General features: G+C 38.3%; 1 pseudogene across 1 annotated transcript; it reads left to right on the forward strand.

The window, feature by feature from the left end:
• Positions 1 to 105,592: 105,592 nt before the first annotated feature.
• Positions 105,593 to 105,964, forward strand: LOC309855666 (small ribosomal subunit protein uS10 pseudogene; annotated as a pseudogene). The gene has a single exon. The product of its transcript is annotated as a small ribosomal subunit protein uS10 pseudogene (transcript).
• Positions 105,965 to 144,179: the final 38,215 nt, after the last annotated feature.

Below are 144,179 nucleotides of genomic sequence, written 5' to 3' on the forward strand. Positions count from 1 at the left end.
CCAATAACTCTTCAACTGGAAGAAACTGGCCTCAGAAATTTGGGACATTTTCTTCACATATGCAGATGCCAAACAGCTCTGCAAGAAGGATTTATGTTGGGAGAACGGTACAAATTCTTTGTCTGACTGGTTCCTCTTAATAGCTCCAAATTCCAATGTGTGAAAAAGATTCCAATCTTTACCACAGTGGAAAGTCTGTGATGTGAGAACTACTTGAAGAAATTCTCTGGCTCAGATCAATGACAAAGTAGACCATCCAAGGATTTTAGTGGCTGCGGATGCTACCGATTTAAGGCACTATAATAAATCCTTCAGAGGCCGTAAGACCGGCCATGTCAAGCAATATTTTTGTATTAGTGTGAGCGAAACCAACTCAAATGCCACGTTCATGTGAGTAGCAGCATTGTGCATATTGTTTTAAGTTGATGCTGTATTTGAAAGGAAAAAATATTGTGTCAAATACAATTATATTTTTATGGTCAAGCCTGTCATTGTACCATCATTACTATCATCATCATCATCATATTGTAAATTGTCATCCAGAGACCTGAAAAAAGAAATAGACATCAAGTTGTGTCTGAATATGTATCATTAAAAATCAGACTTTGCCTATTAACACTTACGAGATTATCTCCAGCACATGTGCTTTTGTGCATACACACACACATACACAAACAGAATTTGGTGAGCACTTCATCTTTTTTAAAAGATTTTATAGCACTTAATCTTTTTAAAATTGAAATTAAAACTCAATTAAATTTTTTTAATATAAAAATTGCAACTGGAGTATAAATGAGGATCGCCCCGCTAAAAATCATATATAACAAATTCAGGGAACAGATTGGGTTTTCAAATGCGATGTTTAGAAGGCTAAACTTTAAATAACATTATACATATTCTGAATTGACTGTCATACTTCCAAATTTATCTTCTGAATGTTTGTACCCAAGAAAATGATTTCTCCCATGAAGTTTTAAGCAGATTAAAATAGTATTGAAGACACAGGCAATCATTCTGAAAATATTTTCAAAACAGAATGTTTAAATTTCAAAAAGTATCCAAAAAGAATTAGAAAAAAATGTAGTATTTTAAAATAACAGTTTTTTTTTTTTAAATCACTAATTCCTCAATTAAGCCATAATTTCCTTTAAAGCCGTTTGAGTAGCAGTGGTTAGATTTGGCAGCCAGAGCAAATGAGTATCCAGATGCTGCCATTTCCTGGATTGAATTTTACATGACAGTTCTGTTACTAAACGCATATTTAGTGTCTTGTTATCTTAACTTTAATTGGGATAAGCTCAAGGGGGGTGAGGGGAGAAGCATTTTTTAGACAGGGATTGTTTCCATTGGCTACTTCAGAAGCATGAGGAAGGTGGTTGCAATTAGGGAAACAGCATCTTTCTCGAAATGCTATGTGATGGAATAAAACATGAAAGATCAAGGACCAGAACGAACTGACAGTTGATGGAGGGAGATGGGTGGGGGATGGGCTAGATGGGCGCTGAGGTTTAAGGAGGGCACTTGCGCTGGGTGTTGTACCGGAGTGAGGAGTCACTGAATTCTACTCGCGAACCTAAGATTGGACTGTATGTTAACTAACTAGAATTTAAATAGAAATTTGAAAAAAGGGACGCCTGGATGGCTCTGTCGGTTAAGCATCCGCCTTTGGCTCAGGTCATGATCTCAAGGTCGTGAGATGGAGCCCCACATCAGGCTCCTTGCTCAGAGGGGAGCCTGCTTCTCCCTCTTCCTGAGCTCCCCCTGCTTGTGCTTTCTCTCTCTCTGACGAATAAATAAATAAAATCTTAAAAAATATTTTTGAATAAAAGAAGAGTCCTTGGGGATCATTATTCCAACCCTTTTACCTTATACATGGAGAAACTAAATCCAGAGTGGTGAAATCAATCATCTGAAGTCAGCCTCCAGGGAAGAATTAAATGTCCTTTCCATTACCACCTGTTTTCTCTTAAAGTTAAATTTCAAATTTTAGGTTTGACTTGCAAGGTGAACTCAGATACTTGCTAGGCTAAACTTATAAAATCACAAAATGTTGGGGCACCTGGGTGGCCCAGTGGGTTAAGCCTCTGCCTTCAGCTCAGGTCATGATCTCAGGGTCCTGGGATTGAGCCCCACATCGGGCTCTCAGCTCAGCAGAGAGCCTGCTTTTCCCTCCCCCCCCCCACTGCCTACTTGTGATCTCTCTCTCTGTGTCAAATAAATAAATAAAATTTTTAAAAAATCACAAAATGTTAGTCTTAGGGACTATAGAGAATCTTCTCCCAAGTATAAAATAGGGAGAACATTTTTAACTTGGTTTTGTTAAAACTATAAAGAAATTGGGAAGTCTCAGTTGGAGAGTCTAAATCTAAAATTCCCAAACCTGGCTGACACAGTCAGTGGAGCTGGCAACTCTTAATCTCGGGATTGTGGGTTCGAGCCACATGTTGCCTATAGGGATCACTTAAAAATAAAATCTTTGGGGCACCTGGGTGCTCAGTGGGTTAAACTTCTGCCCACATCGGGCTCTCTGCTCGGCAGGGAGCCTGCTTCCCCCTCTCTCTCTGCCTGCCTCTCTGCCTACCTGTGATCTCTGTCTGTTGAATAAATAAATAAAATGGTGCCTGGGTGGCTCAGTCGGTTAAGCGTCTGCTTTCAGGGCAGGTCATGATCCCAGGACCCTGGGATCGAACCCCACATCAGGCTCTCTGTGCAGCGGGGAGTCTACTTCTCCCTCTTTCCCTCTCCTCATGCTCTCTCTCTCTCAAACAAATAAATAAAATCTTTAAAAAGAGAAAATTCCATAAAAAGATAAAATCTTTAAAAAAAATGAAAATATTCCCAAACTTAGCTTTTTGAATTTCTTCCAGTTTTATACCAATTTCTGCAATGCACCTTTTCCCTATTACAACCACACTCCCAAATTATCAGTCCAGTTTATTTTCTATAACTATAACTTATAAAAACAATGAAAAGGATAGGTTTTGTTTTCCCAGAGGGTTCAGAGCAGATATGTTTTAAATAGTTTACAATGGTTTAATTTACAGTAATATAACTTATAAAAATTTATACACCAGATTTTAAGTGAACAATTATGAAGAAAGCACCCAAGATGTCCTTGGTGCCTCTGCATTTGAGCATTGTCTCCCAGGCCTCTGCTAAGGCCACCTCTGCCTCTCCTGACTCCTTCATCCACTGACCTGCTGAAATAAAACTGTTGAAGAGTGAGAAGATATGGCTGCTTGCCCCACCGGGCACTGATAGTTTCAAAGCCTTTACACCTATGTCATGGGTAAATCCTGAAAGGGTGCATTGCTAAGAGTAAGCAAAACCATACGGCAACCACTTGGTTACCTGGCTGGCCAGGATAACAAGCCCAAGCCAAACAACAAGCAGGAAGCAGAATGAGTTTGCCTTTCACGTATGGGGCATACGTGGTTGGTTTCATCAGTTGGTGTGAGTGTGGTAACACTTACATCACATAAAATTAATCATTCTAAAACATACAGTTCAGTGGCACTTTATATATTCAAAATGTTGTGCTACCATAACCTCCATCTACTTCCAAAACAGTTCATCATTTCTATAGAAAATCCTACACCTGTTAAGCTGTCAGAACCCCTGGAAAATTTCAGTCTACTTTCTGTCTCTATGGAGCTACCGATCCTGGGCATTTTATGGAAGTGTAATCATACAATATGTGGCCTTTTGTATCTGGCTTCTTTTTTAGCCTAATATTTTTTGAGGTCTATTCATATTATAGCATGTAATCTTAGCATGCTATCTGTTTTTATTACAGCATAGCATTTTTTTGTGGTTGAATAATATTCCGTTGTATGCCTATATGTATTTTGTTCATTGATCAGTAAAGGAAATCTGGGTTAGCTCCACTTTTTGGCTATGGTAAATAGTACTGCTATGAACATTCATGTACGAGTGTTTGTTTGAATACCTGATTTCAATTATTTGGGGTATTTGCCTAATAGTGGAATTGCTGAGTCACATGGTAATTCTATTATCAACTTTTTGAGGAATTGCTGATCAGTTTTATATAATAGCTGCCCATTTTACATTTCCACAGCAATGTATAAGTGTTCCAATTTCTCCACATCCTCACCAACCCTTGTTATACTCAAATTTTTGGTTGCTGTTTATTATAGCCAACCTAAAAGATATAAAGTGGTATCTCATAGGGGTTTGGATTTACATTTCTCTAAGGACTAATGATGTTGAGTGTATTTTCATGTGATTTTTGGTCATTTATAGATCTTCCTTGGAGAAATATCTGTTTAAGTATTCCACTCATTTTTAAATTGGTTTGGTTTGTCTTTTGTTGTTGTAAGAGGTCCTTATATTCTGAATAATAGGCCCTTACCAGGAATATGATTTGCAAATATTTTTCTCCCATTCTGTAGGTTGTCTTTTTACTTTTATGATACTACTCTTTGATGTACAAATTTTTAGCTCAGAAGTACAATTTATTTTTTGTTGTTATTGCATGTGTTTTGTTGTCGTAGCTAAGAATCCATTGTGGTATAGAAGGATATGGAGATATACCCCCTATTTGAAGAGTTTTATAGTTTTTGCTTTTGTATTTAGATCATTGATCCATATTGAGTTATTTTTTGTATATAGTGTGAAGTAGAGGTCAACACTCTTTGCGTGTGGATATCGAGGCACCCCCAAGAGTATGTGTTGAAAAGAATTTTTTTTCCATTGAATGGTTTTGGCACCTTGCTGAAAATCAATTGACAATAGATGTATGGGTTTATTTCTGGACTCTTGATTCCATTCCATTGTATCTATGTGTTTATTGTTATGCCAGTACCACGCTTTTTTGATTACTGTAGCTTTTTGTCTAACTTTTGAAACCAGGAAATGGGAGTTCTTCAAATTTGCTTTTCTTTTTCAAGATTGTTTTGTCTATTCTGGGTTCCTTGCAATTCCTTATGAATTTTATGATCAGCCTCTCCATTTCTGCAAAAATTATTATTGGGATTTTGATATGGATTGTATTGAATTCATAGATCATCTTGGGCAGTGTTGCCATCATAACTATAGTAAATCTTTGAATAAATTAAAATAGAAGGAACAAATTTTTATTTGTTTAGATTCTTGAATTTCTTTCAGCAATATTTTATAGTAACCATAAGCAGGTTTTTTGGTGTGTGTGTGTGTGTGGTGGGAGGATTTTTAGTATCTGTCATAAGATCATTCATCTGCAAATAAAGATAATTCTAATTCTTCCTTTCCAATTTGGACGCCTTTCATTTCTTTTGAGTGCCTAATTGCTCTAGCAAGCACTTCAGTACTATGTTGAATATCCTCTAGTACGTTGAATAGAAATGGTGAAAAGGGATATCTTTTTTTTTTGTTGTTCCTGAAATTAAAGTTAAAGCTTTCAGTTTTCACCATTGAATATGGTCTTAGCTATGGGTTTTTTTTTCATAAATATCCTATATCGCACTGAAAAGGTTCCCTTGTATTCCTAATTTGTTGAGTATTTCTATCATGAAAGACTGTTGGATTTTTCAAACACTTGTTCTGCATCAATTGAGATCATGTGATTGTTTCCTTCACTTTGTTAATGCAATGTATTACATTAGTTTATTTTTTTGTATGGAACCACCCTTAGATGCCTGGTATAAAATCTCATTATTTCATGCTGTATAATCCATGTAATATGCTGTTGAATTCAGTTTGTTGGTATTTTGTTAAAGATATGTACATCCATATTGACAGGAAATATTGGGCTATATTTTTCTCATGATGTTTTTATCTGGATTTGGTACAGGGTAACTCATAGATCTGATAAGGAGCTAAAATCCAAAATATATAACAAATTCATACAACTCAATATCACAATGAGATTATCACCTCATACATGTTAGGATGTCTATTATCAAAAAAAAACAAAAGTTTTTAAAAAATATTTTATTTATTCATTTGACAGAGAGAGAAAGTGATCACAAGTAGGCAGAGCAGCAGGCAGAGAGAGGAGGAAGCATGTTCCTACTGAGCAGAGAGCCCGATGCGAGGCTCGATCCCGGGATCCTGAGATCATGACTGTTGGGCTGGCAGAAAGGGCTACTTAAGATGGCGAAAGTTCCCGCCACAAGACCTGAGCTTGGACAGGAGAACAAAGGCCCAAGCAGGAATCTGAGACCTTGCCGCCCTGGGCTCCAGTGGACCAATGGGACCCCGACGAGCAGGCGAAATATCCAAATAAGGGAAACTTGCCAAAAGACCCCTTAAAAGCCCCCTCCTCCCTGCCTTCGTTCGGCATGACTTCCGCCACTCTGCTTTCCAGAGTCACGGAACCTCGCCCGAGGGTGCCCACCTCCTCCCCGCGCAACTTTCCTGGCTCCCCTTCTCCTGAGCCCTGAAACTTCGCCGGAGAGCATTTTTAACAAATCTTGCCTTGCACCCACTTTGCCTGGTGTTGTGTTTATCTCGCCGGAAAAAACTTTACAATGACCTGAGCCGAAGGTAGAGCTTAACCCACTGAGCCACCCAGGCACCCCCAAAAAACAAAAGTATTGATGAGAGTATAGTTCCTCTAGTGAATTTCTTAAGTTACTGCACTTCTCAACTCTAGAATTTATATCTTCTTTCTTTATTTAATATTTTCTCTTTTTGTTAATATTACACCTTCATTAAGAAATCATTGCTTTACTTCCTTTAATTATTTAGACATGACTCATTTTAGTTCTTTGGATATATTCATAACAGATAATTTAAAGTCCTTGTATAGAAAGGCCGGCATCTGGGACAGTTTCTATTAACTGGTTTTTTTTTGTTTGTTTGTTTTTCCTCTGTATGGAACCTACTTTCCTGTTTCTATGTGTGTACCATAACTTTTTTGTTGTTGTTGAACACTGTACCTTTCTGATAATGTGGTAACTCTTTAAACCAGAGCTCACTCACTTTTTGTGATTTGTTATTATTTTTTCTTTGTTGTTTTTGCTACTCTTTGTTTAAATGACTTTTGGGGGCTAATCTTGTAATGTGTGTATTCTTTGTTGTATGTGAGTTTGTGGTATGTGTTGTAAGTTCTGTTTATTTCTGATCAGCTAATGGTTGAACTAAGAGTTCATTAAACGCTTGAATCAGGTAAGTCTCCTAGTCTTTGCCAAGGGACTCAGTATGAATTGGAACACACCTTTAATACTCAGCCAGCTAGTTTACAAGTCTGCACATCCTGCTTTTGCAAAGCTTCAAGGTCAGCCAGGGATGAGAGACTGGCTTCCTCTCAGGTGTTTCTTGAGCATGCACACAACTCTGCATGTGCATTGGCCTTCCACATTGCTTTTCAAATTCCTCCATAAACATCTTTTTACCCTGCATTATTTTTATAAGTTTTTTGGTCAGCTTTTTCTTGACCCCAACAGTTCTTGCTGACTTAAGCAATTGTGATGTTGAACAATTGCCACTGATTGTTTTTGACAAACCCGAGGGAACAGGGTTGTTATGCAAAGTGAGCACTGAGTCAGGTCCTAATAATGGCAACATCCTAGGAGTGGGACTTTTCCAGGGAGCTATCAGACGGGTCAAACAGTGGCAAAACTCTAGAAATGAGAATGATCTGAGAATGGGACTTTTTGAGTTGCTCTATATGCCCAGTCTGCCTGCTCCAGTAGCTGCAAACCTGCTGATTTTCATAGTGGCCAATGTTTGTGAGTTTTCCGATTTTTGAGGCTATTGCAGAGCTGCAAAGAGGAAGATGGGGAGTAAGTTAAGCTACAAGAACATAAATCCTGTTTTTCTTACCAACAGTCAGCATTTTTTCTTAAAATAAATCATTGTCAGATTGTTGCAGAGTTCTAAAAAATTTAATTTTGACAATTTTGCCAGTGCTTTTGTTGTTTTTATGGAGGGGTACTATTTACAGAGGTCTTTCCTCTGCCATCCAGAAGTTCTACAATAGCTTATGTTTGTGGCAGTTATTATTCAGTGCTCTCATGTGACATGACTCTTCTAAACTCTGGTAATATGCTTTATATTTTTGGGGTCCTTGTGTGGCTCAGTGGGTTAAAGCCTCTGCCTCTGGCTCAGGTCATGATCCCAGGGTCCTGGGATCGAGCCCAGCATCGGGCTCTCTGCTCAGCGGGGAGCCTGCTCCCCCCCCCCTGCCTGCCTCTCTGCCTACTTGTGATCTCTGTCTGTCAAATAAATAAATAAATAAATAAATAAAAGTCTTTTAAAAAAAGAAAAAGAAAAGGCTTGTAGTTTGTCCTCACACCTGATTAAAAAGAGAAGATATTAATGTAACTGAAGTATTAAATATAGAATATTAGTATAGTTACTAATGGACAGCCCTGTGAAAGATCTTTCTCTTTCACACACACACATCTACTAAATACTATCCTCTGTATACCAAAACAGTACTACTGATAGAACACCAGTAAAGTTTGTTAATATAGTAATGGTGACAGACCTACACCGACTGATCCACAATTCCGTATCCAGGCCTTTTGTGATAAATAAAACATAGCTGTCAGGAAAAGGGATAAACTTAGTTGACCTAATGAGAAGAGAACCCAAAACTTTGGCCTCCATTGCATGGTGGTCCCAGTCCAACACTAACGTTGATGTTAGAGTGAACTCCGCTATTCCTGCAAAAATGAAGCATGGATAAAAGAGGAAAAAACCCCACAGTCTTCATTTGGAGAAGGGTTTCAGCCTCCCCTAACAAACGTGACTAAATTCTTAGCTTTTTTTTCACATGGTTATCTTCTGATAAAAGAGCTAACAAAGAGAGAAGAAAAACCACTTAACAAGTAATTGGCTATTGGAAAATTGAGAACTAACATTAAGAAGCTACATACATTTTGGAAGATCATTCATTTGACAGATACCACTTAAAGGAATAAACTGGCATATTATTCTAGTTTCTTATAGACAGGAGGGAAAATTGCCTTTGTAATTAGATATTTACAAGTAGAGTCCCCTTAACTAAATTGCTTTTCAATCTTGCAATTGTGGGGGGGGGGCTGCATCTTCTTTGGCTTAATAATGAAACAGAAATAAAAATGGGTCAATAAACCTCATTTGCACTTAGCTCTAGTTGTAGCAGCAGTTTTATTCTTTTTAGCTCAGGATTGCAAAAGCAGTTAAGATATGCTCTATACAAAATGATCCCTTACCTATGCGTTTCTATTACATTTCAGAATAGCTTACATAATTGGAAATATAGAAATAGTGGCACATATGTGCCATGGGGAAATTTAGAGACACGTTAAGCAACAAACTATGACATGCTATAAAGTAGTGCATCTCAAACTTTTATATGCCTGTACATCACCTAGGGGAAACTGTCAAAACCCAAATTCTGATACAAGAGTTCTAAGGTAGGGCCCAAGATTCTGCATTTCTAACAAGCTCTCATGAGAGGCTGACGCTGATGTTTCTTGGACCATATTTTTTGTGTAATGAGAAAGTGAATAAACCTGGGCTCGTTTTGACTCTATTATAATACATCATGCTTATTATCTGTATATTTTTTTTTATCATATTGTTACAAATCATCTCAAATCCTTTCTGGGACTAGGAAAGACATTAAAAAATGGGAAAATACTGAATTATCTAAAGTATAAATGAAAATACGTCTAGTGAATAAAGTGAGACATGCTCACACAATTCAAAAATTGAGGAAATAGGTCAAAGTATCTGAAAGATAATATAGTCAGCTGATTTAAAAGTAGCACGTGCTATCCAGGTTTGGATGTTGTTCTACAAAGAAGACTGGATTTGATATCAGGAATCCTGAGTTATAACATAGGCTGTACCTTAACTTAGCTAGCTCTATGTGTGAGACTTTAGATATTCCATTTGTACCCATTTCCGTGGGTCCCCAAAAAAAGGATTTAAAATAGTCGATTGCCAAAAGTGCTTTTGTAGTACTAACACTTTTTTTCCTGCTTCTTTTGTGAAACACTTGGCCAATGTAGATGATTTTTTCTTCTTCAAAATCTCTTTTAATTTTCCCCCCAATTTATTTTATTTTATTTTATTTTATTTTATTTTTTTATTTGACAGAGATCGCAAGTAGGCAGAGAGGCAGGCAGAGAGAGAAGGAAGCAGACTCCCTGCTGAGCAGAGGGCCTGATGTGGGACTCGATCCCAGGACCCTGGGATCATGACCCGAGCCAAAGGCAGAGGCTTTCACCCACTGAGCCACCCAGGTGCCCCTTTTCCCCCCAATTTGGAAGAGGCCATAATTCCTTTAGGTTGAAGGCAAATTTAAGGTGGATAACTAAAGCCAGCCAGGTTTTCACTAGGCTGCAATCATGGCTGAATCCAATGTGCTTTACTTCCCCTGAAAGAGAATCAGCCCAGCTGGACTTTCCCTAGGGCCACAGTTCTAAGTTGAAGGTTCCAAAGGGCGATAGCTGAGTTTAGAGGAAAAATCTACCTTCACCACTTCCCTGGCTTCTCAGTGTGGATTGTTAATTATAGTTGAAGTTTTCTGCCATGTATGCCCACAACAGGCCAACAGAAAGACCCACCAAACCCTTCCCAGACTTTCTCAGCAACCACCACTCTAAGGAGATCACTCGGTGGGTTTAATGAGAATGTATTTATAGAACTGACTCTTCAGAAACTTTAGTGAAAAACTATCATACAAGTGTAAAGTCATCCTTTCTTTCTAAGTATAACTGAGAAGCCGCAGAGCCTTCTGGTTATGAGCAGGAAATAGGGTTTGAATCTTCCTTCGTGCCACTGCACGACAATGGGACATTGACCCTTCCTTAGCTCAATTTCCTGCTGTGTACAATGTGTTTGATTTGAGGATTAAATGAGGTAATGTATGGGGGGCGCCTGGGTGGCTCAGTGAGTTAAAGACTCTGCTTTCGGCTCAGGTCATGATCTCAGGGTCCTGTGATGGAGCCCCGCATCGGGCTTCCTGCTCAGCGGGGAGCCTCCTTCCCCCACTCTCTGCCAGCCTCTCTGCCTGCTCTCTCTCTGTGTCAAATAAATAAATAAAATCTTTTAAAAAAAATAAATGAGGTAATGTATGTCCTTGCTATTCGAAGTGTCAGCCACAGCCCCAACAGCCCAGGCATGCCTGAGAGGATGTTAGGACAGAATCTCGGGCCCCACCCCACATTTAGTGAGTTTGAATGTTCAGGTTAAAAAAGAGTCCCATATGCTAAACATTCTGCACAGTGTCTGCTTCCTAGTTAAGTATTCATTAATCAGAAGTGATTGTTAATAGGATTTTCTTTTTCACTTTATCCTCATTACCATCCTGGGAGGTAAGCTTACTCTATTTCTAGCTCATCTGGCTCCCTGCTTTCATTCCCAGAGCTCACCACTGGCCTCCCCATCACCATAAGCCATCTGTCTTTCTTGGGCTCCACTGGCCCAACTCCTTCCATTGCTCCGAGTTTTTATAGGTTTGAGGGTACACCTTAAGGAACACCACACTGCCCCCACATACAGAGATTCCTTCTAGATTTCCCACACTTACCATATATTGACTCTCTGCACTCAATCATGGTATGTTCTATTATATGTTTTAGTTATTTTTATATAATTATTAACATGGGCTCTGAAGTTACAATTTTGTCTTTACCACTTACTAGCTTTGTAAACTTGGGAAAGTCGCTTAACTTCTTTGAGCTTCTTATGGGAAATGCAAATGCAATAATGGGAGTAAAGTGTGTCATAGTGAGTGCACAGCACGTAGGTCTTAATATTATCATTACTGTGTTATTTTCATGATCACGTGGTCTCTGTCCCTTTATCTTTACAAAAACAAGACAAGTAGTATTGCATCTATTTTCAGATAAAGAAATGTGAAGTAACAAGTCACCTAAAACCATATAGTGAATTTGTACAAAACCAAGTTTGATCTTGATACTTTCCTAGTAAATCACACTACTTCACACTTTATGCAACATGGAACATTAGAAAAAAATCTGAGTGTGGGCATGGAGGTAGAATAGAAAAAATAAAACAGAAGTATAACCAATTGTCAGTCTGGAGAAATGGCCACCGGTTTCATTCATGTGTATCAAAATCAACTAAGCTACAGTCCAAATTACAAGCCTAAAATTCGATGCCAGAGCAGGATTCTAAATTATTTATCTCCATGAGATCAACTTCAGGAGTAGTCCAGAGGCTACTGACTTAGTCAATAAAGCTTCTTTTTTTCTTTGTCTTCCTTCTTTTTTTTTTTTTTTTTTTTGAGAGAGAGCATGAGTGGGGAGGGGGAGGGGCAAAGGGAGAGGGAGAAAGAGACTCTTAATCAGGCTCCATGACCAGTGAGGAGCCTGACACAGAGCTTGATCTCATGACCCTGAAATCATGACCTGAGCAAAAACCAAGAGTTGGATATTTAACTGACTGAGCCACCCAGATGCTCTTCTTTGCTTTTTTCTTTTTTTTTTTTAAAGATTTTATTTATTTATTTGACGGACAGACAGAGATCACAAGTAGGCAGAGAGGCAGGCGGGGGGCGGGGGGGAGAGAAGCAGGCTCCCTGCTGAGCAGAGAGCCTGATGCGGGCCTCGATCCCAGGACCCTGAGATCATGACCTGAGCCGAAGGCAGAGGCTTAACCCACTGAGCCACCCAGGTGCCCCCTTTCTTTGCTTTTTTAAGAGGACTCCACCCCTCCTACTGGGCCCTTTGAGTATGGTTAACCCTGAGAGGCAAGATGAGTTAATGAAGAAAGAATTATTGGCCAGTCCAAAGCAGCTAATTCCTCTGCTCAGAATGGCTTTTAAAAATCCACGTCATGTGGACTAAAAGGGAAGGGCGTCATAAACCAGGTGGAGCCAGGTTAAGTCCTGAATAGAGTGGTCATTTGGTTCCTGAGAGACTAAAGAGCCAAAGGGAACGAGAAGTGTTTGGAGAAGTGTCGGTAGTTGGATTGGTACCTGCTGATGGTCTCATTGCTAATGACAGAGCACACTGATGCAGTTTCTTTGGAGAACAATTTTGCAGTATGGATCAAGAGCCTTAAACTGTCTTTGACCCTATAATTCTACTTCAGGGAATCTATCCTACAGAGATGATATTAAATCTAGGGGTGGTGGGGGGAGTTTTATCCTTAATAAAAGACCTATGACAAATCTGGCAATCTCAATAGCGTGATTGATGAATGTGAAGCTTGAAAATGTTTTTCCTCTTTAGGCTCCAGTGGTCATGCTGGAAAAGGGGCCTAATCTGGCAAGGACTTTACCACTTGTTATTTCTGTCACAGGAACATGAACTTCTGATTTTAACCTTTTACACGTGTCCTTCGCAGTAAGAAAGGCTGCCGTCATTGAGGGATTAATAACATTATGAAAAACGTGGCTGCCAATTTTCTTAAATATCAAGTACTGTTCAGCTGACTTACCTACTTCTTCATAAAGAAATCTTAAGCCAAAAAGTCTACCTAACTGCCATACCCTCTGTAACTTCCTCCAAGGGAATAGAGTATGGGCAGCATGGCCAAGTGAAAATCAAGCAGCAATATTATTCCAAAGCTATTTTGTCCTTGAAGAAAATAGATTTCAATGTAACTTTCAAGGAACATAGCTATTTCATAAAGCTTGAGGACATCTGGAGTTCTTCTCCTGACAGATGTATCTACTTTTCACAGCAAGATTTAATGCAAATTCTCTGCTCATTTTGCTTTGAACCCACATCTGAGTACACAGCACCTTCTTGGCTATTACTGAAAGGCTTGGAATTTCAAAAGTTTGAATAGGATGGATAGGTTTGGAAAGGCCAGGAAAATGTTGTACACTATCATGTTAATGGCCAAAGCATATTAGAGACTATTTTGAATTGGTAGTTTCACAATAATCTCTTACCTTTGTTATCTGAGAATATCCTTGGGTTCTAGGATAAAATTGATTTTAGTTGATCATCTGTTTATGTAATTAGTGTAATTATGCTTTATTACATAATTAGTATAAGTGCATGTAATCAGCTATAACATATAATTACATAATTGAGTCATTGTAAAAAAATCCTTGTGAAACTACATATAATGCTTTGTACATCTGCAGAAGAGGAATACTTTAGTTTTTTAATTTAGATTAGTTAAAACAAGTTTTCGTTTGCTTGCGGAGTGGTTGAACTTTGTTCAAATGTTAAGAGATGCCATGTAGCATTTCAAAGACATGAGCATACTTTCATTCCCCCATATTCCAAACTTTACAATAAAAATCAGACTGTCCTCCAAATCTATTTTATCTGGCACACACTAGATCATTTAAAAATAGCTGTCTATACAAAGTCAGAGACCCTGAGGATGTTCAGGTGTGACACTAGATGACACTAAAAAAGAGGCAAATAATGATGCATTTCAAATACCTTTACATATAATTGTGTACATCTGCTTACTATAGAAAGTTATTATTACAACTCAGGATATCACATTGTAGTTCATTGGGTTTTTAAAATAATCTAATGGAAAAGAAATTTATTGTGTTCTTTGCCTATGAGAAAGGTTTGAGATGGGAAGGTTTTCAATGGTACCCTGGCCATCTTTTTGTTTTTGTTTTTGTTTTTTAGTTTTTTGGTTCCGGTTTATATAAACGTGAATTAAATTGGTATTTACATGTAATGACAATTTTTTAAAAATCTTTCCTGATCTAAAGAAGAAAACTCTGTGTGTGTGTGTGTGTATTTTTGTAAAGGAAATGGGTTTCCGATCACTGAAATTATTCAAGCCAAGGTGCTTTTTGAGGACATCTTAAATGGAATCCTTGTATGGAATTACACATTTTACTAGGTGACCCCTGAAATCCCTTCCAAGTCTTGAATTCTACAATGTCTGTTTTTAGAAATCCAGGCAAATGAGAAAATCAGTTTAGTTACAATGAAGAGGAAAGCATCACATTGCGATGAATATGTCTGCTGTCAGGAACAGATGACTCTTCTAAACCCACTGGGAAAGCCAATAAGGGGGAGCAAAATCTGTGACCCCTAATATGGGCCGGATTATTTTGAGTCAAAGACAAAGACTGACAGACTCAGGAAGAGTTGTAAAGTTGTTGGTTTGTTGTTTTAACCTGTTCCTTCTCTGCCTAAGAGAATTTTAGATAGGGGTCCCCTACCAGGAAGAGTTCTAACACCAGAGAGGACTTTTTAACATCAGAAACACTTGCCTGCAGGGCGTGGCCCACTTTTGTTTACCAAACATTTACTCTTTTTCATCTTCTTGGGAACCGCTTTCCATTTGAAGTCCCAGGCCCCTACTCCCTTCTCCTTAAGCTCAGCTTGGCATCTAAGCCTCAATGGCCTGACTGTCTGGCAGCCTCTCTCGTCTTTGTGGGGGTCCCATATGGACAAAATTAAATTTCTCTCCCGTTAATCCATCTTATGTCAATTGAATTATTAGCCCAGCCAAAGAACCTAGAAGGAAGAAGTGAAAAGTTTTCTTCCCTTACACCAACAGTAGGCAATCCTGAATAGGGCAAAGATCATCTTGGCTTATTAATTTTAAGTAAAAATAACTATGATCCCATATTGCTCTCTTATTTGTCCCCGGTCCGTTATTAGATGCTTTTACATGTGTTATATCATTGAAGCTCCCCAAAACCTTGTGAGAAGGGTATTATTTCTATTTCACTGTTGTGTAAATGTGAATAGCTAGAAGCAGTAAGAGCCAGGATTTTGGCTTCCATGTATTTGAGCTCATTTCCTGGGCTCATAGCCACTCTCTTGTACAGCTTCTCTCTCTAGACATTGGTCCCTTCCTCTGCCTTCTAACCACAGGGTCCAGGGTACTCCTGCCACCCTCTCCTGTCAGGTAAAATGAAGCCAATGAACTCATTCACACAGTTCCATTTAAGCCACACCTTTAATTACATCTCTCTCTCTCAAATCAATAGTATCTTAAAAAAAAAAAAAAAAAGAATTCCAGTCCAGAGGACCCACTCTGTATTAATTAAATTAGATTTGTGGAGGTTTGGGTTTGTTATCAGTATTGTTGGAAAACAACTGGCCTACAGAGTGAATTCCAAGCACCAAAGCCCTTTACAGTTTGGCTACTGCTTGTTCTCTACTCATGACAGTCATGGTGTCCTCTTTGCCTGAATTGTCCTTCTGGCCTTCTCTATTTGGTTGTCTCATTCATCTTCAAGTGCCTTTTTACTTGTTTTTATTAGTTAATTTAGAGAGAGAGAGAGAGAGAGAGAGAGAGAATGGGAGTGGAGGAAAGAGGGAGAGGGGGAGAGAGAATCTCAGGCAGGCTCGACAACCAAGGGGGAGGGAGAATATCATGCAGGCTCCATGACCAGCTTGGAGCCCAACTCAGGACTCAATCTCACTACCCTGAGATCACGACCTGAGCCCAAATCAGGAGTCAACCCTTAACTTACTGAGCCACCAAGGTGCCCCAAAGTGCCTCCTTTCCTTAGAAACTGTTTTTTCAAAGATTATTTGTTTTAGAGAGTAAGAAAAAGAGAAAGTTGGGGGCAGAAGGAAAAAGAATCTCAAGCAGACTCTAGAGTGAGCACAGAGCCCAATGTGGCGCTCGACCCCACGGCACTGAGATCACGACCTTAGCTGAAACCAAGAGGTGGACGTTCAACCGACTGAGCCACCCAAGTGCCGCCTACCTGTGTCTTTCTAAAAGTTACTTCTTAACACCGAATGTTGAATGAGTCAGTCTCTTGCTGTCTGTCTCTCTCTTCACAGTAATTCATACATCCAGTATGCTGTTCTGTCTCTTTCTCTAGACTCTCTGTTCCTTGAGATCACAGGTTAGGTAACACCCTATCCTATACTCATGCGACTAACATACTGTCTAATATAGGGCAAGCTTCTCATTTTCCCCCCATTTTAAAGGAATGACCTATGGCTATATTAATTCACAGCTTCTTTGAAAAAGGTATTTATGTTTTGTAGGTTTCTCTGCCCCAGAACAATTTTATTTAAAATGATGTGTGTGTGTGTGTGTGTGTGGAAGTGCTTGCATTTAAAACAAAGAAATAGATCATTAATGGTGGGATTCCAGACACCAGCAGGGAACATTTTTATCCTCAGAGTCTTATCCTATGATACCATTAACATGCATAATTACTCTCCTTAGGTGTAAATGGAAGACCACAGGAGAAGACAGGCTCCTATGTCAGATCATGTATTCCTTCTCAGCTCCAACTGGCTCAGTGCCCAAGTCTCCCCAAGGGCATCCTCCTATGCTTGTGAAAAAGTCTGGGGGAACTTGCAAGCCAATTGCACCAGTGCAGTCTCATCTCTCTTTCTGAGGGGCCATTACCAGCTGATAGGAGACAGGAGGTCACCAAATAACAGTGCGAGGTGGTCGCTGTCATTTCCCCACTGATGTGCACAATCCCTTTGGCATGGATTACTGATTCTTGTATCTCCATTTCATATAAGGAAAGCAAGTAGTGTTGGAGTTATTAGCTTTTATGGTTCTCAGGAACTTTCCAACTCTATTTTCCATGAGGCATTTGCTACAGTGATATCCTATTCTTGTGTAGTGGGCTTTCCACGAAAGCCAGTCTTTCTGGGGTGGTTGTGTTATATACATATTTTGACAGAAGCAAACTTGGAAAGGATCCACAAGAAGCCCAGAAAGATCCCTGACATTTCGGTGAAATGGATTTTGAGGACATCAACGAGAAAGATAAATGAGAGGCAAGACAATGGAGGGACAGTGAAGTTAAGGTAGAATGGGAAACCAAATATGACAGTTGGTGTGTTTTGTGGCAAATTCTCTCACCACACACTCGCCAGCCTCTGTTATCATCCTTCAAACACTAATCAGGTTTGAATTGTAACAGAAAGCAGCACCTCCCTGTAATCTGTAGGAGCCAGAAGAAATCCAGGACATACTAAATCACTGTAGGAGCCCAAGGATCCTAGGAGGAAGGGGTAGTTCAAACACAGAATTTGCCTGAGGGGAGCATTGAGGTTCATGCTGGAATAGACCTGGCCTGACCTCAGAGGATCCTGGGCCAATGGAAAACTCAAATGTACCTGCTCTCTGGGGGAGGATGTAGAGCCATGGCCGTGTTTTAGAAAAACAAACAATCCTTAAGAATTACATACATTTTCAGGGCCTCAGAGGTGAAGTTGTGTCTCAGAGTGAAGGAAAGATATCTGAGCCAAGTACAGAAGGCTGTCAGGAGGATATAAGCATTTCTGGGAGCCAAAACATAGCAGCACAATGACTTCAAAAGAATAGTGAGTGATGATAATAAAATTCTCTCAGTTTTATCCTCTGTTACCTGCAAAAAAGTCTCTGCAATCTTGCCCCAACACCAGAGAATTGGCAGGGGGAGGGATTTCCTCAGGGCCAGTAGAAAAAGCCGAAACATTAGGACATGAGCATGGAAGTGGTGAGGCAATAAAGAGGGACAGAAAATACACCGTGGCTTTAAGGCTTCTGAGTAAAGCAATGAGTACAAATGAGGGGGAAGATGGATGGTACGGTCTGGAGGCAGAACCGAGGTGCATGACGGGACTACAGGCCGGAAGTTATGAATCAAAGACAGTATAGTGGAAGTTTCATGTCAAACCTTACTACTTTGGTTCAAAATAAAAATTAGATATACCTTTGCTTACCCCTAAAGATAAAACAAATAAAGGCCATGGTTAAAAACTGAAGCAATGCAGAATGCTTACAGGAAAGAATTAACCCTGTTCCCTCTGAAACATGAAATCACCCCAAACTTAACTGCCTAGAGATGATCACTGTGAACATTTCAACAAACAGACCTTCCAACATCTCCACAGGCATGTATACAAAGCCATTCAACGGGACGCCTGGGTGGCTCAGTTGGTTAGGCAGCTGCCTTCGGCTCAGGTCATGATCCCAGCGTCCTGGGATTGAGTCCCACATCGGGCTCCTTGCTCGGCAGGGAGCCTGCTTCTCCCTCTGCCTCTGCCTGCCATTCTGTCTGCCTGTGCTCACTCTCTCTCCCTCTCTCTCTCTGATAAATAAATAAAATCTTAAAAAAAAAAAAAACAAAGCCATTCAACAAAAAGGATTATCTTATACATGCTTTTTTAATAACCTGAAGTTTCCTTCAATAATATTATGGATATTTTTTCTTGATCAGTAAATACTGGTCTTTTTATTTTTATTTTTTTAAAGATTTGTATTTATTTATTTGACAGAGAGATAGAGACAGAGAGAGCAAGCGGGCGGAATGGCAGAGGGAGAGTGAGAATCACTCTCCACTGAGTAGGGAGCCCGACCAGAGACTCAGTCCTAGGATCCTGGGATTATGATCTGAGTTGAAGGTAGACGCTTAATTGACTGAGCCACTCAGGTGCCCCAATAGTGATCGTATTAAATAGATATTATTTCACTGTGAGAATGTACCATAATTGATTTAACATTAAATATTAAAGATATTAAAGAATATTTAGGATGTTTCTTGTTCCTTACATTAGAGAAAACTTCACCCTCCCACCATTCCCTATTAGAAACAAGGATCCATGAAACATCTTTTTACGCTCATCTTTGTGTACCTAATTCCTTCCTAGGACAAGTTCAGAAATGGGACTTCTGGGCCAAAGTGTATATACCTTAAATTTCTTTGTTACACTGTCAAACCATTCCCTAGCCCCACCAGAAAGGTTATACTAATTTATTCTCCTACCTTTATTTATTTGGGTCTGATGGGTTATTATATTATTTTTCGTTGGCATTCATTTTCTTTCTAATGAACTGATCATAGCTCCCTGTGTTTATTAATCATTCATCTGCACTATTCTGATCGTGACAGTATAAAAGAGGGGCAGGACCAGCTCATGGGCCAAAACCAGCCAGTGGGCCAAATCTGGCCTACCACCCTTTACGGCCCGCAAGCTGAAAAGATTTTTACGTTTTTTAATGGTTGGTCAAAGTATTCACAGAAGAATAACATGTTATGACATTCAAAAATGATATGAAATTCAAATTTTATGTCCATAAGTCAAGTTTGATTGGAACATAGTCTCATGCATTCTTACACATCATGGGTCTGGATGCCTTCTCGTGATAACAGCAGAGTTGAATGGTTTCGACAGAGATGGGCCTAAAGAAAGGCCTTTAGAAAGGCCTAAAGTATTTACTAGCTTTAAAGTATTTACTAACTCTGGTCCTCACAGGAAAGGCTTTGTGAACCTGTGGTACAGAGTAGTGATTAAAAGCACAGATTTCAAAAAATAAAAATAAAAATAATATAAATAAATAAATAAAGCACAGATTTCAGATCCAGCGTATCCTGGATTCGTATGTCCTCACCACCACCTGCTATTTATTTGACATTAGACAATTTACTTAGTTCTCTCTCTGCACCTCTGTTTTTATTCATCTGTATCATGGAGAACATAATAATACTCAGCCTAAAATGTTTTGAGGATGAGGTGAATTTAGCACTAAGAATAGTGCCTACTCTGTTATATAAATAGTAGTTATTACTTATAGTCTTTCAGTACAAGCTTATTTTCTATATTCTTGGCCTATCTTTCCTTTGTTGTCTATTAAATCAAAGAAGCCTTTGCATAGTAGAGATTTTAGCTTTTATCTATGATGTATTGTGATTTTCTTCCCCTAGATTGCTTATGATGGTGCAACCTTGAAGTTGACTCCGATTTACCCTGAGAAAGCATATATTCAATTTCCTACATTAATTCTAGTTGTAATTACATAAATATTAGTAAATATTATGTAATTACATGAATATTAGTAAAAAAAAATTGGTAAATGAAATTATCTCATCCTACTAACTTTTCTCAGTTATCCTCCTAAAATATCCAGAAGGAGTTGAGAATTCACAACCTCTTGGTGAACTGTGATCTTCTGTTCCCAGTTTTATTTCTTATGGCCACAAATGACAAATTGAATCCCTCTACCTTATGCAAAATCTCCAGACATCAAGGAAATAGCTATCCCTCTCACCTTTGCCCTCTTCACCTTCTTCTACCTGTATGTCTGTTCGTGTCTTCATTTTTATATGCCAAACCCATCGAAGGCCTTCCAGTGACTTTCCCGTGACCTCGATTAACCAATTCCATTTGCCATTACAGTTTTTCCTCTTACAACAATCCGATCTGTCATTATGCCTTTTGTTTTGTGCCTTATTCTGCAATGTGAAAACATCAGGTTTAACACAGTCTTGCGATTAACTTCTAATACCTCATCATATGTAATTCTCTATTAGGGCTTGGGGATTTCGTAGCTCCAAATTCTAGAAGCCTGTCTCTTTTATTGATCCAAACCCTTTATATTTTAAATTGCTGGCTCCTGGGAATTATCCACACATCAGCATAGCATACATTATGTAAAATGGGATCCAGAAGCTTTGCACAGAATATTAAATAAGCACTTGTGGGACCTTTGGCCTTCATATTCGGCACTGGGGTAAAAAGCATACTTATCACTGCCTCTAATAATCTGGGGCACAGGCACACCTTCTCACAGTCATAATGATGCTTTGGATTTTGGTGCACACACAGCTCAAAATTTAGAGCTGGAATGACATGGCATCTTCGTTTCCCATATCATCATATATATAAATAAATATATATAAATAAAACATACTGGAGCTGTGTTTATTTCCTTCCAGAATCTTCAAGCAGGCTAGCATGCATCTCCCAGTGGCCAACAAATCTAAGCCCTGACAGAGTACATTTCAGGCATAAAAATGTTATTTATCTTGACCAATCATAAATAATATTTACCTAAATATATTACTAATTTTCCCCTGTCACCCAAATGGCATATGGAGTCACATTTGATTTTCATAAAGCTAGAATTTCAGGTGGAGCTGGTCCAACAGTAAACAAGTTTCTGAAAAATAAAGTGACTTGGAGTAATCGTTGGTTCCCCCCCCACCCCGATTATGATAAAATAAATACTGAATGCCCAGGCAGAAATATATAATCAGATATGAGACATAAAGCAAGGTCACCTACACAGTAAGAAAATAGTCTAAACCCCAAGGAAAATGTTTTGCTTTCCTGGTTTGTAAAATTTGGACATGTTAGGCATTCAACCCTTCCTAAAGGCACATTATCATGAAGGCTCAACACAAAATAAAATAGGGGCTTTTCAAAATAAGAAACGCTGCCATATTGGGTACCTGGGTTGTTCATTCAGTTAAGCATCTGCCTTCGGCCCAGGTCATGATCCCAGGGTCCTGGGGTTGAGCCCCACATCAGGCTCCCTGCTCAGCGGGAAGTCTGCTTCGCCCTCTCCCCCTGCTTGTGCTCTCTCTCTCTCTCTCAAATAAATAAAATATTGAAAAAAACAATAAGAAATGCTGCCATTGAGTCAGTTTCATGGTTCTGTCTAAGATCAGTATGGTCCCCACACTCTATAGCCTTCTGTCTTTGGTGGTTTTCTGACATCTCTCTAAAACCAGACACCCATTTGGCATGCACTATCAGAAGTGCTTTTGCATATGTATATAAGGCTGTGCATATTTAATGGGTGCATGTCAAGGAGTCTGGGGATATGTATACACCTGTGAAACTATCATCACCGTCAAGGCTCTAAACATACCCATCATTCCCAACATACCCAGGGGTTCTTCTTACGCCCTGTGTTATTTTTTTTCAGGAGAGCTTTTGATATTTTTCCTGTTTTACCATCAGATTAAGATAGTCTTGTGCCTGGTTCTAAAGCCTATATTTTTAAAAAGGCTTACGTTAGAGAACACTTCATGTACTCATAGTAAAAATGCACAACCACTTCCCAGGGCAGGATCTTCCTATTACCAACACGACCAGAGAGATAATAGGGAGGATTTATGACCTTCTATTATGACCTCGATCTGGATGGTTAGTCCTGAGAGGAGCTCTTTCTATCTCCTGTAAACTGTAAGCGCGTTATTAAAAATTTGCATCCCTCCCATTTGTCAAGAATCATTAGATCAGACAAATACTCCCAGATTAAATAGATCCTACTTATAGACTGGGAGAAAAATGAGAAACACCTTAAAGGGATAGGAGAATGCAGTTTACGGAGAGCAGCTCAGCTTAATGAACATAGGAAAGTCTTGATGAACTATAATGTGACCCAATCTTAGGGAACAATGGGGGAGGCTTTGCTAAACCCAGCAAGTTTGTATCTAGACTTGTGCTATCTGATGGGGGCCATACCATCTCTGATTCCAAACAAAGCTGTTCTCTTTACAGTTATGGGAATGGGGTTCCAGAGCAAGCAGGGATCTTCTAGAAGATAAAAAAGCATCTTGTCTTGTGCCTATGAGTTGAAAGTTGTAAAGTTTGACATGTATGTGTAGATACACCTAAAAAAAGGTCTATACACTGACTTAAGCCAATTCCCCACACATTCATCCTCCATCTCAATAAAAGTACAAAATTTGTATCCTCCTCCTGAAGCAGGTGAAATGAATAATGTAAGAGCTGGCAGGGGGGGAAAAATCTTAAAAAATATCTTGTGCAAGGACGATTTGTAGGGGGGAAATGTCAACTCTTTCCTCTCAACTCTTTATGCCTGTAAACCTAATTAAAACATTAGTTTTTTTATTTTTTAATAAACATATAATATATTTTTATCCCCCGGGGTACAGGTTTGTGAATCGCCAGGTTTACACACTTCACAGCACTCACCATAGCACATACCCTCCCCAATGTCCATAACCCCACCCCCCTTCTCTCAGCCCCCCGCCCCCCAGCAGCCCTCAGTTTGAAAAACATTAGCTTTTAAAATTCAAAAGATTTTAGGGGTGCCTGGGTGGCTCAGTGGGTTAAGGCTCTGCCTTTGGCTCAGGTCATGATCTCAGGGTCCTGGGATCGAGTCCCGCATCGGGCTCTCTGCTCAGCAGGGAGCCTGCTTCCCTCTCTCTCTCTCTGCCTGCCTCTCTGCCTACTTGTGATCTCTCTCTCTGTCAAATAAATAAATAAAATCTTAAAAAAATAAAATTCAACAGTTTTTAAATTCAGTTTTTAAATTTGGCTTATACAAAACAGTATACAGTTGACCCTTGAACAACAAGAGTTTGAACATTGCAGATCCACTTATACACATTTTTTAAAAATACAGAATAGTAAACGTATTTTCTCATCCTTATGATTTTCTTAATAACATTTTCCTTTGTCTAGCTTACTTTATCATAAGAAGACAGTATAGCATACGTATAACATACAGAATATGTGTTCCTCAACCATTCATGTTACTGGTAAGGGTTCTGGTTAACAGTAGGCTATTAGATAAATTTGGGAGGAGCCAAATATTACACCAGGATGTTTGACTGTGTGGGAGTCATCTCCCCTCGCCCCTGCATTGTTCAGGGAGTCAACTAGCATTTTGTTTTTTACCTGAGGAGAAGTGTCAAAAAATACTTGCAGTAAAAGCCCTTATAAATTCAGGGGCACTTGGCTGCCTCAGTAGGTTGGGTGTCTGCCTCAGGCTCCAGGTGTGACCTCAAGGTCCTGGGATCTAGTCCCACATTAGGTTCCTCACTCCGTGGGAGTCTGCTTCTCCCTCTCACTCTCCTTCTGTGCTCTCCCTCTCTCTCTCTTAAATAAATAAATAAAATCTTTTTTTAAAAAGGCCCTTACAGGGACGCCTGGGTGGCTCAGTTGGTTAAGCGGCTGCCTTCGGCTCAGGTCATGATTCCAGCGTCCTGGGATCGAGTCCCACATCGGGCTCCTTGCTCGGCAGGGAGCCTGCTTCTCCCTCTGACTCTAGCCTGCCACTCTGTCTGCCTGTGCTTGCGCTCTCTCTCTCTAACAAATAAATTAAAAATCTTAAAAAAAAAAAAAAAAAAGGCCCTTACAAGTTAAAAAAGAACACCTCTGGTGATTACTTTCTGCCTTCTGCCAGTCCCTGTGTTCAGAGGAGAGTGGGTTAAAATTCTTACTCTTATTTTCTGGAAGAGATGGGCAATGTATCAACAGGATAGGAAGGATGAGCATCTACATCCCTTTTTATTTCCCATCATGCTCATGGGGAAGAGAGCTCCGAGTGACTATTGGTTAAGTTCAAGACCACCCACACCTGATTACCCTTCAGAGTCACTTTGGAAGCTTGTATTATATGTGTTCCACAAATACACATTATGAGCCCCACCTCTACCTGCTGGATGAAACCACTGGGACCAGTTTAGTGAGTATATGGTTACCAGTTTCTTGAGCATTTTATGAAAAAAATCTCTGATATATATATTGAAGCATATATAGGATTCTATTACAAAGAGAAACAAGCTATGCATACTGTGTTGCACTTTGCTTTATCCACTTCCCATATTTTGAAAGTTTTGAAATTGTTCCAGATTATTACACAAAGAAACTGTGTGTGTGTGTGTGTGTGTGTTTGTGTGTGTGTGTGTGTGTACATACATTACAGTTTCATGGATTTCCTCATTTGGATAAGTAACAATGTATTTTAACAGTCTCTTACTGCTGGAAATTGAGACTTTCTTTCCCACTTCTGTGATTACAAAATAATGCTAACATAATACAAATGCTACAGTGAATATTCTCATATTTATGATATTTGCATACATGCAAGTGTCTACATAGTATAAATTCCAGAAACAGAAATTTCTCCTCAAGAGATATGGGAATTTTTTAATTGTAACAAATATTGCCAAATACCCCTCTCCCCCCGAACACACAAAAATGTGCCAACTCTCATTAGGGATATGCAGATTTTATAAAATCCCCAAAGTGATTCTAATTATCAGGCAGGATTGGAGACCAGTACAGAGTAGACTCTCAGCTAGTGTGATAAGATTGGATTTGCAGACTGAATCCTTTGCCTGTTTTTCTACAAAGCCACTTCTATGAAGCTTCCCCTGTATCATCTAGCCTCATACCCCTTAAAATTTAAAGGTGCATATAAATCATCGGGAATATGGTAGATCTTGTTAAAAGGCAGAGAACTTGAGATTTAGTATTCTAACAAGCTCCTAGGTGAGGCTAAAGTTGTTGGTCCATGATCCACACTTTCAGTAGCCATGTCCTGAGGGACTCCCAGTCAGTAATGTGTAAATTAACACTTAGATTGTTTTGGTAAGTATAGTGGTACCAAACATTAGTCTCAGAGCCACCCAAAACTCTTTAAAGTAGAAAGGTCTCCCAGAAGCTTTGTTTAGGTGGGTTATCTTTTGATATTTACAATGTTTGGAATTCAAAATGGACTTTTAAATATCTATTTCATTTTAAATGATAATAATAAACCCATTATATGTGAACATAACTTATTTCATGAAAAATATTTCCAAAACAGAGAAAGTCAGCAAGAAGAGTGGCATTGTTTTATACTTTAAGAAATCTTTTTGATATCCAGTTTACTAGAACACGGCTAGATTCTTGTGTATGTTTCTGTGGGCACATCATACAGCTTCTGGAAAATTCCACAGTACACTTGTGAAAGATCAAGAGTGGAAAAGGAAAATATCTTAGTATGATAATGAAAATAGTATTGACCTTTCAGATCTAGTAGAGGATTCTTGGGAATCCTAATGGGTCCCTAGCGCACACTGTCAGAGCCACTAATTTAGTGCGCATTCCTGCTGTCACACCACAGACCACAAACTTAAGGATAGAGGCCTTTTCTTCTTCTTCTTTTATTTCCATAGAGCTATCTCAGATGACCTGCTGATTATGAGGCTCTGATGGGGCCATATAGTCTCATTCTCTTTCCTTCACATGGGCAGTCGCGAACTGGAGCGTGGGGTTTATCAGTGGAGGGGGGAATGAGCCTTGTTTCACTCACCTCCTCTATAAAGGAGGGTTCACAGTCAAAGACATAAAGTTTACCTATGAAGAAAATAGATGCATCATGGTATTGTTACTGAGTACTTCTACATCAAGTCTTCTATTCGATACTAAAAATAAACCTCTAAGTTAGGTAGAATGGCTGTTTTTATCCTTATCTTACAGATAATGAAACTGGGACTCAAACCAATTTGCCCAAATTTTCACAGCTAGTAAGTGACTACTGTGTCAGGGTTGAGAAGATAGAATTCCATCTTGGATCATGAAGGAGTTGAAGGAAGAGTTTATGTATTTTATGGCATACTCTTTTTTGTGCCCTAGAATATGAATACCTTTCAGGATTGAGAATATTTACAATTAGGTGTCTTTATGGTGATCAAACGTTTCCAGTTCTTTGGGGGGCATTCAATCACCTGCTACAGCTGTTTATTGCCTGATGCTTGACAATGAACACCATCCTTCAAATTGCTTTCTGCTATAGTGCTATTGCGTAAGTAGGTTTTCCAGGAAGTCTGTCTTGGTGTCATCATAATTTTCACTAGCATAGTGAGTAATGACAGCTATCTTCTGTGATCAGACTGATGTGGCAATCTCTCAATAAGCCGGCTATGGTACCTTCCAAAGGAAAAGGCCAGGGTGGCAATTCAGGAGCTCAGCATCCCCAAAGAGTGCAAAGAAGATTTCTGTTTGGTAAGAAGAGGTAAGGGTAGGAAGGTCTAGAGTCACTGAGGACTCTAGAAGCATGATGTAGGGTGCTGACTGTCTCAATTCCCACTTAAGTTCCAAAAGCCTATAAATTGGAACCAGGATTCTATTGCATGATTCCTAGGTAGAGTTTGGCCTGCTTTGGCCACGTTGAATATTTTAAGATCTTAAAAGCTACAGTAAAATATGCCAAGAGGCAGGGAGCGGAGGGCAGAATAAGATGCTCTAAATATGCGTCAAAGCTCACTCCAAGGGTCTGTCAGTTGCAAAGTCAAAATGAATACAGTTAATTGGCAAATACTGGTTCTACACAATTCAGATTTCACTTGTTCTGTGAAGAATCCAATTAGAAGATCTAATGGTTCATCTTAGACAAAGTATATAGTCTCAGGCTGCGTGAGTGAGTGAGCGAGAAAAATTTAAACCTCGCCACTTAGTATCATTGAGAAATCATCCTTATTAAAAATCAGTAAGCACTCTTTCCAGTTTCAAACATACTATTTTCATTAGTTTAACCATAGTTAGGGATATAGCCATCAAAAGAAATACTTGGGATGAGATCAGCAGGATATTTTTATTATATAAATCTCATCCATTAAACACGGAGAATCATAAATGATACTGTAGTTTAAGAACCGATAATGAATCGCTGTGAGTTCGCTTGTGTTTTCTTTTACTGAGGATAAATCTGCCTTATTTGAGAGTTCACTTCGCAGCAGAATTGGTTCATACAAGGTTTTTGAACAGAGACACAGAAATTGTCCCATTTTTTTTTTTTTTTTTTGGTGATAGATATTCTCTGACTGATCTTTCTCTTAAGCTTCATATACTCAATGCTAGAAGTCTCCAATTACAAAATGGAATTTGTACTTTACCCATTATATTTTTTATTGGGGGGTGGGGGATTATGTAGTCTGTTGAGTGGCAAAACATAGATTCTTGGAAAATAATGTCTTCAGGTATGTGAAATAACTACCACTGGGGGATAATCTGCTTCATCATTTAGAATCCAGTGCATAAATAAAACTAAGGGCATTTTCTAGAGCTATTATGCAAAACAAACAAAAAAAAAAACTCCATAATTTGTGAACCAAGCAATAGACAAGTAAATCAATGTAGGATTTAGGTAGCCTGCCTAAAGCAGAAATCAGGGAAGAGGGAATAGAGACGATTCAACTTAACTATCATTAACAAACACAAAGAACTGCAAGAACTATGTTTTTATTTGATAGAATCTAATGAGATTCAAAGAAAATTGCCAGTTTACCTACAACACAGAAAACCAGACTTCAGAATCAAACGTCTAATATTGTCTCCGCTCTTGATTCTCACTCTTCAAAAACACTAGGCTATCCTGCCAACAGTGCTCACCAAATATTTCTGTCACCATCAATTTTCTTGAGGTCATGGTCTTTTAGTAAGTCAGTATTTACTGAGTGCTGAGCATGAGCGGATAGATTACTACTATACAGCTCGGTATAGGTGGCTATAAAAAAGGGAAGGTTGGAGTCTTTGTCCTGATGCCTTTTATAATCAATGAGAACGACAAATGAATAGAAACAATCATGCCAGAAATACACAAATGCATGTATGATTGCCCAGAGGGAGAAACTAGCCTGCTTCTAAACAAGATAGACTCTGGGTTAATTTCCAATCAGCACCTGCTGAAATGCAAAGAAAGGTTGATTTGGGGCTCAATAGTACAAAATGCTAATTGACGTCACAATCTAAGCCACTGAATAAAGGGCTTTTATCTGCACCTGTGTAAGTCATGTTTGGTAGCAGTTTGCAAACAGGCCCCTTGTGAATGAATGATCACATTCTCATTCCGGGTATGCCTCATTTTATTCCCCCTTCACTTTACTGCACTTTGCAGATACTGCATTTCTTTTTTTTTTTTTTAAGGTTTTTATTTATTTATTTGACACACAGATCACAGGTAGATAGAGAGGCAGGCAGAGAGAGACAGAGAGAGAGAGAGAGAGAGGAGGAAGCGGGTTCCCCCGCTGAGCAGAAAGCCCGATGCGGGGCTCTATCCCAGGATCTTGAGATCATGATCTGGGCCAAAGACAGAGGCTTTAACCCACTGAGCCACCCAGGTGCCCCGCAGATACTGCATTTCTCACACATCGAAGGTCCATGGCAGCCCCGCATGGGGCAAGTCTACTAGTGCCATTTTTCCAACAGCATTTGTTCACTTCATAGCTCTGTGTCACATTTTGGTAACTTCTCACCGTACTTCAAACTTTATCATTATTATATTTGTTATGGTCATCAGTGGCCAGTGAGGACAACTTGGTGAAAGCTCAGATTAACATTTTTTAGCAATAAAGCATTTTTTATTTATTTTTTATTTTTTAAATTATTATTATTATTATTATTTTTAATGATCTTTGTGGACTTTACTGCAAATTTGTGGAGACCAAAGCAGGAATTATATCGCACAGTATATAGAATCTTGCAAAAAAATTTCTATCTGAAATTTCTCTTCTTCCTAGTTCCTTTTCTTTTCCTTTTTTTTTTTCTTTTAAAGATTTTATTTATTTACTTGACAGAAAGAGACACAGTGAGAGCGAGAACACAAGCAGGGGGAGTCGGAGAGAGAGAAGCAGGCTTCCTGCTGAGCAGGGAGCTGGACATGGGGCTCTATCCCAGGACTCTGGGATCAGGACCTGAGTCCAAGGCAGATGTTTAACGACTGAGCCACCCAGGTGCCCCTCCCAGTTCCTTTTCTATAATATCACAAAGTATTTTTTAAATAAAGGATATACATTGTTTTTTAAACGTAATGCTATGATACACTTAACAGGCTACAATATGGTATAAACATCACTTTGATAAGCACTGGGAAACCCAAAATTTATTTTTTGACTCCCTTTAGGGCACTATTTGCTTTATTGCAGTAGTCTGGAGACAAACCTGTATGCCTGTATATAATTCAAGTACCTACTATGTAATAAGCAATAGTGTGCCCTTCCTCAGAGATGAGCAAACGAGGAAGTAGAGTGGAAGACATAAAATATTGGATAACCCTTATGGGACTCTAAATGATGTGAATATTATTTCTGTGTTTGAAAAGTTCTCAGAAAACCTACAGATCAATATCCCTCAGCACCATACAAAAAATTGGAGAGCATCGAACATGTCCAAGCTCTTTGCACATTGTTCCAGGATGTATGAAGATGAAAAATTCCCAATTCCTGGCTTTGAGGAACTCAATGATACGAAGAACTCTACTTAGAAGCCAAATGTCCTTAGTAGCATTAGCGAGGACCACCCAAGGTGCAATGGAGACCTTACAGGGAGAATCACAAGAGCACAACATCTCAAGCTCATGAGAGAAGCAGGATGGAAGACTGACTTGGAGATGAATTGGATTTTGGAGCAGAATTGGCAAACTATAGAGGCAGGCAAGCCAAGGGTGAATTCAGAGACTAACGATGAGTTTATTTTGGCTGCAAAGAAATGGGGATGGAAGAATCTAGTAAAGTACCTAGATAAACTGATGGAATTAGGACCATTACTGTGGTGTTGCACTTTTACCCCAGTGGCCCCTGCCTGAAATGTTCCCCTTTCTCCTGAACTCCCCACTCTACTCAAATTCCTCCTTTTCTTCAAAGCACCAGCTTTATTTTTCAGTTCCTGAGGCTTCCTTTGACTACTCCAGCCCTTCTCTGATTAGTCATAGCATTTCATATGTATTATACAATTTAGTACTTAATGAACCACTGTCTTGCATTGTGCATAGTCACGCCTATTACACTGGCCATGAACACGCCAAGTCCCTTCTGGCCAGCTTTTACCACATCCAAGGTAAAATAAGCTTAATTGTTAAGGGCCAGGCCTACTTCTTCTAATTTGCTTCCTCTTATTAGAGACAGGGTATTCCTGATTGCTTCATTTTCCCTGGAACCAAAGCAGTATGGTCAAAGGGGATATTGGCTTAGGGCTTAACACCACCTTCAAAACTGAGTTATCCACATAGTATCTGTGATTTTCCAGAATTTTCTGGAAGATGCTGCCCCCCCTTTAAAAGATTTTATTTATTTATTTGAAATAGAAAGAGAGAGTGTGTGTGCAGAAGCCAGGGGGAGGGGCAGAGGGAGAGGGAGATGCAGGTTCCCTGCGGGGCAGGGAACCCAGTGTAGGGCTCCATCCAGGAACCCCGTAATCATGACCTGAACCAAAGGCAGATGTTTAACTGACTGAGCCACCCAGGCACCCCAAGATGCTGCTCTTAATGGACATCTCACCAGGTAGCCATACCAGATAACAAAAATAATGTCCTCACCATTACTGTGACTTTAATTTTAATAACAACCCCGGAGAGTCAGTGAGTGTTGGGCATGTGTCAAAAGCTATGCCAGGTGCTTCTGGAGTTTTTACTTCATCTAGTTGCTGCAACAACCCAGCGAAACAGGCGCCATTATTAACTTCATTCAGTGCTTTTTAATATGCACAAAGTTTGACGACAGATTAAATAAAATATGGCAGGCATCTGATTTGCATACACAAAAACTTTATATACACGTGAAAGATTCTCTTCTGAATGGCACTATAGCTGTCCCTGTGAGAATGGCAACTTCTTCAAAGTACCACGAGAGCTAACATTGTTCTTCAAATATTCTCCTTGAGAAGACTAAGCTCAGAACGGGGCCGCCCTTCAGGGAAAGCTTGCGGATCCATCAACCCCCACTAATGCTTTTGTTTGTTTGTTTTTGCTGCACACATCATCACAACTTCTTAAGATAAAACTCTAAAACTACATATGTATCTAGAGCGTGACATGGCTTGTACTCAGAGCTATAAAATGATTTCTTTGTGTAAAATAGAAACATGTATTCCCCCATTAACCTCTTGGCTATGAAGACTAAAAGGTTGCTAGCTATTTGGGAGAGATGCATCATATAAACTAAAGTTGGTATAAAATGCTGAACATCATAGTGCCCTAAGAACAATCAAGGAGCCATGGGACATGTCCATTCAGAGCAAATGACGGTATTATAGTTGACCCTTGAGTAACATGGGTTTGAACTGCATAGGTCCAATTATACGCTGATTTTTTCAATAAACACAGTATAGTATTGTAGATGTATTTTCTCTTCCTTGTGCTTTTCTTAATAACATTTTCTTTTTTCCTAGCTCACTTCATTGTAAGAAGACAGTATATAATACCTATGACATACAGAATATGTGTTAATTGACTGTTGATGTTATCAGTAAGGCTTCTAGTCAATGGGAGGCTATTAGTAAAGTTTTTGGCAAGTCAAAAGTTAAAGGCAGATTTTCAGCCGTGTGTGTGGTGGGGTTGACTCCCCTAATTCTTGCATTGTTCAAAGGTCAACTGCATTTTCCTGTGGCTGCTGTAAGAAATTCCCAGAGATTTGGTAGCTTATTAAAAACAAAGAGGGGGGGCGCCTGGGTGGCTCAGTGGGTTAAGCCGCTGCCTTCGGCTCAGGTCATGATCTCGGGGTCCTGGGATCGAGTCCCGCATCGGGCTCTCTGCTCGGAGGGGAGCCTGCTTCCTCCTCTCTCTCTGTCTGCCTCTCTGCCTACTTGTGATCTCTGTCAAATAAATAAATAAAATCTTAAAAAAAAAAAACAAAAAAAAACAAAGAGGGGTGCATGTAGGTTAAGCATCTGCCTTCAGCTCAGGTCATGATCCCAGGGTCCTGGGATCAAGCCCCATATTGGTGTACCTGCTCAGCGGGAAGTCTTCTTCCTCATGCTCTCTCTCTCCCTCTCTCAAACAAATAAATAAAAATATTTTTAAAAAGTATTTTAAAAACAAACAGAAATTTATTTCCTCATAGTTCCAAAGACCAGAAGTCCAAAGTCAATTGCACTGGGCTGAAATCAAGGCGAGGCAGGACCATATTCCCTCCTGAGGCTCTCAGGAAGAATCTTGCCTCCTCTAGCTTCTGGTGGCTGCTGGCATCCCTCAGTTTGTGGCCACATCACTCTACTCTCTGCCTCTGTGGTCACACTGTCTCCTTTTCTGTCACTTCCCTCTACTTTTCTCTTATAAGGACACATGTGACTTCATTTAGGGCTCACCCCCATAATCCAGGAAAATCTCTCCATCTCAAGATCCTTACTTTAATCACATTTGCAAAAACCCTATTTCTAAATCAAGTAACACAGGTTCTAGGTATTAGGGTCTCATATCTTTGGGGGTCATTTTTCAACCTTTCACAGTTAGAAAAAGAGTCAAATCGAGCAGCTTGTGGATTTAACCATGTTGATACTGATGACATGTTCCATTTGTTAGACATCTTACTGTAAGATTAGTGAGATGCCTGCCTTCAGTTACTCTCTCCCTCCAGCCAAGCATTCTCCACATCACACCCTATCTAATCTTTCTGAAATACTTATTTCCATGGCTCCCCCTTGCCTAAAGGAAAATAACATACAGGCCTGTATAATGGTGTGTGGGTACAAACTCCTCCTTCACCTGGCGCCAACAGTTTCCTCTCTGGCTCATCTTTCCTCATTGCCCCTACATCTCAATCATACTGAACTGATCTTTGCTACCTAAGAAAGTCATGCTCATTCAAGCCTGGCTCTCCCTCTGCCTTTTATTTATTTTTTAAAATGATTTTATTTATTTTTAATATTTTATTTGAGAGAGAGCAAGAGACAGCACGAGTCGGGGGAGTGGTGGATGGAGAAGGAGAGGCAGACTCCCCACTGAACAGGGAGCCTGATTCGGGGCTCGATCCCAGGACCCTGCAATCATGACCTGAGCCAGGCAGACGCTTAATGACTGAGCCACCCAGGCCCCCTTCCTTCTGTGTAAAGCACTTCCTCAGGGCAGAGCCTGATGTCATTTCTTCTGTGTTTCTATAGTACATTGTACAGACATTATCTTATAATTTATTGTATTTTATCACTAACATCTGTTTAATATATATCATCTTATGCTATTTTATAAACTACTTCAAGGGCAAAGGTACTGTGGTAGGCTGAAAAAGGCCTCTTCCCCTGAAAGATGTCCACATCCTAATCTCCAGAACCTTTAAATATGTTGCCCGACCTGGCAAAAGGGACCTTGTAGATGTGCTTAAGGTGATGGGCCTTGAGATGGGGAGATGATCCTGGATTAACCAAGCGAGAGCAATCTAATTACAAGCATCCTTACCAGAATGAGACAGGAGGGTCAGGTAAACAGAGAGAGATGTAAGGATAGAAGCAGAGGTCAGGTAGGGGACAAGATGCTATATGCTGCTAGCTTTGAAGATGAAGGAAGGGGCCATGAGCCAGGGAATATAGGTGGCCTCTAGAAGCTGGGAAAGGCAGGAAAACAGATTCTCCCCTAGAGCTTCCAGAAGGAACACACCCCTGCCAACACTTAGTTTTTTTTTTTTTTTAGAACTTCTGACCTTCAGAACTGCAAGATAATAAATCTATATTGTTTGAAGTTACTAAGTTTGTAGTAATTTATTACAGCAGCAATAGAAAATTTTGACAGAAAATCTGTCTCAATTTTATTCTGACTCCCAATCATTGTTCCTGGCACATAGTGGGTGGTCAGTTTGTTTGCTGAATCCATAAACAAAAATAGTAATTGTTACATTGGCGGGGGATTCTACAAAGATAGTCGGAATTGTAGATGCTGACACCACTGTATGGAAGAACATAATTTTACCCCCCTCCCCCCCAAAAAAACCTCTCTAGCTCTTTACTCAGTGGTCTTCTAATTAGAATTCCAGAAGATTGTGGAAAATATTTCTGAAAAAGACCTGGTTGAAGTGTCACTGTTGTTTCTACCTTCCTGCAGCCTCCTTCTACTACTCAAATACTCAGACCACAAAAACAGAAAAGACACCAGCCTTTTTAGATCTTACTTTTATTACTAGAAGTAAAAAGAAAACAAAGTAACACATGCAGGAGCAAGAGTATAAGATACTCCTATATATCCCTTTATGGTAATTTAGGGTGAAGAAAAGAATAGAAAGCAACACAAGGACCATTTCAAAAGCATCATCAGGACTTTTTCCCAGCATAAAAATCTCACAAGTGACTAAGTTCCTCTGGCCACCTCTCCCACCCAAGCAGCAGGCTGCAGAATAAGCTTCAAAGATCACATTCAATGATCCTCAGACAGAAAGCAGCAATTTTCATCTGTAACCTGGTACCATTCAAGAAATAAAGGAGCTCTGGTTTAGAATCCACAGCCTTGACCTAAACCTTGCCTTTTAGTGTCCATCTACCTCCAATAAAACACCAGAGCTACACAAACTCATCTCACCAATGAGGACCAAAACTATGGCCACAAATCGAATTACAAAGATTATAGCTCCATTTGTCGAAAACTACGTTCTTGGAGGTGGATATAGCATAGGAAGTGAGAGCTTCATTTGAGGCTATCAGCTAAGGGTGTTCTACTGTAAAACTCTTATTAAAGAATTATTAAACATCAAAATGCCAGAAATATGAAATATACACCTGAGAGTCTTAGAGAAGAGGTCAAGTAAGGGATAATTGGTTTACATTCAGATGTTGCTGGGGAGGAACACACTAAGGCAGGCTACTGGTCTTAAAAGACAAGGACGAAAGGAACCCACCCATTCCCTGCTGGGGGATGCATATTGGGACGAGGTCACAGGTGACCCTTTCCCAACTCTTCCTCTCTCCCAGTTCTCTGAGAGGACGCATTACAGAGCCAGTGGAGGAGGTAGGCCTCATGCGACTGCACGGACCGCCATTACCCAAAATGTACCTCTTCATCTGTTTGCTGAGATCTAGAATTCCTTTTACGTGGAAAGACTCTATAGGTCACAAATGGAGCTAAATGCCTTACAATCTGAATGCCTGACTGAGGCAGCAAAGGAGTTACTATGTGGAATTAGCCACTCTCATCACCAAGGGTTAATTAAGTACCATCGCTGAAACCTTGGTCTGATAAGGGAGAGGGGGAGAAGAGAGGAGGAAGTCCATTGGGCAGAGAAAAGGAGGCAAGACAAGGAGGCTACAGATGCTGCAAAATTATAAGCTCCTCTATGTATATCTTCAAGGTGGGAGGGAGGAACAACAAAAAATGTTTTGACATGGCTTATTGTGAAGATAAATGTACACGGTTCTGCTCTGCATGGCGAAGAGACTGTTAGGAGTATTTTAGCACTAGTGCAGGGGAAAGGAAATGATATCCCTAAGGATTGCTCTAGCCTTGGAGCAGAAAGTCATACCTGAGAAATGTATCTAGTTCTGATGAAAGGAAAACCATCGTTTCAAATTTCCATTTGTTCCTTGGGTTGCTGAAGATAGAGGCCTGAGATAAATGATTCTTGTATGAAAATGCTCATTATTGGGTCTTTTTGTTTATGCAAACATAGGTCTAGTCTGGGACAAAACTTGAGAGTTAAAATGGAAGAGGAATTTGAGGGTTTGGTGTGGCATCTATGAGGAAGAATGAGACAAAGACTGATTTTAGGAGAAAATCAGACCTAGGACAGAGGTTTCTTTTTTGTTCCCTCATTCACAACTGTCACACTTTACAAAGAGGATCTATTAAATGAAGGATCCCTTTTCTTTCCTACATGGGTAGGTAGTCCGGGGGCCTGACACTCAGCATAGTCTCAAGGTTTCATTTCATCTAGCTAAATACACAAGCTTGAATTCCCCCCACTCTAATAGGGTTTGAAGTTCACTGTCTAATGAAAGTCAAGTAAACATGCTTTCTGAAGGCATTTGGGAAAGTCTCATTGCATCATCTTAAAAGTGAACAGACTTTCACCTAAAAACTGCATTTCGTAGCATATAATAACACAAGAATAGTAAAGTGTCTTCGTGGTGCTTGGAAAATAGAAAAAAATAAGTTTTGAACAATATAAGATTGGATATGTTACACAGTAATATGTAAAATGTTAAAAATTTAAAAATATAAACTAGTAATATTTAACTACATGGAGACATTTTAAAAATAAATTAAGTGGAGAAAACAAGATGCAATACCATGTATATGGTATGATCAAAAATGAATATACAAATATATAAAGAGAAATAGTCAACAATAAGAAAACTACATACAGAAATTCTATCAATGGGATGCCTGGATGGCTCAGTTGGTTAAGGGTTGGCCTTGGGCTCAGGTCATGGTCCTGGGGTCCTGGGATCAGGCCCTGTGTCAGGCTCCCTGCTCAGCAGGGAGTCTGCTTCTCCCTCTCCCTCTGCCTGGCACTCTCTCTGCTTTTGCTCTCTCTTTCTCTGAAAAATAAAATCTTAAAAAAATATTCTATGAGTCTTCACACCTTTGAGTGGTAAGATTATGGGGGATGTTTTAAAATTTTTCCACTACCTGCATTTTGATATCCTTAGATTTTATAAAATTATCTGTTCTCTTAAAATCTCTTTTAAAAAACAATTCTATGCCAGATAATTGTATTCTTTAGTCTTTGTAAGCTGAGTCTTCCTAATCATTAATTTTTTTCGGAAGTAGAATATCCAACAAGTAGTAACAGGATTTTTAGGTGACCTGAGGGCTCTACAGAGACCAGCTCAATAAATAAATAAACTGAATACAGCAAAAGCATAAAATATGGAGTCAAGATATAGTTGGGCTCCACTGCCTGATGAAGGATTGTTCTGAGGAAGGGATCTAGGATAATACAGGCGCCCACCAAGCAAAACTCATGCGAGGCTTTACTTAGACAATTACATGAAATGCATATGAAAATATAAAATGTCATATTGATATTATCAGTATTTTTCTTCAATCATTAGTTAAGGAGAACTGAATAAAATTCAATAAAATATCTGATGTCTAGTTTTGGAAGGTTTACTTAAGCATTATATAAAATCAACTGCTCATGATTGAAAATGTTTGCCCCAGAGCAGTATTTGCCGGAGAAAAAGGGTTAAAATCTTTACTATAAAAAAGACTTAAAAATCAATAAAATTTTAACACTTCAGAAGAGAAAGGGGCAGTTTTGCACAAGTGGTTTGTAAAAGAAATACAAATGGGGAATGACAAATGAAAAGTGATTACAAAATCATCAGGAATCCAAAAAAGGAATATTAAAAAATGAAGATTTGCTTACTAAATTGATAACATTTTAAATAAAAAGGTAAAAAAAATTGGACATTATTAATAATGGCTGTTTTTTCTTTGGAATCTGTAGGTTTTACTCAAAAACCATTTCTTAATTTTGTAATGAGAAAATGTTTTCCTAAAAAAAAAATCACATCAACATACAATTTGAACATAATGCAGTCATGCCCATACAACCTGAATATAATACAGTAATGCATATTTTATGTTAAAAATCCTAAAAATTTTCATATATAATACAATTTTTTCACAAATCCAATCATGCTGAAAATGATGAAACATACTTGAAGAAATCCCAAGGAACTGTATATATTAAAATCAAATATAGTATAAAGCAAGCTATAATAATTATCACTTTATCTTTTCACAAATAAGGATTATAAAAATATGTATTTGTATTATTAGTTGTACAAATAATATCTTTACTGATTGCACTTTCACATATTAATTTTCCTAAGAATAAAGTTCACTTGTAATTATTCACCGAGCCTCTTCTTGCTGTTACTGACGCCTGTCCAAGCCATTAAAATATAAATCAACCTTTCAGGGTGTTGATCTGAGAATGTATCCAGCCATATGCACTGCAAAATGCTTCTTTCCAGCTGAAATTATTTGAAAAATATTATTCTGAGATGTATTGATCATATCATTAGAGGTTTTCCAGGTTACCTAAGAATTAGCTAGTTCTTAAACATGTTGAACTGTTTCACAATACAAATGAAAGCCGACATATCCTACACAACATTCTTTTAATTTATTTTTTTTTAAGGATTTTATTTATTTATTTGACAGAGAGAGAGATCACAAATAGGCAGAGAGACAGACAGAGAGAGAGAGATGAGGAGAAGCAGGCTCCCTGATGAGCAGAGAGCCCTATGCGGGACTCGATCCCAGGCCCCTGGGATCATGACCTGAGCCGAAGGTAGAGGCTTAACCCACTGAGCCACCCAGGCGCCCCACAGCATTCTTTTTAAATCAAATTTAATTTAATGTATTTATTTGAGAGAGAACAAGCATGAGCAGGGGCAACGGCAGGCAGAGGGAGAGGGAGACGCAGACTCTCTGCTGAGCAGGAAGCTAGATGCGGGTCTGGAGCGAGCTCCATCCCAGGACCCCGGCATCATGATCCGAATGGAAGGCAGACGCTTATATCCCACTGAGCCACCCAGGCGCCCCCCTACACAGCATTCTTAAAAGCCCCCTCAGAGGAAACTATCTCAAGACTGAGAGCTGGTACCCAGATCGGTTTCCTAATTTATTTCCCATATCGATAGTTATGATTTTCTAAAGATATCCAACTGGTGTCTATGGTGGCTAGCTTGTTTCTCCAAACAGCGGACAGAGCAGTGGCAGGTGAGCTCTCTCCACCCTGCCTCCTGCCAACGTACCTCTGCCCTCACGGAAGGCACAGCGCTCTCTGCCTGCCAGTCCTTGATCTCCCGGCTGAAACTGCCTACCAGGATCCCAATTAGTGCCAATACGGCTGCGGGTGGACGTGCGCACACAGGCTCACAGCAACAGAGTGGCGGAAAGAGCCAATGATTTGTTTTTAGGAGTACAGTCTAGATATACCGTACTGAAGCACACTTTTTATTCAAATTCCGGTTTTTAGTCAGTTTAAAACACCTCCTTCTAAATTAAAATGATTTCTTATCACAATAACATGAGATCCTACAGCCAAGAACACCCTGATTGTACCGTCAACATTGTCATCTGGTTGTTGCCAGCCTACCAGTACAATGAGTGGAGCCAGGCTTCTAACTAGGCACATGCATAAACCTCATCTATTCATGTATGTAGAGATAGAGTGCAAGGCGCAAATCAGGGATGCAAGAAATATTTGAATTATCTTACTTCAATCTTACAAACTCTCTGAGATATATATCATTGCATTTATATGACAGCTGAGAAATAGGAGGCACAGAGGGATTAAGTAATCTGCCTGTGATCACATATTCAGTATGTGGCTGAATTCAGATTTCAAATCAGGGCCTCCATCAGAAAGGATGAATACCCAACTTTTGTAGCAACGTGGACGGGACTGGAAGAGATTATGCTGAGTGAAATAAGTCAAGCAAAGAGAGTCAATTATCTTATGGTTTCATTTATTTGTGGAGCATAACAAATAGCATGGAGGACATGGGGTGTTAGAGAAGAGAAGGGAGTTGGGGGAAATTGGAAGGGGAGGTGAACCATGAGAGACTATGGACTCTGAAAAACAATCTGAAGTGGCGGGGGGAGGTGGGAGGTTGGGGTACCAGGTGGTGGGTATTGGAGAGGGCACGGATTGCATGGAGCACTGGGTGTGGTGCAAAAGCAATGAATACTGTTATGCTGAAAATAAACTAATTAATTAAAAAAATCCTTCTAGGGGCGCCTGGGTGGCTCAGTGGGTTAAGCCTCTGCCTTGGGCTCAGGTCATGATCTCAGGGTCCTGGGATCGAGCCCCGCGTCAGGCTCTCTGTTCAGTGGTGAGCCTGCTTCCTCCTCTCTCTGCCTGCCTCTCTGCCTATTTGTGCTCTTTCGCTTTCTCTGTCAAATAAATGAATAAAATCTTAAAAAAAAAAAAAGGAATCGAATAGATGAGTTTGGGAGAGCATACAGCAAAATCGGAATGCTTACCTATTGCCAGTATTAATGTAAAATGGGACAGATGCTCTGAAAAACAGTCTGTCAGTTCCTCAAATTGTTAAACAAGCAGTTACCATTTGACCCAGTGATTTCACTACCCCCCAAAATGAAGTTTCACTCAAGAGAAATGAAAACAATGTCTGCACGACTTATACATGAAGTGGAATTGCTCCAAATGTCTATCCCCTTTCATATCCACCTAGGGATGCAAAAAAAAAAAAAAAAAAAAGTCTATTCCCCAATGACTAGAGAACCAAAATATAGTATATCCATATAACAGAATACTAGTTTAGTCACCAAAAGGAATGAAGTACTGATTCATGCTACAAGATGGATTAAATCTAGAAAATATTATGGTAAGCGAAGGAAGCCAGACATAAAAAGGCAACATATAATAAGATTATATTTATAGGACATGTCCAGAAGAAGTAAATCTATGGAGACCAAAAGTAGATTAGAAGTTGTGCCTAGGGCTCGGGTTGTCCTAGTGGTGGGGGTGGGGAATGATGGGAATATTGGTGGATGAAGGCATAAAGGTACTGAGTTTCTTTTATGGGTGAGAAAAACGTTCTAGAATTGACTATGGTGATGGTTGCACCTATCTGTGAATATGCCAGAACCATCCTTTTAAAATTGGTGAGTTATATGGTATGTGAATTTTATCTCAGTAAATCAGTTATTTTTTTAATAAAAAGTGTTAAAATAATGTGTATCTATGAGAACACCATGCACATACTTTGTCCATGTGTATGTACACGCGTTTTTGTGTGTATGTGTTTTGCTATGAAACAAACTTTCATTTCAAAAGTTTGCTGGGGCGCCTGGATGGCTCCGTCAGTTAAGTGGCTGCCTTCAGCTCAGGTCATGATCCCTTCAGCTCAGGTCCTGGGATGGAGCCCCACACTGGGCTCCCTGCTCAATGGGGAGTCTGTTTCTCCCTCTGTCCCTGCCGTTCCCTCTGCTTATGCTCTCTCTCTGTCAAATAAATAAAGTCTTAAAAAAAAAGTTTGCTAAAGCCATTGTATTTTTGTACATTAAAAAAAAATCTGAGGACAATAAAAAGACAACTATTTATGTGACAAGCCACCCAAAATGCATAGGTCAAAAAATTGCCCTCGAAAAGATTGATTGAGGGAAGAAATGAAAACACCATCTGCTATGGATACGGACCAATCATCATGCAGGCACTTTCCACATGGTGTTTCTCTTGATAAATGCTTGATATTGTAAAAACAAACAATGGAAAGAGAGGTGAAACTATATTCCTCTAATACCTTTCAAGTACCACATAAGATAGTGTCTTATAGTAAAGCACGGAATTTGTGATCAGATCCTAGTTTTAAAACTCAGTTCTTCCCTTAGTTAGCTGCAGAGACACAGGAAAGTTACTTGAGCCCCAGAACTCCTACCTATAAAATTAGGTACTACTTTTTTTTAAGATTTTATTGATTTATTTTTCAGAGAGAGCACAAACAGAGGGAGCGGCAGGCAGAGGGAGAAACAGGCTCCCTGCTGAGCAGAGAGCTGGATGCAGGACTCAATCCCAGGACCCCAGGATCATGACCTGAGCTGATGGTAGATGCTTAACTGACTGAGCCACCTAGGCTTCCCAGAATGCTAGTACTTTTGCTATTATCTTTACTATAAGAATTAAATGGGAGTGTGTGTGGGGGGGTGATGGTGGTAGCTGGAATTTTATCTCTCCTAATTTGATATCTCCTAATATCATTTTGCCTTTTTTTTTTTGAAGATTTTATTTATTTATTTGATAGAGAGAGAAATCACAAGTAGACAGAGAGGCAGGCGTGGCTTGGGGGAAGCAGGCACCCTGCTGAGCAGAAAGCCTGATACGGGGCCCGATTCCAGGACCCAGAGATCATGACCTGAGCCGAAGGCCACTGAGCCATCCAGGCACCCTGATGGCTTTTTGTTTGTTATGACTACCTCACCTGAGTATACTTTTTGTGCCCCCAGGCTTCTTGGGATTATAAATTAAAATAATGGAATCAAATAAGAGAAGTGATTGTGTGATGAGTATCCCCCCAAAATTCATTAGTTCTTGCATTTCCATGTCATCTGTATTGCTCCACAAACTTCCTTTTCCTTTCTAAGTTACCTATTACAGGGTAGAGCTGGAAATAATGGAATATTTGCAGATATTTATTTATCCTGGCCAGTAGATTATACTTTGGGTTATAAATATGCACAAGAGATTCTCCATATATGTCATCAAGGGACTGCCAGTTAAAACAACAATGAGATACCACTACTCACCTATAAAAGTGGCCAAATCTAGAACACAGACAACATCAAATGCTGGTGAGGATTTGGAGCAACAGGAACTTTCATTCATTGCTGGTGAGAATGAAAAATGATATTGCAACATTGGAAGACAGTTTAATGGTTTCTTACAAAACTTTTCATATGATCCAGCCATCAGGCTCCTTGGTATTTACCCAAAGGAGTAAAAATATGTTCATACAAACTTGTATGCAGATGTTTATTGAAATGTGTTCATAATTGCTGAAACTTGGAAGAAACCAGCATATCGCTTAGTAGGTAAATGGATAAATGAACTATGGTACGTCCAGACAATGAAATACTATTCAGCAGTAAAAAGAAAGGAGCTATTAAGTTATGAGAAGACATGGAGGGAGCTTAAATGCATATTATTAAGTAAAATAAGCCCATTTGAAAAGACTATATACTATAGCATTCTAATTATATGACATTTTAGAAAAGGCATAACTCTAGAGACAGTAAAAAGATCAGTGATTGTCAGGGAAAAAGGGGAAAGAGATGGATAGGCAGAGCACAGAGGATTTTTAGGGCAGTGAAAATACAGTTGGCCCTTGAGCAACAGGGGTTTGAATTATTTGGGTGCATTTATACAGATTTTTCTGTAAATATAGTGCAGTTCTACAAATGTATTTTATCTCTGTTATGATTTTCTTTTTTTCTTATGATTTTCTTAATATGTTCTTTTCTTTATCTTACTTTATTGTAAGAACACAGTATATAATACATGTGACATACAAAATATGTGGTAATCAACTATTTATGTTATCAGCAGGCTTCCATTCAACAGAGGGTCATTGGTAGTAAAGTCTGGGAGGAGTCAAATGTTCTACAGATTTTCAACTCTGTGTGGTGTCAGTGCCCCTAATCTCTGCCTTGTTCAAGGGCCAGTTGCATTCTGTGTGATATTATAAAGATGGAAATATGGTCTCTATATTTGTCCAAACCCACGGAATATGAAACACCAAGAGTGAATCTTAAGGTTAACTACAGACTCTGGGTGATTACGTGTCAATGTAGGTTCATCCTTGGTATAGTACCATTCTGGTGAGTGATGTTGATAATGGAGGAGGCAGGGGGCATATGAGAAATCTCCATAACTTCCTCTCAATTTTGCTGTAAACCGAAAGCTGCTCTAAAAGAGAATACTAAGGTCTAAAAGAAAAACATGTAATATGGCATCACTGAAACATTACTACTGCAAATGCTGAATAAACCAAACATTTTTCAAAAGAAAGAATAGGCAAAATTAGTTGATTTTGCAATATAATGTTTATTGTTTCCTACTTCTAAATGAAAAAAAAAAAGAGAATTTGCTCAACTGCAAGTGGCTACAGTTCCCAGCCCTCCTAAGAATTATTATTATTATTATAAGATAACTGGTGTGGAAAGAAGTGAGGGTGGGCAAGAAGTGTATGTCAAGATGAAATAAATTACTAAAAATCATCCGAGAAATGAAGATAGTAGACCGATGTGTCATAGAAGTTTTCCTGAAAAAATGTAACACTTCATATTTAGTCATGAAAGTAAACATCTGCAAGAATCTTCTCAACAATCCACCAGAGCAGATGTCTGATCACAGGGTCAACCAAAGAGCAGTGACAGGGAGGTGCCGGAAGTGAGTATGACAGGTAAGGGGGAGAGCCAAAAAAAAAATTAAGGGATTTGTTCAAGGTTTCATAGCTACAGAATGGCAGAATTTGATTTCTAATCCTATGTCTTTTGTCATTCACTATTTTTTTTAGTTGCAAATTTGGGTTCTCCTATATATTGGAAGGACATATTCCTTTTCCTCAATCTATGTTATAACCTACATTGTCATCATTGGAATTACAAAATGTGCTACAGGGACTTTGTGGTCCCCCACTGTTGGCTTTCACACTTCCAAATATTCAAAACTACATCCATGAAATACAGGAAGCAAATACACGAAGCAAAAACTGAAAGAATGAGAGAAATAGACGTTTTCACAATAATAATTGGAGACTTTAATAACCCCATTTCCAATAATAGAACCAGACAGAAAATAAAGAAGAAAATAGAAGAATTAACACTATGAATTAACTAGACCTGAGAGACACCTATAGAACACTACATTTAACAAAAGGAGAATATACATTCTCCAGAATAGACCATTCTACTCTCTGCTTCTATGAGTTTGACTGTTTTAGATTCCACATGTGAGATCATACGATATTTGTCTTTCTCTGTCTGGCTTACTTCATTTAGAATGTCCTCTAGCTCTAACCATGTTGCACAAATGGCAGGACTTCTTTTTTTTAAGGCTGAATACACACACATCCACACAAATACACACACACACACACACACACACATACGCACACCCCACATCTTTATCCATTCATCCATTGGTGGGCATTTATTTTGTTTCGGTATCTTGGCTATTGAGATAACGCTGCAATGAACATGGGATGGCAGATATCCCTTTGAGATAGCCGATTTCATTTTGCAGAAGTGGGACTGTTGGATCATATGGCAGTTCTATTCTCAATGTTTTGAGGTGTCTCCATACTGTTTTCCATATGGTTGTACCAATTTATATTCTCATCAACAGTATAGAAATATTCCCTTTTCTCCATATCCTCATCAGTACTTGATATCTTTTGTCTTTTTGATAATAGTCATCCTAACAGGTGTGAGATAAAATTTTTGTGGTTCTGATTAGCATTTCCCTAGTGATTAGCGATGCTGAGTACCTTTTCATATATCTGTTGGTCATTTGTGTATCTTTGGAAAAATGTATACCAAGGTTCTTTGTCCATTTTTAGATCAAGTTATTTATTTGCTTGCTATTGAGTAGTATGAATACTTTATACAGTTTGGATATGAATCCCTTATCAGATACATGGTTTACAAATGTTTTCTCCCATTATAGAGGTTGCCGTTCACTGTTGGTTGTTTCCTTTGCTGTGCAAAAGCTTTTTAATTTGATGCAGTCCCCATTGTTCATTTTTGCTTTTGTAGCCTGGGCTTCTGGTGTCCTATCCAAAGGAAAAAAAATCAATGTCCAGACAAATGCAAAGAAGTTTTTCCCCTATGTTTTCCTCAAATATTTTTCTACTTTCAAGTTTTATGTTTAAGTCTTAAATTCCTTAAGAGTTGATTTTGTGTATGGTGTGAGATAGGATTGATAGGGTTCCAATTTCATTTTTTTTTTTGTATGTGGATACCCAGTTTTCCCAACACCATTTATTAAAGAGATTATCATTTCTCTATTGTGTGCTCTTTATATTCTTGTTGAAGATCAGTTTACTGTATATATATGTGGATTTATTTCTGAGTTTTCTTCTATTTCATTGGTCTGTATGTCTGTTTTTATGACAGTACCATACTGTTTTGATTATGTAGCTTTTAATATATTTTGAAATCAGTAAATGTTATGCCTTCAGCCTTGTTTTTCTTTCTAGAGATTGCTTTGGCTATCTGTGTGTGTGTGTGTGTGTGTGTGTGTGTGTATGTGTGTGTGTGTGTGTGTGGTTCCATATGATTTTTAGGGCTTTTTTTCTATTTCTGTAAACAATACCATTGGGATTTTGATAGGGATTGCATTGAATCTGTAGGTCACTTTGGGTAATATGGACATTTTAACAATATTAATGTTACAGTGGTGTAGTCACTTTTGAAAATAGTTTGGCAGTTCCCTAAGTGGTTAGACTTAGAGTTACTATATTATCCAGTAATTCCATACATATGCATATACCCAAGAAAATTGAAAGCAAAGTCCCCCCAAATTGTAAAAAATGTTCATAGCAGCATTTTTATAATAGTTAAAAAAGCAAAAATAACCCAAATATTCATCAGTTAGTGAATAGATATATTATGATACATCCATACAATATCATATTTTCAGCCATAAAAAGGAAAAAGTATTGATGTGTATTACAACATGGGTGAACCCTGAAAACATGTTAAGTGAAAGAAGCCCAACACAAAAAGATCACTTATTGTATGACTCTATCTATATGGAATTTCTAGGATAGACAAGTCCAAAAACTAGATTAATGATTCTAGAAGGCTGGTGGGGGAGCAGGGAATGGGAAATGGGTATAGAGTCTCTGTTAATGGGTAAATGAGTCTCTTTTTGGAGTGATCCAATGTTCTGGAATTAGTGGTAACAGTTGTACAACTCTGTGAATATACAGTAGAGTATTTAAAAAGAGTAGATTATAAAAATGATTTTGTAAAATCTTACATCAGTTGTCTAAAACCAAATTGTTACTGCTTTTTACGGTTTTTATGTTTTTAATAGATGAACACAGCAATGCGTACTTTAAAATGGGGACAAGAATCAGAGCCCTTGGCTGGCTCATGTGATACTTGATCTTGGGATTGTGAGAGTGAGCCCCACACTCAGCATAGAGTTTATTTTAAAAAATAATTTAATCATGTCAGTTTCCCCTTGGGGGGAAAAAATAGTATTTGGGCCTTTTCACCCTACCAATCCTTAAAAATAATGGCATATCTTTCCTTGATAGATTCTGTCATGGTATAGAATCCTGGGAACATCTACTAATAAAGGCTACTGAAGGACAAACAGGTAATAGACACAAAAATATGGTAATTTGACATGAATTAGCATTTCTCAAATTTATTCCTGAGAAATATTATTTTAAAATAATCCTAACAGAAAGATTCCATGGTCAAAAAGGTTTGGAAAGCACTGTTTATTCTGTTCCTTGAAGATACAGGATGCATATTAAAGGTCTGGGAAATAATGCAGTAAATTTTTAAACCCAGATTTTGATAAATATATTTGATCAATAAACTCTATTCCAGACTTTTCTGAATATCTTCCATTACTTCATTTGCACAGACTATACTTTGAGAAACACTGAGCAATTAATATTTTACAAATAACACAAGTTCTTTGATACCATGCAGACATAACCCTTAGACTATTTTTAAATTACTGATGCCTTTCCACAAGGATGGCTATGATAAACCTAGCTAGAATACTTGCCCCTGTAACTGTGAAAGTAGGAAGTAGGAGGCTGATGTGAGCTAGGGTCCAGGGTATCTCCAAAAAGGAGGAAATGCTGGATTTCATTAGGTCTCTTTATTTAAGGACTTATTCCCCAAAGAATTTTCCAGGAGAAAGTAGAGCTTTCATTAGAAGCCCTGTCAAGAATATGGCTGAAGGTAGTATATACTCCTCCCAGTCCAGAAATAATAATAACCCCCAAAATAGTACATTTGTAGGTATATCAAGAGTCCAGATTTGGAAATATTGAAGGAAATAGCAACTTGAAGAAAAAGGATAGCTTTTTTTTTTTCTCCTTCTACCTTTTACCAGCCCTTAGGAGGAAAATGTCCAAAACTTGCATCTGGAGATCTCACGGATTGCACTGGGGGCAAAGGTTTCCATAGAGCCAGTAGGCCCTGGTGTATCTTACAAAACAGATAACCAACTTCAGCTGAATTTGTTTGTTTTTTTTTTCAAAGATTTTATTTATTTATTTGAAACACAGAGAGAGATCACAAGTAGGCAGAGAGGCAGGAAGAGAGAGAGGGGGAAGCAAGCTCCTTGCCAAGCAGAGAGACCATGCAGGGCTTGCTCCCAGGACCCTGAGATCATGACCTGAGCTGAAGGCAGAGGCTTAACCCACTGAGCCACCCAGGCGCCCCTCAGCTGAATTTGTAAGAATAGATAACTAACACTGATTAGTAGGAAAAAAATATCAAACAGATGATCTCTGTACAGACTGACAAAGAATGGCCTGACTTTCAGAAAGCTGGTGACACTATTCTGATCTCATTTGTCCTTTATTTGACCAGCTACATCAGATTTCACTCTAGATCCAAGGGCTGTCTTGTTTGGTGTTTCAAAAGAGTATTCAACATATACCATTGTTTCTTCTTTTTTGGAATACTGTGAATGAGATAAACTTGACCTTGTCTAATTTTTTTCATTTATCTTTGTAAAACAGAAGAAAAATGTGATGTAAGGGAAGATCTTTAGCTTTAATAAACCATTCAATAGAACAATGTGTGCCAATATTTTATCTGCACGTATAGCCAAAAAAATCACATTTCCTTGCTTTATAACTTAGAATAGCAGCTGTATTTATTACCAATATTTCTATACTTTAATTAATTTTAATTTTAATAAGTATGTTTCCATTCTGAGGACTATTCAAAACACTTTCAACTGTGGTTTCCCTTCTAGATCATTCTCATTTTTAAGAGTTTGGCCTTAACAAGAACACAATCCTAGTTAAAGGAACTTTAGGCCTCTGGGAGGTGAGAGAAGTGCATGCCAGTGAAGACAAGGTCTTTCTCTCTAGTGTTTGATTAATCATACCAGGTAAGCAACTGCCACTCTGCCTGTGTATAAAGCTGACCCTACAAATGACATGTAAGAATAACCTTTTAACGCTGAAAGAATGTTCTGATTGGAGAAAAACACATAATTTTCTAAAGATTTTATTTATTTATTTGAGAGAGAGAGAGAGAGATAGTTTGAGAGAGAGAGAGAATGCACAGCTAGGGAGGAGAGGGAGAAGCAGACTCCCCACTGAGCAAGGAGCCCAAGGCAGGGCTCGATCCCAGGACCCTGGGTTCAAGACCTGAGCCAAAAGCAGATGCTTAACCTACTGAGCTGCCCAGGTGCCCAGCAGCTATGTCTACTTAACAATATCTGCATAGGGCCTAACCTCAAGACATTATAAAGATATAACTGATCCCACCATGGGCAATAAACTATACAGTTTCCATAAGCATATACATTTGTTGTACCTTAAACATACAAAGTAAATCATAAATTTTATATCAATCTAACTTCATAAAGCATAGGTGGCCTGCAAAGCCAGGAAGTTAATATGAATAAGTGGGCAAGCTATAAAGAAACACAGGTTGTTGTCATATGGGAATGCGAATATGGGTGTGCCAGCTCTGAGAATTCAAAAGAAGATGGAAATTTGGATTTCTATTAGAATTTTTCAATTTCAAAATCACCTGGCAGCTCTAAGTCAAATGTGGCCCATCGTTGGCCAATTTGCATCCTCTCTTGTGAGCTACCAACCCTCCTCTGTAGGATATTAGTGGAAACGAAGCAATCTAAAGTGGTTAGGGCAGGGTCTCTGCCAGTTCTCATCTGGATTATCCTCTTCTGTTGACCTTACTTGGTATCTCTTTTTTGTTTGATTGTTTATTTTTTGTTTTATTGAAGTTATTAGTTTCAGGTGTATAACATAGGGATTTGACAATCAATGTGCATTATGAAATGATCCCAATAAGTGTGGTTTCCACATGTCACCATAAAAAGTTATTAGATTATTGACTATGTTCCCTATACTGTACTTTTATCCCCATGACTTGTTTTATAACTGGAAGTTTCTACCTCTCAATGCCCTTTACCTACTTTGCCCACCCGTCAGCCCCCGCCCCTCCTCTCCAACAACCACCAGTTTGTTCTCTTCATTTGTCAGTTTGTGTTTTCTGTTTGTTAGGGATTTTTGGGCGGGTATTTCTATGGCCATATTCTGTGCCATATGAGAACCTATGAGATCCCATAATACAGGCCACTTCTTATATCAGTCAATATATATTACTTAATATTAATAAGTAATACTAATCTTTGGATCTGCTGTTGTTCAACAAGTTCAGCCTTAAAAACTTCAAACCTTGTCTTGTACTATAAAGAAAATCAGGTATATATCTATTGCTCTATTTCCTTTCCTATTTACTACTGCTTAGTGTGGTCACTGCTGAAATGTAGGGAGTGTCATGACCTCAGAAAAACAGTAGTTTCTGCTAATGGCTTCTGCAAAATAGCTTTTGGAACTGAAGTGAGATGAATTTTGTAACTTTCCTGACTGAAGTTATAAGAAAAGAATGTCTTCCAGGTTAGGTTCTATTTGGAAGACTTTGCTTCCTGAAACGCTTATTGTTCTGGTTATTTCCTGTTTTTCGCTATCAATAGTTGAAACTAAAAGGAGTTAGGTGATGATATTCTTATGCACTCACTATATCACTCTACCACAGTTCTTACGATCCATCTCTTGCACTAGAGTATGAACGCTTAGGGAACTTTCATTCATTTCAATATGCATAATGTCAAGCATCATGCCTGGCACATAGTAAATGCTCACTGAATATTTGTTGAATGGATGGATGAATACATCCATCTTGTACAGATATTTCCCACCAGTAAATTAAATCAGAACTATCTGGTATTAATAAAATCTGAAAACCATGCCAGGCAGTATCCTTGTATGGAACCTATAGATCACCAACCAGGACTGACAGACATTTTAGTTTTGAAGATCTCAAAGTGAAGCAAATATTCCCCAGAGCACTGGTAAGCTGAATCATGAACTCTTAAAATGGCCATGTTCTAATGCCCAAAACCTGTGACTATAAATTGTTCCTTTATATGGCAAAAGGGACTTTGCCAATATGATTAAGGTTACAAACCTTCAGATAATCCAAGATTATCTGAGTATGACTGATCTAATCACATGAGTCCTCAAACGTAAAGAAGTTTTCCCAGCTGTGTTTAGACGTGATGTGATGATGGAAGGAGGTCAGAGAGATTCAACATTGCTGGCTTGAAGATGGAGGAAGAGGATCGTGAGCCAAGGAATGTAGATGGTCTGTAGAAGCCTTCTAGAACCTTCAGAAGGAATATAGCCATGGTGACATGTTGATTTTAGTTCAGTGAGACCCATGCTAGATTTTTAATCTACAGAGCTATAACATAATAAGTTTGTGTTGTTTTTTTTGTTTTTATAAGAGTAGTTTTTTTTAAAGATTTTATTTATTTATTTGACAGAGAGAGATCACAAGTAGGCAGAGAGGCAGGCAGAGAGAGAGAGAGGGAAGCAGGCTCTCCACTGAGCAGAGAGCCCAATGCGGGACTCGATCCCAGGACTCTGAGATCATGACCTGAGCCGAAGGCAGCGGCTTAACCCACTGAGCCACCCAGGCGCCCAAGTTCGTGTTGTTTTAAGACACCGAGTTTGTGGTGATCTCTCTCTCTCTCTCTCTCTCTCTCTATTGTGGTGATTTTTTTTTTTTTTAAACAGCAGCAATACGAAACAAATACAAGAACAAAATCAGTTGTCATATTAAAAAGTTTCTGGTAATACTCACATTGCTAGGTTTAATTTTTCCTTTATTGAACATTTGTTAACTGTTAGATAAAAATGATCGTTAGGCCTTCACAGGCCAAAGTAGAATATGCTTTAATGGCAGCAACGTTCGATGGAATACTTTATAAGCATCCTGTTTCTCTTAAACAACATCCATTTCATAGAGTGCGGTGATGAACATGAAAAAATTGAGGGCTGTAACATGCTCCAGCTGGCTGGGAGAACATGCCTTTCAGATGGTCCTATTAACATTTGATATTCACAAACCCTTCTAACAAAGTCCCCTACAGGAAGGGCTATGGCAGGAATTGCTAAGAGGCGAGTCCATTTTCTTTTTTTTAAAGTATGTTATGTCAAATTCTAGGACTAAAAAAAGCACAGTTGACCAGATATTTTGCCCTGTTTACAGAAGGCTCTTTCTGAGCTTCCACAATGGGGTCTGTCCTGCTGTCCTAGGGAACGGAATTGGTCACGTGGCCCTCCAAACATCCTCACCCATAATGTCTCAAGCCACAACCTGTATATGAAAAAACATTGAGACTATGAATTGTTATACACATGTGAAAGACTGTATCACTGCCAAGGTCCCTTCAGTCTCTTCATGGTCCTCTTCAAGGCTCTGGCCACACCTAGCAGCTAATTACGGCAAAGCCAACTCATAGTTCCAGGGCTATTTTAATCTCCCCGTGTTCCTAGACTTGCATCACCTCATTCTATTCTCCCAAGACACCTATGACATAGGAGGCTCAGATTTTATTAACTCCATGGACAGAAGAGAGCACTGATGTTGAAACTAGGTAACTGCAACTTGGCAAATACACTGAAAAACCACTTTAAATTGGCAAATTAAATGGTAAATGAATGACATCTCAATAAAACTGTTACATAAAAAATGATTATCACCTGTGAATTTTTTTTTTAAAAATTAAGTGATCCAGGGCACCTGGGTGGTTAAGTCAGTCAAGCATCAGCCTTCAGCTTGGGTAATGATCCCAGGATCCTGGGATGGAACCCCATGTCGGGCTCCCTGCTCAGTGGAGAGTCTGCTTCTCCCTTTCCCTCCATTGCTCTCCCTGCTTGTGCTCTCTTTTTCAAATAAATAAATACAACCTCTTAAAAAAAAAAATTAAGTGATCAGCCCGGGGTCTCAGAGTTGGGTCAGAGCTGGATCGTACTGACAATGATGGATTCTGGGAAGTGAATGAAACAGAAGGAGACCAGGGAATATTGCAAACCACGAAATGTCAGATCATGAGATGGAAGAATTCCAAGCTCTGCTCAAAACAGAGTTCTCCTCACGCCTCTTCTGCTGAGGCTTTTAAATTTCTTCATGCCTTCATCAACTCCTCAGGCACAGCGTTAAGCCTGAACTTAGAGGTGAGGGCTGTCAGCAGACGCAGCTCTGCGAAGCAGGTCAGACCGAAGCAGGGCCAATGGAGCAGAATGGCCAGCGTGCTTTCCCAATGGACTGTGTGTCGTGACATTTGTTTTGTCTGTCTCAAACAGAAAGTCCAAAATGAAGGTGGATATTTCCACCTTATTTACTTTCATGTACAAATCAGATACGTGCACAACACAAAGAAGCTTTATCTGCCTAGTCTGCTTTATAATACCCTCCATTCCAACTTTTAACTGAAAAAAAAAAAAAAGCAGCCATCACTTTGAAAGTTCCATGACAACAACTAGAGCTCAGAATAGCCATTGTTCATTTCTTTTTCTATAGAAAGAATATGGATCTGGTTATGACACAAACATTATTGAGAAGTTTCTAGACAGAATTGTGCATCTCTCTCCAACCCCATAAATGATGTATGCAGATTTTACTTCCACATAATTCCCAGTGAGCACCTGATCTACAGGTTGACATTCCTTTGTGAATATTTAAGCTAATGTCTGTTCTGGCCGCCTGTGTAGAATCAAACACAACTTTTCCCACTAAACTTTAGTCAAGTCTTATGTATTTGCTTATGAATGGTGCCTGGGAAAAAAATGGGTCACCTATTTTAAAAAGATTATTTTGTATCTGTATAAATGAGGGTCCCTAAAAGGCTTTTGGGGGATTTTATTGGCAAAGAATACATTTCAAAGAAGCTTTACATTTACCCAGGCTATAGAAAGCTGTCCCAGCTGGAAAATGAAAATACCATCTCACTAATTACATCCTTTCATTATTGGAATAAAGTTCTGTTTGATGTACTGGACTATTTCAGCAAATGATAAGTTCAAATGTCTTTCTCTGAGGATGAAGGGCATTTAGTACACTTCATTGTCCTTAGAGGTAAGTCAACTGAAAAAAAAAAAGTGTGGTGATGACCTGCTAACTATGTGAACACTTTGCAAGTATTTTGTGTTCCAGAATCTTAGCATTACTGCAACTTTTTACCACAGCTGATCTGCCCCCAACAATCTCATGTTTTGCCACCTGAACAACAGGCCCTTAAGAATATGCCTTAGCTTCCCAAATAATAATAATTTCAATTTTGACCCCAAATTTTTACTGACTTTATATGCAACCAGATCTATGTGAGCTTTTGTTGTATCCCAATCCATTTTGGCCGCCTGTTAAATTGGTTACCTTTGCCCCGTATCTCTCACTCTTACTCACCTGACCCTTAGTTTCACCTCTGTAATCCTTTCTTGACAACTGAGGTCCCCGCATGTAAACTAACTACATTGTGCTAATGATTTGTTTGAACTCGTCCCTCACTTAATTGAGTGGGGAGAGTGAAGCCAGAATAGAGAGAAGAAAGCAGGAACATTCATAAAACACAAAGGATCAAAGGGGTCTTAGAAATCATAGGGCCTATTTTACATATATGGGAACTAAACATCGTTAAAAAAGAAAGGAAATTAATTACCAAAGTCACCATTAACAGTCCTGAGAAATGTGGGCATGAGAACTAAGACTTCTTAGTGTGTTTCTGTTTATGATTCTCCTAAATTTAATGGCTTCCTGTGATTTACCTTTGGGCATCTCTCCAGCTTAGTTTCCTAAACACTTCTCCTCACTCTTCTAGTTTGGTTTTTCCTCCCTCCCTATTTTCTTCTTTTATATTCCCATAACACTCTGTGCATACTTTTATTGTAGCATTTGTCATGCCGTACCGATAGAGTTGATTTTACATTTTCCCATTGGACAGTGTATTTCTCGAGAGCAATAACTGTGTCTAACTCATCGCTCAATCTTTATGTACACAGCTACACCCAGCACAGAATAGGTACACATCAACGTCCACGTCAAAGGGAATCAAGTTGCATTTTAAATTTCAGTCTCAACATTCAAACTAAAACTGTGTTAAGATACATTTTTCACCCACCGGGTTGAGAAAAATCTCCACATTTCACAGTATGCTTTTTGTTAGTAAGGCCATGGGGAAAGAAACATCTAAATCATTGCTGCTTCTAGAAGGCAAAATACTATCATCTCAGTGGAGGGAAATGGGGGAATATATAGGGAAATTATCATATGTATTTAGCTTTTGACCCAGCAATCTCCCTTGTAGGAATTGGTCTCATGATTCACTGGCAAAAATACAGAAAAATGTGTGCATAATACTATTTACTGCAGCACTATTTATAATAGCAAAAGACTGGAAAATCATCCAAATATTCCCATAGAGGACTTAATGAAAGAAAGACTATGGTACATCTACAAAATAGATACACTATACACTATATACCATGCAGTTTTAAACAGGGATGAAAAATATCTGTACATCCTTTCACCAAGTGATCATCAAGATATATTGTTAAATAAAAAGTAGTAAGGTGGAGAAAAGGCTGCACGTTATTATTTATCTAAAATGTATTTTATTGGGGCACCTGGGTGGCTCACTGGGGTAAAGCCTCTGCCTCCAGCTCAGGTCATGATCCCAGGGTCCTGGGATCAAGCCCTGCATCGGGCTCTCTGCTCAGCAGGGAGCCTGCCCCCCCACCTCTCTCTGCTTCCCTCTCTGTCTACTTGTGATCTCTGTCAAATAAATAAAATCTTTAAAAAAATAGAATGAATTTTATTAAAAGTGAAAGGATAAAGTATAAAATAACAAAATAATGGTTACCAATAGAAGGGAGGGAATGGAGAGAAACGAATGGTGATAGACGCAAGGCTTCTTGCTTCATAGATTAAGTCAGTAGAGAATATACCTTGTTTTTAAATATATCTTATTTTGTAGCTTCAAACTCCAAAAGCATGTAAATATTTTATATGATTATAAAACGAGTTTCCATTTAGAAAAGCAATCGCTAAAAAAATAGGAAGCAACCGAAACAAATTAACCTTGCCATGTATCCGATTGATGACAAAACCATAAAAAGAGGAACAATTCCAAGTGACTTTAAGTCATAGTAATTCAGCAGCGTCGAGTGACTGGGATAGGTCCTACAGATCCAAATGACAAAAAAAAAAAAAAAAAAGCCCTAGTATTCATATCGTTATTAGTAGTTTTACTTTGTTATTCTGAGGTTGAAGCAAATGAGCAATTTTATTGGGGTTATTGAGAATTATGATTTTCAATGTGGTTAAAAAGAGATACATGGGTAAAATTAATAAGGTTAATTAGGCAATAGAAGTATTGGTATAAACTTGTAATATTCCTTACCCTAAAAATAAACATAAACAACACACATTCTCTAGCTCCGAAGGCTAAAGGCACTAGGGGATGCAGACAGCAAAACCAAACCATGGAAACTTCCACAGACATAAAACTATTTCCTCAAAAAAAATTTACAGGGAAAAACTAGTTATCGGAGCATCTAGAGATTATATTTGGATTCCTATTTAAACAAACAATGAAAAGGTAATTATTGAGGAATAGATATTTGAAGATATTAAAGGATTATTCTCATTTATTTTTAGGAATAAAATAATATTATATCTGAAATTTGCTTTAAAATAATGCTAACTCTATGACTGGGGTGTAGATGATGCAGGATCAGTCATGAATTGATAATTGTTAAAGCTAAATGAGGCATGAGTGAGGCATATCAGGGTTTGCTAGACTATTCTATTTTTGTGTGTGTTTGAAATTTTCAATAAAGTAGTCACAAAATTTTAGTCTGAAGCTTATAAATAATAAAATTTGATTCAATATTTTATTATCAAACCTTCCATTGTAATCATTTTAGTGACTCCTGCCTGAACCTTATTATGAAGAGAATTATAGATAGATCTAGTCTACCTATCACAAAGTCCTTCAGACAAAAAAACCCCAAAAGTTGATTTTTCTTCCTCAGTCCACACTTAGCTAGAGCTGGGGGAAAAAAAAAATCCTCTGGTGTCCTGTCTTTCCTATATTCTATCAGGATAACTTATGTCAGCCAGGTTAAGAAGGATCATAATAAAGCTAACAGGATTTATCCTACTGATAGACTAGCTCCAAGGGAAAAAAAGAAGTAAATTAAGTGGTCTACTGTATAAAACTCAGTATAAAAAAGATGGGTAAAATTGGGCTTGACACAGGCTGGTGTAAGTGGCCAAGGGGACAGACCTGTGGATTTATCATAGCATAGTACAACTTCATAAGTTCTAATGATGCTCAGAATCAGATAGATGGCATGATCTTAGCTCCATTTTTATCTAATAAGAAGAGGATGATGGCTAATATAAAGGGGACAGGGTATCAAGACCTAGCCTCAAACAAAATGGAACTCTCAAGAGAGTTTAGGACCCTCCAGGAAATCTGGAACCCTCTCAATTAGTCTAGGAGTTCCAGAAGAGCCTTGGTGTACAAATTAAGGAAACAAGACAGGTACAAGTCGTGTGATATGGATTTGGCCACAGATAATATTATGGGGGAAGGCTAGAGTTCAGGCATCCAGGAGTACCATAGTTGTTCATAGCCAATATTATACATCTGTGAAATGAATAGGATTATGACCACGCCTGGTTGACTGGTCATGTTTGGTATAAAAAATGGGTGGGTCTAAGCTTGCAGGTCAAAAGCTTGCAGCACTTCCAGCTAAGCAGGAATGGGAGAGGCAGGGGCTAACATACTGTGCTCCTTTCCATGCTGTCAGCCTTGCCTAGAATGAGTATTTTCCAGGTTTGAGGTGCTACTACTCATCTTTTAAAAATCAGCTCAAACATCATATCTTTGGGGAAACGTTTCCTGATTGAGATGGAGAAGACTGCTCCTCCTTTAAAGCCCAGAGTATTCTGCCTGGAATTCTTTTATGACATTTATCCTGCTTTGCCTTTTTCCTTTCCCTTGTATGCTTACCTTGCCCCAGTGAGATTATAAACTCCTCCAAGGCAGGGATCATGTCTCCTTCTTCTTATGTCCCTCACCACAGAATAAATACTTTAAAAGTATGTGTTTCTTTAATTAAAATATTTTATTTATTTGTTCATGAGAGACAGAGAGAGAGAGAGGCAGAGAGAGAGAGGCAGAGGGAGAAGCTGGCTCCCTCCTCAACAGGGAGCCTGATGCAGGACCTGATCCCAGGACCCCAGGATCGCAACCTGAGCTGAAGGCAGATATTTAACCGACTGAGCCACCCAGACGTCCCTAAAACTCTGTTTGATTGAAAGTTTAACTGTGTTCCAAGTTGAAAGGTTGATTCAGAACTTCAGGTTTAAACTGATGCTGGCTAGCACCTCCTGTTTCCCACTTGCCCACTTTCCAATAATACCTTTGAAGACAGGAAAAAGGACAAGAAAAAAATAACAAGGTCAAAAGAAAAGGAAATGACTGACAAACAAGTAATTGCCAGAGCCTGGAACAGTTTTTCTCTAATTATAGGACATACGGAATGAAACTGGCAATCACAATTAGAAGTTGGTGTACGCTTTACAAGTAGAAACCAAGAACACTTGTTGTCTGATAGCATTGGGGAGAGAGTGTTATTCCTCCCACACTGTCTGGCCCCAGGATACGTGACATTCAGAAAAACAGGCATCCCAACCAATGCAATGCAGGTATTTTTTTTAAAGGTCACCAAGATACTACTAGACTCTTGTATCAGTGCTCACCTCTACGTAATTCATTCAAGATCTGCAACTCAAGAAAACAGTGTGGCAGAAGAGTGAAGTAAAATAAGAACTGGCGGTGATCTACTACATTTGGCAAGGAATAGACCCAAGTTCACTAGTTTTGTTTGATTTTTGAAAAAACACTCTTTATTGGTAGATCCAGCCTCACACACACATATTTAGGAGAATGAAGTGCGTGCTGGATCACATCCCCTACTAAACCCGATGCCCTTGGGTAGAGTATAACCTGTACAGCCCTACTTGGAAGCTGTGAAGAGTCCCAGCAAGTAGAATGCTATAGTTGAAGGAAGAGTTGGAAAAGTAACTGTCACTGGTGGACTCTGGAACTTGGAGTTTTCCATGTTCTTCTTTAGTGCAATGTCAGAGATGAGCATGGAGACAAAATTTAAACATGAATGTGATCCCAGGTCGAAGTCTGCTTAGATAAGTGGTTCTCAATCCAGGGGCAACTTTGGACCTCGAGAGAACAACAGTCAATGACTAAAGTCATCTTTGGTGGTCACACTAGAGGAGCACACCCTCTTTGATGGTCACACTGGCATCTTGTGGGTAAAGGTCAGGGATACTGCTAAAATTCTATAATATACAGGAGAGGCCCCCACAAAAACCAAACAAACTGTCTATCCTGACATTCTATCTTGAGAATAAGATTCTATCTACCTATACATTGGAAAAGATCAGGGGCAAGGGTTGCCTACATGGGTCTCCAGTTTTGGGACAGACTAGAGCTCTCCTTGTCCCAAGAGAAGGAAGCAGGATAAATTATTAATATGTGGGTCTAAGAAAGGACATTGCAGAACAAAGAAAAAGTGAGGTTTTTGAAGATTAAGTAGAAGAGCAGATTCTGACAATTATTTGTTCCAGGAAAAAGAAAAAAAAATTAAACTTCTTAGCATTCTATGTAGAATTCAACAAGACATGGTCTTTATGAAATAAGAACAGAGAAAGATGAGTGAGCATAAGAGAATGCTATGCAAAGACATGTGGATGAGCTAAAAAGGATTCTGAAGAAACTAAACTAGTGAACCATGAAAAAAACACATTCAACCAAAGCAAAACAGAACTGTAAGTAAGGGGGTGGGGTGGGGAATAATGAAATGAAGGACAAATTAAGAAATAATACCAGCAAGGAAGAGACAGACAAAAACAAATAAGAAATATTTAAAAAAAGATTTAGGCATTCCTAAAGCAAAAGACTAGAATAAATGGAATAGATATAACAAAATCTATAATAATTGGAAACTTTTCTGAACTGAATAAATATCATTCCTAAAGCAAAAGACTAAAATAAGTGGAACAGATATAATAACTAAATCTATAATAATTGGAAAGTTTTCTGAACTGAATAAATATCACAGAACAAAATTCTCAGCAAAAATACTTTTTTGGACTAAAAAAGACCTACAGCTACACACATTTTCACAAATATTTTATTTAAATTAATTAATAATTTAAAAATAGCATACAAAATTTGAGGCATGCATGGGTAGAGGCAAGATTTTCTACATAGAAACAAAAATCAGACATTTCAGACTTCAGAAGTCTTCCTTGATGTGCTCAAAAGACATTGTTAGTAACTGTACAATATATACTGAATTCTACAGAAGAAAAATTCTGCCCCAAGAATTTTATACCTAAATGAGTTATCATTTATTCCTACAGAAAAATACACCAACCAAAAGCCCTTCTTAAAAATAAAATACTTGACTGCATAGTCTAGTCCACCCAGGAATGAAGCTAAATGAATAACTTAAACAAAAGCTAGTCCTAACTTAAGAGGACTGCCATTGCTCACTGAATTGAATGAAATTGAGCCCCCAAAAGGATATAATTATAAAATTTGAATGCAAATGGTAAAAATTTGTATTATAAGACATCTATGATGAGAAAAACACGAGTGCATACCACAAAACTAGATCTCAAACTCTAGCGAAGGTTGGGGACAATTAATAAATGGCCGAGTATAGGCATAAATAAATATATAAATAAACAAAAGAAGTCATTGTAGATACTGTCAATACTATGAAGAAAGTACAGAGGATGATATGCTGGAGAATACCTGGGAGACCTACTTTCAGAGAATAACTTTCTTAGGATGTTTCGTTGAAGCCGAGACCTGCAGGAAAAGAATGTGACCAGTTGGGGGAGAGAGGGGTAGAGTGCACTATAGGTGAAGGTCACCAAAAGCACAGAGGTCTTGTGGAGGGAAGGAGCATGGCACACCAGAAGAACCCAGCTAGAGCCTTACTAGCTTCTTTCAGTGAGAGCCTTGGAAGAAACCTGAGGTGGGCCAGGATGTTAACCAGATATGCAGGAACAGCTACATCCTGTAGGCTCTTAATGGCTATAGCCAGACTTTGTGGGTTTATTCCAAAATCAAGAAGTTTTGAATGGAGGACTATAATCTGATTTACTTTTCAAAAGGAAAGGATAACTGTTCTGTGGAAATCTACTGATGTTCTTTTAAATGACACAAAGACAAATATTTTGCAATTTACATAAATTGTTCCAAAGTACAGAGAAGTATGAACAGCTTCCCATATCATTTTGGAAGAGAACATAGCCCTGATACTGAAATCTGACAAAAATAGCTCAAAGAAGAGCAAGCAAGAGATAAATCTCACTCATCATATAGATGAGTCCTAATTAAAATAATGATAAGACAAATTTATTGGTATATTAAAAACAAAATGTACCATGACAAACCCAGGGAAATTTAGATCCCAAAGATTTGTCAACATTAGGAAATATATTAATGTAATCCATCAAATTAAAAAGCCAAGTGAGAAAAACCAGATAAGTATCAACAAAGACGTAAAAACGAAAAGTGTTTGATAAACTTAAAGGCCTATCACTGATTTTTAAATTTCTAAGTAAGCTAGGTAGAGAGTTATATTTCCTTAAGATGATGTAATTTATCTATTATAAACATCCCCATAAAGGATGATCCCAATGTTTTCACTATTTTTCCTCAAGTAGCCAAAAAATATAACAACATCAATAAGAACAACATTTACAGAGGATTTACCATTTGTAAAATAGTGATGTTATTTGGTTTAAGTGACTTATCCCCTTTGATTTTCATGGCTATCTTAATCGTAAGTACTATTTTATCTCCATTTTACAAATGAAGAAATTGAGATCATAAAAAGAAATGACATATAAAAAAAAGGAATCAATATTATCTTTCTTTGTGAATAAGATTATATACCTAAAAATCCAAGGAAACAAATTTCAAGTGGAATAGAGTTCAGTTAAATTGCCCAGGTTTTTTTTTTTTTTTTGTCAGATTTTTTTTAAAGTATGTAATTGTATAAACAACAGCAGACAAATACATTGAGACTTACAGTTTCTGTCCCCAATATTGTGAATTTGTTCATTCTCCCCAAACTAATGTATATCAATTCCAATCAAATACTAAATTCAATTATTGGGAATTGACAAAGGGAGACTGATATTCATAACAATGAATAAGAGGGCTTAATGGAAAATTTGGAGAAAGAATAGTAAGGAAACCCTTGCTCTATCAGATAAACACACATCACAAATCTAAGAAATTAAAATTGTAACACTATTCTAAGTAGAATATCTGATCAATAGAACAGAGTAAAAGCCTTAACATATTTTAATAGAAAATAATATAAAGTAAATATGTTATTTCAAATAAAAATAAAATGGATTCTTTGATAAATTTACTGGTACATGTGATTATTTGGAAAACAATATTATGTTAGAACCCAATATTATTGGGGCACCTGGGCGGCTCAGTTGGTTAAGTCTGCCTTCAGCTCAGGTCACGATTTCAGGGTCCTGGAATGGAGCCCCACATTGGGCTCCCTGCTCAGTGGGCACCCTGCTTCTCCCTCTCCATTGCTTGTGCTCTCTTGCATGTTCTCACTCTCTCTCTCTCAAATAAATAAATAATATCTTAAAAAAAGAACCCAATATCATTTTATAACACTAAACTATACAACAGGTAAACTACAAAACAAAACATAAAACAACAAATACATAATAAAACCAGAAGGGAACAAGTAATTATTTCTCAAAACTTGATTTTTGTAATTGAAAACTACTATCATTTTGGAAATAAAAATACTAAAAAGTGAGTTAGAAAATAAATGTCAATGTCCCCTAGAAACAGAGCATAGCACCTAAAGAGACAGTTATTAAAAGGAAAATATAAATGGTAACCAAACATTAAATATTCAACCAAATAAATATATGACCTTGGACAAAATCATACATAACCTCTAAGTCTAAAAACCTCACATGTAAAGTGATAAAATAAGGAAGGGAAATAGTTTGTCTTTAATATCCATGAGTGGGTACAGATGACTGGTCATAAAATATCCACTGTGATTAACAGTGAGTTCCAGTCTTTGGATGGGGGCTGCCTCCTTACTGAGGGTATGCTAATTGACCATGCCAAGGAAAGGCGGGATCTAGCAGATTCCCATATGGATTTATTGGTAGAAAAATGTGGGTCACGATGCCCTTTCAGCACAGCTAAAGTGCAGCTCAGTCATCAACGTTTTGTAAAGAATCATTTTTCTACTTGACTTATATAGGCAATCCCAGCCAAGTCCATATTTCTGTGTTGCTGGGCAAAATGAAATTTGTTAGATGTTTTTGTCACTTGGAATTACACAAAATGCAATTTGACTAATCTTTTCTCTTGGAAACATAATGTCTTAGGAAAACGTTTCTACTTATATTGACCCTGCACACCCTGCAAGAAAGAAAGAAAGAAAGAAAGTAATAATAAGTACTTTGGTGGGAAAAAAATTGCTCTCATAAGAGAAAAATAACTCCAGAAATGCAGTTTAAAATCAGAGGAAAATTATTTTGTAAAAAAGATTTAAAAATATGGAGAGGAAATGCCACAAACTATAAGCCTCTTGCTACAACCTTGCAATAAATTTATAAACCATTTTTTAATGGAGAAGAAAATAGTTTAAGCATTTCACTTATATGGAGTTCAGATTTTGTGTTACCAGAATTTTTGAACAAGTGTCTTCACTTTATGAGTGGATGCATTCCACCTCACAAAAGACTATACGCAGCACATTAAAAGGAGAGGGGAGGACAAATTGAGGAAACTGTTGGAGACTAATTGTAATAAAAGAAATAGTGGATAGCAAAATTGTTAAAAATGCACACACACACAGTCCAGAGACATCCACTACAGGGACAAACAGTCGTACAAGCTTAATGGCCCCTGGGGTTGTCAAGACATTATAAGTCTGAGCAGTAATTATAGACATAATAACAGTTACTACTGATTGAGCAAGTATTACGTAGACAGATATTAAAAGTAGGGTTTTATATGTGCTTTGTCACTTCATCCTCATAGCAATTCTAGGAGATTGGCACCATTATCATGCCAACATTATAGAGGAGAAAACAGAATGATTAAGCAGTTGTCAAAGGTCACACAGACCATAAGCAACAAAACTTGGATTGAATTCCAGGCATCTCTGACTCTAAAAGCCCCTGGGGCTTTACCATTCTGCTGTGTGGTCTTCCCCAGTCAGGGTCACACACTATGTGTTGGAGAGTCTGAATCTCCATTTCTTTTTCACATCACTTGTCCATCACTCATTTAGCAAATGCATTGAGCAATTAATGGGATTACCACTAATCTAGGGATTGTCATGAAGGAACCTGTACTTTAGCGAGGGAGAATGCTAGTAAAATATTTACCAGCAATGCAATCAAGTAGCTCTAGCATTTTTCTTGGTTGGTGGAGGAGATGAATTATGATTAAGTACTTGATATTCTTTGCAAAGGAATCTAATTTCAGTGCATGTTTTATTTCACTTTTTTTTCATCATTATCCAAAAAGGCTGCCTCCTAAAAGCCTGATGGCATTTCTACCAAACCTTAATGAATGATGGAAAAAGGTGAGGGAATACTAAACATAGAGAAGAGAATGCACTAATCCATGAGAGCAACAGAGAATAACAATGAATTCAGACACGGGAGTCTTCTCAATAGGTACCGGTTGTTCTCAAACTTGAGCCATCTGGAGCACCTTCCAAAAAACAAAACAAAACAAACAAAAACAAAAACAAAATCAGATTTCTGGTTCCCATTTCAATGATTCTGACTCAGAATCTTGGGTGGGGCCCAAAAGTCTGAATTCAAAGGAAAATTCTCCTTCTCACCTAGACGATTCTGACAGGTGATACAAGGAAGAAACACTGGTCTATAGTTTTCCAAAGGCAGGGAGCAATGAAAGGCCAGACTCTGGAAGTCTATTAGTCTCGTTCATCTTTGACATCACACCTGAGGGTGGCACCTTGGGCTCCAGCTCTGACTCCTCTGTAGGGTTACTTACTACATTTGGGACTGCAGGCCACAGACCATTGAGTCATTTTGCCAGTGGGCTGCAGGCCTACATACAAGCCTAACTATCAGTAGTGTTTTTCTTGTGGCTCGAGCTCTAGAGCTGTATTCAGAATGAAGCTAAGGCAGGTTCTGTGTACCAGGGGTGAAACACACCAACAGCTATACATTGATGTTAGTTACTGGCCAAAGCCATCCTTCAACCACCCCCCTCACACATACATACAAGCTCCCCAGCCCCATTACGTTCCTTCCTCTCTTGGCAGATGTCAAGTCAGCAAGATTTTTCATGTACTACAATTAGTCCGTAAGCCAAACTGGAACTATGTATCTTTCAGAAATGATTTGCAGACCCTCTCACCCCCAAGGTAGGATATGGGGCCAGCTTCGGGCTATATCTTGAAGTATGAAGCTATGGGCCTATATTTAAAACACCAATTTTAAACTCTCCCTCTGTGATATTTCAAACAAGAAGGTGCGATGTAGAAAAACAACTACTACACCACAACGAAATTTAGAGCCAGTGTAACACTTTATTTATTAAGCAACTGACCTATTCCTGGAGCTGTGCGGAGTGTTATAGGAAAGGGAAAGGTATTACTCCTGTTCCCAGGCAGCTTAGATTTGAAGTATGAGAAAGAAAAGGAAAGCACGTGAAAGTGTGTCTTTAGGTTATACACCCAATTCGGATTCAGACCAGGTTGGGGGCAGTTTCCCCCACACCTCCAACAAGCAACACTCTAGACACCAGCTGGCATTTTAGGATTCAACTCAACTCTGACATTGTTTACCAGAGATAGCATCAGTTCCCACAGGTTAGGGGCCCAGTCCTGCAAGACTGCTCCCCCCACACCCACTTCAGATGCCACGTGCAAGCCCCAGTTGGTTGTTACCTGTGTTTCTGACCAACTACAGATCAGAGGTTCCAATGACCCCCCTCTTTGGGCTCCATTTATTTGCTAGAGTTCCATTAATTTGCTTACAGAATGAGAGAAACATTTTTCTTACCAAATTACCAGTTTATGATAATAGGTTGTAACTCAAGAACAGCCAGATAGAAGAAATGCATTCGACCAGGTACCTGGAAGGGGCACGGAGTTTCCATTCTCTCTCCAAGAGCTCCATTCTCCCCAAATCTCCACAGGTTCACCAACCTGGAAGCTCTTCAAACCTGGGCTTTTATGAAGGCTTCATTACCTAGGCTTCATTGATTAAATCAATGGCCACTGGTGATCCATTCACCCTCCAGCCCTTCTCCCTTCCCTGAAGGTCTGCAAGTGGGACTGAAAGTTTCAATCCCCTCAATGCAAAGTTTGCTCTCTGGGAAACCAGCTGCCATACTTAGATGCTTTTCAAAAGTTGCCTCATTGACATAACAAGAATACCTTAATCTATCTCACCATTTAGTTAATTCCAAGGGTTTTAGAAACCGTGCTAAAATTTTCTTTCACGATTTTGTTTAAATTCAAGTTAGTTAACATGTAGTGTGGTATTAGTTTCAGAGGTAGAGTTTAGTGATTCATCACTTGCACACAACACACCACACAGACACCACACATTACCAATACCACATAAACACCAAACACGACACTGAAACATATACACCACACCCAACAGACCCGGGCATACACAACACATATATGCACAGAGCACACACATAGAGCACACTATTCAAACCACAAAGAGCAAAAAAAGTGAATCCATTCATAATCAGCAACAGCTATACACAGCTTTATACAATAAAATCTCAATTAACGAATCTAATTACTTAATATTCAGGTGTTCCCCAATTCTACATTTAAGGAAAAGGCAATAACAAAAGAAGCAAATATAGAAAAGTTGAACAATAGCATTTTTTAGGTATGTCCAAAAGACAAAAGAGACTTACCTCTTTCATTTGATTAACAGTCCTAATGGGGTGCCTGGCTGGTTCAGTTGGTGGAGTGCATGATTCTTGATCTCAGGGTTATAAGTTTGAGCACACATTGGGTGTAGAGATCACTTAAAGATAAAATCATTTTTAAAAAAGCCCTGCATAAGTTATTGAGAACAATAAAGTATATTTGCAGATCACTACACTGTTGGCAAAGTTATATTCATATGTATTATCTCATTTAATCTTTATACCACCTAGTGAAATAGATTCTTTCATGAGTCATACATTACAAATAGGGAAATCAGAGTTCTGGTAATCCTAAATCAGTGAAAAGACCCTCAGTCATCAAAAAAATTCATTTTACTCAGTGTATTATTTTTACTAAGACAAAAATTCACCCTACACACTTTTTAAAAAAGATTTTAAATAAGAATTGAAACAAATTGAGCACTGAATAATATATGGAAGCGTTGAATCACTATATTGTACACCTGAAACTAGTATAATACTGTATGTTAACTACACTGGAATTAAAAATAAAAATAAAATAAAACAATAAAAAATGTAAAAAAACCCCAAACAGTGACTTTATTCAGGTATAGGGAGAACAAATATGTTTTTGTATCTCTGAGAAATCAAAAACTTAAATTAAAAAAAAAGAATTGAAACAAATCACAACCTTTTACAATCTTAAAAAGAATTTTTGAGTTATTTTGAAATTTTGAACTCCAAACATTCATGTTATACAATAGCCAAGCATTATGTCTAACCAAGATCTTACTGGATATAATCTTTGGGGAGTATTTCATCCTATGGAATGGTCAGGAAGAGTTTGGAGTAGGTCTAACAGTAGGGGTGAGATGTTGAAGAATAATCTCACAGACATGGAGGATGAAAGAAGGTAAAATCCAGGAGTGGGAGGTGACAGAATGTCAAATATGGGGATAAGAAAACCAAAATTAAAAGCTGATAGCTTTGTTTGGCTAAGGACAAATATGCATTAGTGGATAAGAGAGTCTATAGTCAAGTGTAATTAAGCCTTCTTAAAAATGTCTAGTCAAGTATTATCCACAAGGCCACACTTACTCTTTATTTTGGTGTAAAAAGTCCACCAATTTTTCATTTTGAGCTGTTTTATGAAGCTTTGTGCAACCTGTTCACTTTATAGGGGTAGGAACATGGGGTTTGGAACTTGACATACTTATGTAGAAAATACAGGTCTGACATCATTCAAGTGGTCTTGGCCAAGTCTCTGTACTTAATGTATACAATACAATACCTAGTACTTGTAAGAGCCCAATAAACAGCAGTGATTATTATGTAGAAAATAAAGGTCTGACACTATTCAAGTTGTGTTGGCCACTTAGTCTGAGACTGAATAGAAGTTAGTGATTGTTAGGCTAAGACTGCAGGCTGGCCTGATAAATTCAACCACTATACCTACTTTTATTGCACCACAAATCCCTCCCACGAAAGGCAAGATTCACACCACAATGTACAAATATCTCACTTCAACCTCAGTAAATAGTGTATTTTTACAAGGCCTTCTTACTGAAATTTTTTCGTGGAATAGTTGAGATTTGCAAGTACGGAACACCTCTCTCAGCCTAAAAAATGGGTCTGGCACTATCCCAGAGTTATTTGAGTTTCAAATTAACTCAAAAAGTGTGATAGCTGGGTGGCTCAGTGGGTTAAGCCTCTGCCTTTGACTCAGGTCATGGTCCCAGGGTCCTGGGATCAAGCCCCGCATCGGGCACTGTGTTCAGCAGGGAGCCTGCTTCCCCCCCTCCTTTCTCTGCCTGCTTCTCTGCCTACTTGTGATCTCTGTCAAATAAATAAATAAAATCTTAAAAAAAAGTGTGATACCAGTGAAAAGCACAGACTAAGTGAGTTTGACCTCAGCTGAACTCAGTAACTGGAGAGAGGCTAGCAACCAACCAATTGCTGACAGGTTGGCCTGGCAAACTAGCACAGTAAAAAAGGTATATGATTTGGGGCCACAGAGACCTGGGTTGGAGTGTTGGCTATTGGCTTGAATAATGTCTTTGAATTTAAGATTCCTTATCTGTAAAATATGGATAATAATATCTACCATTCAGGAATTTTAGTGAAGAATAGTGATATCTAAAGCACCTAGCTAGGACCAATAGTAGATGCTCTATAAAGGAACACTTTACTATTACAAACTGTATTTAACTTCTGGTCTCCAAGTTAACTGAGGTGGTAGATTGTTTTCTTTTTCTTTCTTTTTTTAATTTAAATTTTGTTAGTTAACATACAGTGCAGTATTGGTTGCTGGAGTAGAATTCAGTGATTGATCCCCAACGTACAACACCCAGTGCTCATCACCACAAGTGCCCTCTTTAATTTCCATCCCCAATCTAGCCCATTCCCCCACCCACTTCCCTCTATCATCCCTCAGTTTGTTCTCTGTTGTTAAGAGTCACTTATGGCTTGTGTTATTTTTTTTTTTTTTTTTTAAGATTTTATTTATTTATTTGACAGAGGTCACAATTAGGCAGAGAGGCAGACAGAGAGAGAGAGACAGAGAGGGGAGGAAGCAGGCTCCCTGCTGAGCAGAGAGCCCGATATGGGGCTCGATCCCAGGACTCTGGGACCATGACCTGAGCTGAAGGCAGAGGCTTTAACCCACTGAGCCACCCAGGCGCCCCGGCTTGTGTTATTTTTAATCATACTTTTTAATGTGCCCTTAGTGAGAGCTGTTCCAGCAAAGGATACCACCCAACATTCAACCACCTCTGTTTAAGACAGTGTCAGGCATAGAGAGATGGCCAAAATAAGTGAAGGGGGTTAAGAGCTTCAAATTTCCAGCTATTAAATAAATAAGTCATGGGGGTGTAATGTATAGCATAGGAAACATAGTCAATAATACTGTAATAACGTTGTACTGTGACAGATGGTAACTAGACCTATTGTGATGATCATTCTGTGATGTATAAAAAAAATCAAATCCCTGAGTTGTGTATTTGAAACTAATGTAATATTGTATGTCAATTATAATTCAGTAAAAAATAAAAAAGAATAGAAAAAGGAATTTTAGAAAACAATGCAATGTGTAATCACTTAAATAATAAAATAATAAAAGTATACATAATAGAATCTCCGATAATTCTTTAATTTGTTTTAGCCAATGCTTTCGACTTCACTAATTCTCTTGATTTTTGCAACAAGGAAACAAAAAAATTGCTCTCAGGATTTTAATTTTTTCCCCCTACAATATGAGAGTGGTGATACTAAACAAAATTATTGGGGAGTAATAGGAAAAATAAATAGGAAAATGGGAAAGAATAGAAAATGAGAAAAATAAAGGAAATGAACATTTATTGAGCTCCAGCTATGTGCCAGGCAGTGTGCTAGGCACTTACATACCTGATCTCATTTTAGCAGTTCAATATCCCTAAAGCATAGGGATTCTTTTCATCGCCATTTTACAGATGGGAACCTGAGCTTAAACAACTTGCCCAAGTCACATCGCTAGTAAGTGGCTAAAAAGGAAATTGAAATGAACACATTGGTCCTTTCATTATAAGAGCCTGGATTGGGATTGCTGACCACTCTTGGATCTGCAATTATTAGCCTCAGGTTACCATGAAACAGCGTGTCAATTTCACTTCTAGAGCAAGGTGCATTCTGCATTCAGCCATAGTGTTAGCAGGCCTAATGCCAAAAGAAATGGGCCCATTTCCTTTCCTAATTCCTGTTAACTTTCATAAGTCAGTTGGAGCTGTACTGCCCATTGTTCCCTTAAGCTTATTTGTCCTGAGGATTTGCTAATTCAATTATTTTATGTTTCCAATATTGATCTTCACACCGTACTGTGAAGCCTTTGCTGGTGTCCTGTTCCCTGAAGCACAATGATTTCCCATCAAGCTTTAATTCTGCGGTGCACTCAACTAGATCAACATCACCTTCTCCTTGGTATTCATCTGCCCAGATTTCCTTATTAGACTTTAAAATTAGATTTCCCTACTGCCTGAAGCAGGGCCTTCTACTTCTCTGAAAAGGCGGAATGATTTCAGCACTTTCTCAAGAAAGCTGTGTATGGAGCTACAGCTCAGTTTTCAAAGAAAGGGGACTACAATGACCAAAGTTTGATGCAGTTCAGTGGTTTCAAACACAGACCTACCTCACAAAAAAAAAGGCATACTATAATGATTACTGATTCAAGAGTCCTCAACTTTTTGTAGAACATTATGAAATATTTTATTTTTAAAGCTTCTTAGGAGAGCATAGAGTAGATGAAGGGTGAGGAGATTGACAAGAGTGGGGGAGTGAGTTGAGAATGGTTTGAAATCAGGTCAGAAGCATTGGATTATAGTACTTCAAGAAATGACACTTGAGAAATTAAATGTCATTTTTTCTGTTGAAGACCTATCTTGTCTTTTCTGACAACCTATATAATGACAAATGGAAGATCCATCTTTTAGATCCAGATAGATCATGTGTGATTGGAAAAACATGCCAGTGGAATCAGCCAATATATTTGACATGAGGCATTATGGTGTAGGTGACTGAGCACTGGACTAGTACTAGAAAGATTCAGCCCCATCAGGAGAGCAGTGTTAGTCAAGCAGTGAGAAGAGAAAGTGGTGGTTAAATAAAGAGGGATTGGTGGGAATAGGCCACATTCTTATAGCCAGAGTTGTGATTAAAAGTAAGGGGAGATAGCAGAGAAGAGGGGAGAGTTTTTCTAGAATAAGGGAAAAATGAGCTTTTTGGTTGATATCATACTTTTTAGCATAATACCTAACAATTTAGTTCTTAACATATGGCAAGCATTCTGCTAAGCACTTTATGTAGATTATCTCACTTAATCCTTTGAAATAATCCTGTTTATTTATAGATAGGAAAATTAAGCTTAGAAAGGCTAGATGACTTGTTCAAACTCACGCAGCACTTAAGTAGTGGCATTGGGCTTGATTTGGGGTTCACATCTAAGTATTCTGTCTCCAGAGTCTGTGCTTGTAGACATTATGTTATATTGGCTTTCAGTTGTAAACAGAAGGAAAGAAACCAGAAAAGAAGAGTCTAGAACTGAGTGGAGAAGGTTATAAATGATGGAGTATAGTCCCAGAAAAATAGTGAATAGAAAGATGGGAGATATTTGCCTTGGAAATGAAAGGACAATATCTTTCTGGGCAGCTTGTCCATGCTGAACTCAAGAGTTTCAACTAGTAAGACAGAAGCTAATCCTTTTGGAGCCCCTTCCAAATAGTTGGGCCACTAGGTGACTTAGGAGCTAGGGGTTCTCTTCCCACTATTATGGTGATGCACTGAGGACACCATCTCCATGTTAAGGTGTCCTGAATCTCCCTTCGAGGAGTCTGGTTTCATGTTCTGCTGGGGAGCCGGCATCCATTGGTTTCTGATTCCTCAAGAATAGAATGTGCCTATAAATTATTGCTGAATCAATGTGTTTGTTGGGAAAAGAAGGGTTTAGGACTTCCTACTCTGCCATCTTGCTGATGCCATCTCTATGCCAACTGTTTTTTCGCTTGTTTGCTCTCTTTTACTGGTATTCTTTGTTTTGATAGAACATATCTTTCAGTAGATTTCCCAAAAAAGGTGCATGAAGTTAAATTTTTGACTCGACATATCTAAAAAAGTTTATTTTATTCTCTTGCTTGATTGATATTTTTTGATTCAATATCGAATTTTAAGTGAAAAATAATTTTCTTTCAGAATTTTGAAGGAATGGTCTTATAACTCTCAGTGCTGCTGTTGAGAAGTCAGACGTCATTTTGATTTTTGATCCTTTGTAAGTTACCTACTTTTTCCTACTTAAGAGACCTTACCACCATCTCTTTGTCCCTATTCTGAAATTTCACTGTGGTGTGCCTCTTTTTGTGGATGTTTTTCCACCTTTTGCTCTCAGTGGGCCCATTCAATCAGGAGACTCATGCCTTTTTGTTCTGGGGAATGAAAATCATCTTGAATCACTTCTTTGAATTAATTCCTCTCCCTTTCACATTTTTCACACATTACAGAATTTATATTATTCAAATATTTCACTTCCTAAAGAGATACTCCAGTTTTCTTATATTATCTGTTTTTATATCTATTTAACCAGTTTGATTTTGAGTGCAATTGCCTCAGATTTGTCTTTCATTCATTCATGAATTGCTTTATTTCTGCTAACATGCACTTAAGAGCTATTTTAAAAGATTTTATTTATTTGAGATAGAGAGCAAAAATGAGAGAGTGAGAGATCACAAGTTGCCAGGGGGAGGGACAGAGGGAGAGGGAGAAACAATAGGCTTCCCACTGAGCAGGGAGCCCAATGCAGGGCTCGATCCCAGGACCCCAAGATCATGACCTAAGCCCAAGGCAGATGTTTAACCAATTAAGCCACCCCTGCAGCCTAAGAGCTATTTTTTATAACTTTGATGTCAAAAATCATATAAGGATGTAGTCCCAATACTTTATTTTGACTTTTATTTCCCTTTCATCAGGAGACATATCTAGAAAAATGTCTTTATGGCTGATGTCAGACACATTACTGCCTGTGCTTTCTTCTAGTGTTTTTATGGCTTCAGGTCTCACATTTAGGTCTTTAATCCATTTTGAGTTTATTTTTGTTTATGGCCTAAGAAAGTGGTCCAGTTTTAGTCTTTTGCATGTATCTGACCAATTTTCTCAATACCATTTATCAAAGAGATTCTTTTCCTCCATTGGCTATTCTTTCCTGCTTTGTTGAAGATTAATTGATTATATAATTTTGGGTTTATTTCTGGCTTTCCATTCTGTTCTATTGAAGCCTGGAATTATGATAACTTCAGTTTCATTTTTCTTCTTCAGGATTGCTTTGGCTATTAAAGTCTTTTGTAGTTCCATACAAATTTTAGGATTATTTGTTCTAGTCCTGTGAAAAATGCTGTTGGTATTTTGATAGGGATTACATTCAATCTGTAGATTTCTTTGGGTAGTACAGACATTTTAACAGTATTTGTTGGTACATTCCATGAGCATGGAATTTGATTCCATTTCTTTGTGTTGTCTTCAATTACTTTCAGCAGTGTTTTATAGTTTTCAGAGTACAGGTCTTTCACCTCTTTGGTTAGGTTTATTCATGAATAATTTATTCTTTTTGATGCAATTGTAAATGGGATTGTTTTCTTAATTTCATAAAAAGTAATTCTTAAGATACATGATTATAAATAATAAATTCAGGAAGTTTGGGGGTATATTATTTATATATAAGAATAAATAGCACTCAAAATGAATTAGAAAGTATAGATGAAAAAATAATCCTATTCAGAATACATTCAAAATATTTTAATAATTTACTTTGCTACCTTAAACTAAAATAAGAAAAGCAATAGACAGCCTTTAAGAAGAAAATTACAAAATGGGGCACTTGGGTGGCTCAGTCAGTTAACTGTCTGACTCTTGATTTTAGGTCACGTCATGATCTCAGGGTTGTGAGATTGAGGCCCACGTCAGGCTCCGTGCTGGGTGTGGAGTCTACTTAAGATTGTTTCTCTCTCTCTCTCTCCCTCTGCTCCTCCCCACAAAAATAAATAAAGAAATAAATAATAGGATAAAAAATAAGGAAAAGAATTATGAAATGACACTAAAAAAGGTAAAAGAAGACTTGATAGAGAAACACAGTGATCATGAATGGGAAGATTAAATTCTGTAAAAATGTGAGATGATTCAAAATTAAGCAATCCAGTGTACTTTGAATCCCAAATGGATTTTAGTACAAAGTGATTAGAAAACTCACATGGCAGAACAAACATAAAGAACAAAGATGATTCTTGAGGAAAAAAGAAAAAGTAAGGACTATTTCCTCTACAGAACACTAAACTTACTATTATGTTACAGTTTTAGTTATTCCACTTATGGTTATACAATGGACTAAAAGCTGACCTACTACAAAATAACAAAATCATTCTTAAAAAAATGGATATATTACTGGTATTATAAGAAATGTGAAAAATTATCTAAAAAATATTAGAGAAAATTTCATTTTAATAAGCACTGAAATGGTAGCTATGGTAGCTATAAGGAAGGAGTATGTAAGAAGGGTAGATTGCCCTGAGAGAAATGCATTTCAGCACTGTTATCTGGAATTCAAAGTTTGGCCTAGATATGAAATAATTGTTAGGCAAAGTGACTACCAAGTTAATTTGAAGAGTGGAAGAGGGCTGAAGTCCCTCTTGGTCCCGAGTCAGTGGTGCTCCTAAGACTAGTTACAGAAAAGAAAAATAAAAAATTTGATTTTTGAAATTTGAAAAAGAAAAAAAAATTTGAAATATCAAAAGAAAAATTTCTTATAAAAGAGAGAATTTGGTGATGGGCATTAAGGAGGGCACATGATCTGATGAGCAGTGGGTGTTATGTGCAACTAATGAACCATCGAACATTGCACCAAAAACTAATGATGTATTATATGTTGGCTAACTGAATTTAATTTAAAAAAGAGAGAGAGAGAGAGAGAAGCTTCAGTTTAGAACTTTAATATTTCCTGAGATTAATGTCAACTAAAGTAGTACACCATGAGAAATAGTTTAAAAAAGGAAATGAGTCAGGTGAGATAGCAAATATCAAACTTAGACAGGTTTCATCTAAGGACTTTACATCCTGAGATTATTGCTTTCAAAATATAAAGTATCAATGACTTTTGGAATGAAGAAGTGTATCAGAGTTGAGCCACAGAAGTAGAACCAATGGCATATACTTCTCCCTCTCTCTTCCATCCCCTCTGTTGCCGCTGTTTCCGGAGTGTCTGCCTTATGGATTTTGGACTTTCTCAGTCAATCGATATGATGGCAAGTCCAAAACCATAGAGCAGATACTTAGGAAGCAAAGTTCATGCACTGGCTCAAACTCCATAGACATGGGTTGAAGCTATTGTCTACAGAGAATATTTCTTTTCTTTCTCTCGAGGAAATTTTAGCCCTTTTTAAAAAGACTTTTCAACAAGTTCCCAAGGTCCACCAAGATTATCCTAGATGAATCGCCCTTTTATAAAGTCAACTGATTAGATACTTTAATTGTATCTACAAGATACCTTTAATCCAATACCTAGATTATTGCTTTATTTTTTTTTTAAGATTTTACTTATTTATTTGACAGCAAGAGAGAGCAAGCACAAGCAGGGGGTGCAGCAGGCAGAAGGAGAGGGAGAAGCAGACTCGCTGCTGAGCAGGAATTCCCAAGACCCTGGGATCATGAACTGAGCTGAATACCCAACCAGCTGAACCACTCAGTGGCCCCTAGATTATTGTTTCAGAGAACAAGTGGGTACTGTAAATAAGCTAAATTGGCATATCAATAAAGTCATTATATAAGCTCTAGATAAAATATAAAATTCAGCCACTTAATGGCTCTGGAAAATGAACCAAAAAAAAGCAGATTTTATACAGAAATTGAAATCTGAGGGGTGCCCGTGTGACTCAGTCATTAAGTATCTGCCTTCAGCTCAGGTTATGATCCCAGGGTCCTGGGATTGAGCCCCACAGTGGGATCCCTGTTCTGTGGGAGGCCTGCTTTTCCCTCTCCCACTCCTCCCGCTTGTGTTCCCTCTCTCACTGTGTCTCTGTCAAATAAATAAATAGAATCTTCAAAAAAAAAAAAGAAATTGAAATTTGAAAGACGATACCAACATGAGTGAATTTATTGTTTTTACAAATTTTACTTAAGTTCAATCATGATAGAGGTACAACATGAGGTCGCAGAAATTGTGTTTTTAAAAAAGTGCCTATTTTTTGTCCTACAGAACCAGAGAACATGGCACAAAACAACAACAGCTACTGAGAAGTGAGGAGGGAATCCTAGACAGGAGAGAACTAATGAGAGGAAACCCTAAATTCTATGTATAAACACTGCTTAAATTTCTGTCTGATGGGTGAATCAAGCATATGTAGGACACTTTAAAAAGAGTGTAATTAACATTTTTAAAAAAGACCTGGGATTAGAATTTCTCTCCACTATAGACAAGACAGAAATTTCAGCCTGAGCCTAAAGAAGGTAATCACTTACTAAATTAAAAATGTCAGTACTCTTAAGGGGCACTTGGGTGGCTCAGCTGGTTAAGCATCCAACTCTTGATTTCTACTCAGGTCATGATCACATGGTCCGGGGATTGAGTCCCACATCTGACTCTGTGCTCAGCAAGGAATCTGCTTGAGATTCTCTCACCCCCTCTTCCTCTGCCCCTGCCTTCTCTTACTCTTTCTCTCTCTAAGTAAATCTTCAAAAAAATGTCAACCCTCTTCAAAAGATGTTCAATGAGTTAACAGAAAAGATACTTGGCATTAATGAAAAGATAGGGAATATAAACAGAAAAATATGAAAAATTAAAGAAATTACACAAGTTTCACTCCTTAACCTTGAGTCAAGTCTCACACATTATACAAAAAAATAACTCAAAGTGGATCACTGACATTAAATGTAAAATGTAAAACTATAACGTTTTAGAAAAAAAACAGGAGAAAATATTTAGACTATAGAGCTAAACAACAAGTTCTTAGACTTGATACTAATAGTATGATTCATAAAAAGAAAAATCTATATTGGAATTTCATCAAAATTGAAAAGTTTTGCTTTGCTTAAAACACTGTAGGGAAGATGAAAAAACAAGCTACAGATTGGCAGAAAATATTTGCAAAACACATATCTAGCAAATGATTAGTATCAGGAAGATACAAGAAAATTTCAATACTTGACAGTAAGAAAGCAAATAATGCACTTGAAAAATGGGGAAAGTACATGAACAAATATTTTACCAAAGAGGACATATAAATGGCAAAGAAGCACATGAAAAGACATTCAACATCAATACCATCAGAAAAATGCAAATTAAAGCTACAAGGAAATATTGCTACACACATCAGAACAGCAAAAATACAAAATAGTAAAAATACCAAATATTGGAAAGGATGTGGCAAAGCTGTTAATCATATGTTCCTAGTGGGAGGTAAAATAACCAGTCTGGGAAACATTTGGTCATTCTTTAAAAACTAAAATGCAGCTACCATACAGAGAAGCAAATTGTACTCCTTGACAGTGATGACATAAAAGTGAAAACTTATTTTTACATAAAATCTCATACATAAAGGTTTACAGACAATTTGTTTTGTTTGTAATAGCCCTAAACTGGAAACAACTGAGATGTCCTTCAATGAGTAAATGGTTTTAAAAAAACCCATCATATATATATATATATATATATATATATATATATATATATACATAAACAGATACACACACACACACATATACATATATATGTATATATATATATATACACACACACACCATAGAATACTACTGAGCAATGTAAAGAACAAGCAATGAGAGTGATGTCAGCATCATGGTGGTATTGTACTTCCTCCTTTCTGTCCCCCCCTTTTAACAATTAATTTGACATCCATTCACAAATAGAAGTGCCACTGTGGGAGTTGTGGGATCCAGTACAACATGTCAAGGGACCTGGGAAGGCCACATTTATCTGTGCATCGAGTAATAGACAGACCTCTGCATGGGCTATGGAATGAGAAGAAATCTGCAAAATGGCCATAGTTCCTCTTAGCCACAGTCAGGGAAAGTGAGAGTGCTAACTTGAGTAGACAACCAGTGGTTGAAATAGCCTTTGTGGAAGTCTAGCCTTCTTGAGGAGAGATTCCAGCAATCCGCTGGAGGGGCAGGGGAAGCATGGGAATTTGGCTTCACTGGAGAGAGTAGGAGGAAATTTGCCAGCAGCACCCCTCCCTCAAGGCAACAGAGGAAGAGGCAGGAGTTACCCCTGAATTAACCAGCAGTGACCTCCTTTGCTGGGGAAAAGGGAAAGCAGTGGATGAATGCCCAGCATCCCCAGAGCTGGTTTTTCAAAAAGAGAAAGAAAATTAATTGATCTTTAGCTAGACTAAGGAAAAAAAAAAAAAGGAATACTCAAATAAAATCAGAAATGAAAGAGGACACATTACAGCTGGGGATACTACAAAAATACATAAGGTCTGTAAGATGAACAATTATATCTCAACAATTTGAATAACCTAAAAGAGATAGATAAATTCCTAGAGCTACAACCTACTGAGACTGAATCATGAAGAAATAGAAAATTTTAACAGACCAATAATGAGTAAGAAGAGTGCATAAGTAATCAAATTTTCCCGACACAGAAAATCTCAGAACCAGAAGGCTGCAATGATGAATTCCACCCAACATTTAGAGAATTAATACTAATCTTTCTCAAGTTCTTCAAAAATATTGAAGAGGAGAGAATACTTCCAAACTCATTTTAGAAAGCCAACATTACCCTGATACCGAAGTCAGATAAGGACACTAAAGAAAACTATAGAGCAGTAGCCCTTATGAATACAGGTGCAAATATTCTCAACAAACCATTAGCAAATGGAATTCAAAAACATATTAAAAGGATTATACACCATGATCAGGTGGTGGGTAAAAGGATGGTTCAACATATGCAAACCAATAAATGTGGTAAATCACATCAATAAATATAAAAATCATATGGTCATCTCAATAGATACAGAAAAAAATTGAAAACATACAACACCATTTAATGATTAAAAACTCTCAACAAATTGGGTGTAGGAGGAATGTACCTCAACATAAAAAGCCATATATGGCAAATCCATAGTGAACATCATACCCAATAGTGAAAGACTGAAAGCTTTTCTGGTAAGATCAGGAACAAAATAAGGGTACCCACTCTTACTACTCTCATTCCATAGTACTTAAGTGCCAGTTAGAGCAATTAGGTAACACAAAGACATAAAAGACATCCAAATTTGAAATGAAGAAGTAAAACTGTCATTATTTATGGATGATATGATCTTATATGTAGAAAATCCTAAAGATCCAACCAAAAAACTATTGGAAATAATCAGTGAATTCAGTAAAGTTGTAGAAGGTAAAGTCAACATACAGAAGTCAGTTGCGTTTCTGTATGCTAACAATGAAATCTCTGAAAAAAAAAATGTTATCCCATCCACAATAGCATCAAAACAATAAAATACCTACGAATAAATTTAACCAAGGAAGTGAAATATCTGTACAATGATAACTATAAGACTTTGATGAAAGGAATTAAAGAAGACATAAACAAGTGGAAAGATGTGCTGTTGTTAATGGATTGAAAGAATTAATACTGTGAAAATGTCCATACTACCCAAAGCCATCTATAGATTCAGTGCAATCTCTATTAAACTCTCAATGGCATTCTTCATAGAAGTAAAAAGAACAATTCTAAAATTTTAAATGTAACCACAAAAGATCCCAAATAGCCAACACAATCCTGAGAAAGAATAATAAAGCTAGTGGCTTCATGTCTCCTGGTTTCAAACTGTATTACAAAGCTATAGTGTTTCAACTGATATAATACTGGCATAAAAATAGACACATAAACTAATGAAACAGAATAGAGGGCCCGGATATAAACCACTCCATATATGATTGTTTAACATTTGACATGGAGCCAAGAACACTCAGTAGAGAAAGGAGAGTCTCTTCAACAAATGGTGATGGGAATACTGGATAACCATAGACCGAAAAATAAAATTGGACCCTTATCTTCCACCACATACAAAAAATTACTTGAAATACATTAAAAGCTTAAACATAAAATCCTGACATATAAAACTGCTAGAAGTAAAGAGAGGGATGAAGCTTCTTTTTTTTTAAGATTTTATTTATTTATTTGACAGACAGAGATCACAAGTAGGCAGAGAGAGAGAGAGAGGAGGAAGCAGGCTCTCCGCGGAGCAGACAGCCCGATGTGGGGCTCGATCCCAGGACCCTGGGATCATGACCTGACCCGAAGGCAGAGGCTTTAACCCACTGAGCCACCCAGGTGCCCCAGGGATGAAGCTTCTTGACATTAGTCTTGGTAATGACTTTTTGGATATGACCCCAAATGCAGACATGACACAAAATCAAAAAGAACAAGTAGAACTCAATCAAACTAAAAGCTTCTGTACAGCAAAACAAACAATCAACAAATGAAAAGGCAACCTACAGAATGGGAAAAAAATTGAAAACCATCTATTGGATAAAGAATTAATATACAGAGTATATAAAGAATTCATACTCAATTAACAACAACAACAAAACCCCCCAACAATCCAACCTGAAAATGGGCAGAGAACCTTAACAGACATTTTTCCAAAGAAGACATCCAAATGGCTAACAGGTACATGAAAAGATGGCTAAAATGACTAATCATCATTAGAAATACAACTATCATATGATCCAGCAATTACACCTTTGGGTATATATTATTGTGAATAATGCTGTAGTAAACATGGAAGTGCAGATATATACCAAGTTATGGGAACAACCTTAGTGTCCACTGATGGATAAATGAATAAAGAAAATGTGATACACACACACACACACACACACACACACACTGGAATATTATTCAACGATGAAAAATAAGGACATCCTACTATTTATTACAACACGGTTGGACCTTGAAGTCATTATGCCTAGTGAGATAAGTAGACAGAGAAGACAAATACTGCATGATATTGGGGGCACATTGGCTCACTAAGTCTCACTTGGAGCATGTGACTCTTGATCCTGGGGTTGAGTTCAAGCCCCATGTTGGGCAAAGAGCTATAGAGCTTGATTAATAAAAATGAAAATAAAAGCAAAGTCTTCAAAAAAACCTTTCAAGATGCTAGTTTAGAAAAAAGTCTATAAAAATAATAAAAAATTTTTAAAAGTCTATGTATGATATCACTTATAAGTGGAATCTAAACAAGCCAAACTCCTGGAAACAGAGTAGAATGGTGGTTTTCAGGGGCTAGCAGGTAGGAAAATTGAGGAGCTGTTGTTAAAGTGTGCAAAGTTACAACTGGATGATAAATAAGTTCTAGATATCTATAGCACAGTGTAATGATTGCAGTCAACAATATTGTATCATGTACATCAAAATTGTTAAGAGACTGAACGTTAAATGTTCTCACCAGAAAAAAAGAAATTCTAAGTATGTGATATGATAGAGGTGTTAGCTAAAGTGTTGGTGTAATCCTATTGCAGTATGTAAAATGTATCAAATCAACACGTACACCTCAAACTTACACGATGTCATATGGAAATTATATCTCAATTTTTAAAAAGGAGTGTATCTTTGCTAACTCTTTTTGGAAAGGAAAAATAGTGGTATGGTATACCAAGTTCCCTTAAGTATACTTCAAATGGTATTATCAATTTAAAGAAGTGTTTTTAGAAACCAATGCTTTTAGAAACACACAGCATTTAAAAAAAAATGGGATGCTTATATAATCAACTAGTTAGGAGAAATAGGACTTTCAGGGTAAACAGGATCATTTCGTAATTAAGGAGAACACAATCCTCTAACATAAATCAGAGTCAGTTAATACAGACAACCAAGGGTCCTGTCTTGCCTGATATGTGCGCCCTTGTGGACACACACATGCAAATCCTACGGGCCTAAGAGACCATGCTGGATTAGATTTCTTTCTCATTTCTTTGATTTCAAAAGTTATTTCTATTGATTTTCAAGCAAAATTACCTGCCTCTCTATAATTTAACTCTGTGGGATTCTGGGGATTTGATGGTAAAGTCATTACTCATTAGACAGATTTGTAAGGAATAATTTTTAATTACATAGAACGGATGTAGGAATGAAAACATTGTAAGCAGAACAGTGGACAAAATAAAATTACTTCATCCAGACTAAAGGGAAAAGTTGGAGATAAGGACCTTCCTTGCAATATCCCACCCACACTTCCGAGAAATAAACAAACAGGAATTTATTAACACAACCACAGAATTTACAGAAATGAAAAAAAAAATCTCAAACAACTAGTAGTCTTTACAGATTTGGAAATCTCAGCTGAAGGGTTGAATATACAGAATGAACCGTCCCTATAGTGGGCACGGAGTCATGTGGTGATCTTTTTTTAAAAGCTCTCTTGGATGTGAACATCAGCTTCTTAGAAGCAGGCCCAATTGCTCCAGGAAGACAAGGAGGTCTTGAAATGATTCCAGAAAATTTCCCTTTGTAATCCCGCTTCTCTTTCCCCAACACATTCTCATCAATACTCTCATACAAGAAAGCAGCCAACAGATACCACCTTTTGATTGCTTGTAGCTTAAGGAATCCAGCTGTTAAGAAGTTTAGTTTACCCTCAAACCAGATCACAGATCTCAGGCTATGTGAACAGCCAGCAGGTTCAGGGGTCTTTGCACATTTAGTTTGCCAGAAACCTGTACATCAGACCTGATGTGTCCACCTCTGAAATTTTAGATACTTTTCCAAATGGACTTCGAACCTTTCAAAGGGTCAGCATACACCTTCAGAAGCCAAAATGGCTTCTTTTTTTTTTTTTTAATATTTTATTTATTTATTTGACAGAGAGAAATCACAAGTAGATGGAGAGGCAGGCAGAGAGAGAGAGGGAAGCAGGCTCTCTGCTGAGCAGAGAGCCCGATGCGGGACTCGATCCCAGGACTCTGAGATCATGACCTGAGCCGAAGGCAGCGGCTTAACCCACTGAGCCACCCAGGCGCCCCCCAAAATGGCTTCTGATTACCATTTCATGAGTCCCGGAATACTTTCTGCCCAACATACCCCTACTTGAGGAATATTTTTGCCTCCTATCTCATCATTTAGAGCCCTGGGAACGGTTGACTATGCGTACTGAAATAATACCCCAGAATTATATTTTTGATACACTATAGTGTCTCTCAAAGGAACAACTTCTAACATTTTCTGAGATAAACAGAAAAAAAAAAAACCCCACAACACTACAAAAAACCGTTCTGCACTGCTTCCTGAGCATTCTAAATGCCTAAACTGAAGCAAAGCAGTCTTTAAGCTCTCCTCCCATCATAATAGCCTCAATTCCCTTTGTCTGTTTTAGTCTCTGTGGCTCTGAACAATCACACTTTGAGAAGAAACTGCCATTCTTTAGTGGAAACATTACTGAGTGCATTTCGAAATGAAACAGCTCTTGTTTAGAAATTGTCTTTTCACCGCAAACCACGCAATTAAGCTCTAGCTCTAAACTTATTCTTCAACAATTTTAAAATGAAGTTTGGCATAATATTAGATTTACAAAATAGTCGTGAAGGCAGAACAGAGAGTTCCAATATCTTATGTCCAGTTTCTCCTATTATTTACATTTTATATCAGATTGGTATATTTGCTATAATTACTGAAGCAATATCAATACATTATTATTACCTAAGTCCATACTTTTGATTTCCTTCATTTTTATCTAACATTCTTCTTCTGTTCCAGATTTTCCATACAGGATGACACTCAATTGTCATGTCTCCTTAGCTATTATGTTTTCTCAGATTTTTCCTTTTTAGGCCCTTGACAGTTTTGAGAAGTACTGGTCAGGTATTTTGTAGAATGCCCAATAATTGTGATTTGTCTGATGTTTTTCTCTAGATTGAACTGATATGGGTTTTGGCCAGGAAGACTACAGAAGCAATATGCTGTTTTCATCACACCATGTCAAGGGTCTACAGTATCAACATGACATCACCATTGATACCAACTTTGATCACCTAGCTTGAGTTGGTGTTAGTTTTTCCATTATAAATTTACTCTGTTCCCCCGGCCTTTCTCATACTGTTAGAATGTCACAATGCATAGTGCACACTTAAGAAGTGGAAAGTTACTCTATCTTCTTGCAGGTAAAATATCTACATAAATTACTTGGAATTCTTCATGGGGATTTCTCTCTTTTACTCCATTTACTTGTTAATTAAATCACTTAGTTATATAAGTATGGACTCTACTGCAGTATATTATAAATCACTCTAGCCTTCTTCTCTTGCTTGCTTGCTTGTTTATAAACTTTTACTCCAACCATGGGAAACTAGTTCCTGCCATGTGCCATCTGTGATGTGGTTACAACCATGAGACCATGACCTGAGCCAAACCAAGAGTCAGATGCTTAACCAACTGAGCCAAAATGAATGCTTTTAATGCTTTTTCTTCATTGACTGGCTTGATCATGTGACTGTTCTTTAGCCTGTTAATATAGTGTATTACACTGAATATTTTTTAATATTGATATAGCCTTTCATCCCCAGAATAAACAATATTTGGTCATGTTATAAAATTCTTTTTGTATATAGTTGATTTATTTTTGCTAATATTATTAAGGACTCTTACTTACATCTATACTCATAAAGGACTTGGCTCGTAGTTTCCTTTTTTTGGCCTGTTTTATTCAGGTTGGCATTATGTAAATACAGTCCTTGTGAAATGAGTTGGAAAGTAGTCCTTCATTTTCTATTTCCTGGAAGAGATTGTTCACCACTGGTGTTAATTTCTCCTTTGATAGAATTCTCCAGTCAAATCATCTGGGATTACTGATGTCATTTTGGCAGTTTTTAAATTACAAAATCAACTTCTTTAATAGCTATAGGACTTCAAATTATCCTGCTCATATTCAGTGAGTTAGAGTCATTTACAGTTTTTTAAAGGATTGGTCCATTTTTTCTAATCGAATGTCTATGTATAGAGTTTTTTTGTAGTGATCACATATACCGTGTTAGTTCCTGGAGGGTCTGTAGTTAAATCTTCTGTTCATCCCTAATGTTAGCAACCTGTGGGGTCCCCCCCCCCCCATTTTTTTGTCAGTATTGCTAGAGGTTTGCCAATTTTGTTGTTTTCTAATTGAAGGACCTGCTTTTTTTTTTTTTTTTGGAGAATTAAGAGTTTCCATTGTGTTTCTGTGATCATTCCCATTGATTTATACTTATGTTTATTATTTCCTTCCTTCTGCTTGTGTTATATTTTCCTCTCTTTTTTCTGGTTTCTTAAAAGAGGCTATTGAGTTGAGATCTATATAGTCTTCTCATTCAGGTTTGCTATCACATTGTACAACTCCTGGGAGCACCAAAGTGTTCAATGAGAAAAGTGCTCATTGAAGGGATGCTACACAGTGGCCTTACTCTGAACAGTACAAAAAAAAAAAACCACCAAATAACTGCAAATGTGTTCAACAACAGAATTGTATACCAGTAACCTAACAATGATTTGACTTTGACCTTTTCTCCTTGAAACTGAATAACTCTATTCAGAGGCAGGAGTTACCATGGTGTCACTAAAAATGTTTCAATAAAAAGTAGTACATCTTTTTGTCCTTGGTAGATATTGCTGTATCTGCCTTTTATATCTTTGTCCAATTGCTAAATAAACTAAATTTTGCCTCTTAACATTTCTCCTCCAAATTTACTGAAACCTCCAGTGTTTCATAACAAAAATGTAATTTATATATTAAAATTAGGTTGGTTAAATCCTCCTCTTGCCTGTATCTATCCCATGGCAAATTAAAAACTATTTTTTTCTGGTCTTTTGAAAAGCCCTTATAAGTATTGATTTAAAAGACAAGATGAGAGGGATAATTCCTTTAATAGTTGGTTTCCAGGAAACTAAATGCTGCTAGATTAGTTACTAGGTCATTTCCTACAAATTACCTGGAGTTAGAGTTTGACCCGTTCTATGGATGTTTGGCTATGTAGGCAAGAAGGTGTGAGGGGTCAAAGATTATTTCAATTTGTAAATCTAACTTTGCAGGCCTTTGTGAAGTTGGGGAGAGTTAAGGGTCAAAATTATATAATTCATACCTTTCACAAAAGTTTACTGACTCGCTATTGGGTGCCACATTCTGTTCTCTACTGTGGGGTGCGTGTGACCAGAAAGTGGACTTGCAATCCTTAAACACTGGGTGTGTATGAAGAAAGGTGAAGAGCCAAAGCCACATGCTACTGTCACTCTTACACTTAGGATATGGGAAAAGGGAAGTGAGAGAACGGAGAATCAAAGAAATAACAGAAAAAGCAGAATACAATTAAACAGAAGTCAGGGGAAAGAATGGCAAAGCAGCAAGAAAGGGCTTAGAGAGCTTGAAGAAACTGAGAAAAAGAGGAATACTGGAGATACGTTGGAAATATAACTTGTAATAATTGTTAATATTTATTGAACATGAAATGCTTCACATGAATGGTATTGCTTTATCCTCACCACACTTTCGTAAGAAAGAGCTTTCTTATTTCTGTTTTACAGATAGAGGAAACTGAGGCTTATTGATGAAAACCAGAGTTTGGCAGTAGTTAATGGGGTAAAACAGGTTTTATTTGGGAACTATTGCAAAAGGGGAAAAGAGACATTAATACTGGACTGGACTCAATGCTGAATACAGCAAGAACAGTGAAGGTTTATAGCTGGCGGTGTGTGGTGAGTGACTAAAGGAAGCATTAAGGGTTGGAGGATTCTTGCTAAATCAACTTAGGTAGATTACTGCTGAAGGGAGGTCAAGGTATGACCAGATATCAAGATTAATCAGATACCAAGAGTTGGGGATTCTTGGGATGCCTGAGTTGCTCAGCTGATTAAGCTTCTGCCCCTGGCTCAGGTTATGTCCCTGGGGTCCTGGGATCAAGTCCCACAAGGGGCTCCTTGCTCATCAGGGAGCCTGCTTCTCCCTCTACCTGCTGCTCCCCCTGCTTGTGTTCTCTCAAACTCTCTCTCTGACAAATGGATAAACAAAATCTTAAAAAAAAAAAAGAAAGAAAGAAAAGAAAAAAGACTGGGGGATTCTTGGTAAATGGACCAAGCAGGATTCTTGCTACAAATGGACTAGGCAGGTCAAAGCCAAGTGTCAAACAAGGCTTAATCAAAAAGAGGGCTCAGAGGAGCCTGTCTCACATTTGATGAAAGAGAGAGTTTTTGTCAGGATCAGTTGTTAACTTTCTTGCTGAAGGGAAATAGTAGAGCAGAAGTTTAATCTCAGCTCTATTTGGCCCTAGATTCATGTACTTTTTAACCTCAGGATAAAGAGTTACAGTCAGTGTAAGCCCAAGCCAGTAGTTCCCAAACTTGGCTGCACATTAGAAACAACTGGAAGTCTTTTGAAAGTTTTGATGTGCAAGTCATAATGCCCACATCAATGAAATCAGGTTGTCTGGTATTAGTTGTTTTTGAACATTCCCCAGGTGATTCCAGTGTGCAGCTAAGACTGGGAACCACTGGGCTAATGAGTAAGTGGGCCAAGAAGAAGCAGAAAGCACTGTAGATTATGTCTTCAAGCAATTTTGCTGCTAAAAAAGGGAATTATGCTAGACAAGTTAGGAGTGTTGAAGAAATATGATTAAAAAAAACCAATAGCTCCCAACCTAGAAATCCTCTCCACAGAGATAGTAAAGATAGAAAACAGTTTCATCATCAAATAACCATGAAACCAAGATGTGAACTCACAGACACAGAAAGAAATTTCACCTTTTCATATAGCTAAACAAATAAAATCCAGTATGGCTATGTTTCAAAATAAACAATACAGTCCTTAAGTAAGAACATTGGACAGCACCTTCTGTCACACATAATTCATCCTAACTTTATCATGGAAATTGGGAAGGCCATCTATCTTACTTGAACATCTTTATCCAGTAGGAAAACAAATTTCTCATGTCTTAGTGCCTGGTGGAAGTTTTGCAAATTGGAGCTAAGTGTCCACTGCAGTTGGGGTCTTACCTCACATGGTAATGGGGTGCTATTTCCCTTTATGTTGCACCTCAAAAAATTGGCTCCCAGGTCCTTGAGGAAATATTCCTGGGTTGTAAGACTGGAGAGCAGCTGATTTAGTCAATATTAAGATTTGTACATTTGAGAAGGGTAAAGAAATTCTGAAACAAAAGGGCAGGGAGGAAATCTCTTCCTTTATTTTTAACAGGGAGAATTACACCTTTTGTTTTTAATTTGTATCTGTCCTTACAGGGGATATCAGGATTAAGGAGTTTTTCTTTCCTTAAAAGAAGGAGACAGGAAAATAATGGCCCCTCTACCCTTCTGAGGTCGTTGGCTGAGACACCCCCCAAAAATACAGATTGGCAGGAGAAAACTGAACAGAAGGTTGATAAGATATATGCCTCCTGTGTACATGGCAGATACCCAAGAAAACAGAGTAACTGGGGCGCCTGGGTGGCTCAGTGGGTTAAAGCCTCTGCCTTTGGCTCAGGTCATGATCCCAGGGTTCTGGGATTGAGCCCCACATCGGGCTCTCTGCTCAGCAGGGAGCCTGTTTCCTCCTCTTTCTCTGCCTGCCTCTCTGTCTACTTGTGATCTCTGTCTGTCAAATAAATAAAATCTTTAAAAAAAAAAAAAACCAGAGTAACTCCCTGAAATGGCCCACGCCACCATCTTAAATCCATCTTTAGCTAAAGACAAAAGAAAATGACTCACGTGGGGAGCCAATTTTCTGGGAGGTTATCAGGAAAAGCAAGAGGAAGGAGGATATGATTGTTACGCAGATTAGAGTCACTGGGTCCTCCACAGGTGAGTTTCTAGAGATCCCAGTCAGGGATCCCCAGAAGGGATCTCGAGATCCCTTCTCTTCCTGGTACAGAGAGGGAGACATTCCTTCCTAATGAAAATTTCTTTCATAAATATAAATTTTTCTTACAAAAGGGTAACTTCTCTTGGGTTTTCAGAGCATCTCCTGTGTCTCCTGTTTCGTGAAAATAATCAGCTCAAGATAATCCTTAAGTCAAAGTGGCATACTCTGGGGTGACATATTCTTCTCCCCTTTGCTATTCTTACACAGACAAATGTAAAAAGTTTGCAAGTGAGAGTAAAAAAAAAAATGCAAGAAGAGGACATTAAATCTGCCAGAGAACAGAGATATTGATGAAGAAAGACTCCAGAACAGGAGAGAAGCACTGACATAAAAAAAATCTATGTAAAGTGTAAACTTGGGCCAGGAGATACTTCTTCCTGTGAAATGAGAGGGTGAAGGTACAGACATGATTTTATGGAGGAAGAGGACTTACATGTCTTCCTCCTCTCGAATCTACCATGTCTCTCCATTAGCACCATCTCCAGGGATGGAAAACACTCTCAACAGTTGCAGTCCAGGGCTGGTTCATTTCAAAAGGGCACAGTTAACAGCAGTGTTCCTCTAACTCATCATCATCCTCTGATGAAGAAGATTCTAACAGACAATGATTTTTTTTTTAACTTTCTCTGACTCAGATTACCAAAATAAACTTTAGTCTTTATCAGTGATAAGGGGAAAACTGTGCTCTAAGATGGCTGACCAAACCAGCAAGGGAATTCCAGTCCCCTCTCAAAGCCTTTTCGGGTTTTTCTTCCCTACCCCATTTCCCGCTCCCACCAAAAGCACCAAGTATGCAGAAGTAGAAGGGTATAAATTACCCTCCCTGGTTGTGCTCAGGGCTCAGACCTTTGGAGATCACTCTCCTCTGAGCCCACTGGTGTTAAATAAACCTCTAATCCTCCAAAGTGTCCTACTGCCAGTTGGGTGTCATGAACCAGTCCAGGTTCCATGACATCCGAGCTCCGCCATTTCCAAGCCACCCAAGGTCCCACATAGCTAACAAAAGGAAAAGCTAAAGTCAAGGAGTTTTTGACAGAGACCTTTCTATTTTATTTAAGACTTCTTTCATAAATGTGTTAGATCAAACAGGGTTATCTCTAAAAAAACACAAAGAAGAAAATAACTCAAGGAGGGTTTTTTTGTTTGTTTGTTTTCCTGCTGCCATTCCACGTTTTCATCAAGTGTCAGGTGCCCCACATCCAAGGTAACTTGAATCATCCTCCTTTTTTTTTTAAAGATTTTATTTATTTATTTGATAGATAGAGGTTACAAGTAGGCAGAGAGGCAGGCAGAGAGAGAGAGGAAGTGAAGCAGGCTCCCTGCTGAGCAGAGTGCCCGATGCAGGGCTTGATCCCAGGACACTGGGATCATGACCTGAGCCGAAGGCAGAGGCTTTAACCCACTGAGCCACCCAGGCACCCCTTGAATCATCCTCTTAAGTACTTCATGAGATATTTGTATTTTCATCTATTTAAGTTAATTGATTGAAGATAGAATAGGTAAAATCTCAGATGAAAAGACAGATTTGTATAGGATCATATGCGGATGTGGACACAGTACACTGAAGGGCAAAAGCCACATGGCCTATTGGGATTCTACAATAACAGCTCAAGGCAGGAGAAAAAGCAAAGAGCTAAAGATTCTAACTTCAGCCTTTACAGTTCTGTTAACTGGGGTACCTAGAGTAATGCCTTGAGTTAATTCCCCTGGACCTCAGCTTCCTTATTTGTGTAACAAAATGGATTTTGCTGTGTGTTGGAAGGCGAAATTATGCTCAGAGACTGAATTTGTCTTTGCCAGCAATTTATTTAACACAGGCTCACTGTGGGAATTTCACAGGCCAGTAGCATACAGGATAATGTTTCTTAATAAGCCAGTAAAGAAATAACATACTCCAAACCAATGATAGATTAATCTCACTATTGAAAGAGGACTTTGGCTGCCTCCATTTTAACCTCAAATTTTCTAGTTGGGTTCTTCTTTCCAGCTGTCCCTTGGCTCAGGCATAAGCTCCTGAGGGCAAATTATCCCCTGATAGGACCAGAGACTGCCCCCTCAAACTAATCCCCGAGCCAGCAAGACACCACACCAAAGCAATGTTTGATTTGACCTTCACTGCCTACCTGCATATACCCACCCACATTTGCCCCACAATGTCCTTATAAACCTGGAAGCATTTTTGGCACTTTGGAGACCATCTTTTGAGACGCTAGTCTGCTGTCTTCCCAGTGTTGGCCTCACTGAAATAAATCCTTTCTTATTTGACCATCGCCCATTTCTCTGCCTTTGGATTTTGTCAGTGGCCAGTGGCTGAACCTTGTCTGTTTGGGACCTCTGGAGTGAGATGCTCCTGCTGCCCTGTGCCCTAGCTACACTACTATTCCAGGTAAGTGGAGATGAGAGGAATAAAGCCCAAAGTTAGTTGAGGTAAACTGTGGTAGCTGGGTAGCTCAGTCAGTTAAGTGTTGGCCTTCAACTTGGGTCATGGTCTCGGAATCCTGGGATAGAGCTCTCTGCTCAGTGGAGAGTCTGCTTCTCCCTCACCCTCTGCTTCTGCTGCTCTTCTGTTTGTGCTCACTCTCTCTGTGTCAAATAAATAAAATATTTAAAATTTAAAAAAATAATAAATGTGGTATCTCTCCTGATGGGATGGGGGCCTCCAAATGTGGGGTGATGATTGGGTGGAGGGTGATGGTTCAGGCGGGGAAAGAATTCACCAGAGGCAGAACAAAGGAGCTTGATGTTTACTGACTACACTGCAGGGGAGCGGGGAGCAGAACAGTGGAGGAGAGGCTGTCTGTCAGGAAGCAGTGGATGGGGGCTGTTTTTAAAAGGGGGAAGATGAGGGCGTATGGCCACAAGTGGAATTTTCTCTTTTTTTGGTAACTCTGCCTTGCTGGAAGTAGCCCATTGGTCAGGGCCTATGGATATCTTGAGGTGGGTTGCTGGATGGGCTTGTCTAGATTCAGCTAGGGGGTCCCCATGGGCCCTTCCCGCATTCCATGGCCCAAGCCCGTTGCCTAAGAATGTCCTCTGCATACATCTTAATACAGGCTGGTGTAAAGTTTTTTCCGGCGAGATAAACACACCACCAGGCAAAGTGGGTGCAAGGCAAGATTTATTAACAACGCTCTCCGGCGAAGTTTCAGGGCTCAGGAGAAGGGGAGCCAGGAAAGTTGCACCGGGAGGAGGTGGGCACCCTCGGGCGAGGTTCTGCGACTCTGGAAAGCAGAGTGGCGGAAGTCGCGCCCAAGGCAGGGAGGAGGGGGCTTTTAAGGGGTCTTGGGGAAAGCTCAGGGGTCTTTTGGCAAGTTTCCCTTATTTGGATATCCCACCGCTCATCGGGATCCCATTGGTCCACAGGAGCCCGGGGCGGGGGTCTCAGATTCCTGCTTGGGCCTTTGTTCTCCGGTCCGAGCTCAGGTCTTGTGGCGGGAACTTTCACCATCTTTAGTAGCCCTTCCTGCCAGCCCAACAGCTGGTACTTGGGAGAGATGGCTCAGCCACCCAAGAGTTGATGTCCAGCTCCAAGCCCAAAAGTAAAATCTCCTGTGGCTAGAGCATATTGCTAGGGACCTCTGGTATGGGTGTTGATGGGTAAGAGGATACTCTTCAACGGACCCCTGCACGGTTTTCGCCACTGTGCGGGAGCTCATCACCCCAAGGTCCTCAGAGAGCTAGTTCAGATCAGCAAAGTCTAGCCTTTCCCAGACCATAGACTCTCAACTAGTCTTACAAACTCTGGGTATGTAGAGTCACAATGTTGCCTCCTCGTAATTGGGGCTCCTGATTTATTTATTAATGTACTAATTAATTAATTAATTGTTTTCATATGTTTTTATTGATGAGTCCCCAGTGGGGCCCCACAGCAGATGAACTACTGAGCTCTTATCAATGAGAACAGATGAGCTAGTGACAGCCGGACACGATTTACCTCATTTTTAGAGCAAAACTTTTCTCTTGCAAACGATCTCATTTTTGTCATAAAACAGCTGGATATGAATGTAATAAACCAGCAGACAGGATTTGTTACATTAATGATACAAGGAGGACAGTGGACTGAGGCAGCTCTAAAGACACCTACATAACCAAAACAAAAATCTAAGCCTGTAAATGTCTCGCAGTTATAAAAATGGAAATCTGAAGAGAACCAGACACAAAGAGCCAATGTGGTTTTAAACTACAGCCAATCAGTAACTTCTTTACATTGTTTCTGCCTTTGCTCTCAAAATGTCTCCAGCTGCCTTCATGGAGCATTTCTAACCACTTCTTGTTTGGTACTGCCGGATTCAAACTGATGTTGGCTCAAATTAATTCTTAAAATTTGAATACGCCTCAGTTTAGCTTTGATCAGATTCCATGATTTAGCCCTCCAACTTCTATTGAGAAGGGAACAAGATAAAAAGGCTTTAAACTGCAGCATAAGGAGTTAAGACTTGTTGTGAGAAAAAAAAATCCTAAGTATTGTAGCTATACTGAAAATCTTCCTGGGATACTTTTTTTTTTTTTTTAATAGCAAAACTCGCTATGTATGAAACAGTGGTGAATAAAATTACAATAAAGAAAGTGTCTCAAGAAAGGTCCTTCCTGGCCATGAATATAACTGGTTCTAAAATAAGTAAATTAAATGTTCCCCTGGAAGTCAGTGTTACTGTGGAATCAGACAACTGGCCATTGGAAATGTTTGATGCTTGCACCATGGGTGAGCCGCTCCCACCGAGGTCCAAAAGCAATCCGGGCACTAGAAAGCTCTGGATTTGTCTCCAGAGCATTAGCATTTTTATTGCTTTATGATCCATTCATATCCATATAAAAGTGATTTACTCCCTCGGTATGTGCAATATAACACTAAAGAATTAGCACTGGAACAGCCTCAGGGGTCAATTAACCCAAACCTGGAATTCTAAGCAGTAGAGATTAGTTTTTGCAATGTCTCCCAGTAATTAAATCTAGCAACTGAAGGTGATTCCGCCACTTTTCTAAACACACTGTTTTCAATTCTTTTAACTATCACTGAGTCTAATCTCCTCATGTATATAAAAATCACTTAGGGATGACTATGGGTATTTATATTATAGAAGACCAGAATATGCCACCCCAAAATATGACTGCAGGAGACCAGAATATGCTACCCTGATTATGCCTCTTTGGTACAAGGATTATTTTTAGCTGCTTATTTTGAGAACCAGCAGATATGAGAGAGGCTCTGAAAATAGAGTAGAATTTACCCTTTTGTCAGGGAAATTTACATTTATAAAGGAAATCTCCATTTGTAAGGGTGTCTCTTTCGGTACCAGGAAGAGAAGAATGACTCTAAATCACAAGAGAATCTTATCAATGGAGAAGGCCCTACTTAACTGTGTCTAACAAACCTCACTCCTGTTTCCCTAGCTTTTCTGGCTCACCTCCCCATAACCAGCCTTCCCCACATCCTTCTTCTGTTTTAGCTGAAGATGGTTTTTTTCAGAGGAGGCCTCTTTCCCTTACCCTTATGTTCTTTAGGGGTGATGTAGAGGTCCCCAATGAATGTGCATACAGGCATCCATGTTGCTAGAATCCAGGGGGCTGAACAGGATTATCTTTGAATCTCCTAGCATTCATTTTGGGTAGGCTACCAACCAGAGGGTGTATCAGTCAGGCCTACCTGAGGTTACTAGTAGGAGATAAAGACACATAATGTCAGAAATGGTCAGGGAAGAATCCTGAATTTTCCAAATAGTTTTATATATTTTCTCTCCCCTTTTCTCTGATTATAACCCAGGCAGAAGCCAACAGATCAACCCATTCTGGAATGGCCACTGAAGGAAAGCAGAATTTACCACCCTAAAATATGTCACTTTGGCATGGGGATTATTTTGAGCTAAAGCCAATCAAAATCCACCAGATTCAGGAAAAGCTTTTTACTGTAAGGGCCTATTTAGCCAGAGCAATTCCATCCGGTTAAACAGTGATTTTGTTGTTCATGCAGTAAAACTTAAACTGACCCTGTGCGCACCCCCACCCCAGGGGAACTTACTTAAAAGCAAATCCCGGAAACCAGTAGAATATGGTCGACCAGTCCCTGATAACAGAGCCCAAATACAAGGGCGGGTCAGGTCAGGTGGAGGGAACAGAGCCTGAATGCAAGGATGAGTCAGGGCAGGTGGAGACATCCAATCAGTGAAGCGCGCATACTGTCACCCTAGCTACCAAGGAGTGTGGGCCCCGCCTTTTGGGTGCCTTTTGGGTGCCTTTTGGGTGCCAATTCTGACCAAGGTGATAGGCTAGTTCAAATGGCTACTATGGGGTGAATTGTAATTCAATTGGCCACCCGTGTGTGACCTAGCATGACTGTGCAGCTTTCTCTGTGTGTTACAATCTCATTGGCCACCTGTGTGTAGCCAGGCTCAACCACATGACCTTTGCTCTATAAAAGTTAGTCTGTAAGGCAGGGAGGGGTCACCCTCTCTGTAAGAGGTGGCCCCGAATGGTCGGTTTGATTCTCGATGCTTGGCGAGAAATAAAGCTTTGCTTGACCTTCGCTTTGTATCAGTCTCGCTCCTTTGATTACAGACCTAACATTTGTGGAAGCCAAGAAAAACAGGGCTGTACCCACCTCGAGTCTAGCCCTGACATAAGTACAGCCATCTTGGCAAAGCAAAAGCTGGCACCTTGCACCCCCTCTCCACCCGCTCTCCTCCCCTCGGCAGTATGTGTGACATTCCTCAACTACCTCGAACTGCCCTAAAAGAAAAACAAATAGTTAACTTACAGAGATCACAATCCTGCAAGACAGGAGTCTCCCTAGGTTTACAAATGTCCTAGAGATCTACAAACAAAGAAGCTATTTAACAATGGCACAATTTCCAGAGGCAAATAACTCAGTTCCTCAAGCCCTAAATAGAGTTAAATTTCTTCTAAACCCAAATCTCACTAACAAGGATGCTTGATAGCAAGAATGTGAAATTCCACCAGGAAACTCCCAATTGTTTTCATGTTAGTGCCTCATTAAAGAGAAAAATGGACTTGGCTTGATAGTAACCAGGCCTTCAATATCCTGACAGTCTTCTTTACCCTGATAGCCCTTCTGAACACCCACTTTGTCCTCACTCACTGCCAAGTCCACCCCTACTCTGCCTTTAAAAACTCTGACTATAATCTGGCTTGGGGTCCAAGTCCCTACTCCGCTGTGTCGGGTATACTTGGGCCCAAGCTTAAGCTTGTCAAATAAACCTTCATGTGATCGCATTGGTGCTTGGCTTCTTGGTGATCTCTTGGATGCCAAAACTCGGGCATAACACATTTACCTCTCCCCAGTTGCCTAAATTTACATTGGAAATGGGGGGGGGGGTGTGCCAGAAAGAGAGATATTACTAGAGATACCTTTTTACATGAGAAATTTACCTGCATAGCAGGGCAGCCTTTGTTTCCCAAACATCTCTTCTTGCCTTCTTGTGAATGGCCTTCCTCCCCTTTGTGTCCCCATACCTCTACTTGTTTCCTTAGCTCAGGGTGTTATAGAAGCCTCAATTGCCTGATTGCCTTTTTGGTCTCATATTTTTATGGGTCTACCATATGTATGAAAGTAAGTTTGCTTTTCTCCTGCTAATCTGTTTTATATCAATATAACTACTAGACCAAAGAACCTAGAATAGAGGAAGAAAAATATTTTCTGCCCCTACACCACATTCTGCAACCAAATTGTCTTATTAAAAGGTATGGACCAGGAAGAGACAAGATAGATCAAGTCAGAAATAATTTTTAGATGATTTTTTAAAAATACATTCTCGGGCACCTGGGTGGCTTAGTGGGTTAAGCCTCTGCCTTCAGCTCAGGTCATGATCTCAGGGTCCTGGGATCCAGCCCGCATCAAGCTCTCTGCTCAGCAGGGAGCCTGCTTCCTCCTCTCTCTCTCTCTCTCTCTGCCTGCCTCTCTGTCTACTTGTGATCTCTGTCTGTCAAATAAATAAATAAAATCTTTAAAAAAAAACCCACACACATTCCACTTCGCAGTGATGCCAACAGCCCAAGGATGCTAAGGGACATGAATGTCCATCAAATACCATGATCACTGGCCCATTTTGGGGTGACTTTTATGACAAAAAGCAAACTATTGTCAGACTGTAGATGTTTTGGAAAGTGGAACATGGTACAGTTTTGATTTAAGGGTCATAAATGGGGGGCCAAAATTATCTGATTGGACTGAAACAGCAAAACCATGACCAGAAAAAGTGTTGACAGTAATGAAGTACCACAGATAGCCTTAAAAAAGGAATCAAGATTCCATTTAGTTGATTTGCCAGAAGGAAGGAACAATGACTCTTGCAACATGTCCTCTTGTTATGAGTCAAATGGGTCAACTTTTGGCAAGTCCCAAGTTTGGCATGAAGTGCTAACTTCTGCTCCAGAAACACATAGTGCTTTAATTTATGTCCAGTCTATAAAAGTAGACATATTTCCATATTCAGTACAATGACAAATTTAGCTAGTGATGATGGCCATCTGAGTAGGCTTGATCAGCAGCTTGATTCTCTTTGGCCTCATTAAGAATAGGCTCTTACTTTAGACATTTACATTAGTGACTTTGTCTGATTGTCAACTGAAATTTGTTTCCATAGTTCATGGCTCCAAAGAGGGGTTTATTTTCATCTACCAGTCTGTAGTCTTCTAAGCGGTAGACCAGATACCTGGGACATTGGCAGTGACCCAAAATGTAAAAAAGATTCATAAAGGGACATATTGGCCAAAGCTATTAAGACTACTTTGAGTCCTGTCCACTGAGTAGAGTAGTCACATCCACTTTTGTTTATAAGTAGCTGGAACTAAGACTGAACATCAGTAATGGCTTGATGGATGCTATAATGCTTTAATTAATTGAGCCTTCAAGAAATCAAGCCCAGAAATTTAGGAGAACATTTGTGAATCAAGAACCCCATTGAGCTAACAGTATTGCTTCATGAAGGCAGTGGAACTGAGGATAATAATTCCTCCAAGGGGGTAGCTGACTTTTTTAAAGATTTTATTTATTTATTTGGTGGAGGGAGAGAACACAAGCAGGGGAAGAGGCAGGCAGAGGGAGAGAGAGAAGCAGGCTCCCCACTGAGCAGGGAGTCTGATGCAGGGCTTGATCTGAGGAACCTGGGATCAGGACCTGAGCCAAAGGCAGATGCTCAATTGACTGAATCACCCAGACACTCCACTGAATTTTTTTGATATAAAGTCAAATGCAGAACCAGCTACTCCACCTGTGCTCTTGACTATGTCATTTCCCTTCAACTACTGAGGCCTGTTGTGTTCTTAACTTGTTAATGAACCTGTATATATCTTAATTTGTTTATTGGCTATTTCTATTTATTTTCTTTTTTAATTTTTCCCCACTTTTACTCTTTTTTTCCTCATTTATTTTCTGTGAATTGTTTGTTTACATTCTCTGCTCACTTTTCTATTCAGTTGTTCATACCTGTATTGCTTTGTTGAAATTCTTTTTATGTTTTCCAGTGAAGATGATATTTAAGCCCAAATTTTAAGCCATCTCTTTTTCCTGGCTGTCTCCCATGTTTATATGAGATACATGTGTTAATAAACTTTTTTCTCTAGTTGTTCTGTCTTGTGTTATAGGATCCCCATCTAAGAATTTTGAAAAGTACAAGAAAAATTATTTTTTTCCTCCCTTACAATATACATAGAAGTGTTACCAGGTACTAATTGTTTTTGTGTTTCTCTAAGATTCTTAGAAGAAAATGTCACCTACACAAAGATTATTACCTTTGATTAAGTGAAGCCCAGGTAAGCACTCTCTACCTTGCATAGAAGATAAAACATTTTAATCAGAAAAAAAAGTGTTCATAGCCCAGTTTTAGCCTGTGTGTGAATGTGTGTACACTAATGATCAACAATAGGGGCTATTGTGTATGAAAATAAACACAGATGTTTCAGTCAGGCTGAGAAGAAAGAAATCAAGGGTGACAAAGGAACAGCACAGTTTTTATAAGCCCTGGAGGACCAGAGGACCTAAAATGTAGAGAGACAAGCACTGGAGACTAGAAGACAGTTTCTAACATCCCTGTCCTTTGATCATTTATTACCTAGGGTGACATGCACTTTCCCAAAGCTAATACTGTCCTGTCGTAAGCACTTGGTATTTCTGAGGAGAACTCCTTCTAAAAGCTGAAGAGACAAAGTCTCTCAAAGAAAGATGAATCATAATTAGATTGTCAATTAGGAGAGTCCCAGGATCACAGAATTGGAAAGGGAACTAAGAAATTTGACCAGACTTCTCATCCAAGGAAGCACCCCTTCTACAACATCTGGGCGGGGTGAGCATTCATGTTCTGCTTGAATACTTTGAGTGACTGGGAAGTGCTTTGGAGAAGGAAAATGTAATAGTCTTCCTTTCGTTGAGCAGAAATCTGCCTTCCGTAACTCCTGTGTATTGACTTTGCTTCCACCCACAGAAACTATAAAAGATATGTAATTGAACCCAAGTCCATCTGCCCAATGTGTAGCAAAGCCAATCACTGAGACATCAAGTATGCAGCAAGAAAAAGGTTTATTTGAGAGGCAGCCAAAGGAGAGGAAGGGAGGACAAGCCTCAAATATGCTTCCCTGAAGGGGGAGAGAACAATCTTTTTATAACCATAGGGGTTGAGATTACATACCCATTGATGAAAAGGGTGGGAAAATTTTTGATTATTCATGAGGAAAAATGGAGCATGCACCTTGAGCAAACATATATGTAACATATATCCCATGTCCAGTTTGGGGTGAAAGACTTAACATCAGAATGAGGAAAAATTCATCCCCTGACTTTAGGAGGTTATTTTAAGACAAGGAGAAGGGGCTATGGGCAAATTCTGAGAGCCTTTACAAACTGGATGGTTTGTTATCTCGAGTAAGGAATGCAAGACCTTGCTTGTTCATAGGCTGGAACCCTATCAGTTGACCTTGAGCCCAGGCTTCTACAGAGATAGCTAGTGAGTTTGTTAGTGAGGTCTGAAAAGACAAAATAGCTGGTGCACCTGGGTGGCTTAGTTGGTAAGTGGCCAACTCTTGATTTTGGTTCAGGTCATGAGCTCAGGGTCCTGGGATAGAGCCCCATGTTAGGCTCCTACACTCAGCAGGGAAGCTGCTTGAGGATTCTCTCTCTCTCTCTCTATGCTCCTTCCCCTGCTCTCTCTCTCTCAAATAGATAAATCTTTGAAAAAAAAAAGACATAATAGCTGACTGGAAGAAATAGTTCTGTGAAAATCAAGCTTTAAATTTTCTGCTAGTTTCTGCCTCATTAACTCTATGGGACACTGTTTCAATTTTCCCCTGAGTTATGATCTTTCCTCAATCTTGAGGAATTGAGATGATGACTGTGCTGGCTACTTCCTTATCTCCTCAGGTAAGGTAGATTTTGGTTAAAGTACAGTTTTTATAAATCTTAGCTGTAAGCAAAATTCCTTCAATGATTAATATCCCTACCTGCAGGGCTAAGCAGAAGTTTCTAATCTATAGGTCACAGCAGCAAGGGAAATGGAGGCAATATAAAGTTTTTCCTTGTTATAGATATACATACATATAATTCCACTTTAATATGACAGTTCTTCAAGTATTTAGAGATAGGCCTATTTACTTTAAAAAGAGATAATGTAAGAATGATGTTTCAAATCTGTGTAAAACACAGCAACATGCATATACAGAGCTGAATGTGTTGCTCTACATGTATTTTGACCAGCACAAATGCCACAGTAGACTATTAATCCTCCCACTTGATGGACTTCTATTAATGTGATCTAATATCCGACCCCCCCATCCTGCCAAAGGCAGATGCTTAACTGACCAAACCACCCAGACACTCCAATAACTATTATTTTAGAGAGACTCAGTATCTTTTATAACTCTAAATGGGAAGAAAAGAGCACTAGACAGGTCTCTCTCATCCTTTTTAACTGGGATTTAGAATTATGTGGGCCAAACTAATATTACTGATAAGGGCCAATTCATAAACTACCTAGAATATCTCTCACTCAGAAAAGCCTACTAGTTTAGCCTGTTTTCTCTCCAGGGTTGATTCAATCTAACAGTGAGTGTGTGACTTTTACAACCAATACCATACATCTGTCTAGGTTTTGCTAGTTTCTGATATTTGTCTTGAGTGATTCTAGCAAAATAGGCTGCCTTTATCTTTTCTTATGTTTTCTTATTGAGCTAGAAGTTTATGACATAGTAGACGGTGTTGATGCTTTAAGAAAATGTTTCCTTTCAACCAAACATTTCCATAGACTTTCCTGCCTCCATTTTTTAAAAATAAACTCTATGTCCAACATGGGGCTCAAATTCACAACCCTGAGATCAAGAGTTACATGCTCTACTGACTGAACCAGCCAGGTGCCTTCCTGCCTCCATTCTTATCCCCTTGTTATATGCTTGTGTTGGAAAGAAAAATTTCTCTATTGTTCAAGGTTCTTTTGGCTAGTCTAAGAATGAAATTGACATGAGATAGATCAACAGAAAAAAAATCAAATTTAATTACTTAACTATGGGAAATCCACATAAACATGAATGGTTCCAAAAATAGGAAAAATGAGGTGTGTCATCCTGAACTAAGAAGAAGGGGTTAGGAGTCTGGGACTTCAAAGGAAACAAAAGCAATTTACAGGAAGATGAAAAATAATAAATGCTTCATAGACAAATGATTGCTAGGCCACATGAAAACAATGAAACACAGAGAGGAATTTTAACAAACAGACTTTGCTAAATACCTGTCTGCCACTCCTAGTTCATATTATAATGTAGTTTTCTATGGTGATTGCTGTCTTTCTGGAGCAAGTCTTACATCTAAATTCTTTTAGGCAGTTGGTGGGGGGAGATCAAAGTTTCTCCTGAGTTATTTGGGCCTTAATTGTTTTCAGTTTGAAATAATCTGAGGGCCAAAGTGACACATCTTGGGGCAACTCATTCTGAACCAAATGCCTACACTTGTGAGTGAATGCCTGAAAAGAGAATACAGGAATCAGATCTCCCTAGTAATGTGAACAAATATTAGTTGAGAAGAACTAAATCCTCAGCAGAACCACATACATATCTGCTTAAGAGCAGATAAATTTTATAAATAGTAAACACATATGAATATACTTAAACAATAAAAAGAAGCATAAATTACAAATGTAGATCATAAGGATAAAATGATGAAATTCTCTTTGAGGATCCTTCTCTCCTTAGGATATCTCTTGAAAGTTGAAATGGCTGAAGAGGAAGCTAACCCTTTTGATTTTATAATTCAATTCACATATCTTTTGCCCCTTGGAAATATAAGCAGACATTTTTGAAATTAAGTCTCTCAGGAGGTATACAAGCTACACCACAGTACATGTCTCTCAAGGAGAAGAGAGTTTTCATTGTTCTTTGTTCTATTTTAAGGTATACATTTATGTGAAATTCTGTCCAGACTTTGTAAGTCTGTCCACACTATTGTGTTACCTTATACACATTGAATGTGATCATGCTTATGTGATATTAAATTGTGTTAAATTTCTCCTTTCTCTCTTCATACAGAGGGGTCTATCTATTGCTGGCAGGATTTTTAAAAATTTCCTTACAGGTTTTAACTAGAACATATAATCCCTCCTTACTAGAGCATCAATAAAGGATTTTGTTATTTTGACTACAGTAGTCCTGAATTTCATTACTCCTGAATCACCTCCTTATTTCATGCTTTGGGCACTATGGCTATGAGGGAGGAAGAATAATTTTCCTTCTACCCTTTTAGGTTCTGGGCTGAGGACCTCTCCTCCCCCCGTAGTAAGAGACAGATTAAATAGGAGTAAAGCAAACAGAAGATTAACAACATGTATACCTCTTGTATACATGGGAGATACCAGGAAAATTGAATAACTTCCTAATATGGCCCAAGCCACCACCTTAAAACCACCTACAGCTAAAGACCAAGGGAAATGATAAGGGTGGGGAGTCAGTTATGGGAAGTTACCAGGAAAAGAACAGCAAAGGAGGCTATGGTTGGTATGCAGATTTAGTTTGTTGCCTTCTCCATTGATAAACTTTTCTAGACATGTAGTCATTCTCTTCCTGGTACAGAGAGGGAGATACCCTGACAAATGCAGATTTCCTTTATAAACATAAATTTCTCAGTCTAACCATGAAATCAAAGAATTCAAAAACTCTCTTACCATTATCCCCAGTTTTATTCAAAATAGCACTGGAAGTCCTAGCTACAGCCATTAGACAACATAAAGAAAGAAAAGGCATCCAAATTGGTAAAGAAGAAGTAAAACTCTCACTATTTGCAGATAATGTGATACTGATGAGGGAGCAAGAGGCTGGCTGAGGACAAAGCAAAAGGGGCGCCTGGGTGGCTCAGTGGGTTAAGCCTCTGCCTTGGGCTAAGGTCATGATCTCAGGGTCCTGGGATCGAGCCTCTGCTCGGCAGGGAGCCTGCATCCTCATCTCTCTCTCTCTCTCTCTCTCTCTCTCTGCCTGCCTCTCTGCCTACTTGTAATCTCTCTATGTCAAATAAATAAATAAAATCTTTAAAAAACAAAACAAAAAAAGAAAAACAAAAACAAAGCAAAAGCTGGCACCTTGCACCCCCTCTCCACCCACTCCCCTCCCCTCGGTAATATATTTGACATTCCTCAGGCACCCCTGACTGCCATAAACGATTAACAAATAGTTAACTTGCAGAGATCACAATCCTGCAAGACAGGAGTCTCCCTTGGTTTACAAATGTCATAGAGATCTACAAACAAAGAAGTTACCTTATCAATAGCACAATTTCCAGAAGCAAATAACTCAGTTCCTCGAGCCCTACTGTCACCCTCCCCTCCATAAACAAAACTGGAGGAGGCTGAGGTAGAAGGAAATGTAAGTATAGTTAAATCTCTGCTGAACCTAAATCTCATTAACAAAGACCCGTGATAGCAGGATTGTGACCTCCCACCAGGAATCTCCCAACTATCTTGATGTTAATGGCTGGCCAAAAGACAACATTGATACCTCTGGTATCCCGGCACCTTGTAGGCCCTCTTTAGTGTATGAAAGTTCCATTGAAACCTCCCTTCCCCTCACCTTCCCCCAACTGCAAGGTACATAACATGCCATCCCTCATAACCCCGGCAGCAGCTCTTCCTGCCCACGGGTCCTGTCCCCGTGCTTTAATAAACTACCATTTTGCACCAAAGATGTCTCAAGAATTCTTTCTTGGTCATCAGCTCCAGACCTCAGCCCACCGAACCTCACCTAGGTTCTAGAACTTCATCAATACTACATATAGAAAACCCCAAAGATTTCACCAAAAAACTATTAGAACTGATAAATGAATTCAGCAGAGTCACAGGATGCAAACTCAGTGTACAGAAATCTGTTGCATTCCTACACACTAATAACAAAGCAGCAGAAATTGGAATCAAGAAAACAATTTCATTTACAACTGCACCCAAAACAATAAAATATTCAGCTTTTTGAAGAAGACATAGCAGAGCTCTGGGAACCCCATTCTTGCTCTTGACTTACTGCTGTCTGTGCTCACTGAGGAACAAGTTGGTCAGGAAGCTATGCCACAGCCATGACTTTTAAAGACACTGGGAAGACACCCAAGGAACCAGAGATGGTGATTCGTAGAATTAGAATTATTTTAATCAGCTACAACAGAAAATCTTTGGAGGAGATATGTGCTGCCTTGAGTAGAGGTGCAAAGGAAAAGAATCTCAAAGTGAGAGGACCAGTTTGGATGCCTACCAAATCTGAGAATTGCTACAAAAAAAGCTCTTTGTGGTGAAGGTTCTAAGATTTGGGATTGTTTTCAGATGACGATCTACAGGTGACTCATTGACTTGCACATTCCTTCTGAGATTGTTAAGAAGATTACATCCATCCTTATTGAGCCAGGAAATGAGATTGAAGTCACCATTGCAGATACTTAAATCATCCTTTTTAATAAACTGATTGTCAGTTGTTAAAAAACACAATAAAATATTCAAGAATAAACTTGACCAAAGAGGTGAAAGACCTGTACCCTAAAAACTATAAAACACTGATGAAAGAAATTCAAGAGATCATGAAGAAATGGAAAAACACACCATGCTCATGGATTGGAAGAAAAAATATTATTAAAATATCTGTACTACCCAAAGAAATCTGCATATTTAATGTAATCCCTATCAAAGTACTAACAGTATTTTTCACAGAACTAGAACAAACAATCCTAAAATTTGTATGAGATCACAAAAGACCTCAAATAGCTAAAGCAATCTTGAAAAAGAAAAACCAAACTGAAGGCACCAGAGTTCCAGATTTCAAGTTCTATTGCAAAGTGGCAATAATTAAAACAGTATGGTACTGGCATAAAAACAGACACATAGATCAATGGAATAGAACAGAAAACCTAGAAATAAATCCAATTTATATAGTCAGTAGATCTTAGACAAAGTAAGAATGGGCAAAAGGCAGTCTCTTTGACAAATGGTATTAGGAAAACAAGACAACCACATGCAAAAGAATGAAACTGGAGCACTTTGTTTCATTATACACAAAAATGGATTAAAGACCTAAGTGTGAGTCCTGAAACTATAAAAATCCTAGAAGAGAGCACAGGCAATAATCTCTCTGACATTGGCCATAGCAACATTTTTCTAGATAATCTTCTGAGGCAAGGAAAATAAAAACAAAAATAAACTATTGGGACTACATCAAAATGAAAAGTTTCTAATAGATTAAGGAAGCAATCAACAAAACTAAAAGGCAACCTACTGAATGGGAGAAAATACTTGCAAATCAAAACTACAATGAGATACCTCATCACTGTTAGAATGGCTAAAATCAAAAACACAGGAATCAATAAGTGTTGTCAAAGATGTGGAGAAAAAGGAACCCTCATGCAGAGTGTTGCAGCTACTGTGGAAAACAGTATGGAGGTTCCTCAAAAAATTAAAACTAGAACTACCCTATAATCCAGTGATGGCACTAATGGGTGTTTACCCCCAAAATACAAACACACTAACTGAAAGGGATACAAGCATCCCTGTGTTTATTGCCACATTTTTTATAATAACAAAACTATGGAAGCAGCCCAAGAGTCCATCAATAGATGAATAGATTAAGAAGATGTGGTATAATAATATATATATATATTATTAAGACATAAAAAAGAATGAAATCTTGCTATTTGCAGCAACATGGATAGGGCTAGAAAGTATAATGCTAAGTGAAATAAGTCAGTCAGAGAATAACAAAAACCATATAATTTTACTCTTATGTGGAATTTAAGGAAAAAAACAACAAAAAATGAGCAAATAGAAAAAGAGAGACAGACACAGAGAGAGAAACCAAAAAACAGAATCTTAGCTGACACCTTCGGCTCAGGTCATGATCTCAAGGTCCTGGGATCGAGTCTCATGTAGGGATCCCAGCTCAGTGGAGAGTCTGCTTCTCCCTCTGCCTCTCCCCCTGCTGTGCTCTGTCTCTGTCTCTGTCTCTCTCTCAAATGAATAAATAAAATATTAAACAAAAAAATCTTAAAAAAAAAAAAGGCTGGCAGACTCTTAGCTATAGAGAACAAACTGATGGTTACCAGAGGGGAGGTGGGTCAGGGGATGGGGGAAATAGGGGAATGGCGATGAAAAAGCATATTTACCATGATAAAAAAAAATTAGTAAAAAGTTGGTTAAGATGATAAAATTGGAAAAAAAAAACCCTGAAATTGCAAAAAAATAAAAATAAAAAATACATACATTTCTCTTATAAAAGGGTAACTCCTACCAGGTTTTCACAGCTTCTCCTATGTCTGTTGTTTCTTAAAAATAACCTAAAATAATCCCATGTCAGAGAGGCATATTTTTGGTAACAAATTCTGCTCCCCTTCAGGCCCTAGTTCTGTCCGTTGAATACTGATCTGATATTACTGTGTTAATGGTGAAGTATTTGCAAACCATCTGTCCCTGAAGTCACTCCCCCTCCATGTATACATGTATATGTGCACAAAGACTGTTAACCTAAAACACAGCTAAACGGTCATCAATTCCTATTTGCAAAAGAACATTTTCAAAAGTAGTATTACTATGCATTGAAGTTTTCAGATGGATTACCAAAGTAATAAATTCATTTTTCTCTGTGATTTTTAGGTCTTTGAAAATAACTCTTTGAAGCTGAACTTTCCTGTCCCCCAGGTAGTGAAAGCTACTGATTTGCGTGGGCACTAAGATGATAAGGGGAAAAAAATGCTTTGGCAATCTTTCCTTATGTGTCCCTGATTAAGACAAAACAGCATTTTCCAAAAGTAAATATAGTATCCAAGTAAAATTACATTTACTTAGCCTTATCCTGACCTTATAGTTCCTTCAATTGCTTATTTAGTTTTTGCGTTAAAAAAAAAAAAAAGTGCTTTGGTGTTGTGGATCAACGTCTGCAAGTATGGAGTCCAATTTTTTCAAATTAAGAGTGTAATTTATAATGAGCCATGATAGAGAAAAAAGCAATTTAACTCCAGCATAATTATAGTTAATGGAATTGAGAAGTGTTCATGGCATTAGAATATGAAAATGAAATTTTATTTTCCAAACTCAAAATGAATCATTTTATAGGATTTACATCGTATCCAGATAAGTATCCAAACAGGAATTTCCAGAACTTCAATCTCTTCTTATTAAATGTGGTTAAGTGCCAGTTTTCTGCTCTGGTTGTTCCTGTGCTGGGTAAGGCCGATAATAAAATGCACATCAGATAAACAGACAAAATTCTTTGCTTCTTCCATGTCTATTTAGTAAGGAAATGAGATGCAATGTCTAATGACTCCATAAATTCCAAATTTCCACCAATTTGAAACTTGCTACCTCAAACTTTTGTGACTTTCAGCAACATGCAGGAGAGTTGGTTATCTGGATAAAAGGGTGAATGATGTCATAGTTTCAAGCAATTTAGAATGTTTGGCTATGGGGCGCCTGGGTGGCTCAGTGGGTTAAGCCTCTGCCTTGGGCTCAGGTCATGATCCCAGGGTCCTGGAATCGAGCCCCACACTGGGCTCTCTGCTCAGCAGGGAGCCTGCTTCTCTTCCTTTCTCTCTCTGCCTGCCTCTCTGCCTACTTGTGATCTCTGTCTGTCAAGTGAATAAATAAAATCTTAAAAAAAAAGAATGTTTGGCTACATTAGCATGGGTTTTATTTAATGGAAAAGGTCTGGAATGGTAAACCTTAAATCAAAGGTGTGCTAAATTAATTAAACAAGGAGTCTGTTAGACTGAGGTGGTTTTAAGACCAGGGAAGCCTACTTAAGCAAACTAAAATCTAATGCCTCGGTGTTAAAAAGTCAACACGCTAAGGACAACCAATCACAAAGAGCTAACTAGCCTTTAAGCTATAGCCAATCAAGCAATTTCCTGTTTTGCTTCCTTACTTTCCCTATATAAGTCTTTCCCCTGGCCCCTGTTGGTGAGTGTCAGTTCAAATGAAAGAAGGAACACTAGAGGTCACATTGCCCCCAGGAACAGCTGGACTAGCCAGAGAACCCTATAGATATGCAACTCCACTGGCTTATAAGTAAAGATATTTTTCAGATTCCAAGTCTCCTGAGACGGCGGAGACCTTCTGGGGACTGGACAAGGTGGCACCAGAGAACCTGCTAATGTGACCTCACAGGTCTCCAATCAATGGTGTCCATCTTCTCAGGAAATCCCTGCTGGCAGGACCTGATGGGCCTCTAATCAACAATATGCATCTCCTCAAGAGACAACTGCCCCAAATTCTGCCCTTAAAAGCCCTTACTTGCAAGTCACTGGGGAGTTTGGGACTTTTGATCATTAGCCCCCCATTTTCCTGGGGGGTGCCACAAACAACAAGAAATAGCCTTTCTTTCTTCACTGCAAAAGCTCAGTGGCTGTTTTTATCAGCTTGATGTGAATCTGGTGGATGAACTCTTTTTTTTTTTTAAGATTTTATTATTTATTTATTTATTTGACAGAGAGAGAAAGAGATCACAAGTAAGCAGAGAGACAGGCAGAGAGAGAGGGGGAGGCAGGCTCCCCGCTGAGCAGAAACCTCGATGTGGGGCTCGATCCCAGGACCTTGAGATCATGACATGAGCCAAAGGCAGAGGCTTAACCCACTGAGCCACCCAGGTGCCCCTGGTGGATGAACTCTTTGGTTCAGTTACCCTCCTAACCGCTGCTGGTTTGACACAGCCCTCTTTGAATGGATTTTTGTTCAAATAAACTCTTAAAAAAATTTGAATATGCCTCAGTTTATCTTTTAACAGATGTATGTATTTGGTGATGGGGGAGAGGACTGCATCATTTTGACTAAATAGAAGGAAAGAGCCTAGTTTTAAAGGCATTTAGAATTTGTATCCCATCTTATACAACATGTTCTTGGGTATAATGTTACTATCTCCATTGAAGTACTTTTTTAAAAAAAGATTTTATTTATTTACTTGACAGAGAGACACACAGTGAGAGGTGGAACACAAGCAGGGAGAGTGGGAGAGGTAGGCTTCTCGTTGAGCAGGGACCCTGATGTGGGGCTCGAACCTAGGACCTTGGGATCATGACCTGAGCCAAAGGCAAATGCTTAATGACTGAGCCACCTCCATTGAAGTTCTTAAGTAAATTGTTGGGATCCTGTTCTTCAGAGTGGTAGAATACAAGACATATTTATGTTCTAATGCCCGAAAGAAAGAGTTGACAGTAGAACAAAGAGCTGATTTGTATTGCTTTTCTGAGTTAAATATGGCCACAATCTTTTTTCTGTCTCTTGAGCACAGAGGCACAAATAGTGGCTACAGAAGATTGCAAATACATAAGCTCACTTTAGAAATACACAAATTGAAAGATTTAAAATAAAATCTGTTCCAACCTTTTTCATTCTTCAACTTTGTCCTTTTGTGATGTGTTATTTATAGCCAATGCTTCAGGGAAAAAAATTTCAAGTCAACTCACAGTGTAGATTAAGCTACTGAAAAATGGCGACGTGAGACGTATTCAATAGTGTTCTGTAAAAGAACTCATTTCACCACCATAACGTTGAGACACTGATATTCGGCAAAGCGATTCCATAGATTTATAGCTTCATCATCTGCTTTGCTGATTGCTAGTCTCTCAAGGACAAATGGGCTCTGAGATACAATTGTAAATATCCGGGATAAAGCAATGTTATGTCTACTCTGAACGGTTATGCCATCATTAGGAAAAGTTGCTAAATAAACTTAATTGAGCATTTAGAGGGCTATATAAAACATTTCTTTTTATTTCTTCCCTAGAGGACCATGTTGGATTTTTGTTTCAAAACATCATCCACTCTTTCTTTGATCATCTATCCTTCTTATATGGTTTTGCCTGGGTAGTGTTGGGTGAGGTGTTACTATTTTCACAGAGATGTGAGACACCATTTCTCCAAGGCCACCCAGGGTTTTTTTTTGTTTGTTTGTTTTTTTGATTCTTCTTTTTTTAATACTGGAGGAATTTGACAATGACTAAGCCCTTCAGGTAGGAGATGAAGGACAGTCAGAGTTTAGAGAAACAACGAGGAACTTTAGAGAGAAAAATCTATTTGGAAAATAAGACATGATTCTGCTAAACCCTTAGGGTAGGAAAAATAGCCTTGAAATGAGAGTGAACAATGATTAAACACTAAAACTGGTTCCTTTCAATCACCTCGTGACATTTATATGGTATCATAACACCTCTGGTAACTCTTCTTGGGTTTATGAAAACAATAATAGACCCACTGAAATTACTCAGCGATTTATTCGAAAAGCAATATACAAGTCCATTGGGTAGAAAGCATTTTTTTTTTTTTTAGTTACTAAAGCAGAGAAATTTAGCTGTAGGGATGCCTGCTAGGAGAGCACTGCACATATTCATAGCAGTATTGAAGGCTTGATGGACATTTAAGCTATTTCTATTTTTTTAAAAACAAATACAAACTATGCTGCAAACAGCCTTGTACGTGCATCTTCAGTCAATTGGGTAAGCATTGCTGTAAGATGTATTTCTAGGCATGGAAGAGCTGGGTTAAAGGGGATGTACATTAAAAATATTGATAGATACTGTTAAATTGTTCATCAAAGAGGTTGCAGAGTGTACGAGTGTGCTTGTAACTGGAAACTGCCACTGTTTCTGTCAGCTTCAATCTGATAGGGAAAAATGGTAGCTGGTTATTGCTTTATTTTGCATTTGTTAGCTAATGAGTAAAATTGACCCATTTTATATTCCTATTGTTCTTGAAAAATATATATTTTGAAAGATTTTTAAAACATCAGCAAAAGCAAAGTTTTAAATAAAACTAAATATAACACAGGATTCTTAGTTTTCATCAATGTATTCTAAGCCTAATTTAATATGAAGCCACTGAGTAGACTGATAAGAGCATTTCTGTGACTCACCTTGGTCTGTCCCTAGTTTGGGGTGGAAGCCCTTCCTCCCAATTTTCAGACAGGCTTCATTTTTTTTCATTATATTTTATTTTATTTCTTTTCAGTGTTCCAGAATTCATTGTTTATGTACCACACCCAGTGCTCCATACAGACAGCCTTCATTTTAAAGGACTTCTGGCTACTCTCTTGGAGGTAAGTTATGGATCATATCTAATAATCTATTTTTATCCATCAGTGATGGGAAGGACAGGAATGGGAAAGACAAAAATGATAATGTTAACATAAGCACCCCCACTAATAATAACAATAGTGGCTAGCATATGGAGTGCTAGCTTTGTGTCTGACTTTAAGTCCTTTGCCTGTAGCATCTTATTTAATCCTTGTAAAGATATAACTTACTATTGAAGAAACTCTGATTCAAAGAAGTTAAGTAGCCTGTCTAAATACTCATAACTGGGGCACTTGGGTGGCTCAGTGGGTTAAAGCCTCTGCCTTCGGCTCAGGTCATGATCCCAGGGTCCTGGGATCGAGCCCCGCATCGGGCTCTCTGCTCAGTGGGAAGCCTGCTTCTACCTCTTTCTCTGCCTGCCTCTCTGTGTACTTGTGATCTCTGTCAAATAAATAAATAAAATCTTTAAAAAAAATAAAAAAAATACTCATAACTAATTTTTTTAAGACTCGTAACAATTAAGTAGCAGATCCAGGACCAAAATCCAGAAGAAGAAGATAGTATTAAAAATATATAATCTAGAGGCCAATTACCTAAGATTTACTGGCTGTGTAACCTTAGTTAAGTTGCCTAACTAACTTCCGTGTGCTTCTGTTTCCTAATATGAATATTGGGATAATGGTAGTATTCAACTCATGGGATTGTTATTAAGATTAAATTAGTTGAGATATGTATAAGGTGTAGATTATCCGTTTGGCACACAGTAAACATCATGGAGATGTTAGTCATTATTATCCAGAGCCCATGTCTCCCAAAGAAACATTTCTTCCTTTCCATTCTAGGACTGCTTGAACTATCTGCTATAGGCAAATGAATCTTCAGTTAGCATCTTCATATAAACTGTATATCACTCTTGCCTCTGGTTCCAAAGAACACTCTTCTCCTTTTATGGCCCAATCCTTGCTTCATTCTTTCTATCCAACTCCATGTGTCTCTAAGTATACCCATAATCAGATAAAGTGCCAAGGAATCATTTGAACATTCCTACATGACACCACACTTTTTCCCAATCATGTAATCACCATGAAGATAGAAACGCTAATATTACCACTCAGCAGAAAATCAGAAGCACAGAATCAATTGACTGCAACCCAGTTAATTTCCTGCTTAGAATTCAAGTTCTTCATCAAGATCTTTTAGGGAAGCAGTAAATGTTTTCATTCTGGGAGGTAAAACCTTTATTATATCACCATCTGCCATTAGAATTCTTGGGAATAAAACTTAGTAAAAATAACTTTCAAGGTTTTAAGAATGGAAGGTAAGGGGTCACCCGGGTGGCTCAGTTGGTTAAGTGTCTGCCCTTGGCTCAGGTCATGATCCTAGGGTCCTGGGATCAAGCCCTATGTCGGGCTCTCTGCTCATCAGGGAGTACACTTCTCTCTCTCCCTCTGCCTGCTGCTCTGCCCGATTGTGATTTCTCTCTCTCTCTGTCAACTAAATAAATAAAACATCTTTAAAAAAAAGAATGGAAGGTAAGTTACAGAGCCAAGACAATGAAAGATAATGATCAGTATTTTTCTCTATGTTACAAAGAAATAAGTGGCTTTTGTTGTGGTTTCTTACTTTTTTATTCTGAAAAGGAAAGGAAGAGAAGGGAGAAGAAGGAAAAAGTGAGGTGTCATCAAAATGTTGGAATACTGGGTTCTATGGGCAGTGATGATGGGTATTATGGAGGGCACACATTGCATAGAGCACTGGGTCTTATATGCAAACAATGAATCATGGAACACTACATCAGAAACTAATGATGTACTGTGTGGTGACTTACGTAACATAATTTAAAAAAAGAACATCCATTCTAAGTGGCAACATTGCCTGGCTTTTTTTTCTTAATTTTTAAAAAAGATTTATTTATTTTTGAGAGGGTGGAGGGCCAGAGAGAGAGAGCGTGAGAGAGAGAGAGAGAGAGAGAGAGAGAGAGAATCTCAAGCAGACTCCCTGCTGTGCACAGAGCCAGACACAGGGCTTGATCTCATGACCATGAAATTATGACCTGAGCCAAAATCAGAAGTTGGATGCTCATCTGACTGAGCCACCCAGGCACCCCATTTTTTCCCTGACTTTTTAAAAAATTCAGATAATTATAAGCTCATGGGCAATTGTGAAAAGTAATACAGAGAGATCCCTTGTGTACTTTGCCCAATTTTCCCTAATGATAAAGTCTGCAAAGCTATAGTACAATATCACAACCAAGATATTGACATTGATCTTAATCAGAGTCCCCAATTTTACTTGTATTCATCTGTGTGCATGTGAAAGACTTTTAAAAACGGGGTATCTGATATTCATTTGGAAAATAGTTTCAATTCAATGTAAACCTTCTTACCAATTCTCCACATGTTTTTTATATTAATAATTTTTTGTTTTCTGTTGGAGTAAATAAAGCAAAATATATTTTTTTTCCTGGTCTGAGTTGGAACAGTATAAAAGATAGACAGCACACATAGGAATAAGAGTCCTGAAGTAAAGGGAACCATGAGACTATATAGTACATAAAATTCATAGAAATCTTTAGAAGGTATTTGAAGTTCCATATGGCCTGGGATGGGGTTCAATATTTACTTGAACTTGGCTAGAAGAATCCAGTCAATAGGGAGCTACATATGTCAGTGTCCACCTTTGAAGGAGGTGGTTGTTTATGTGATATGGTGTAAGGAATCCCATAGAGACCTTTCTCCTAAATCCTTAACCATGAACCATACTGCTTGAAGAGCCACTGTTATGAACTTATTCCTTTATATTCTGGAAGGCATTTTAACCTTAAATAATCTCTATTAAGTACAAAAACTTCTGGAAAGAGACCTCTGGTTGGGATGGTATAGTCAGGTCATGTTTTAATTACCTCTGCTCCAAACACCAAGTTATGATTTATAAAATATAAAAAGAGAAAAACCAAAAAGACATAGCAGGAATAAAAAATAATATGGCTATCACTGAGGACCAGAAATAGATTAAAGCACAGAATAATGTGTGCACCTGAAGCCTCTTCCAGGCAGAGAGAACTGGAAGTCCAGCTGCTATAAGGAAAAGAAACTAAAAGTACTTCTTGAAAGACGTGCAGCCACATCCAGGTTTGAGCCTAGGGGCTTAGGGGGGATCTCGTCCCTTTTATTATTTGCTGAAATAAAAGCTGCTCTCAGCTTGACAGAGTTGAATAAAGAATTAAGGAATTTGAAAATATTTCTGAGAAAATCAACCCAGGACATGGCACTAAGGGACAGAGATTTCAAAATATATGAAAGATAAATTCAAGGGATACAGATAAAACAAGAGTTTCTAATATTTGTCTCATCAAAGTTTAGGAAAGGGGAATGGATGGAATGGCAGACAAAACTATTTGAGGATATAATGGCTGAAAATGTTCCAGAACTGAAGACATATTTCCTCAAATTGAAAGCACACTCTGAGTACCAGATAGGCTAAATAAACATAAATTTATATCTAGGCACAGCTTATAAGACTTCAGAACATCAAGGTTAAAGAGAGAATTTTAAAAGATACCACAAATAAATGACCAATGATATACCAAAACACTGAGCTGATTTCTTGGGTAAAAAAAAAAAAAAAAAAGAAAGAAAGAAAGAAAAGAAAAGAAAAAGAAAAAAAAAAAGTCCACGGACAATGAAATATATACTTTCAAAGTACAGAGAGTGGGAGGATACTGTAATCCTGAAATTTTATACTCAATTAATTTATCATGTATAAGCAAGGACAAAACAAAGGCATTTTCAGATATGCAAAGACTAAGAAAGGAATTATTGAAATATATATTTTGGAAAGAAGGAAAGTAAACATAGAGGTAAGGAGTTATTCTGAAAACAGTGGTAAGTATAGAAATTAATTAAATGTATCAGAAAATTTAATTTTCCAGCATCAAAAGGAATAATAATTATTATTTTAAAAAAAGATTTTATTTATTTATTTGACAGAGAAAGAGAAAGCACAAGCAGGGGGAGTGGCAGGCAGAGGGAGAGGGAGAAGCAGGTTCCCTGCTGAGCAGGAAGCTCGATGTGGGGCTCGATCCCAGGACCCTGGGATCATGATCTGAACTGAAGGCAGAGGCTTTAACCCACTGAGCCACCCAAGTGCCCAAGAAATAATTTTTTAAAAATTTTATTTATTTATTTGATGGATAGAGATCACAAGTAGACCGAGAGGTAGGCAGAGACAGTGGGGGAAGCAAGCTCCCTGCTGAGCAGAGAGCCTGATGTGGGGCTCGATCCCAGGACCCTGAGATCATGACCTGAGCTGAAGGCAGAGGCTTACTTAACCCACTGAGCCAATGAGGCACCCACAAAGAATAGTTATTTTTAAGAGTAAAACCACAGTTCTAAATGAGGCATTGATGAACTTTTTCAGTGAAGGCCAGATAAAAAAGAATTTAGGTTTAAGAGTCATATGATTTCTCTCATAGTGGTGCTGAGTTGAGAGCAAGGTCCTTTGGAAATAGAATGCAAGATAGAAACCTGCCAGAGACTCTAGGAAAAAGGTGGGTATAGGGAAGGCAATTTATTTATATCATCATTTTATCTAGGACTGATTCTGGGGCTTTATTACAGTAGTGATTATGCATAAACTGTTTTGGGAAGCCTGTCTCAGTCCATGAAGTATCTGCCTTCTGCTCAGGTCATTGTCCCAGGGTCCAGAATGGAGCCCCATGTGGGGCTCTCTGCTCAGCAGGAAGCCTGCTTCTCCCTCTCCCTCTGCCTGTCACTCCCCTTGCTTTTGATCTCTCTCTTTTTTTCTCTTTGTCAAATAAATAAATAAAATATATATATTTTTAAAAAGCACAAGCTGTTTTCTACTAATTAACTGCCATTCATCTTTCAGGTTCCAGTCCTTCGGGTTCAAGTCTGGGTAAAGTGTTCTCTCTATATGCCTCCCATAGCATCTTAATACTTATACATAACGTAGCACTTAACGCATTTGATCATAATTGCCAGTCTGTATTTGTTCCCCATAGAAAAGGAGTTCTGTGAGGGGAGATACCGTATTTGTTTCATTCACTGTATCTTTCATGTCAAGGTGGTGTCTGCCATATGGTAGATTCTGCACAAATGGTTTTAAGTGATTGAATGAATGAATGAATGAGTAATTAGTTCTGTTGAATTAATGACATATAAGTATATGCCAAGATAGATAACTTTTATTTCTGGGGTTGCAGTGGCCTCTTGATCTTTCTTTCTCTTCCTTTCTTTCTCTTTCTTTCTTTCTTCCGTTCTTTCTTTCTTTCTTTCTTAAGGATTTTTAAAAATTTATTCATTTGAAAGAAACAGAGGGAGAAACAGAGAGAGCACAAGCAGCGGAAGGGACAGGCAGAGGGAGAGGCAGAAGCAGACACCCTGCTGAGTTGGGAGCCAGATGTAGGGTCTGATCCCAGGACCCTGAGATCATAACATGAGCCAAAGGTAGGCACTTAACTGACTGAGCCACCCAGGCACCCTACCTCTTGATCTTTCAAATTCATTCAGTCAATAAATAATTCATTGGCCATCACTGTAGGCAAGGCACCATTTTGTGTGCTGAGTCTACAGCAGTGAACAAAACGGACCCAGTCCCTGCTGCAGTTAGCTTATATCCTAACGGAGGTGGAAGAAAATAAGATACAAAAATGTTTGCTGGTGAAAACCCAAAGAAGTGCTCTTTGATAATTCAGGACTTCAGAGCTTCAGAGTTAATGTGCTAATGTGTCAGCTTAACTATTTGTTGTTAAATGCAAGATGTTCTAAACTCTCCAGGTAATGGATGCTATTTCTTTCTTTCTTTCTTTCTTTCTTTTTTTTTTTTTTTAGATTTTATGTATTTGACAGACAGAGATCACAAGTAGGCAGAGAGGCAGGCAGAGAGAGGAAGGGAAGCAGGCTCCCCACTAAGCAGAGAACCCGATGCGGGTCTCGATCCCAGGACCCTGGGATCATGACCTGAGCCGAAGGCAGAGGCTTAACCCACTGAGCCACCCAGGCACCCCTGGATGCTATTTCTTAAATAGCAAAGTGGGCGGGGGGGGGGGGAAACATTGTAATGCACATTGGAAGAAGTAGGTCCTAGACTCAGGTTTTCCATTCAATTACTATGTGACCTTATATAAATTATGCCCACCCTCCCAGGCCTCAGTTCTTTCCATAAGAGAGTTGGGTTCAATCAGTGTTTCCACAACTTCAGTCATTTTCATATCAGCTCCAAGATTTCTGCCATATTTGTATACCATCTCTGTTCTTATTACATGACAACTTTCTTTAAAACATGACTCTTGTGTAAATTTTGTTCTTAGCAGGAAATAACATTGGTGAAGTCATGAGTACGATGTACTAGTTACAGCATTTCTTAATGGAAATTATTACATTAGTAATTATTATTATTATTATTTTTTAGATTTTTAAAATTTATTTATTTGACAGAGAGAGATCACAAGTAGGCAGAGAGGCAGGCAGAGAGAGAGGGGGAAGCAGGCTCCCTGTTGAGCAGAAAGCCTGATGCAGGGCTCGATCCCAGAACCCTGGGATCATGAACTGAGCTGAAGGCAGAGGCTTAACTCACTGAGCCATCCAGGTGCCCCTACATTAGTAATTTTAAAACATCAAGTACCATCCAAAGGCATTCATATATCAGAGGTGGTAGGTCTATTTCATTTGGAAACCTTGGACTAGATGATTTTCAAGTCCTCTTTGAGCTCTAAATATTATTGTTTTATGAAGTTCTCCTGTATGATAATTTTTTCTCTAAGGCTCCAGATATTTTCTTCTTTCAAGATGCAAAACACCTGCATTTAAATAATGAATATATAAGACAATGCTTTACCATTTGAAAAGGCATAAAGCCTATGCTTTGCTTGAACAATTTTTTTTTCTCTCTCTCTCATTAAACAAATTAGAATATTTGCCAGGGTAAATTTCTGGTTCCTCCCCAAACACATTTGTAAAGCTTATTTTTTGTATGTTTTATCTTTTTCCATCCTTCCCCTGTCAGCTTATCTGTGTCTTTAAAGTTAAAGTACAGCTCTTGTAGATAGCATCTAGTTGGGGCTTGTTTCTTTAATCCAGTTGGACAAATCTCAGCATTTTATGTGGAATGCTTAGTTAAATTTATATTTAGATTAATTATTGATGTGGTTGGTTTTAAGTCTACCATCATTTTCATTGTGTGTGTGTGTGTCAGTTGCTCCTAAGCTTGCGATGTACAACCTTGACTTACTAGATATATTTCTCAGTCAAAGCTGTGTAGGTAGAATGTCATTTAACAAGCTACAGAGCACAATGAAGTTTTTGCCTCACACCTAACTTTCAAAAAATCAGATCCCCGATTTTCAAAAAATACCTTTTTCCCATGCTATATTGTTTATAGAAAATAGATGTTTAGTTTCACTTAAATTTGCAAGCCAAGGTAGGTCGTAGGGTTGCTTCTAGGTCGTAGGGCTGCATGAAAGAATTTATATCAATCAGGATGGTTTAAGTTATGGAGCAATAATAAAAAACCCAAATTGCAGTGACTTGAAACAATTAAGGTTTCATTCTTCCTCATGCTACATGTTCTTCAAGGGTCAGTCTGAGGGTCTGTTCCGTGTTATCTTTTCTTAGGACCCAGGATGAGGGAACAACCACTCTGGAGCATTGCTTGTTGTCATGGAAGAGAGAAAGAGTTCTAATTGATACGTTCATTAAGTGCTTAGCCAGAAGTGACACATGTCTCTACTACTTGCAATTTATTAGCCAGAGCTGATCACACAGCCTTACGTAGCCGAAAGGGTCCTGACAGAGCCTTCTTTCAGAAAAAGAAGAGAACTGCTATATTTCACAAACATCATTAATGGTTACCACATGGGATTTATTTTTCAGGTTCTAGAGTCTTAGCTCCTCAAGGGTTAATGCTGCTTGGTCCTTATGTTTTCATTGGGTTCAACCTTAGCAATACATATCACTAACAAAATGAAAAGTATTTATAAAATGATGACAAATAAATGGCTTGGGGAACTGCTATTTGAAGTTGGGGAGGACAGGGGTAGGTGTTGAAGGTTGGTACTACTCTCTGCCACTGGACTTGGAAATGTTCTGAGCTAGAATGGATTTCTGTCCACAAAACTGTAGTGTGAAACAGTGTATGGGTGAAACTCAGGAGTAGAGTCTATTAGATTAATGTGACATGTCAGTTTTACCCAATATTAAGGAACTGGGAGGCAAAGGTTTAAAACAATGGTGAGGAGATCCTCTGAAGCAAAAGGAAGAGACAGTTTTAACCAAACTACTCATCCATTTGTAGGCTGCTTTGGATCTTGACTCTTCCTAAGGAAGACTGTGAAACCAGAGTTTTAAGCCTAGATGTATGCTCCTCACAGAGAAAGCAGGAAATAAGGAAGAAGGGCAGATAACCCTCATTAATTTGGTGCTGGTAAAACTATAAGTGCTCTTCTAGGTGTTTGAAACATCTCTATGGAGTAATGATTCAGAAATCCAGTATTAACGGAAGCATCGGCCACAGTTCCTTAGGGAAAAAGGCAGAAGATAAAACTAGGTGAAGTACATACCTATGCAGGATTAGAAACAAAGCCACTGCTTTTCTCCTTGTCACATGCTCTCCATTTCACTTGCATTCACTGCTACTTTAATTTTGAGCAGATCATAACATACAGGTGGCCAACAGGGACTTGAAAAGATGCTCATCATCACTCATCATCAAGAAAATGCAAGTCAAAACCACAATGAGGTATCATCTCACACCTGTCAGAATGGCTGGTATCAAAAAGACCAGAAATAACAAGGGTTGGTGAGGATGTGGAGAAAAAGAACCCCTCGTGCACTGTTGATGGGAATGTAGATTGGTTCAGCTACTGTGGGAAATAGCACGAGGATTCCTGAAAAGATGAAAAATAGAAATACCACATGATCCATTAATTCATCTACTGGGTATTTACCCAAAGATATATGCACTCCCGTATTTATTGCAACATCATTTACAATAGTCAAGATATGGAAGAATCCATATATCCAACAGTAGGTGAATGGATAAAGAAATTGTGGTAGCTATCTATATATTTCTATCTATATCTCTATCTATCTATCTAGCTATCCAAACATTATTCAGCCATAAAAAAGAATGGGATCTTGTTATTTGTGGCAACATGGATGGACCTAGAGGGTATTATGCTAAGTAAAATAAGTCAGACAGAGAAAGATAAATACCATATGATTTCACTTATATGTGAAATCTAAAAACCAAAGCAAATGAACAAACAGTAAGTAGAAACAGATTCATCAATACAGAAAACAAACTGGAGGTTGCCAGAGGGGAGGGAAATAGTGAAATGGGCAAAATGGATGAAGGGAAATGGGAGGTACAGGCTTCCAGTTTAGGAATGAATAATTCATGGGGAAGAAAGGTACAGCATAAGGAATATAGTCAATGGTATTGTAATAGCGTTATATGGTGATAGAGGGTAGTTACACTTGTGGTGAGCATAATATAATGTACAGTGTTGTCAGATCACTATGTTGTATACCTGACAGTAATGGAATATTGTGTGTCAACTACACAATAAAAAAATATTGGGCAGATATTGAAATACAAATGGTAGTGATTAATACCACTTTAATACAGTTATAAGTAAAAATGCTATAGATTCTTTTCTGTTACAAGAGCTATTTGGCTATTATTAGAGAAAGCAAGTCAATGGAATTTTCCAGGAAGATTGAATTATATGGGTGATGTCCTGATAGGACATCTGATAGATATGGACCTATCAGACAAGTCACCAACTTTTATGTAATAGAATATATTATTTACTCCCAAGTAAATGGAAGGACTGCTAGGTGGGTGCCATGTCTTTTAAGATAGAGCCAATAAAATTAAAGAAGGAGCGTGTTGCTAGAGCATCCTAAAGTCATGGTCTAGGTCAGTGCTAATTAAAATGTGGTCTGAGGGTCAGTGCTAGTCAACAGATAAGCGCTATTCTATGAACTCTTTACTGGTCAGTCTGGAGGGCTGGAGTATTATGTCAGAATGTGATTCAATGTACCCCTTCCAACATCAAGAAAGCCTTGTTGCAAATGTATGCATATATATAATGTGTGTATATATATCCGTGTGTGTATACGTGTGTATATGTATATGCATTCCTTTATGTAGATCATATACATATATATCCAGATATATATATGTATATCCATATACATATATATCCATATATACACGTATATATATATAATTTTATATATGGATATATATATATATATATATATATATATATATAATCTGTGGCAATACGCATGCATTAACTTATAACGTATGAGAAATAGAAACCAAACATAATTAGTTTAAGAACTGTGTAGAAGCAGTAGTGCTCCTTTTCTGACATCAGGTATGTCTTGAGAGACCAGATGTAGCCATGAAGATTTTGGACTTTACATAGTGGAGTTTGGCCAATACACTGGGCCTTTTTTTTTTTTTTTTAAATCTCTTCTGTTGACATTTCCATTGATTATTTCCTTCCCAGCTGTTCCCAAATATCATGTATTATTCTCAACTATCTTATCAAAAAAGGCTGTCTTGATTAAACCAATTACCTTAATAGCATAATAAGAAAACACTATCAAACATTTTTGACAGCTTACTACGGGCCAGGCACTTTCTTAAGTGCTTTACATTATTTGAGGCACTTAATCCTAACAATAGAAGTGCTTTACATTATTTGAGGCACTTAATTCTAAGAATAATCCTATATATAAGCACTATTATTATTATCCACATTTTACAATGAGAAAAATGAGAATCAAAGTTTAAGTGATTTGTCCTAATGACACATCCACAAGGGGACAAAATTAGGTATCCAATTCATGTGTTTGAACTCTCAGGCCAATATTCCTCACAACCATGGGGTATTTCCTTTGTAAGCGAAGAGAGACAGCACACATTTAGTGAAAAGACTCTGGGACTAAGAATCAAAAGACCTTGATTTTAATCCCAGTCCTGCCACTGGGTAGCCATGTAACCATGGGCAACTCCTTCTCCTATTTGGGCTTTGGCTTCCTAACCTAGAAATATGAGCAGGGTGGACTGGATGTTTTCTCAGATCCTTTTCAGTTTTAAGGTTTTATGAATCTGTAAGCATAGATGTCTTACTAAAAGAAGAGACCTGTAAATATATCTTTTATAGAGAATTTCTTGTTCAAATAGAATTCTTTGTTTCTAATTCAGCAAAGCAGTATTGCTCCGGGCTAGCTGCCTGGATGGAGAAATAGCCTTACAGTGTAGAACTGGATGTTAGCATGAGGGTCATTGAAATAGGATCCCATCCCTTTGCTTTCTGCTAAAGACAGGATGCAACAATTACACACAAGTAATAAGCATGACATTTAATATTTTAATTTTTCTTACTGCTCTCCTCCAGGAATAAGGCTACACTACTTGTGGCTTGACTTGGCTTCAGAAGGAATGAATTTTTCTTCATGTCTAAAGTCTTGTCAGTCTGGAAATGTTTAAATATTTAGGCATTTTGTTTCTGACATACAGCAAATTTTGCCAAGTTCCATAGCTCAGCAGTCCACCATTTCTGGTAGTCAGCCATGATGGACAAAGAATACAGTGCTAACATTGTCTCCTCCTGCTCAGTGAGATGGTGTGATTCGTAATCAATGGTGGGTATTAATGCTTACAGATTTAGATCCATTTGTACCACAAATAATCAATTTGGAAAGAAAAACATCTCCGGTCTCCAATTTGCAGAAAAAACAAACTAAATATAAGCAGGAGCTATGTTCCCTCAAATATGTGTTTAAGGACACAATGATAGCTCTGTGCTTCTGTCTGCTGAGAAGTAAATGGCAAAAGAGCAGTTTTCAAAAATATCAGAGAGTTTTTAAATGTCAGGTTTACCACCTTTCATTCTCATTTTGCTTTGTATCTTGAGTGATCTGAGACTTGAGTTCGCAGTGGTGATCTTTAACATCATCTCCCTGGCTGTCAAATACTTTTGTCCAGTAATACTGATAGTTACAGGAAGTAGAGAGTTGTTTTATTCTTTTGGCTTTTGTTTTTAGCTGATAATTAGCTTAGCTGAGCAGAATGGGTGTTTTCTAAGGTTTTTATACACATGATTGCAGATCATGGGGCTGGAGTCAGCTAAGCCAGGAAGAAAGCCTGGGCTAGGATCCCGATGGAAAACTGGAAGACACAATTCTCAGCAGTGTGACTTTTTAGTAACTACGAATGTTTCTATGTGTTAAAGGAGATGATGGGTCAACATGAGGCTATTCAGATCCTAACACTATAAATATGGATGATCACCATTATCAGGCTGTGTCCTAATGGTATTTACTTCTACAGATATCCTGATCCAGAAGGATGGTAGATCTCATCTCAGAAATAAGTGGTCATTTAGATCAGTATTCTCAAACTTGTTCTACGGCCACTAGTGCTGGAAACTTTAAAACTGACATTTTCTAGTAACCTAACTTTACTTATTTATTTTTAAAGATTTTATTTATTTATTTGACAGGCAGAAATCACAAGCAGGCAGAGAGGTGGGCAAAGAGAGAGAGGAAGGGAAGCAGGCTCCCTGCTGAGAAAAGAGCCGAGGACCCCGGGATCACAACCTGAGCCGAAGGCAGAGGCTTAACCCACTGAGCCACCCAGGTGTCCCCTTAGTAACCTAACTTTAAACAAAAACTCATTTACGGTCACTTTCTTATCTGCGTAGTACAATGGAAAGAATCTGAAGTATAATTCCCTTCTGCTAGTATCTACAGGACTTTAAGGAAATCTCTTAAATTATGTTGGCCTCAGTTTCTGCTTCCATAAAATGAGGTATTAGACCAGATGATTCAACTTTCTTTGATGAAATCGAATTTTGATTTCAAGGCATTAAAGATATAAAGATCTAGTCCTTCTAACATATCCTAGTTTCCCCTCAAACCCTTTTCCAATGTTTTCTCAAAGCCTTTATAGACTCAAAAAGAGCCAAGATTAATAGAATAACACATTCTATTTTCCATGATGCTTGATCCAAGGGAATGTGGCAACATTTACATTAAGTTCAATGAAAGAATACTGCCTACTCATAATTACTTGAATGATTCAGAAATACCAATTATTGGTTACTTACTATATGGGGGGGGCACTTTACCAGCATTTTATTTACATAATTTAATTCTCATGTGCCTGTTTGGACACATGAAGGCAGCCGGGAAATAACATCTCTTTCGCCTGCCTTATTTGTGATCTAATTGAGAACTAAGACCATAGAGATCAACATACAGAGAACAAACTTTTACCCTTACTGATGAAACAATTAGAAATAAATTAGAAAATGTGGCTTATAGGGCACCTGGGTAACTCAGTCATTCAAGTGTCTGCCTTTGCCTCAGGTCGTGCTCTTAGGGTCCTGGGATCAAGTCCACATCAGGCTCTCTGCTCAGTGGGGATCTGCTTCTCCCTCTGCCCTACCCCCCTACCCCCCACTTATGCTCACTCTCTCTCTTTCTCTCTCTCTCTCTCAAAAAAATAAATAAATAAAAAGTTTTTTAAAATGTGGCTTATAACTGTGGCCTAATGGGATTCATAGTACTGAAGAACAGAATTGAATAGGCTCAACATTCGAGCGGGGCATATGAGAAGAGCAGCCAGTCTTAGGCATCACTGGTTTGCCGCAGGCTTTTCCTGCCACTTGTTAGCATGGTACCCACAGCCAACCTATTTCCCCAGATAAAGGGCAAGAGAATAAATTGGGCTATAAATACCTTGCTCTTCTTCCACACATACCAATTAGGAAATTCACTGCACCTCCATGAAAAATAATAGGTGCGGGGCATGAAGCCAAGGGTAGTAGAGGACGTTTATCCCCGGATAAAGAGCCTTTGGAAGTGGGGGGAAAGCAAATAATCCTTCAGGAAACTGAGGTTTGGAGAAATTAAGTATTTTGTCAAAGATCGTACAACTAGTAAGAGGAAGAGTTACAGTTCAGTTTCCGTTCTGTCTGACTCCAGAACCCATATCCATGCCCCCATTTCTTCCCCTACATCGTCACCCTATAGTTTTCATGTTGGCTGTGTTTTACTACTAAGTGAAGACACACTCAGCAATTATTTCTTCAATTAAAAAATTCCCTATTATGCAAGGGTCATAGATCATGACTCCATTTGCATGACTATCCCCACACACAAACCATCAGTGGTAACATTATGGGATTAGCAACCAAGACAGATTGGCTTGATTTTCAAAATGACTGATAGGACGTGCTCTTCTTGTGTTAGAAACCTAGGAACTTTTTGACATTTGTTTCTCTGTTTTTATAGATTATGAGACTGATGCGCTACCTACTGCGGCTGATGAGGCACCTTGTTTTTATAGATTAAAACAGTCACGATAGGAATGTGATCTGCCATTTCGATCCTGCAGCTTCCTATATTAAACCATGTAAATAATGAAACAGAATGTTTCTAATGGAACATCCTTTAAGGAAAGACAATGTCTGATAGTGTTTTCCAAATTTACAGATTCTAGCCATGAATCATCAGAGGTCAAATGTCACTGTAAAAAAAAATATATATATATACATATATATTCTTCTGCCTAAGAGCAGAAGAACTGGGATAAATTCCAGTCTCTTCAGTAAAGAGAGGTGATAGTAAGGAAGGAGTTAACTCTCTCTGAAGGGCATGACTGGAACCCAGAAGAACAGAGGACTATATTCCTGAGGCCAGAGTGAGAAGAAGAGTGATTGTGTATCAACAGGGGTTGGCATATTATTCCAACAGAGGCAGGAGTCCTGGGGTAGATCAGTGAGCTGCAAGAGATGGAAATCAGCAGCATTATGCCAATATGGAGCTAAAATTCTCTGACCTAGGTCTCTTAAATATTGTTACCTCTGCTAGCAAAGTTTCTAACAACAAAATCTATCATTGGATGAATAGAGGTCTAGCTATTTTGAGTCAACACTTGGCCTTTGGATGCTCCTTATCTTCCAAATATGTATTACATGAAAGAGACAAAAAGGGTACCAAGTCATCTAGAAAAAATGATGGTGCAAACATCCCATCTCTCCTGATAAATAGTATGGAAAAATTTGAACATGCTGAAATGACCCAAAAGTAAATTTGTTTTTAAATCTTAAAAATATACGCAGGGAGTTCTGGAAGACACCATAATGAAAATACTCATTAAATGCATCACTAAATCATATAAAATGCAGTGGGTAGTCACAAATGCACAGGTTGCATTTTATTCTCTGATAGACAAAGCATCTCCTCATTACTAACCAGAACTGGGAAGCTGTTGAGGATAGCATTACTCTTAATCAGGTTATTTATTTTCTTCCTGGTGGTGACAAGAGCTAGCGTGAGAAGGACGGGGGGTGGGAAAGAGCATCATTATCAAGTACCCATTTGTTGTTTTGAAGAAAGCCATTATATTATTTGTGTAAATTAGGAGTAATCAATGAGAAAACATCAAATAATAAGCAGCTGATTCTCCAGCCAAACTATCTAAATTTAAATTTAATTTAATTTAATTTAATTTAAATCCTGGCCTATTAAAGATGTCTATAAGGAAATATCATTCACCCATATTAAAAGCTTTTCAAGATTAAAATGAACACTGGCAATTTAGGCCTATAATATTTCCATGGTATTTACCTTCTGGGAATCTATGTGATCGTCAGGTGAAGAAATAACAAAGATGTCTTTTTGTTTGGCGCTGTTGTTTGGGTTTTGTCAGAAAAAAAGCATAGCCAAAGGTTTTGAGCCAGAACTGAATCTTTGGCTTTCTTCTCTGGTTATCACAGGTTTGCACTTTCTATTTAATAGGTATTTGACAAATGTGGAAATGAATGGATTTTCCTTTGTTAGGTATACTTGACATATAGCAGTGAACAAGAAAGACATGTTCTCCAATGACCCTATCATTTTTAAAGGGAAAAAAAGGGACTAGCATCTCATTCACTGAATGACTATTGAAAAAACTTCTATGTGTCAAGAACTCTGATAGGCCCTGGACATACAAGAAAAAATTAAAAAAGTGGACATTATTCCTGGCTCATAAGGTACTTAAAAGCAATCAGGGAAAAAAGACATTAAATAAGCAATTAGAATATTATAGTGTTGTCTTAGTCAGCCTGGGCTGTCATAAGAAAATACCACAGATTAGGTGGCTTAACCCTTAGAAATTTCTTTTCTCACCATTCCACAGACTAGAAGGCCATGATCAAGATTCTGGCAGGGTTGGTTTTTGGAGAGCGCTCACTCCTTGGCTTCTAATTCGCTGCCTTCTTGCTGTGTCCTCACATGGCCTTTTTTAATGTGCAGGTGGAGAGAGAGAGAAAGAGAGACACAGAGAGCAAGACTGATCTCTGGTGTCTCTTCCTCTTCCTATAAGGACAAGAGTCCTATCAGAATATGGCCTCCCCTTTATGACCTTAATTAACCTTAATGACCTTCTTCAAGGCCTTATCTCCAAACAGAGTCACATTGCAGGTCAGAGCTCCAACAGAGGAGTTCTGGGAGGACACAATTCAGTACATAACAAGTTTTGATACATGTAACAAAAGATAGAGGTGTACATGAGACTATCACGGCATATCTATGAATGTCACGGCATATCTATGAATGTGATATCTTAGTCTAGGGGATCAGGAAAGCTTTCCCTGAAGAAGTCAAGGAAGGGGAGCTTAAGGTATGGGTAATAGCTTGGCGAAGAGCAGGAGCGGAGTAGTTAAAGTGGCCACAGCTTGTACAAAATATGGTTACAAAATATGGCACATTCAGTAAAATAACTTAAAAGAAGTAAAAAGCAGCTGGACAAAGAATGACCAGAATGATATGAGGTAGAAGAGGTAAATAAAAGACAGATGACCTTATGAGTCTCATGAATGGGTTTCACGGTGATCCTAAGGATAACAGGAAGTAGAGTAATGTGTGTTTTTTTTGAATGATTTTATTTATTTATTTGACAGAGATCACAAGTAAGCAGAGAGGCAGGCAGAGAGAGAGAGGGGGAAGCAGGCTTCCCGCCGAGCAGAAAGCTGGATGCAGGGCTCAATCCCAGGACCCTGAGATCATGACCCGAACTGAAGGCAGACACTTTAACCCACTGAGCCACCCAGGCGCCCCTAGAGTAATGGTTTTAAATAGAGGTCAGGTTTGTTCTTTATAGAGAGGACTCTTATTACAAACAGCTTGTGAATGTGTGTGTGTGTGTGTGTGTGCGTGTGTGTGTGTGTGTGTGTGTACCAGTGCCTACATATTCTTATTTTAGACACAATTTTGGACGACCTTGGTACATGGTCATACATTGTCAAGAATGCCCACTTTTGCCGTTCACCACCATTTTTGCTATGTTGCTCTGTGAGATAGCAAATTCTGCCCCTCCTCTCCATGGGAGAAAATATGAAATGAAAGGGCGGGAAGATGGTGCATTTGGTTTAATACCCCTTTCCAGTTGTCCTCCTCCTTCATTGAAAATACATCTATATTTATAATAATAATTAGAATTTATTGGTCACATACTATATGTCAAGACATTGTGGGTAAGTTGGTTACATGGGTTATTTTATTCAATCCTCAAAACAACCCTATGTATTATTATTTTTCCATTTTACAAATTATGAAACTATGGCTTTGAAAGAAATTCCATTGTGCACCACAGATAGCAAACCTGGGAAGCGAGAGGGCTGCAGTTTCAGCATTCAGTGCCACATCCCAGGTTCTTTGCAAGTAGGCTGTTTTGCCTACCAGTGATGGGTGCCTGTCTGGTTCGGTCTTCGAAGCAGTGCCCAATGAGGGGCTACAAAGAAGTGAACCATCCCCTTCTCTGCTTAGGTCCCTGCCTTCACTCATCACTGCATTCACTTTTACTACCTCTGCCTTGAAAAGTTTCAGCGGGTTATAGAAAGGCCTGATCATAGTCGACTTAAGAAAGAATGCACAAACCCCAAAAGTAAGATCCCTAAACTTCAGAGAAGGGAAGGGAATAGGAGATTTTCCACCAAAGGTCGATTATTTAACCTAGTGTCTCATCTCACCAGGAAGGACATCTGATCCTGTATGTCACCTGCAGACTGGTTAAAAGAAAATACCAGGAAATTGGAGAGTGGCTTTGCAATGTTTACTTCCAAGTTAAAGTACAGATTGAATCTTCTAATTTCCTTAATGGGCATAATGCTAGTCTGGCAAATTATTAGCATTTTGGATTGGATTCAGAGATTTGTTTATATATTTCATTAAGCTCATATTTACTGGAGCACGAGGCAACCTACAGTAACAAGCATCAAAAGTCTGTTTTACTGCCCATATTATGAGCAGATGGAGCGTAGACATTTAAAAACGCCAAGCCTTTTGATTAAGAGCCTGATTATAGTCAGATCAGGATGAAGAATAATGGCCTTATACGAAGGTTCTCTGAATTTTAAAATACTACTGGACCTTTACTTGACTTTTTTGAAATCAGATATTGGAGTTTTATGAAATTTGGAGTTCGAAAAGCAAAAGCAAACCCTGACCTCACTAAAATGAATGCAGATAGGAAAGGGCTTGTTTTCAGCAGATCAAGGACAGACTTTGCCCACAGTGTTGCCAGATCAATGAGTTATTATCGTTATCACACAATGGGGAGGAAACGTTTGGAAGTAACAGCTTATAAAGGTGATATAGGCTGAAAAAAGATGAGTGCATAGACTCAGAATGTGTTTTGGGTTAGTGAGATATTAAAGAAAATCAAGATGATTTGGGGGGGGGGCATGATCTATTCCAGCACAATAAAAGACCAGATGTTAAACATATAAGAGCCCCAGCTCTTAGGAACCATGTCCTTTATTCCCACAGAATAACAACGGTTAGGCTTGGGGTCTTGTTATCCACATTGCTAGAGAATTAACATTGCCTTTGGATCCCTGCAATCTTTTTGAGAATGTATGGCAGTAAGAGACCCCTGAAAGAGAGCAAACCTGGTCAAAACCTAGTAAGGGTCCTTCAAATACACACGCACTAAGGAGGTAGATCTGAAACGTTTCTGCCTAAAAGGCAGCATAAGATGGCATTGCATAGGTTCTAAAGTCTAAAAAACCTAGGCTGAAAACCCAGTTATGTGACTTCCTTAGGTTCATAATCTCAAACAAGTTAGTTATTCCTTATGGTCTCAGTTTTGTCATCTGTAAAATAGGTAAATATCACTGGCCTGGGACACCTGGGTGGTTCAGTAGGGTAAGCCTCTGGCTTCAGCTCAGGTCAAGATCCCAAGGCCCTGGGATCGAACCCCACATCGGGCTCCTTGCTCAGTGGGGAGTCTGCTTTCCCCTCTCCCTCTGCCTGCCACTCCTTCTGCTTGTGCTCTCTCTCTGTCAAAGAAATAAAATCTTAAAAAAAAAAACTTAGGGGCACCTGGGTGGCTCAGTGGGTTAAAACCTCTGCCTCCAGCTCAGGTCATGATCTTAGGGTCCTGGGATCGAGCCCTGCATCGGGCTCTCTCTCTCTCTACCTGCCTCTCTGCCTACTTGTGATCTCTGTCAAATCTTTAAAAAAAATCTTTAATAAAAACAAAAAAAAAAAAACAAAAAGAAATCACCAACCTCCTAGGGCAGTTGTGAGGATTAAGAAAAGAATGGGAAGTGTGAAGCATATTGTGAGCACTTGAGTTTTGAAGACATCAGAATCACTCCCTCAAACATTAGAACAACAATTAACAATTGTTCGCCATCGTTTTGGATCACTACAGTCACGTTTTACTACATGCTGTCCTGCATTCTTTCTTCAACTTTAGTTCCTAGTACTGCTTTGCCGATGTCTCTGACACTTCCTGGGGCTCCTGGACTCATCCATTACCCTACTTCAAAAATGTATTTGAAGGGGCTTAAATGGAACTCTGTCTTTTCCCTGGCCTCTGGCATCTGACCACCCATGCTTCTAAGAGGCAGTATTGGATAGCGATGAAGAGATGGGCCAGATTGCCGGAGTTCTCATCTCAACTTTTCGCACTTACTAGCTAGGTGACAATTCCTTGAATTCTTTGTGCCTCAGTTCCCATATCTGAAAATAATGGGGATGAAAAAGAGTACTTCTCCCCTAGTGTTGTCATGAGGGTTAAGTGGGTGAGTACAGGTAAAATACCCAGCACACAATAAACACTGAATAAATGTTACCTATTATTATTTTTCCTTCTGCTTAACAATTCATGACCCAGACTCGTTACCAAATGGCTGAACAGTCTTCTGTCAGCAATACCGAGGAGCGAGCTCAGATGCAACGCATGAAACATATATGAATTCTAGTATGGCGTTGGGCCCAGACCATGAACACCAGATTCCTTAGGAGGCGTGGAGTTACTGCAGGCGTTCTATAAAACCATATGTACAACCATCTTTTCTCAAAGAGCTGCAATTAAAAAAATAAGATACTGGAAGCGTAGACTTCAATTTATGTAAATGTTAAAAAGGGATCCCAGATATCTATATAATGCTTGCATTCCATCAAATTGTGAAAACAGAATACTGAAAGATTATAGCTCTAAATCACATCTTGATTTCTGCATCACCATCCCACGGTCCTCGAAAATACAATTGATCAAATAATTGGAAATACATTCACAGTTGATTATATTAAATAAATAACAGCAGTGTAGTTATATTTTTTTTCAAGAAGGTTGTTAATATTGCCTCTTTTATTAAATGAGTACATTTGTCATTAATCACTTCCAAGTCTTCAGGAGACACAGAGGACCCCCCCCAAAAAAAACCCCAAAGCAAAAATAAACAACAAAAACAACAACAAAATAACCTGGTAGTTACAAATGTCCTAAGTTAGATAAAATAGGAGTCTTAGTAAACTGAGAATAAAATTAACACTGAAAAACCAATCAGATAAACCTTCATTCTAATTGAAATAATTACAATAAAAAGCTTTATAATCTTTTTTTTTTATGGTTTGGGGAGAAAATGTGTCTTGGAAGCTTAGATTTAATATGTCCTATTCAGCATCTGTGAAGCATAAAAATCTCTATAAAGGAGTTTAAATGTACTCGGCTGCATGTCAGTGTGTGAGCCTTATGGAGAATGTGAGTCTTTGTTTGTTATTTTTTGGCTATCTGTCAGGTGCCTTTCTTTTCAGAGATTCAACATTTCTATTCATAGTAGGTTAAGTCATTAATTAAGATCCTCACACCCACCAAACAAATAAAAGTGACATTAGTCAGTGTCAATTTAATGGAAACACTAGCATTATCATTCTTTTATTTCTGAGGGGAAATGCATAGAGCAAAAGAATACATTTAATAATTCCATGTGCTGTAGGTGTGACCCTAGGCGCATTTTGTGACTTTGGGAGAAGCTGTAACTTCTCTGAGCCTCCATTTGCTGCTCAATCTAATCAATGTCAGTGATGGTTTCTTGGAACTAGAGGGAATCCACCCCGAGTTTAGCAGTGTATTTTTCACAGGGTCTTAAAAAGCTTTAGCTGTGAACACATATGTAAATGAGTCAGACATGTAGTAAATACTCAACAAATTGCTAATTGAATCTGAATTTATAACAAAAATGAGGACTGGGTTATGGAAGAGGAGGAGGTACAAAATTTCTAGACCCCTGGACAAAAACAAGTCACTTATAAATGACAAACATTGCAAACACATCCAGTTAAAATTACAATAAATAAATACAATGTAACTTATAAATAAATAAATATACACACACACACATATATGTATACACACACATAGGTATGGCTTGGTAAAATGTAATGAACGTTCTTTTTAGATGTGTGGCTGATTACACAAGTATAAAATAAGCCCAAGGTAAAAAAAGAAATAGGTCTGAAAACTATAATGGTAAGCTGACAATGGCTCTATGGGTGCCCTAGGATTATCAGAGACCTTTGTAACTAAAATGCTTGAGTTTTAATTTCTGTGAAACAATAGGAGACAAGGCTTTGGCCCCAGTAAAGCAGAAATGCAAAATGAAACTCCAGCAGTAAGCTGGGTCCTTTAAGAGTTATTTCTGTAGTAAAAGAAAAGTTTAGAAAACAATCCACCTGTTGGCAAAGGGACACCACAAAAAATGTATCCATCATAGCTTGGGCTCTGATTTAGAAAAAGTAAACAAGGGAAAAACTCTTCCCTGAGAGTTCATAGCATTGAGAATTTCAGGGCTAAGGAACCACAAGCCTGGAAATTGACACCAAGTAGTCTTAAATTTGTAGCGCTAGAGACTGATGGGTAAAAGTAAACACAGATCCTGAACATGGAACATAACCTTCACCCACCACACAGAGTATGCCCATTATAAAGACACAACAAGCAATAACCTAAAAATTTAAACACATGAAAGAAGCAGGATTGGAGAATAACAAGAAATGGAAGGAACCAACAGAAAAACAATTGGGTTTTCAAGCACTTCAGACACATAAATGATAAAATACAGAATGTAAAATAAGTGTCTTAAAGTTTAAAGAACAAAAGATAAAATAAAAAAAAATACCAGCAATAATAGGAAACTCAAAAAAGACCAAGAAATTTGAATATGAATCAATTAGAACTTTGAGAAATTCAGAATATAATCATTAAAAATAAAATGCAATGCAGTGACTAAATAGCACACTGCTATCAGTTGAAGAAAGAAGCAGACAGGGCAGCAGAGAAAGACAAAGAAAGAAACTCAGAGGTCCAGACACATGGAGGATAGACTGTGAGGTCCAATGTACATATAACTGAAGTGCAGCAGAAAAGTAAAGAAATGCATGTGTTGGCGGGGAGGGGACTGTAGAGAGATGATGGCTGAGAATTTTCCAGAGTGGATAAAGGACATGATCTTTGGATTCAGGAAGATAAAGATTTCCAAGCAAGAGAAATATAAGGCATCTACACATAAACACATTCTGGCAAAACGGTATAACACCAAAAACAGAGATTTTTAAAGTATATAAAAAGAAAAAGTAGATTATCTTCAATGGAACAAAAGTAGAATTCTCAGTTGTACTAGCAGAAGGCAGATGACAGCTGGACAATAACTCTACAGGGATGGGGAAAAATAACTATCCATATAGAAATTATCATTCAAGGGTAAAGCAAAAAAGGCACATTTTCAGAAAATCGAAATGGGGAGGGTTTGTCACCGACTGTCTCCAACTGATAGAAGTTTGCAAAGATGTATTACAGAGAGCAGGAAACTAAACCTAGAGACAAACACCAAGATGTAAGAGAATGGAAAACAAAGAAGGTGGTAAGTATGTGGATACATAAGAAATAGTGATTAAATAGTTAAAATAATAATGATTAATTTGGGATGGAAGCTAAGATAAAATGACTAAAGTAAAATTCTGGGCAAAAATAAAATGGAAGAAGGGACAGGTGATCAAATTTAAAGAAGTCTGAAGTCCTCAATTTTCAGGAAGATGTTAAAGATGTTGATTAACTTGAGAATTTGTGAAGTTAAGAGTGTAAGTTAAGATGTTTAAAAAGTAACCAAATAAAGATTAGAAATAGAATATGTAATTTCAAAATTAGAAAAGAAAATTATGGAGAACAAAAATAATGACCTCAGTAAATCTCCCCACTCAAAAAAAAGCAGAAAAGAGGAAAGAAAAAAACATAGAAAAATCAGGTAAAATAGCACAAAATGATAGTAGAAATATATAAAATTACAATAACAATCATAATAAATGTAAATTGGCCAAACTTTCTAGTTAAGAATTTGTAAGATTAGGGGCACCTGGGTAGCTCAGTTGGTTGTGTCTGCCTTTGGCTCAGGTCATGATCCCAGGGTCCTGAGATCAAGCCTCAGGTCTGGCTCCCTGCTCTGTGGGGAGTCTGCTTCTCCCTCTCCCTCTGCCCCTCCTCCACCCCCACTTGTGCTCTCTCTCTCTCACTCTATCTCAAATAAATAAAATCTTAAAAAAAAAAGAGTTTGTAAGATTGGATGGCAATATACAATCTAGCTATACACTGTTGACAAGAGACAAATAAAATATGAATGCAAAAAAGTTAAAAGTAAAAGGATAGAAAAAGTTACATTATGAAAATAACTTCAAAAAGCAGATATAGTAGATAAGTTACTTTAAGCAAAAAGAAAAAAAATATTATGAATGAAGAGAGTCAAGAGATTAAAGATACATTGAACCTGGTGGGGGGGATAGTTGGAGTTAGGGGGTAGAAAAGATACATTGTACCAGGAAAAAGTCCCAATTCTAAACTTGTGTACATCTAATGACATAGCCTAAAAATATGCAAAACAGAGTAAACAAAATCATAAAGAAAAAATCCATCATTACAGTGGGAGATTTTACTGTATCTCTCTTTGTATGCAGAAGATTAAGGAGATCAAAAATTAATGAAACAGATTTAAAGAGCTCATTTTCTATTTTGATCTAATGTATTGAGATTTTATCTTCCTGTATCTATATCTATCTATCTAGTCTGTATATTTCTAAGTACACATCATTTTTCATAAATATTCAATGTGTGCTTATAAAAATGTCCATTGTCTATTTTTTGAGGTACAGAGTATACATACACACACATATATTTCATAAAAGTTCAATGTGTGCTTATATAAAATGTGAATTCTCTATTTGTTGAATGCCCATTTTTTTACAAGCACACATTGAACACTACAAAATTGACAATGTACTTGGCCCAAAAGTATGACTCAACTGACTCAGAATTTATGCTAAACAGATCATGTCTTTCGTTATATGCAATTAATCTAGAAATCAATATAAAAATAAATTTTAAAAATTCTCTCCATTTGAAAATTTAAATATATTTCTAAAAAATTTAGACTTCAAAAAACCCTTAAAATGGAAATTAGAAAATAACTATAAAGGAATAAAAATTAAAATACTGTATTACATATCCAAACTTGTGAGATACAGAGATAAAGAGGTATTTAGATATAAAGTGGCTCTGTTTAGATAAAGAAATGTTGACTATTTGTGAACAAAGTGTCCAATTTAAGAAATCAGAAAAACAAAAATAGATTAAACCCAAATAAAGTTGAGGGGAAAAAAATAAGGATAAGCACACAAAATAATGAAATAAAAAACAAAAATACAATAGGATGGATCAATAAGGTAAAGGGTTCAATGAAAAGAGTAATAAGATTGACAAACTTCTGTCAAAATTAAATACAAGAGAAGGAATAAACACTATTAGGAAAAATATATACACTGATGAATTCTTTAATCTCCCAAGATAATTCTAAGGAAAACTTTATGTCAATACATTTAAATATTGAAATAAGCTAAACAATTTCCTGTATGAAAACTGATTCAAGAAGCAGCAGAAAACTCAAATAGATCCAAAATCATTGAAAACACCAAATTATTAATTAAAAATCTTTTTGCATAGAAGGCACCAGACTCAAACACTTCTAAAGAGGATTCTGTACAAGCTGGTTTTTTTTTTTTTTTTTTTGCATGATGACCCGGTTAGTTTTGTCTTAAAAAGTTAATTAATTTATATATTCATTGATTAAGAGAGAAAAGTTATATTCAATGAAGCATGACTGATCAACTTTAAAACACAAATGCTTCTAGGAAGTTTAAAAACACTAAACTAATTTACACTAGGGTATTAGGAACTACTTAGAAGCCATCTTGAAGGGCACCTGAGTAGCTCAGTGGTTAAGTGGCTGCCTTTGGCTCAGGTCATGATCCCAGGATCCTGGGATGGAGCCCCACATTGCCTTCTCCCTCTCCCACTCCCCCTGCCTGAGTTCCTTCTCTCACTGTGTCTCTATCAAATAAATAAATAAAATCTTAAAAAAAAAAAAAAAAGAAGACGACGCCATCTTGAGAAGAACAACAGCAGTAGAAGCTTAAATGAGGAGGTTTGGGTTGAAGAAGCAGGGCTGGAAAGCAATTCTAACCTTCCAATTCCTGGAAAGGAATGAAGGAAAAAGGAACAGAAAGCCACCCACCAAATGCTGCCTCCTTCCTGCTTTGGCTAAGGTACAAATTGGATCATGTGGCTCTCAGAGTCTGGCCATTCTGAAACTCCCCATCCCTGTGATACCAGCTCAGATCAAAGAGAGCTGGTGGCAAATACCTATCTTTTGGGAAAACATATGGCATGGTTCTGAGGAGAAGACATTAAGTTAATGCCTGCCTGTGGTACTTTGGCTGCCTTTGGCAACTTTGATTTGCATCCAGCAGAGATGTTTTGGCTCTCGCTAAAGTATTTCTGCATAGCCATACAGTGGTGGTACAATAATAAAGAGGAAGAATGAAAAGCAATAAAAAAAAATACTATCAAACAACTGTTGGAAGGAAGAGAGCTGGTAATCACAAAGCAGCCTGAGACATATCCTCTAATTGTTATTCCAGACAGTTAGCAGTCTTCTGGGTAGATTAAGGCCACAATAAATATTGAGGACAGGCTTCTCTGAATCTAACCTCCCTGCGCCTTTGCCAACTTGGACTTTTCTTTAAACAATGAAAGATGGGCCATAACGGAAACTTCTATAAACCCCAAATCAATGGTTGTTTCCTATCCTCATCATCATATTGCAGACCCACCCTCTCTTCTTGTACGTACTTTTGGGAAGACCTAGAACATTGTCAGAGTATTTTTTCAGTTGTTGATTTATAAGGAAGTGTTGGAAAGTCTATGCTTTTTTGAATCACAACTTGGGTTCGGTTCTTGGATCTAACAGCTACTCCGAGCTCCCTGCAGTGCATTAAGCTTCAATTACCTTATGTGTACAATATTTATGTCATGTGGTGTCAGAGTCTACCTAGTTGCTAACCTATCCTATTTCTTTTGCATGACCATAGGGGAAGAATGTTTCCCAGACTCCCTTAAAATTGGGTTGTGGCACTTGACTGGGTTCTGGCCATGCAATATGAACAGAAATTATATATCAATCAATCACATCCAGGCCTGGCCATAAAACATCTCATGTGATCCTTCATGCTCTCTCCATTGGCTTGTTGGCTAGCAGAATGCAAAGGATCTAGCACAGAATTCTGAGGAATGCTTATCTAAGGGGGAAGCCCTAAATCTACAAACTTTATGTCTCTGAGTCACTACTTGGGGAACTCTATGGAAAGCCACCTATTAGTATCAGAATAGATGGAGACACAAATGGAAAAAATATATATATATCATGCCAGGAAGATTATGGGATTGTTTATTATAATAGTTCATATCACTTACCCTGATTAATACATGCTTATTTCTATTATTCAATAAGATATTATTGGTAAAGCATATAGCATAGTGCCTGGCACATAGAAGGGGCTTAACACTGGTTGAGGCATTATAAACACAGTCTGACCTGAAATGTAGACTTGCAGAGAAACAAAAATTAGTTCAAAGTTTGTCTGTTGAGCAAGGACAATGAAATTGCTTTCTGTAGTTCTTCCTCCTGTATCTTATTTCTCATGATTCTACGTGAAAATACGTGAAGGTTTTATTTCTCAATTATGTTGTTTTACCTTTGTATATTTAGATTTCCAGTTCCAGTGCTTAAATTGTCATTCCTCCTATTTTATATTTATGGGGATGCCCTGAAATTGGGGCAATATTTGAAGACAGAGGTTTGGTTTTTCTTGAACCTCAGATGAATTTCAACTCACTTTAGGTCACGTCAAGTATTTTTCCCTCTACCTCTTAAGCATTACCAATCATGGCTTTATCTAACCCTGGGTTGATCTCTAACCTTTAGGTATGTCTTTGTTACATGCCCTAGATTATTATCACATAGTGAAACACTGACTAGGGTGGGAATACCATTCCAACACTTCAAATCATTTGTGTGTCTGTCTTTGTTTATAGAGTGTTTTAGAAGCCAACCCCCATACATTTCAGCTCCCTTAGAGAAATTTTCCTTCTTTCTATGAGGAGGAAGGAAGAGAAAGCAAGCCAACAAGTCAGTGCTACTTTATAACTGACAATTTTCTTCATAGAACATTTGAAATTTCTGTTACTTGTGTTTTTAGCTGGAATGGATGACTGCACCTACTTAAAATTTTTCTGTATAGGCAATTCTCTTATCAGTGCCAAGGCATTGGCTCAGAAACCTTAATATTTGACAAATTGCTCCACTGAGAATGTTTTGAAAGTCTACATCTGCTCAGGTTTTCATGCATGAGAAAGGGAAGATCTTTCACCACTGGATACATATTAAAGCAACAGTAGGAGGAAAAATAAAGATGCTTTCAGGTGATATGCCATGAGTTGTGATCGTTCAATGTACACTTATATTGATATATCCCATATATAAAAGAGGTACCTTGAAACTTGCTCTGAATACCTTAGAATAGTGGTTCTTAAAGTGCAGTCCCTGGGCCAGCAGCATGAGTTGCACCTGGAAATTGGTGGAAATGTCAATTCTTAGGCTCCACTACCCACCTGCCTTCTAAGTCAAATCCCCTGTAAGTGGGGCCCAGCAAGCTGTGGTTTAGCAAAGACTGATTATGGTTTAGCAAAGTGATTATGAGGTAGGCTAACGTTTGAAAGTTGCTGCCTTAGAAAGTATCAAGACGGTAAGGCAATGAATGTATCTAGAAGTGATGATGATGAAGATGATAATGAAAGTAATAATATCTAATAGTTATTGAGTGGTTACTAATTAAGTGGGCCAGGCTAAACACTTCAAATGGACTAGATCATTTAATCATCACAACTGTCAAAAGTGTTGTTGTTGTTGTTATTTTTATTATTATTACTGTCCCACATTACAAATGAAGAAACCTAGGGTTGAAGTAATTTGCCCAAGTTCAGATAAGTAAGTTAAAATCTGGGTTCCAAAACTGAGTATGCCTTTCAGATCCATCCTTCTTCTTCTTCTTCTTCTTCTTTTTTTTAAAAGAGTTTATTTATTTATTTATTTATTTATTTATTTATTTATTTGTGTGTGTGTGAGAGAGAGAGAGAGAGAGAAAGACATAGAGACAGAGAGAGAGAAAACACTACCAGGGGGAACAGCAGGCAGAGGGAAAGGCAGGCTCCTCTCTGAGCAAGGAGCCAAAGGCAGATGTTTAACCTACTGAGCCACCCAGGCGTCCCACAGGTCCATTCTTTCAACCAGCATGATATATACCATGAGACTGGTCTGTGCAATTCCTAAAGATGTTTAATCTCTATTCCGAGTTGTCATCCGTCATCCTGGCTTGGCAGTGCCAAAGCATTTCACCTGGACATGGGTTCTCTGTAACGCAGGAGGTGAGTTTCACAAAAGTTGTATATAAATCAGTATTTTCAAATTGAGTGTTATCTTCTGTTGACTTTATTAAATTAGCTCTCTTATGTGTTATGTTTTCTGTTCTTCAGCTAATAGTGGTTCCTAACACATTTTCAATTTTTCTATCAGTCTTTCTGTCACACATTTAATAGTCTGTAAATAAATTCAAAGATGCACTATCGAGTTCAAGAATCTTTCTATAATTCTTTAGTCAAGTGAAGAAGGATTTTGAGACGCAAATAATGACCTCTTGTCTAATATCTGTTGTTTTTAAACCTGGGCATGGCTTTATAGTATTTTTGACTAACCATATGAGGTTGAGAAACAGTATTTTGGGACAGATTAATTTTGCTCATCCCAACACAACACAACTATATGAAAGTATCTCAGAAATAAAATTTCCATTCTCCCTTTAATAGTTTATAAGCATGTAACCATTCTGGAATTGAGAAGTGTGAGGAAAACTTTGCTCTTTTAATAGCTTTAGCTTATTGAGGCTTGAGTGAGATCTTGCCTTTCAGAGGACTAGGAGCCATATGAATACCCTAATTATTCCAGGAAAAAAAAAAGTACATCTATTTCTTTTTTTTTCCCCTGCCTTAATCCCATCAGTACCCTAAATGTCTATGCTGATGTAGACATCAACTTATAACACTGGGTTTATCATCATAATTATACTGCCAAGGAGTCCTCCTCTCAGGGAAGGTCATACAGGCTACAGAGCAAATGAGAAAGGGCAGGCACGGCTCCTAAGAGGTTCCATTCATAAAGCAGGAGTAAGCATGAATGAAGCATTATTCTTTTGGGGGAAGTTCTGAAAAGGTTGACCTCAGTGGAATGAGTGCAAATTTGCATAATGTTTCATTTCCTAAGAGCAACTCAAGGGTTGGTAACCATTATAGGAGGCCAGACAACATCACGGTGAAGATTAATGGGACCTAGTATCATTACTTCCAAATAGAGAGGAGTCATGCCAAGGTCACCGCAAGGTTGATCGAGGAAAAGATGTTTGCTCATTGGAATGGGTGATTTGTCTCTCAGACTGATGGGGTACAAGGAAACCAGTTGCACCTCACTAAATACTAAGCTGTCCAGTAAGCCTGCTTTGTGTTAAGCAGCATAACTGGATAAGGCATGGTATGGATGAGATTTGTACGAACTTTTGGCAAGGAACATGGTAAGAAAACACTTTTGCCAGTGAAGAGTATTTTTCTTTCTTGTCACTACAGAAAGGAAGAAAAAAGAAATGGAAGAAAAAGTTTCTAATTTTTGCTTCAGAGTCCTGGCTCCTAGGCTCTGTATGAGTAGCATATTGAGAAATTGGTTGATCTAGTTGATTTGATGCAGCATCAAAATAGCTTAGATGGGAATGAGATGGAAAACTTAGCCCAAACGGCGACAATGAAATACCGACGAGCAATTCGTTTTTCATAAGGCTCAATCCCTCAAGGATGTAAATGGTTTTCCACAGAGAGAATATTTCCTGATTATTGACTCTTCCATGTGCTGGCTTAAAACCAAAATGACAGGCAAAGCTGTAAGCTCCCAACCAAATTTATAGTCAATGGAGTTCAAGATTTACCACAGATAGGAGAAGAAACCAGAGGATAAAAACACAAAATATTTATTTTTAAAATGTATGAAGTACTTATGAAGGATGAAGGAGAAGAAAAGGACCCACCCTTTAATTTAATTTAATTTAATTTATTTGACACAGAGAGAGCATACAAGCAGGGGAAGCCTCAGGTAGGAAGAGAAGCATGCTCGGGACTTGATCCCAGGACCTTGGAATCATGACCTGAGCTGAAGGCAGATGCTTAAGTGGCTGAACCACCCAGGTGCTCAGGTGAAAGAGAGCAAGTGAGTGAGAGAGTGAGAGAGAGCATGGAGTAGGGGGTACAAAGAGGCACAGGGAGAAGCAAGCTCCCTGGCGAGCAGGGAGCCCAATGTGGAGCTCAATTGCAGGACCCTGGGATCATGAGCTGAGAAGAAGGCAGAGGCTTAATGACTGAGCCACCCAGGTGCCAGGACCCACCTCTCCTGTTCACTACCAGCTGTCCTAAAACAGGTCACATGACTTCAAGTTTCTCTGGTCAGGGCTTATGACAAGAGACTGCTGATATAAGCAGCTTGGACACAAGTCACTGAAATATGCAGGGTCACCAAATGGACAAGTAACAAACATTGAACTTGTCTGAATGCAAGTTGACTCAAAGGAGTTCGGTCTCTGAATGATGACTGAGGCAATATTTTATAAATTTGAATAAACCTTAGGACAAGTTCTGGGCACCATTGTAGTTCAGATAGTAGTTAGGGAACTTTTTCATAAAGAAATATTCTTATAAATATTTTGTGGTTTTCCATTCCTAATTTTGGAACAATAGAACTTCTCTGATAATTGGGTCAGGCAGAGAATAT

The sequence above is a fragment of the Mustela nivalis genome (genome assembly GCF_964662115.1).
Source record: "Mustela nivalis genome assembly, chromosome: X".
In the NCBI taxonomy this organism is placed as follows: Eukaryota; Metazoa; Chordata; class Mammalia; order Carnivora; family Mustelidae; genus Mustela; species Mustela nivalis.